The sequence below is a fragment of the Nannospalax galili genome, unplaced genomic scaffold (genome assembly GCF_000622305.1).
Source record: "Nannospalax galili isolate Female #2095 unplaced genomic scaffold, S.galili_v1.0 scaffold95, whole genome shotgun sequence".
Taxonomy (NCBI): domain Eukaryota; kingdom Metazoa; phylum Chordata; class Mammalia; order Rodentia; family Spalacidae; genus Nannospalax; species Nannospalax galili.
The window spans coordinates 3,468,463-3,581,709 of NW_008342393.1; the positions used below are offsets into that span (position 1 = coordinate 3,468,463).

The 113,247-nt window shown below is 45.8% G+C and overlaps 4 protein-coding genes and 1 pseudogene across 5 annotated transcripts in view; 3 read left to right on the forward strand and 2 right to left on the reverse strand.

The window, feature by feature from the left end:
- Ube2z (ubiquitin conjugating enzyme E2 Z) overlaps positions 1-4,078 on the forward strand; it is a 19,646-nt gene extending 15,568 nt beyond the window's left edge. The window contains exon 7 of the mRNA XM_008838296.3: positions 2,103-4,078. Within this exon, the coding sequence (XP_008836518.1) occupies positions 2,103-2,273 (171 nt within the window). The 3' untranslated portion in view covers positions 2,274-4,078. The remainder of the gene's footprint in view (positions 1-2,102) is intronic.
- A 1,164-nt stretch (positions 4,079-5,242) lies between these two features.
- Positions 5,243-20,650, reverse strand: Snf8 (SNF8 subunit of ESCRT-II). Its single transcript, XM_029566067.1, is given in 8 exon segments — positions 5,243-5,461; positions 6,387-6,461; positions 7,307-7,457; positions 7,459-7,492; positions 13,525-13,629; positions 16,280-16,418; positions 20,114-20,164; positions 20,490-20,650. Coding segments are annotated over 8 exon segments (747 nt in total). The 5' UTR covers positions 20,544-20,650; the 3' UTR covers positions 5,243-5,323.
- Positions 20,651-29,438: 8,788 nt separating this feature from the next.
- On the reverse strand, positions 29,439-36,200 carry Gip (gastric inhibitory polypeptide). The gene is made up of 5 exons (XM_029565977.1): positions 36,115-36,200; positions 33,620-33,766; positions 32,938-33,027; positions 32,097-32,225; positions 29,439-29,445 (listed from the first exon to the last, which is right to left on the reverse strand). The coding sequence occupies exons 1-5, from the start codon at positions 36,198-36,200 to the stop codon at positions 29,439-29,441; spliced, it is 459 nt and encodes a 152-aa protein (XP_029421837.1).
- A 7,340-nt stretch (positions 36,201-43,540) lies between these two features.
- Positions 43,541-57,406, forward strand: LOC115071281 (annotated as a pseudogene).
- On the forward strand, positions 57,191-103,594 carry Igf2bp1 (insulin like growth factor 2 mRNA binding protein 1). 2 transcript variants are annotated; one of them, XM_008838298.2, is made up of 15 exons: positions 57,191-57,649; positions 58,778-58,838; positions 82,920-82,968; positions 83,389-83,440; positions 89,130-89,193; positions 90,543-90,824; positions 91,621-91,755; positions 93,553-93,675; positions 94,382-94,517; positions 95,727-95,849; positions 96,150-96,266; positions 96,795-96,869; positions 98,327-98,458; positions 98,780-98,893; positions 101,572-103,594. In XM_008838298.2, exons 1-15 carry the CDS (start codon positions 57,475-57,477, stop codon positions 101,662-101,664), a joined length of 1,731 nt encoding a protein of 576 aa, XP_008836520.1. In that variant the 5' UTR covers positions 57,191-57,474; the 3' UTR covers positions 101,665-103,594. The 2 variants fall into 2 exon arrangements, with proteins under 2 accessions (XP_008836520.1, XP_008836519.1); XM_008838297.2 differs by having other exon boundaries at positions 96,147-96,266; positions 101,572-102,017.
- Positions 103,595-113,247: the final 9,653 nt, after the last annotated feature.

Genomic DNA, 113,247 nt, shown 5'->3' on the forward strand with positions numbered 1-113,247 from the left:
ACGATGGCTTGGGTAGTTGACAGACTTTGCTGCCAAAGCCCCTCTATAGTATTTTCAACTCTTTAAAGCTTTCTCCAATTCTTATACTCACCCTTAAGGTAGCTTCTCTATCCTGCTTTCAAGGACCTGCTACCTTCCTGCTTTGCCTCACTTAAGCACAAAGGACAAGGCAGTCTCACGGTGAACTTGTTTCCTGAACCCCTTTTTTAGGGTACATAGAGGAAGCCTCCCTGAGTTTGTTCCATATAGTATTTTCAACTCTTTAAAGCTTTCTCCAATTCTTATACTCACCCTTAAGGTAGCTTCTCTATCCTGCTTTCAAGGACCTGCTACCTTCCTGCTTTGCCTCACTTAAGCACAAAGGACAAGGCAGTCTCACGGTGAACTTGTTTCCTGAACCCCTTTTTTAGGGTACATAGAGGAAGCCTCCCTGAGTTTGTTCCATATCAGGCAATCTCATCACTGGTACCCAGTAGCAATTAACAACATTCAGTTAGTGAAGGAAAACAACATTCAGTTAGAGACAGGATGGGAGAAGCAGTATCTGGGGAAAAGGGAGTGGAGTGGACAAAATAGAGCCAACAATGACAGCACGGACATTTGGGAGAACAGACAGCCTGAATAAGGGGACTGTAACCCTCTGAATGAAAAGGATGAGCCATCTCTCAGTGACCATGACTGGCACCCACTGACACCTGCTCCTGAGAATAACATGTGGGTGGAGATGCAAGAAGTAGATTGAAAGTGTAGTTTATTGATAGAATGCTTGCCTAGAATATACAAGGCCCCACCCAGGCCCTATCCCTAAAACCACAAAAGAGAAAAGTGTGGACTGTGTTTTTGTGAGAGCACACAGCAGAGGTAATAGTGAAAGTTGTTTTTTGAGACTGCCATGCCAAGAAATCTCCCATTTGTTTGAACCCTGGCCACACTGATTGCTGCCAAAGTCCCTATATAGTATTTGTTTCTATTTTTTTATTTTTAAAAATACTTTATTCATTTTTATTTTATGTGGATGCATGTATTGCCTGCACGTAGGTAAGTGCACCCATGTTGAGCAATGCCTGCGGAGGACAGAAGAGGCTGTCAGATCCCTTGGAACTGGAGTTGTGGACAGTTGTTAGCTGCTATGTGTGTGCTGGGATTCAAACCCAGGTCTTCTGCAAGAACAGCCAGTGTTCTTAACCGCTGAGCCATCTCTCCAGCCTGTTTTTATTTTTTAATACCCTCCACTTCAGTTTTTTTTTTTTCTTTCAATTTTATTCTTTATGTATATGAGTGTTTTGCCTCCATGTAAGTGTACCACATGTATACAGTGCCTGAGGAGGCCAGAAGGTGGTGGTGGATCCCCTGGAACTGGAGTTGGTTGTGAGTTGCCTGGTGGTTTCTGGGAACCAAACCCATGGGGGTCTTCTACAAGAGCTGAAAGTGCTTTTAACTGCTAAGCCATCTGTCCAGCTTTCCAGTTAAGGTTATTTTTTATACTTTGAGAACAGTTAGATCATTCTCTGAAATGTTTAGTGATCTTTGATCTAGAATGACAAGGGCTGAGATCAAGGCTAGGCAGTCCTGGAGCAGTGCAGAGAAACCTGGACAGGAATGTCATAGGTCTCTTGAGGAAGAATACAGGGGCTTATTGGGAAGTCAGCACTGCTGAGTTCTTGACCTGCCTGTGCCCTTAGAAAAGCAGAGTGTCCTTTGTTAGGACAGAAGATGGAAGGGATTATTTCCTCCTTGAGTTTTCAGAAGTTAGTTGAAAACACAGGTGTGCCTAATGATTATAATCTCCATCTTGAATTTCCTTTCCCTCGATGTCTTAGAAATTCCAGAAGACCATGTAGAATTGTCCCCCATGTCCTCTTCTGCATATTTGCTTGCTTTGGAAGAATGCGAACATTTAACGTGAGCCCAAGCTAGAACTGTGTGGGGTAGTAGCATACTATTATTATATTTGGAACCCTTTGGATCGATCACCTATGCTGTACTGTGCCCTCTGTCCCTGTGGCCCAGAAGATGAGCATGCATTTCACATGGGTCCAAAACTGCTCTCTAGCCTGAGCCACAGACTTGAATCTTCCATCCCCGTCTCCTTTCCCCCACAGGACCCTTTTGGAGAGAAGCGAGGCCACTTTGACTACCAGTCCCTCTTGATGCGCCTGGGACTGATTCGGCAGAAAGTGCTGGAAAGGCTCCATAATGAGAACGCTGAAATGGACTCTGACAGCAGCTCATCTGGGACAGAGACAGACCTGCATGGGAGCCTGAGGGTCTAGACCCTGCTCCTCTGCTCCTTCCCCCATTCAAGATCCCAGCAGAGCCCCTTCCCCTCGCCCCAGGGATGGAGAGGCACTGTGCATCTCCCTCCAAACGTGATGGCATCTGGCAAGATGGCTCTTTCAAGAAGCAAGCCAGCTCGATTCCAGGGTGTGGGAGTCGGGGCTGCTCTCAATATGACCTCCTTGGTGCTGGAGCACCTGGGGCTATATTCAGTCCTGGATCAGAGCCAAGGTACTTGTGCTATAGTACCTGGAGCAATGGCCTCCTGGCAAAGCTAAACAACCAACACACCTCTCCACAGGGCCAGCTCCTTAGGGATAGGAGAAGACAGAAACTGCAATTCCAAGAGGGAGCATGTCCAAGTGGTTCATAGGGAATTTGGGGTGGGGGGCTGTCTGTGACACACAGTCTGGGTGGTTAACCGTTTTGTCTTCAGTCTTGAAGCAGGGCTTCCCAACGCCCTTTTCCTCCCTCCCCTCTCCCATTATTTCCCACGGGCCAGCATAACTTTGTTTTTCCTAATTTATAGTCACTGTTCTAGACAGACCAAAGAGAAGGAACAGTGGTGGAGTCTAGGCTGCTGATCAGTAAGCTTTACCTAGCACCTGAGCACCTTTCTCCCTTGCCCCCATTTCCTCAGCGTTTGGTAGACCAGACCGGGACAGCCCAGGTCTTGATGAAGCCGATGCAGGCACTAGAAGCTGTGTATTGTGTTCCCACAATCACTGATTTGAAAGGTTCCCAACACAGGCAGCTGCAGCGTGTATGGGATTCAAGCCACTACATAAAGTAGTCCCTTACAGATTTTCCTGAGCACTAGTCAATGAGGGTGTTTCTTAGGGTGGGCCCTGGGAGACTGATGCTAGTCCTTATTTTGTTTGGCTGTCCTTGTGTATTTTCATCCCAGCCCATATATCCCATCTTCCCTTCAGCCCCCAGGGATTTGTGTGGAACACAGGCAGCCAGTGGCAGAGGGGGATTAGGTCTCAGCTCTGAAGGCTTCTCCCCTCATTGCCTCCTCCTCCCAGATGCTCTTTGTCACTGGTTCTGAGGGTGTTCCTAGCTATGTTGCTTCTCTGTATTTAGCTACAGTGATCCTTTAGCTGGTTGAGTCAGAAAAATGATTTCAAATGCCTGAGGGAGTGGAGGTCAAAGGAAACCATCCTTTCCAGTTTGATGTGTTCTACTTTCCAGAGTTTGTTCTGGCTCCCAGTAGGTGGTTGGTGATCCATATGATGCAGGCCCTCCTCTATTCAGTGTCCACCTTGAGGAAGAGTGGATAACCTACCTGCTCTGCCCGCTGCTATAAACAAAGGTCTCTGCTTTGTGGATCATAGAACTCCCATGGAGAAATGGAGACGGCACAAACAGGGACCTTCTTGGGAGGGCAGGAAGCAGAGGAACTGGACAGGGAGCAGTTCACTTGGGGAACAGAAGTTTATCTTGGATACCTAAAGGCTGGGTCTCAACAGAGAGACTTGAAAAGGGACCCTGCTTCCAATTTCCCTCTTCCATTCCTAGAGCTAGTCCAGGGCAGAGAAAGCCTTTGGGCTATGGGTCCAGTGTTGTCTGTTATCCATTTGAGTGTTCCCATTTTCAAGTGACAATCTTCTCCTTGGCCCTGCCATGGGGCAGAGCATGTCTGGCATAGCAGCCTGACTTTTACTCCCTAATCTTAAATTGAGGAAATATATGCACAGGAGTCAAAGAGATGTCTTTATATCTGACTGTACATAAATGAAGTTTTGTTTTGTTTTTTTTTTCCTTTTTGGTGCAATAAAATTTGTTTTGGCAGAATGAGGAGGTGCCTGCGGCTATGGGAAGGTTTTTGTGAAGAAAACACGGAATTGGTAACTGCCACACCTCAGCTGGGTCTGGAAGCTGGAGTTTGGGGCGGGGGTTCTCCTGTGAAGGTGGGGGGACTATCAGTGGCTCACTTTGTACGGATTGGAAATGGAATGGCACTTTTTTGAGGCTGTAGTACTAATGAAAGAAACAGTCACTGGCTTCAAAAGAAAGCTCTTCTGCAACAGGAATGTGTGTCCCCTGCAAGTACAGATGAAGTCAGACGGCCCAGGCTGTGTGTCTGCTGAGGGAAGGGTGTCTAAATGCAGAAGCTGTTGGATTTCAGCGTCCTGGTACTAACCCAGCACTTGCTGGACTGTAAACTCCATCCTTTTCCCCATGACCACCTCACTGGGGGAGAATCTTTTTTTCTGAGGCAAGGCTTTTTCCTCTTGGCTGACCATATGTGTAGGAAATGTCTGTGCATACGTATGTTCTGCCAGCCTGTGCTGTACAAAGCATGATAGAGGAAGGTGGGCTCTGGGGTTAGTGGTATAAGGCTCTAACTTTGGCCCTGCTTAAGCTGACGGCCTCTAGCCATCAGCTTATTTTGACTCAGCTATGACATTGAGGATACCTGCTTAACAGAAAGTTACTGTAAGGACAAAATGTTAGTGTGTGTAGAAGCACAGGGTAGGCATTAAGAAGTCCCCTTGCTAGCCACTGAGCCTGCAGGACCTGGTCTAGGGGCAGGGGCTAGGAAGAAATTTGAGCAAAATGCAGTATTGACTGATTCCCCTCAAGTTCCAGTGCTTTCCTCCTCCTAACACCATACTTTGGTTTCCTTCACATAGTTCAGTCTGTCCTATCCTAGAACATCCATAGAAGACACTGGAAGAGACTGAAATACCATGAGAGTCTAGGTCTGTTTGAATGCAAAAGAATGTGGGACTTGAATCAGAAGTGCTCATGTGTCTCACAGCTGCTTCAAGGCTAGCCAGGAGACAGTGCATCTGGGCCCAGTTCCTCTGAATCTAGATGTTCTGGGCAAGTCATTTTATGTGCTTGCTTGTTATCCTTACTGGATAAATTGAGGCTTCCTCCAAAAAAGATGTGATGTGAAGGCACTTTTAAAAATAAAGTATTGGGGGAGGAAAGAAAGAAAAACTTGGAACTTAGCTCTTTTTATAAACAAAACTGTCCAGGTTTATTCAGACAGGTCTCCCCTCTGGCCTGCTGCTGTGTACCCCTCTGCACTCAGTCAAGGGAAGGCTTCTCTGGCCTCCTCAGCTGAGATCTCCTGGGAGTAGAGATCTGTGAAGAGAGCTGGCAGCCAGTAGTGGGCCTCCCCTGGAGCCTGCAGGTCCAGCCAGGCCAGCCCTTCCTTCAGCAGGTGTTCCTGGAGGGAAGAGTAGGACTAATTTGAGAAAGGAAAGGTTATAAGTACATCATGGGAGCAAAGCAGCCCTGAAACCTACTTTAGCTTTTGAGAAGCGTGCAGACAGCCTACATGTGCCTTCAATTACATACCTAAATGGGAGTGATCGGGTTTGGCTTTGGCCCAAGGTGAAAAACAATGCCAGGGGAGAAGAGGTAAAGCCAGGGCACAGTGGAAAGCAAGGCTACAGCAGTATTTGCCGTCTAGCCTTGGAATTGCCACCTCTATCTCCTCTCCCTGGAGCAAAGTGGGGGATGTTATTCTGGCTGAGAATGGGAAGGACCATATTTTTACTACAATGAACTTAGATGCCTAAGCTGCAAACACACTCAAGATGAGCTTTGTCCAATACGATCAGGCAGATACTTATGTCCTATTTTGCGGATGAAGTGCAAGGACAAGTGAACTGCTAAGAAGGAAAAAGATGCTGAAACCAGGGCTGCTCTATCCTGCTGTCTCTCAGCCTCAGTAGTGTTTCACTAGCACAAGTTTATATACAAAATTATACACACATAATATGCAATGCTTATAGTCTGTAATTACAGAGGTAATGATCTTTAGTAGCAAGTAGCCAATTCTCTATTGATAATTTCCATCATCAACGGTATTATGCCCCTGACTGACAGCTCCAGGTTCCATGTGTCTGGGAGAGCAAGTGGAATGGTTGGTCCCTCATAGCAGGCAGTTAGCATTCCATGCACTTGGGTCAGAGGCCAGCCTTAGTAAGTTCTGCCTTCTCAGTGCCATCCACAGACATGCTGGGCTTACTGCTAGTGCTATAGCAGCAGCCTTCCAGGCAAGAAGGAGCAGAGCAAGACAAGTGGCTGCCGCATGAAGCCCACCTCCTAACTGGGGCCCATCTCTTCTGGGTGACTGAATCACGTACCAGCACTTGCCGCGCTCGCTCTGTCTCCCATTTAAGACTGGCTTTGATTTCACTGACAGTCACGTACCCATTTTTCTGGAGGAAGGAGGAATAGGGACTTAAATCAGTTGACAGTGCCTGTTCCCTAGAGCCCAGCATCTGCCCAGAAACAGCCCATTTATCTGGCCAGGCTACCCTGGGTCAAGCCTGAGAGCACAGAGAATGTCTAAAGTCCCAGCAGATCAAAGTGACTTTCAGGGTAATAGAGGCAAGTTTGGGGAGTTCAGTCCTAAATAGCAGGGTGTGAGGCACTTTTAAGATACCAAATTAGACTTCCTCAACAAACTCTCGGGTATGCCAAGGGAAGATTCAGAATGAATTACCAAGAGGGAAGGAATGGGGGTAATTCTAAACTTCATCTAAATATTTAAATATACATCCACTCCCTGCCTCACCCTACCCATCCTCCATTAAAAGCCCCTTGCTCATCTACTTTTGTTTTATATTACAGAATTAAGGTTAATGCATGTTCTTTAAGTCGGGGATGGGATGGGGATCATGCTAAGGAATGACAAAGTCACAAAGTTTAAAATTTGTTGTAATAAAGTTTAAAACTTAAGAAGCTCCAAAATTAGTTTAAGCCATTGGGAGGGTTCATCTCCTCTATGAAATATAGTTAGGTCTCTGCATGTCTGTCTACTTGACTAGACTGTAAGCTCAAGGGCAGAGGCTGTGTGACCCCTGTCTATGCCCAATAAATGTCTATTAAATGTCTAGAAGACAGCCTCTGTAAATGCCCAATAAATGTCTATTGAATGAGCACAGGCCTGAGTAGTTCATCAAGAAGACAGCCTCTGTAACAGGCCTGTGTACCAGGCAGATAAGAACCACTCTGACTCCAGCCTAGGCTGCCACTCACACTCTCAAAGGCACCCCCCTACCTCTGCCAGCTGCAGCACCACGGTGTGATCCATATTGAGTTCAGCTGGAACAGACTGAATGAGGTAAGTGCCGCCCACAGGGATGATGCTGAAGCCAGTGCCCAGTGCTTTCAGTTTCTTGATGGCCCTGATCAGGTCGTCTCTGAGGTGAGGAAGAGCAGCTTAAAGACACCTGGCAGATCAGACCTGACAGTGATGCACACTCAGCTCTGAGTAAAACAACAGCCAAAGGCCGCAGTGTGAACTACAGCAAACCAGAGAACACTCACCCATTTTTAAAGATGGCAACAGCTGATTACTCCCCCTTGGAAATTCTATCCAGTCTTGCCACCCTTTCTGACTAGCTGACAGCTAACTCAGAGAAAAAGAAAACCCATTCAACAATGTGTGGATCACAAAGCACAAACACTTGAGATTAATGCCCACTGCCAGGGAGACAACTTCATGATTAGAATGCTCTTGTTATACACTAGAGGAGACAGAAATCTGTTTCTTATCACACCAGCTCATCCTCCTAAGAACCAGTGTACAATGGCATGGCTGGCAATCTTTTTGGGGGAGCTTTTTTTTTTCTTTTTGAGACAGATCTCCATGTAGCCCCAGCTGTCCTGGAACTCACTATGTAGACCAGGCTGGCCTTGAACTCACAAAGATCTGCCTGCCTCTGCCTCCCGAGTGCTAGGATTAAAGGCATGCGCCACCACACCTGGCATTGCAATCATTTACCGTTGCTTTTTTTTTTTTTTTTTTTTTTTAATATCCTAGGTCTTCATAATGTCACATTGGGCTGGAATCTTGGGAGCTACATCTAGAACGACCATTTATCTTTTCTCAACTTGGACTCACAGAAACTGGCCAACCAGATCAATCTACGCCCCATCACCTGATCCTCACCTCAGTCCCCAGCCTTTCTAGGTGCTTACTCTAGGCTCCTTCACAAATAATCTCAAGAGCATGTAGAGCCCCAAGCACATTAAAAATATGCATGAAAAATACATGTAGTAATTTTAATTGAGAAATGGATTTTTATTTTCATTAGTGCTAGAGATCAAACCCAAAACAACATACATACTAGTTCTGCCACTGAGCTACAACCTAGTCACCTTTTTTTTTTTTTTTCCCCCAGACAGGGTCTTACGTAGCCCAGGTTGACCTCAAACTTGCTATAGCTAACAATGACTTTGAGCTTCCTGCTTCCATCTCCGTGGTGCCAGAATCACAGATGTACATCACTAAGCTACTTTACGTGGTGCTGGGGACTATACCCAAGGTTTCATGCATAGTAGACAAGCTCCTACCAACTAAGCTACATTCCCAGCTTTTGAGTATGTGTGTTACGTAGCCCAGGTTGACCTCAAACTTGCTATAGCTAACAATGACTTTGAGCTTCCTGCTTCCATCTCCGTGGTGCCAGAATCACAGATGTACATCACTAAGCTACTTTACGTGGTGCTGGGGACTATACCCAAGGTTTCATGCATAGTAGACAAGCTCCTACCAACTAAGCTACATTCCCAGCTTTTGAGTATGTGTGGTATTTTGAAGCATGGCCTCATTTTACAGCCTTGAACTCAGCAATCCTGCCTCAGAGTCCCACGTGTTGGTATTATAGGCATGAGCCACCATGTCTGGCTTCCAACCCTTTGTTTTTTCGAGATAGGATCTCACTATGTAGTACTGGCTGGCCTGGAATGTGCTATGTGGACCAGGATAGCCCAAAGTCTTGGAGATCTACCTGCCTCTGCCTCCTCCCCAAGTGCTAGGATTTAAAGGCATGCACCACTGTGCTCAGCTAAAAAAAATTTTTTTTGCTGACCCTTTATTTTTATTAGTTTTGGGTTTTTGAGACAGCCTTACTGGCCTAAACTTACTATGTAGACCAGACTAGCCTCAAACTGTGGGCAATCCTGCCTCTGCCTCCCAAGGGCTAGGATCACAGGCTTGTCACATATCAGTTTCCTTTTTAAATTTTTATTTTGAAGGGGCTAGAGAGATAATTCAACAGTTAAGAGCACTGGTTGTTCTTGCAGAAGAGCTGGGTTTGAATCTCAGCACCCACATAGTGGCTAACAACTATCCATAATTCCAATTCCAGGGATCCAACACCCTTTATGTCCTTCATGGGTACTGCATGACACAGGTGCACTTACATACATGCAGGCAATACACTGATACACATAAAATAAAAATAAATTTTAAAAATGTTTTCATTTTAAGACAGGGTCTTGACAAGTTGCCCAGACTGGCCTCAAATTTGTGATCCTCCTGCCACAGCCGCTAAAGTAGCCAGGATAACAGACATGAGCCACTGCACCTGTTTTCTTTTTTTTTATGTGTATGTGTGGGATGAAGTTTTGGTTTTTAAGAAGATGGAGATAGGGATTGGAGAGATGGCTCAGCAGTTAAGAGCACTGACTGCTCTTGAAAAGAATTCAGGTTGGTTTCCCAGCATCCACATGGCAGGTAACAACTATCTAACTCCCAGTTCCAGGGGATCCAATGCTCTCTTCTGGCCTGTCTGGGCACTGCACAACATGGGTGCTCTTAAATACATGCAGGCAAAACATACACATAAAATAAAAATAAATAATAGTGATAAGAAAAGGTGGAGCCAGGTGTGGTGGCACACACCTTTAGTCCCAGCACTCGGGAGGCAGAGGCAGGCAGGTCTCTGGGAGATCGAGGCCAACCAGGTTTACATAGCGAGTTCCAGGTCAGCTGGAGCTAAAAGGAGACCCAGTTTCAAAATTACCAAAAACAGAAAAAGAAAAGATGGGGGAAAAAAGGCTCAGAAGTTCAAGGTAATCCTCTGCTGCAGTTTGAGGCCAGTGTGGGATACATGACTGTCTGTTTCAAACAAAAATTTTTAAAGGTCCAAGGGTGTTGTTCAGTCATAGAGTGCTTGCCTAGCATAAGCCCTTGGGTTCAATCCACAATACCATCAAAAAAAAGGAAAAAGGGAAAAAAAAGGAATGTTTTCTTATCACACAGAGGAATGAAAGTACTTCCAAAGCTAACATAGACATAGGAAGAATAGAGAATAAAAAGTTCTAGGGGGGCTGGAGAGATGGCTCAGTGATTAAGAACACTGGCTCTTCTTGCAGAAGACCTGGGTTCAAATCCCAGCACCCACTCACATGGCAGCTAACAACTGTCTGTAACTCCAGTTCCAGGGGATCCGACAGCCTCCTCTGTCCTCCGAGGGCATTGCACAAACACAGGTGCACTTACCTACATGCAGGTAATACATGCATTCACTTAAAAAAAATTTTTTTTTTTAATTAAAAGCTCTAAGGGGCTGAAGAAATGGCTCAGCAGTTAAGAACACTGACTGTTCTTGCAGAGGACCAGAGTTTGAATCCTAGCACCCACATGGCAGCTAACAGCCATCTGTAACTTCAGTTCCAGAAGATCCGAAGTCCTCTGTGGGCACTGCACGACACAGGTGCACTTTCCTACATGTAGGCATAACACTCATACACATAAAATAAAAAAAATAGTTCAAATGTAAAACATTTCCCCAGAGCTGGAGATGAAGTCAGGGGGGACTTGTGCATGCTGGACAAGCATTCCACCACTGAGCACACCCTTAGAACCCCACTTTTTAGACTGGAGAAATGGCTCAGCAGTAAGTGCACTGGCTATTCTTGCAGAAACCTGGGTTTACTTCCCAGCACCAACATGGCAGCTAACCACTGCCTGTAACTCCAGTAACGCCCCCATCTGACATCCGGGTATTGCATGGCATGGGAGCACTTACATTCATGCAAGCAATACATTAATGCATGCAAACTAAAATAATAAATAAAAGAATAGAGAAATAAAGGAGGAAGAAATAAAGAAAGAAAGAAAGAAAGAAAGAAAGAAAGAAAGAAAGAAAGAAAGAAAGAAAGAAAGAAAGAAAGAAAGAAAGAAAGAAAGAAAGAAAGAAAGAAAGAAAGAAAGAAAGAAAGAAAGAAAGAAAGAAAGAAAGAAAGAAAGAAAGAAAGAAAGAAAGAAAGAAAGAAAGAAAGAAAGAAAGAAAGAAAGAAAGAAAGAAAGAAAGAAAGAAAGAAAGAAAGAAAGAAAGAAAGGAAGAAATAAAGAAAGAAAGAAAGAAAGAAAGAAAGAAAGAAAGAAAGAAAGAAAGAAAGAAAGAAAAGAAAGGAGAAAGAAAAACATCAGAAGCAGACAACAAAACAAAACAAAACTGTTCTTGCAGGTTTGAATCCCAGCAACCACATCGCAGCTAAAAAATGTCTGCAACTCCAGTTCCAGGGGATCCGACAGCCTCTTCTATCCTCTGCTGGCACTGCATGACACGGGTGCACTTACTTACATGCAGGCAATACACTCATACACATAAAATAAATTTTAAAAAAAAAAGAATTTTTAGTAGGGGAGGCCCAGGAAAACCTCAAACAAAGGCAGCAGATAAGCATGGTGGCTTATGCCTACATTTCCTGCACTCAGGAGACTGAGGCAGACTATGAATTTCCAGGCCCGTCCGGGATCATAGTGAGACCTTGCCTGAAAAAACAATGAAGGGGCAGGGGAGATAGCTCAGCAAATGAGGGCACTTGCTGTTCTTCCAGAGGTCCTGACTTCTATTCCCATCACAAAAACCTGTAATTCCAGCTCCAAAGTATTTGATGCCTGTCTTCTAGCCTCCATAGACACTCACACATAGATGGCATATTCATATTCTCTCTCTCTCTCTCTCTCACACACACACACACACACACACACAGAACTTAAAAAAAAACAAAGAGCCAGGCGTGGTGGCGCACACCTTTAATCCCAGCACTCAGGAGGCAGAGGCAAGCGGATTTCTGTGAGTTCAAGGCCAGCCTGGTCTACACAGTGGATATGAGAGCTTTGCTTCCCTCCTTCTCTAGCCATGTTTGCTGCCATGCCTCTCTGCCATGATGGACTCAGCAGTTAAGAGCGCTGACTGCTCTTGCAAAGAACCTGGGTTTGATTCCAAACAGCAGTTAACAACTGTCTGAAACTCCAGTTCCAGAGGATCCAAAACCCTCTTCTGACCTCTGTGAGCATTGCATGACAGGGGTGCACTTACATGCATGCAGGCAATACACTCATACACATAAAATAAAATACAATAAAAAAGAAAAGAAAAAGAAGATGGAGGAGCTGGCAAGATGGTTCAGTGGGTAAAGGTGTCTCCCACAAGGACTGATGACCTGAATTCTAGTACCAGGATGGACATGGAAGGAGAAAATCAACTCCCAAAAGTTGTCCTCTCACCTCCACACATGTACTGTGGCATGTGTTCACGCATATACATATTTCTAATTAAACAAATAAAATGTGGAAAGAATACAAGATGATGATAGAGCCATGCATGGTGTCTCAATCCTGTAATTCTAGCACTCCAAGAGGCTAAGGAAGAAGAAATCACAAGTTTGCGACCAGCACAAGCAAAATACAAGTTCCAGGCTAACCTGGGATTTATAGTGAGATGTTATTTTAAAAAAGGGAAAGAAAAGATGGTGCTACCAAACGGCACCTTGTTTCGTTTCTTTGAGAGAAGGTCTTGCCCACCCTCCACTATGTATCTGAGGGTGACTTTGAACTCTTGATCCTCCTGCCTCTACCTCCCAAGTGCTAGGATTGTAAGTGTACTACATCACAGCTGGCTTTGTTTTGTGTTATTGAGATAGGGACTCATTGTATAACCCAGGTAGTTTATTAAATAAATAAACTATTTATTTAGTCCAGGCGGAACTCCAATTCATGATTTTGCCCCAGCCTTCTGTGTGATGGAATTATGGGTATGCCCCCAGCAGGCTCAGCCAGATGATCAATTTTCTTTTTATTTATTATTACTGTGCATTATATGTATTATGTGAATGGGTAGTTTGCATGTGCTACAACACATACAGAGGTCAGAGGACAACTCTGTGAACTCAATTCTCTCCTTCCACCTTTATGTGGGTTCCAGAGATCAAACTCAGCTGATCAGGCTTTAAGGTCAGATTCTAGGGAGCTCGGAGACTCTGCTGGCATCACCATATTTCAGAGACAGGGCAGGTCTATAGTCACAATAAGAACATAACCCAGACATATTGTATACCAGAGCATAAGGCCAACCTCCCACCTTCCTATTATTTAACCTTGGTTGTGGAGCTATGTTTCGAGACTTTGCAGGCATGCAGACTACAGGACAGAAATCAGAGAACTCTAAAGCCCAGTCCACAAGACCCAACTACCCTTACCTCCATTCCGATGTTTCAGGGCCAGGCACACTTCAATAATTTGGACACCCAGCTCATAATAGAAGTCTCCAACGCCTAGCATCTCAGACCAAAATCCTTTTCCAGCTAAAGACAGAAAAACAAAAGGTAGATTATTCATTCATTTTCATTCCTTCCATCTTTTCAACACTGGATTAAAATATCTATCCTGTGGGATATCCTAAGCCTAAGTCCTGCTCTACTTACAACTCAAGAGCCTCTGAGCCAGGCATATCAACACAGAGTGCACACCTGTATCCCAGCATTCTGAACGGAGAAGCAGGAGGGTCAGCAGCTCAAGACCATTCTCAGCTCCAGAGACATTTTGAGGCCAGCAAGGGATACATGAGATCCTGACTCAAGGGGGTAAAAAAGGGATGGACAGAGCATGGTGATGCACAACTTTAACCTCAGCATTCAGGAGGCAAAGGCAGGCAGAGCTCTGTGAGGCCTGGTCTACATAGTGAGTGAGGCCAGCCTGGTCTACATAGTGAGTTCCAGGTCAGCTGGGGTTACAGAGAAACACTGTCTCAAAAACAAACAAAAGCCAGGCACATGGAGTAGGTTTATAACTCCAGTGCTAAGGAGGCAGAGATAAACAGATCCTGAGACTCACTACATAGGCAGCCTAGCCTACTAGCTAAATTCTAAGCCAGAGACCCATCTCAAAAAGAAGGTGGAAAGCACCTAAGGAACAACACCCAAGGTTATTCTTTGACCTCCATGTGCACCTGAACATGTACGCACTCATTACATACACATAGACACAAACAAAAAGAAACTGGCTAGGGGCCAGAGGGTGGATTAGAGGTTAAGAGCACTTGCTGCTCTTGCAAAGGACCTAGATTCAGTTCCCAGCACACAACTGCCTGTAACTCCAGTTCCAGGGCATCCAACATCCTGTTATGGTTTCTGTGGGCACCTGCAGTCATGCGGTACATATAAACACACGTAGGCACACACACGTACACACAAATATAAATAAATAAAAAGAAGCTGCCGGGAGTGGTGGCACACACCTTTAATCCCAGCACTGGGGAGGCAGAGGCAGGTGGATCTCTGTGAGTTCAAGGCCAGCCTGGTCTACATAGTGAGTTCCAGGACAGCTGGGACTACAGGGAGACCCTGTCTCAAAAAGACCAAAAAAAGAAAAAAAAAAAAGAAGCTGTCTAGATATACAGAAGCTCCTCAACATACAATGGGATTATGTCCTAATAAACCCACCCACTCTAAACTGAAAATTCATTCTAAGGTGGGCATGGTAGCACACACCTGTACTTTAGCATTTGAGAAGTAGAGGTAGGAGAATTATGAGTTCAAGATCTTGGCAACACAGCTAGTTTGAGGCCATCTACAGAGTCTACATGAGACTCTGTCTCACAAAAAAAGAAAAAAGAAAATAATTTTGAAAAACTGGATATAGTAGTTCCTGCCTTTCATCTTACTACTCAAGAGGTTCAGCAAGAGGACTGCTACCTTGGCTACATGGTAAGTTACAGGCCAGCCAGGACTACATACCCAAACCCTATCTCAAAAAAACAACAGGAGCTGGAGCAATGGTCAGTGGTTAAGAGCACTTGCTGCTCTTGCAAAGGGCCAGGGATCAGCTCCCAGCACCCACATAGCAGCTCATAACCATCTGTATCTCCAGTTCCAAGGGATACAATGTCCTCTTCTGATCTCCAAGGGCACCAGGCATGCATGTAGTATACACATACATACATGCATATGAATATTCATATGCATATACTAAATAAATCAATTTTAACAGGAACTACAACACAGAAACACCTTAAATCAGGGACCAATTGTACCTTAAACTACCAATAGTACTTAACATCTATAATTATAGGACAGGATCGAGAAACATCTACTTTCTCCTCCATATAGCTCTTTGTTGTCCAACAGCATGATCCCATACTACTGTCCTAAAAAATTATTTTTGTGCCGGGCGTGATGGCACAAGCCTTTAATCTCAGCACTCTGGTGGCAGAGGCAGGTGGCTCTCTGAGAGTTCCAGGCCAGCCTAGTCTACATAGTGAGTTCCAGGCCACCTGGGGCTACAGGGAGACCCTGTCTGAAAAAGACCAGACTGGGCCCATTTTTCTTTGCTCAGGCCAAAGTGACACTAGAATCCAAACTCACTTCTGAACACAAATGGTAAGAAGATATGTAACCAGGCTAATAGGAGAGAGACAGCTTATAGATCCAGAGATGTTAAGGGAGGTGGGGGGAGAAGTGGCTAGGAAGATGGCTGTGACAGTAACGTGTTTGCCCTACAAGCATGAGGGCATGAAATGTGAGCCTCAGAACAGAATGTAGAAAACAGAGCTTGGTGGCAAGAGTCTGTAATCCCAGCACTGAGAAGAAAGAAACAGGTGGCCCCTGGGACTCCCCCCTGGACAGCCATTTGTCTGTTTGGTGAGAGCTAGGGCTACAGGAGACCCTGTCTCAAAACAAACAAACAAACAAACAAACAAACAAACAAACAGGCCACTACAAAAGACCATCCAAGGGAGGATGACACCCACAAACTACTCGGCCCACACTCCAGGCTTTCCAACTTCCCCATCAGACAGGACACACCACATCCTAGGTGCTCACTAAAGGCAACGTCCTCCATATTTCCTTGCAGGACCATCTAGAGGATGCCCCCCCAGCAGTGATGATAACAGGTGAGTGTCTGTCTCTCAAAGGCCTTACAAGGGCACAGGACCCTATACAAAAAAGTCCTTACAGGCTAGAGGATCCACCCCAATGGTAGCACACATGTCCTGGAACTGTACTCGGAACTCAGGATTCTTCCGGATCTCCTGCTTGTGCTTGCTGGCAAATTCCTCTAGGTTGGTCTTGAACATGTCCAACTGCTTTGACATCTGTTAAGATGGACAAGGGGGAGATGAAGGCAACCCAAATGATCATCAGAGACCAAAAATAGGTCCCTAGCCCAGAGGCAGAAGAAAGTCTAAAATAACCAGTCTCCGGCCAGTGTGATAGCTCATGAGTAAAGGTGTTTGCCACCAAGCCTAATGATCTATGTTCAATCCCTGGGTCCCATAGGATGGAAGACTCTCCATCCAACTGACTCCCACAAGCTATCCTCTGACTTCCACACTGTAGTAGGAGCTCACACAACAGTCATGCACACACACACAAATAAATGCAACAATAAAATTAAAATAACAACATTATATAGTTTACTGTGTCTTGTTTTTTGATTTTTGTTTGTTTGTTTGTTTTTTATTTTTCTGACAGGGTCTCCCTGCACTCCAACTGGCCTGGAACTATGTAGACCAGGCTGGCCTTGATCTCAGAGACCCACCTGCCTCTGCCTCCCAAATAAATGCTGGAATGAAAGGCATGTACCACCACACCCAGCACTAGTTTTTGTCCTTTTTGGAGACAGGGTCTCATGTAGCCTAGTTTGGCTAAAAGTCACTGATTAGCAGATGATGACCTTGAACACCTGATCCTTCTGCCACTTCTCAGGCACTGAATTTACAGGCATTTGCCAAGACACCTGTCTTTGTGCCCTCTTCCTATCCCTGCTTCTGCAGAGTTTTGTTTCCTCCATTCTGAAATCTGTGTCTTGTTTTTTGTTTCCTGTATCCCTGTCCTAACAATCAACATGTATAGCTTCTTTTCTTCTTCCCAGAAAAACTTATTAAACTGAAGGTACACTTGACAATCCATTAGTCTTAAAAATCAGAGAACAGGGCTGGGTCAGAGGCAGAAGCAGGCAGATCTCTGAGAGTTCAAGACAAGCCTGGTCTATATAGTAAGTTTTAAGAGAGGGAGAAGAGAGAGAATATAGTGTTCCCATAAGAAGAAATGTCATCTAGCCACTAAAAGGAAGAATGAAGGCTGAGATACATGGGGGTTGCAGTGGTTACTGAACCCGAGTCATGGACTTCTTTGGGAATCAACGCCAGAAAAAGAATTAGGTGTGGGGCCAAAGAGTTCTCTCAGTGGTTAAGAGAACCTAAATTTGGTTCCCAGCACCCACATGGCTGCTGACAACCGCTTACTGCTCCAGTTCCAGGGGAATCCAAAGCCCTCTGTGGGCATTGCATGCACATGGTGCACTTACATACACGCAGGCAAAACTCATACACATGAAAGTAAAAATAAATCTTTAAAAATAAAATAAAAATTTTAAAGACATTCTATCTTTCTATTTTTCCTCAGTTCAAGGGCCCATTTTCCAGCTGAACCACCACCTCCTCCTCTTTACCAATCACAATACTCAAGTACATTCAGAGTATGTACAGAAAAGGTAGGTGCTAGAGAAGAAAAATGTATCCCGTCTCTCATACACCCTCCTGTGTGCCTAGATGTTATGACACTGTAGATGCCACAGGTTAAGTAATTTTCATTATTGTGAGATATTTCAAATAAAAGCTGACAGCATGGGGCACAGCTCAGTCATGGATCACATGCTCAGCATGGGTCAGGCCCTGGCTTTAATAACAAGCACCACAAAAAAAAAACTAAAGTAAGAGCCTCAAAGATCTAAATCAAATAGCACTCCAAACTGATGTGGTGCTATAGGCCTGCATCCCAGCTATTCAGGGACTAACTGGGAGATCATCCAAGCCTGGGAGTTCCAGACTAGCCTGGGCAACATAGCAAGCCCCATCTCAGATAATTAAAATAAAATGATTAAAATAATTAAACAAATAGGGCTTTGGATGAAGCTCAGTGGTAGAGAGCTTGCCTAGCATGCATGAAGCCCCAGGTTAAAGTCCCAGCAGGACAAAAACAAATTAAATAATTAAGATAGCATTGTGAAATATGTCTGTAATTCCAGCAACTCAGGAAGTGAAGCAGGAAGATCAGAAGTTCAAAACCTGCCTGGACAACATGAGACCCTGTCTCAAAAAAAAAAAATTTCTGCCACTTACCATATAATCTTGAGTAAATTACTTAATGCCTCGGTGTCCTCAATTCCAAACTAGGAATAAGAGTTCCTTTTTTCTTGGTGTGAAAGAAATCTGAAAGTTCTTAAAATCAAAATGGAGTTTCTTGTGTCAACTCTACCAAAAAAAAAGCTTTAAAATAAAACCCCAGGATGAGGCAGAAGGATCATGATTTCATAGTGAGTTCCAAGCTGGCTCAAGCTACATAATTACATAATGGGTTCTATCAAAGGGAGGGAGGGAGGGAAGGAGAAGAAAGTAAATAACATCAGGAACTTATGAAAGAAGAGTTAACAGCTATGACTACCTGATAGTAACTATCACAAAAAGACTGTCAGGAGGCTAGAGAAATGGCTCAGTGATTAAGAACACTGGTTGTTCTTGCAGAGGACCCAGGTTCAGTTCCCAGCACCCATATGGCAGCTAAGAACAATTTAAAACTCCAGGTCCAAGGGATCCAATGCCCTCTTCTGATCTCTGCTGACACTGTGTGCACATGATACACTCATATATGTAGGAAAGCACTCATATACCTAAAAAATACAAATAAATAAAATAAACTTTAAAGGCCTTGTTAGGGAGGCTGGAGAGATGGCTCAGCAGTTAAGAGCACTGGCTGCTCTTGCAGAGGACCTAGGTTCAATTCCCAGCACCCACATGGCAGCTAATGACCATCTGTAACTTCAATTCCAGGGGATTCGATGCCCTCTTTTGGTCTCCGAGGGCACTGCACAGCACCAGTACACTTACATACATGCAGGCAATACAGTCATACACATAATAAAAAATAATTTTTTTTAAAAGACCCTGTTACGGACCAGGTGTGATGGTACATGCTTTTAATCCCAGCACTTGGGTGGCAGAGGCAGGTGGACCTCTGTGAGACTGAGGCCAGTCTGGTCTACATAGTGAGTTTCTGGCCAGCTGGGGCTACAGGGAGACCCTTTCTCGATATACCAAAATAAATAAATACCCTGTTAGAACCACAAATTTCTACAGAGGCCACTACAATCTTTTTTTAAAAAAATATTTTATTATTTTTATTTTATGTGTATCAGTGTATTGCCTGCTTGTAAGTGAGTGCACCCATGTCACAAAATGCCACAGAGGTCAGAAAAGGGCTTCAGATTCCCCTGGAACTGGAGTTAAGGATGGTTTGTAGCCGCCATGTGGGTGCTGGGAATCGAACCCAAGTCCTCTGCAAGAGCAGTCAGTGTTCTTAACCGCTGAGCCATCTCTCCAGCCCCATTAGCACTATGTTTTAACTTCAAGGAGGGGAAAGGAAGAGAGACCGTTTGCTACTCTAAACAGGAGCTATCTCTGATTTTTTTAAAAAGTTGTTTATATATTTGCTGTGCTGGGAATAGAACACAAGTACTTGAGAATATTAGGCAAACATTCTACCTCTGAGCTACATCCTAAACCCACTTTTTATTAAAGTAAAATAACAAAAAAGGAAAAGTAATAAAATATAGAGGAAGGAGAAAGGGGAAATGCACAAGTCTAATCATTCAAAGATGTTCACAGAAGCGCAGAAATCCAGATTTGCCAGACACCCATTATTAGTTCCCTCTTGACAATCTAGACACCGAAAGTGTGATGATCAGCCCTGTTCCACCTCCCTTCCTGCCTGGAGCCTTCCAATCACTCACCTGGGCCAGTTGGTCCTCAGCCAGTACAGTCCCTCGCTCCTTATACTTGGCCTGTCAGACAAAAAGACCAGTATGAGTTGAGCCTGGGGGGCGCTGGGCTCCCATTACTGTGCTGCCACAGCTGAAGTACGAAAAGGGAGGGTCTATCTTAAATGGCTTTTACGGGTAACACGGGTGGGAGCAGAATCGACGGCTTCCGTCGGTGGCCAAATCTTGGGAAGATGACAAGGCTGGGGGTCTGGGGATCCTGACACTCCGATATGCGCTCCTTCCCGGACGTCCGGGAAGTCTGTCTTCCATAGACTCTGCCACATACGATTTAAAGCAACTCTGCGCCGGGGGCCCGCAGGCCTCTGGGGGTGAGGCGCGGGCTCACCTCGGCGAGCTTCTTCTTGGCGATGGCGCCGGCTCCCACCCCGCGGCGGTGCATCACCACCCCTGGCCCGCAGGCCGCTCCACTACCCGGACCCCAGCTCTCGGCGTCCCGGGTTCCACCTCCAGCTCCCAATGCGGAAGCCCGGGCCGTGCGTCATCTGTGCGCGCCGGAAATCTCCACTCTCATTTCCTGCCGCCGGGGATGAAGAGCGTCCGGCCACGGTCCTCAGCCCCGCCTTTAGTTGGGGGCCGCGCTCTCCTTACCCCGGTGACCGCGGAGGCCCAGACCCTGCACGTCTACTGTTGTCCCGAGCATCCCATCAACGCCGGCGGCTGGGGTCCTGCTGCTTCCGCGGCTGCCGGGCAGCAGATGTTCCTGGTCATCTACCAGGCTCTGTGTTAGCCATGGAAGGTGCCTTTTTTTTTTTTCTTTTTTTCCCCCTTAGAAAGGGTCTCACCATGTTAGCCCTGGCTGGCCTGAAACTTGCTATTTAGAACAGGCTGGCCTTGAACTCGCAGGCCTCCTCCTGCCTCTGCCTCCCGAGTGCACCACCACTTCCGGCTGAATGTGTCGTATTGAGTAAAAGCCAGTAGGACAAATAAATCTTTTTTTAAAATATCACATAATTCAAAATTACCACCGTTTTGTGTTAAACACTCCACAACATGCTTTATTATTTTCTCACGATCCTCGAATTCAGAAGTTGGTATTATTGTATTCTTACAAGAGATCAGAGAATCTCTTAAATTACTGAACTGCATATAAGCCATATGGGTTTAAGTTTTTAACTGCAAGTCAGCTCTTGACACAAGTTAGAATCTCTGCAAGTGATTCCAAGCGATAAGCTCAGTTAAGGCAGAGTGGATTGTGTCCTTGTGGCCAGGAGGCTTAACTGCATGGACTTCTACCTCATGGTGGCAGTGTGGTGCATGGTTAATACCTATTACTATGTTTTCCTAAAAGGCTAAAATGAGGCTTTAGATGAGATTATAATTTTAAAAACATGTTTACAAAATGCCTTTTGTAATACCCGGCCCATAGAAAGAGCACTGTACAAATGAAGGGAAAAAACTTTTTGACTCTGACACTTCCCTCAGACATCCAAGACCAAAGAAATTTAGAACCAAACTTCTCTGCAAGACAATAAGTTCTTTTTATTTTTCTTTATTGCTTCTGTGTGTATGTGATGTGTGTGTGTACAGGAGTCCCACGGTGCCCATTCGAGGGTCAGAGAACAACTTCGTGGATTCTGTTCTTTCCATCTTTATGTGAATTCAGGCATAGAATTCAGCCCAAGACAGTAAGTTCTATCATGAAGAATCACTAAAATATATTTTCCAAAAAAAGTAATTATGGGGGCTTGCCGGGCGTAGTAGTGCACGCCTTTAATCCCAGCACTAGGGAGGCAGAGGCAGGCAGATCTTGTGAGTTCTAGGGCAGCCTAGTCTCCATTAGTGAATCCAGGCCAGCTGCAGCTACAGGGAGATCTTGTCTCAAAAAGACCAAAAAAAAGTAATTATGGGGGCTGGAGAGATAGCGCAGCCGTTAAGAACACTGTTTTTGCAGAAGACCGGGGTTCGAATCCCAGCACCCACATGGCAGCTAACAATTGTTCATAACTCCAGTTCCAGGGGATCCGATAGTCTCTTCTGTCATCTGCAGGCATTGCACGACAGGGGTGCACTTAACCTACATGCAGGCAATATACACATACACATAAAAAATATTTTTTAAAAAAGTAATTATGGCTGGGCACAGTGGTGCATGCCTCTAATCCCAGCACTCCAGAGACAGAGGCAGGTGGATGTCTGTGAGTTCGAGGCCAGCCTGGTCTACACAGTGAATTCTAGGCCATCCAGGGCTACATACATAGTAAGCTCCTGTCTCAAAAATAAATAAATAAATAAATAAATAAGGTAATTTCTAATGGATCATCGTGGTACACAACTCTAAGCATTTGAGAGACAGGAGGATCAGGAGTTCGAAGCCAGATCTGGCTACATAGTTAGAAGCCAGCCTGAGCTACTTGAAACCCAGTCTCAAAAAAAACAAGCAAATAAAAAACCCAAACAAAAACAAGAGAGCCAAGCCTGAAGACCTGAATTTAATACCTGGGATACACATAGTAGAAGGAGAGAACTGACTCTTGCAAATTGTCCTTTCATCTCTATACCCTTGAACTGTGGCATGCTTAAGGTGTGCTTAAATAAATAAATAAATAAATAAATAAATAAATAAATAAATAATGCCAAGATGGTGGGTCCTGAGGTTGTACCTCCATGTGTACAAGCACTTACACAAACAATAGACATACATACACACACACACACAAACACAAAATTCAAGAAATAAAACGTATTTTTAATAAAATCTGAGTGTGGGACTGAAGAGATGACTCAATTGTTAAGAGCGCTGGCTATTCTGTAAAGGACCTAAGTTCAGTTCCCAGCACCCACAGAGGGGCTAACAATCAGCTGTCACTCCAGTTTCAGGGGATCTGATGCCCTCTTCTAACCTCCTCAGGCATTGCATGACAGGTTACATTTACATATAGTGACAGACAATACACGCACACATAAAAATAAACAATAAAGTATTGAAAAATAAAATCTGAGTCCTTCACTATAGATAATAAGAGAGCTACTGAGCTGGCTTAGCAGAAAAAAGCACTTGCCTTGGCTGCCAAGCATGATGACCTAAGTTAGATTCCCAGAACCCACATAGTTGGAAGGAGAGAATCAACATCTGAAAGTTGTTCTCTGACTAAAACAAGAGCTCCATGGTACATGATGCCAAGAGATATACACATACAATAAATAAATGTAGGGAGTAGAGAGATGTTTCCCTGGTAGGTTAAGAGCACTTGCTGCTCTATCATGAAGATCAGGGTTTGGATCCCAGCCCCCACATTTGTTTCTCACAAATTCCTATAACTCTAGAACTCCAAGGGATCTGACACTCTCTTCTGACCTTGCATACACACATTCACATGCACATGTGTAAATAAAATTAAATCTGTAAAATAGGGCAGCTGGAGAGATGGCTCAGCCGTTAAGAACACTGGCTGCTCTTAAATACTAGCACTTGGGAGGCAGAGGCAGGCAGATCTCTGTGAGTTCCAGCCCAGTTTGGTCTACAAAGTGAGTTCCAGGCCAGCTGGGGCTACAGAGAGACAGTGTCTCAAAAAAAACAAACAAAAAAAGAAACTTTATAAAAATAAAATCATATCATTATGGCAGGTTGGTTTCTGCCATAATGATATGAAAAAATAAATGTTTAAAAATTAAAAACAGTAAGGATAGAGGTGTAGTTCAGTGTTAAAGTGCTGGGTTCTTATCCCTGTCATCACAAGAAAAGGGGGAATGGAGTGAGGGAGAGTAGATCTTCTTTAAGGGAGTAACTAGATATGCTGACTAGACTCCAATGGATGAACTTGCACTAAGGAACATCTGGGTACTTACATATATGACAGAATACCTGAAATCTGGTAGAGGAGTTTGGGTATCAAGGAGGGGTGAGGGGTCTAAATTTGATTAAGATCTGTTATATGAAATGCACAAAAATGTAATTTAAAAAGTGAAGAAAAAGCGGGGAAAGAGGAATGACTAAATTAAATAAATAAACAACAAAATTCTCTGAGCAAAGATGTCCCCTAAACTGCATGGTACAGACTTCAGATGCCTTCAGAAATTAGAAGAGAGCAAACAAAGGATATCAGAGCTGGATGAGAACATAGAATCAATTGTAGGGCTCACAAGATGCCTTTTCAGGTAAAGGCACTCTCTGTGTAAGCCTGATGGCCTGAGTTCTGACTCCCTAAAATGTCCTCAGACCACCACACGTATGTTAAGGCACAATCATGTCCCCCAACACACATCATACACACAATGATAATAAAACAAAAAATTTAGGGGGCTGGAGAGATGGAGTAGCAGTTAAGAATACTGGCTGCTCTTGCAGAAGACCCAGGTTCAAATCCCAGCACCCATATGTCAGCTAACAACCTTCCATAACTCCAGTTCCAGGGGATCCCACAGGCTCTTTTGCCCTCTTCAGGCATTGCACGACATGGGTGCACTTACCTAAATGCAGGCAATACACACATACATACAAAATAAAAATAATAAATAAAGTATTAAAAAATAATAATAGGGGGCTGGAGAGATGGCTCAGCGGTTAAGAACACTGGTTGTTCTTGCAGAAGACCCAGGTTCGAATCCCAGAAACCACATGGCAGCTAACAACTGTCTGTAACTCCAGTTCCAGGGGATCCAACAGCCTCTTCTGTCTTTCGCGGGCATTGCATGACACGGGTGCACTTACCTACACAGAGGCAATACATGCATACACATAAATAAAAAATTAATTAAAAAAAATAATAAAATAAAAATAAAAATTTAGAAGCCAGCTGGAGTCCAGAGTTTGAAAACTGGCAGCCCTCAGGCTAAATTCAATCTGAGAAGAGTTTGGAGGTAGAAATGTAGCTTAGAGTGTAGTGCTTGGCAAGCATGCTCAGAACTTGCCTAGCAAGCTTAAGGACTGGCTTCTATCCTCAACACTGCACATGAGTGCACACACACACACACACACACACACACACGCACGCACGCACGCACACCACCTTGGTGAGCCAAGTGCCTTCACACCATCATTTTCTTCCATCCCCACAGTTCCAGACCTCTGGTGGTTTTTCTCTGCTGGTTTAGGTTACTGCCCCAATCCTTCAAACAATCCTGTTGGCCACATCCTAATTGTAAACTAATGCCCTTGTTTTCTGGTTTTATTTTAAGATAAAGGTGTTTGTTTGTGGGATTTTGGTGTCGTTCTTGTCCTTGGTCTTCATTGTTGTTTGAAGACAAGATCTCACTCTATAGCCCTGACTTGGAACTTGCTATGTAGTCCAAGTTGGTCTCTGCCTCCATGTTTAGTTTGTATCTTTCTTAAAATTTTTATTTATTAGCCAGACATGGTGGAGCATGCCTTTAGTCCCAGCACTTGGGAGGCAGAGGCAGATGGATCTCTGTGAGTTTGAAGCCAGCCTGGTCTACATAGTGACTTCCTGGTCAGCTGGGGCTACAGGGAGATTCTGTCTCAAAGGAACAAAAAAAATTATTTATTTTTATTTTTCATATGTATGAGTGTTTTGCCTGCATATATGTAACTGCACCTGTATTGTGCAAAGCCTGAAGAGGCCAGAAGAGATTGTGAAATCCCCTGGAACTGGAATCTGGGATGAATATTAGCTACCATGCAGGTGCTAGGAATCAAACCCAGGTCCTCTGGAAGAGTAGCCAGTAATTCTAACTGCCTAGCCATCTTTCTAACCCCTTGTTTGTATCCTTTACTGGTTTTGTGACATTGTTTTGGCTGGGTTGGGCTGGGTTTTAAGTTTTGGTTTTTTTGGTCTTTTTGAGACAGGGTCTCCCTGTAGCCACAGCTGGCCTGGATTTGCAATGTAGAACAGTCTGGCCTTGAGCTCTCAGAGATCTACTTGCCTCTGCCTTCCAAGTACTAGGATTAAAGGTGTGCTCCACCATGCCTAGATGTCTTTTTTTTTTGACATGTATGAGTGTATTGCCTGCATGTATCTAAGTGCACCTGTGTTATGCAATGCCCTCAGAGGTCAGAAGAGGGCGTCAGAGCCCCTGGAATTGGAATTAGAATGGTTGTTAGCAAACCATGTGGGTACTAGGAATCGAACCCAGGTCCTCTGCAAGAGCAACCTGTACTCTTAAGTGCTGAGCCATCTCTCCAGTCTCTTTTAGTCTTTTTAAAAGGTTTTATTTTTTTTTAAGATTGTGTTTTGTTTTGTTTTGTTTTGTTTTGTAGACAGGGTCTCACTATGTAACTCTGCCTGTCCTGGAGCTTGCTATGTAGACTAGGCTGGCCTCAAACTCACAGAGATCCACCTGCCTCTGCCTCCTAATGTGGAAAAGAAGAGAGCCCTGCCCTTTATGAGCAGAAACCATCTGGAGAGGCAGCAGTTCGCAGCTTTGCAGGTTTTAACTAGAGGATGAAAGGACGCACTTTTGAAGGTTTATCTACTTCCTCCACCCCACTATCTCATCTAAACTGCATTATCCATCTCCTGGAGTCCTACAGGAGCCTGCAGCTAGTTTTCCTTTCCCACTTCATCTCACTGTAGCCCTCTGTCTTCAGAGCCAATGTCTGCAATGTTTGGAATGCAATTTGATCCCCTACATGCCCTGCTTTGAATCCTCCATGAACTTTAATGTTGTACTGAAGAGTCAATCTAAGCTCTTTAACATGGCAAGGTATGGCAGTATAGGACTGAAATCCCAGCACTCAGGAGGCTGAGACAGAAGAACTGTGGGCTCAAAGCCAGCTTGGGTTGAATTGAAAAACAGTTTCAAAGAACTAACAAACAGATGGCAGGTGTCATGTGCCTTTAATCCCAGGTCTCAGAAGGCATAGGCAGGCAGATTTCAGTGAGTTAGAGGCTAACCTGGTCTACAGTGCAAGCTCCAGGCCAACCAGGACTACACAGTCAGACCTTGTCTGGAAAAAAAAACCCAAAACATAACAACAACAAAACAATCAATCAAACAAACAAAAAACGAGCAAACAAAACAGGGCAAGTCTGACAACTAGAGACCAAAATAGAAAGAGAGCTGAATCCTGAAGGTTGTCCTCTGACTTCCCATGTGTGTTGTGGTACATAATGCACACATGGACACTAATAATAAAAAAATAATTTTTAAAGGATTTATTTGGGTTTTTTTTGTGTGTATATGAATGTTTTACCTGCATGTATGTAAGTGTACTACATGTATGCCTGGTCCCCTCAAAGGCTAGAAGAGGATGTTGAAGCTCCTGGAGCTGATTACAGATGGTTGAGAGCTACCATGTGGGTGCTGGGAACCAAATCCAGGTCCTCTGCAAGAGCATCCAGTGTTCTTAACCTTTGCACCAAGCCATTTCTCCAGCCTGATTTGTTGATTTTTTTCAAATTTATTATTTATTTTTATTTATGTGCATATGTGTGTGTGTGTGTGCGCATGCTTGTGCACAAGTGCAGGTGCCCTTGGAGGGCTAAAAGAGGACTATTGGATCCCCTGGAGCTGGAGTTACAGGTGGTTATGAATCACCTGATGAGGTGCTGAGAACAAAGCTCTGGTCCTCTGCAGCACAGTATGCATTCTTTTTATTGTTATTATTCTTATTGTTTGAGAGCTTCATGTAATGTATTTTGATCAGATCACCCCTCCCCCCAACTCCTCCCAGGTCCACCCCCACCTCCCTACCCTCCCACCTTCCTGTTCTTTTTTTCCTCCATCAAGTCCAATTTGTGTTGCCCAAATACTCTTGAATATGGAACCAGCCCTGGACCATGGTCAACATACCAGGGGTCACACCATTAAAGAAAACTGACTCTGCCAGGCATGGTGGCACATGCCTGTAGTCCCAACACTTGGGAGGCAGAAGCAGGCAGATCTCTGTGAGTTCAAGGCCAGCCTGGTCTACATAGTGAATTCCAGGCCAGTTGGGGTCTACAGGGAGACCCTGTTTCAAAAAGAGACCAGAAAACTGACTCTTCCTCTTCCAGCAGCAATCATATGCCAATAGCTCTTAAGCTAGAAATAGGACTTTATGTCCACTCCCCCACCCCCCACCACACACACACAGCCAGCTTGAGCTTGAGCAGGTCCTGTGCATGCTGTCAATATTGCTGTGAGTTCATATGTGCAACTGTTCTGCTGTCTGGAAAACACTTTTTCCTTGTAGTTACCTACCATCTCTGGCTCTTACAATCTTTCCACCCCCTCTACCTCAAAGACTCCTGAGCCTTGGGGGGAAAAGTGTGATATAGAGATCCCATTTAGAGCAGAACACTCTGCAGACTCTTGATGGTTTTTATGTGTGATTTTTTAAAAGAGTTTTTGTTGTTGTTGTTGTTGGTTGGTTGGTTTTTGATCAGAGTCTCACTTATGTAGGCCCAGCTGCCCTGCCACTTACCATATAGAGTAGGCTGGCCCCAGAGATCTGCCTGCCTCTGCCTCCTGAGTGCTGGGATTAAAGCATCAGCCACCATGTCTGATCCACTCTGTGTTGATCAATTATGGATCTCTGTGATAACTGCCTTTTACTACAAGAAGAAGCGTCTCTGATGAGGGCTGAATGATACACTAATCTATGGGTATAGCAATGTCATTAGGAGTCATTCTAACACTATATCCACTTATCAGATTATTAGTAGCAGGTCCTCCCCTAGAGCCCATGACCTATCTAGCCACATATTCTTGACCCTGATAACAGTGCCAGGTATGCATTCCAACTTGTGAAATGGGCCTTAAATTCAACTAGAGTGTTGTTTACTCCTATAACATTCATACCACTGTTGAACTAGTGGGCCTATCTTGCCTGGTCAGTTGTTTTTGTAGCTCACAGAGTTCACAGCTGGGTAAGACTCATGATCACTTTTCTCCTCTGGTAGTGTGCATGGCACCTTCCGGCACTATGAAAACTTAGCCAGTAGATATGAAGCTTCCAGGTCAGTTGATTTCTCCATGCTTTAGGACTCCAGTGTGTGTTGTCTTCAGCAATAGGGTCTTACAGTCAAGTTCTGAGTGGTAATTAAGAGCAATGGCAATAGCTTATAATGTTTGGGAACCAATGGGATCCCACTGGCCAAAAACTCAAAAGTGTTTTTTAGCACAGTCCCTGCTTATGTGAGTTTCCAGTGTTTGTAGAATGCAAAGATGATTAATTGGATGTGTCCCTTTCCTTGAGAGACAAGGACATACCCAGATACTAAGAACCTGTGAGCGCTCAGCTGACATTTGAATGAGGTTTCACAATGGACACCAGGATTTAGGTCAGCTTAAGACTTTATTGCTTTGACTCTCTTGGAGACTTTGGAGTGGGGCGGAAGCAGGAGCTGAATAAGTGAAGGGCAGAGTCCAGTCCTGTTCTGGGCTGGGGCAGTCACTAAGACCTGGATGAGGGGGACAAGAGAAGAGGGGGTAGAAGGGAGGGTCATTATCAACTTGGAGTCAGTGCATCGTTTATCCTGGCACCAGGCCATAGCTAAATTACTCCTACCTTCAAATGACCTCTTTAATGATAAATTTCCAAAACCATTCACAAAAGTACAAAGACTGTGACCCAACTTCCTACAGAGATTTTCTAACCTCCTCCACTGACTTGGTGGAGTGTGTGTGTGCACACATGATGATGTGTATATATGCCTATATGTTAGCATGTGTCTGTTCAGATGTATGTACATGCATGTGTGTGCAGGTCAGAGGTTGCTTTCTACCTTTTTTTTTTTAGATCAGGCTGGCCTCGAACTCACAGAGATCCACCTGACTCTGCCTCCCAAGTGCTGGGGTTAAAGGCATGCACCACCACGCCCGGCTTCTACCTTTCTTTTTAAAAAAATATTTTTATTTTCTGTGTATGAGTATTCTGCCTGCATATATGTGGATGCACCACATGCATTCAAAGCCTGAAGAGGCCAGAAGAGGACAACTGATCCCCTGGAACTGAAGTTTCTGATGGCTGTTAGCCACCATGTGGATGCTGGGAACTGAACCTGGATTCTCTGGAAGAGCAGTAAGTGCTTGTAACTGCTGAGCCATCTCTCTCTGTCTACCTTATTTTTTAAGACAGACTCTCACTGAACCTAGAGCTTGTTGATTCAGCTAGACCAGCTGTCTGACACCTTAACATTGGGATTATGGGTTTGCTCTGGTTCTGGCATTTACAGGGGTTCTAGAGACTGAACTCAGGTCCTCATGATGGTTCAGCAAGCACTTTACCCATTGAGCTATCTCTCCAGCCCCCTTCTTCCTTCCTACCATCTGGCAGATATCTCAGAGGTGTTTCATTCATCCCTCCCCAGTTCCTAGTATTAAAGTCTGGAAACGCTTTGGTTTCTGGGCCTCCATTTCTGATGTCTGTATCATGGATCAATGGGTATCTCCAGGGTATTTCGTCCCTTGCTCTGAAACAAAGTGCATAGATTGAAGAATTTCCTACCTGGTGACCACTGGCACCAGCAGTGGCTATACAGCAGGGTAATATGACTCCAACTAATATGGGTTCACATCCCTGGGAAGGTATCATGGCCCAAGGGTCAGGAGGAAAAACTGAGAACAGGGCAACTAAGCTCAGGCGAGAGGACACAGGACCCAGAGCAGCAGCTTACCTGGAGGAAGCTGAGAAGGAAATCCCAGAGATTCCAGTGGCACTGACAGCTGAGAACTGAACACTGCTAGGCTCTTACTATGCCTCTCATGTGGCCCTCAGCTCCTCATTGCTTTTTTAAAACAATTGTTGTATGTGTGTGTCTATCTGTCTGTGGTGTGGACATGCATGCCATAGAGGTCAGAGAACTTGAAGGAGCCAGTTCTCTTCCACCATGTGGGTCCCAGGGATCAAACTCAGGTCAGAAGCTTCAAGCACGCCATTATTTACTGGGCTATCTTTTTTTTTTTTTTTTTTTTTTTTTTTTTTTTTTTTGAGACAGGAGACTAGGTCTCAATGCGTAGCCATGGCTAGCTGGGAATTCCCTATCTAAACCAGGCTACCTTGAACTCACAGAGATCTGGCTGCCTTGAACTCACAGAGATCTGCCTGCCTCTGCCTGGCAAATTCAGGGATTGCAGACTCTTTATTTGTTTGTTTGCTTAAATCTTTTTTTATTACTATTTTTTTTTATTTTTTTTTATGTGTATGAGTGTATTTTCTGCATGTATGTGAGTTCACCTGTGTCGTGCAATGCCTCAGAGGTCAGAAGAGAGCTTCAGATTCCCCTGGAACTGGAGTTAAGGATGGTTCATAGCTGCCATGTGGGTGCTGGGAATCGAACTCGGGTCCTTTTCAAGAGCAGTCAGTGCTCTTAACTGCTAAACCATCTCTCCAGGCCCTATTTGTTTGTTTGTTTTTTTGTCTTTTTGAGACAGGGTCTCCTTGTAGCCCCAGCTGTCCTGGAATTCACTATGTAGACCAGGCAGGCTTCAAACCCACAAAGATCTGCCTGTCTCTGCCTCCCAAGTGCTGGGATTAAAGGCCTGTGCCACCACGTCTGGCTTGTTTGTTTTTTGATGCAGGCTATTACTATGTGCCCCTGGCTGTCTTAGAATTTCTGGGCACTCTTCCTGAGATCTTCCTGCCAAGTCCTAAGATTACAGGACTACATCCACACAATAGCTTTGATTTTAATGAAAACTCTGAGGTTCTGAAGAGTAATTCGCTATCATGTATTGGGACACAGATCTGAATAAGGACTGAGGATAATGAGAAATGGTGACTGTGGTGCCACACACCTACCTATAATCCTATGATTGAGACAGGAAAATGGCAAGTTTGAGGCCAGCCTAAGCTGCATAGGAGTTCCAGACCAGCCTGAGTTACCAACCAACCAATCAACCAACCGACAACCAACCAACCAACCAACAGGACTCGGGTGATATCTCAGTGGTAAAGCACTTGCTTAGCAATTGCAAAGCCCTAGATTCAGTTCCTAACAATACACACACAGGCAGGCACATACACACACACATACACACACACACACACACACACACACACACACAGCACACATCTGAATATGCACGTAATCTGGAAGCCCAAATTTCTAACCTCCTAGGCCTGATGTTTCTGCACCTTAGCCTGCAGAGATCTGTCTGATCCACCATACAAGCCAGCAGCTTTTGAATCAGCAAATCCTTCAGCAGATCTTCATCACTGGGGTTCTTCTTGAACTGGGAGCTGCAAAGAAGACAGACTGCAGGATCCTGCTTTACATCCTGGGCGTCACCCAGAGAGAACAAATACAAAGTCTGGGGTAGCAAGGGGCCAGCAGATGGGGAGAGGGAGCCAACCCTGCTAGCTGCTTCTGGGTTATCTCCACCCTCAGGTCCTGAGGCTCCTTTTTGCCAGGCCCCACCTAGCTCTGCCTAAGTGGGGAATGTAGGTTCTACAATCCAGGCAAAATCAAGCACAATTCTGCTGTGAGGCAGCTCACTCACCTCTAAAAGTATCTGAGAATGCATCCAAAAACCTCAGGGGGAACTTCTCTGAACCACAGGCTACCTCCCCACTTCCTCAAGGTGGATGGCTGATTTCAGGGAGCTGGCCTTAGGAGGATGCCCTAATTTCCAAATAGCCTTCCTAAGGTTTGGCAGGAAAAAGTGGGCCCTGGTCCAAGGTCTGTCCTTCCCTGCCCTCTTGGACTCAGTGAATTCATGTGTACACCAAGTCACAAATCTTAGAAAGCCCTCTGGGGACTCTCCCTTCAGCTTGGGCTGACCTCCAGGACTCTGCTCACTGGAGACCCGTCTCTGAGCTCTGAGCTCATGGGTTCCTGCCCTCAGGATCTAAAGGGAAGAGGAGTGCAGCAATCACTGCAGTCTGAGAGAGGGCACAGTGAGGTGGGTGGGTGGGAGGCTCTGCTTCTCCTCTTTCCCCATGGTAGACTCACCCCTGCTGCTCTTCTGTCTCTCCATTCCTTTGAGATTGCCCAGCCAGCTCCAAGGCCCTGGCCTCTCTCTGGGTGATGTTGTGCTTCCAGCTAGTAAGAGGACGATTTGGGAGTGAGTGGGCTGGGGAAGAAAATTGAAGTTCCTCAGCCCAGGGACCCCTGAATCTTTCAATACATCAACACCAGGAACAACAGTACCTCTTCCTCTTCCTAACACATCCGTGCCCCCACTCACTGTTCCCACTGCTTGTGTTCAGTTGGCTTCATCACTGATAGTTTTCTCAGAACCTACCAGGCTAACCAAACAGCAGGGAACAAGACTTGGCATAGGAAGGAAGAAGTACACTGATGGTCTGTTGGCAAATCTGAAATGACCACCTTCAGACAGCCACAGGAAGCAGCCCAGCTTCTCCTGCCTTCATCCCCAAACCTTTCTGGGCCTTCACACATTTCCTTAACTCCTTTCCTTAGATGTGAAGGATAGAACAGCCCTCATTCTGCCCCAGACTGAACTGTTGCCCAGTCAGAGTCTCAGGGTCCTGGCCATGGCAACTCCTCACCCTCACCTGGTGAAAGGTGTCTCTGGAGCTGTGCATCTTCACAGCCCATGTGGCCACTTAAGAGGCCTGGTCTGAACATAGAGGAGGTATGGGGGACAGGAGGGGTGTGCAAAATGACTCACTCATTCTTCTTCCCTTTCTGAGCCAGCAGCCAGTTCACAAAGTCTTGCTGGCGGATCTTATCCATGGCAATGCTGTAGTCACTGATGAAAGTCCCCTCTGCATACCTTGTGCCTCGAGGTCGGGGGCCACCAAACTTGGCATGGGATCTAAGGGGCAAGAGGGGGCCAGGAATCACAATGTTGGCTAAAATCACCGTCACCAACAGAAGGCAGACACCTGGAAACAAGGTGGTCTAGTTCTCAGGAGCCAATTTTTATGGAGACACCCTGTCGTCAATAGATCAACCCCCTGCTGTACCCCCCAACTCTGTCCTTGGCTCAATGATCCACTTACTGCATCCTCCAATAGTATGTGTGTGTGTCTGTGTGTGCTTGTGTGTGTGCTTGTGTGTGTGTGACTGGGTATGTCTGTATTCATGAATATGTGTGTATGTCTCTGTGGTTTGTGTCTCTGTGTGTCTGTGTGTGTCTGTGCCTGTGTGTGAGTGTGTGTGTCTCTGTGAACCCACAGTGCCTTGTGCATGCTAGGCAAGTACATGCACTTGAACTACATTTCCAGCCCGTGTAAGACTTTAGTACACAAAATTATTTCATCATATCCCTATGAGTTAAGTCTTATTTGTAAAACCCCTTCCCCTCCGCCTTTTTTGTGATCCTAGGACTCAAATCCAGGACCTTGCACATGCCAGGCAAGTGTTCTGCCACTGAGCTATAGTCCCCGTCCCTGTGTCTCCATTTTGTGAATGAGAAAACCAAGATGCACACAGTGTAGGTTACAAATCCAGGATTCTAGTCAGTCTTGGCCCAGGTCTCTTTTGCTGTTCTGGGAGACAAGGTCACATATATCCCAAGACAAGGTCGGATATATCCCAGGTTGCCCTCAAATTCACTATGTAGCTGAAGGTGACTTTGAACTCCTGATTTTCCTGCTTCAGTCTCCCTAGTGTTAGGATATAGGCATGTACTATCACACCCAACTTCCCAAGTCTCTGGGTTTTTTTGTTCTGGTTGTTTGTTTTGTTTTTGTTTGTTTGTGCCAGGGTCCTACTATGTAACCCCAGCTGGCCTGGAACGTACTATGTGGGCCAAACTGACTTCAAACTCACAAAGATCTGCCTGCCTCTGACACCTGACTCAAGGTGTGTGACACCAGCCCGGCTCTGAGTCTCTATTCTTAATGCCCCACCCATTTCTGTCTCTCATTATATTTTTCTTAATATTTTTAGTCTTTTTGAGACATGGTCCCCTGTAGCCCCAGTTGGATGGGCCCTCACTATACAGACCAGGCTGGCCTCGAACTCACAAAGATCTTCCTGCCTCTGCCTCCCAAGTGCTAGGATTAAAGGCATGTGTCACCAAGACTGGCTCAACTTTTTGTTTTGTTTTGTTTTGTTTTTTTGAGACAGGGTTTCCCTATAGCCTCACCTGACCTGGAAAACACTATATAGACCAGACTGGCTTTGAATTCACAGAGATCTGCCAGCCTCTGCCTCTGGAGTGCTATGATGAAAGACGTGCACCACCACACCCAGATTCTTTATTTATTTATTTTTTTAAAATGTTTTATTTACTTTTATTTTGTATATATGTTTGTCTGTATGTATGTCTGTGAATCACATGTGCCTGTGCCCACAGTGGTCAACAGATCCCTTGGAATTGCAGTTATAGATGGTTATGATCCACCATGTGGATGCTGGAAACCTAACCTAGGTCCTCTGCAAGAACAGCAAGTGCTCTAAACTGATGAGCCATCTCTCCAGCCCCAGCCCCCTTGTAAAATATTTATGACAGCCTAACCCTCACACTTACACTGTACATGCGCTAACTTTACACGGTACCTGGATTGTCCTTGCATCTGAGAAAGACCAGTTCCATCTCAGTCCCAATGACACCATCAGAGCCTAGCTATATTCACCTTCATATCTTTTTCCTTCCTTCCTTCGTTCCTTCCTCCGTTCCTTCCTTCCTTTCTTTTTCTTTTCTTTGATACAGAGCCAGGTCTTGTTATGTAGCCCAGGTTAGCCTCAAACTTTTGCTCCTCTGCTTCTGCCTGCCAAGTGCTAAGGTTGCAGGTATGAGCTGCTTCACTCAGTTTTATTCTGTCATGGTCTCTGTTTTTGTTCACAGTGCTTTGCAACATGTCTGTGTGAATTTTTTCTGTGTCCCCCTTGGTCCGTGATCACCCTGAAGGCAGGAGGCATCTGTGAACCTCCCTTCATGTATATTCTGACCTGTGTCTGGTAAACAGGAGGCTCCAGTAAGATCTGAGTGTTCATGATGGATACCCTACCATCTCAGAGACTCGGCCACTGAACAGTCTTTCTCAAAGCCACAGGCACTCTCAATAAATGTTCTGTCCTTGTCATGTGTTCAGGTTGCAGGCTGGCTTTTCTCCCCAACTTCTCTCCTCTCAGCCTAGGGTCCCTCCCTCTCTCACCACCCTGATCCCTCCCAAACTGCTTGTGTGCCAATCCTCTGCCTCCCACCACCCCTACCTGGACTGAGCATCTTCCTTTTCTCCGAGCCCAACTGTCAGGAACAGGAGCACAAGCAGCAGAGTGAAGGTCTTCATGGCCATCATCTTCCAGGGCTGTGTCCCTGAGCTGGGAGAGAAAAGAGTCCACACTGTGTTGAGGGACTCTGAAGAGTCACTGACACTGGGGCCTGGGTAGGTGCTGAGAGCTGGGGTGGAATGGGGGCAGCTGGGGTGCGGGCATTACGTGCAGTTGACTAGAAGGGACATGGAGCCTGGTCAATAGATGCCCTGATCGGTGCTTTATTGGACTCTTCAGGGGACAGGAAGGATGAGGGGTTTGGCTAGAACAAATCAACAAAGCCCTGGGTACTGGGAACCTTCTTCCCTGGCTATCACCAGATATCACAGGAATAGGATTTGGCAAAATTTTCCCCTTAAAGTCGCTCCAACATTAATAGCAGCCCACCTTCCCAACTAGCTGTCACCTCAGCCATCACAGCCCTCCTGCCCTAAATGCAAATCATACAGACCATCCTGTTCTCTTCTCGGGCTTAAGTATCTTAGGAAAGTTCTTCCTGAAGTCTGACCTGAACATTTCTTCTAGGGTCTAGACCCATTTTGGTCTTCAGTAGAGAAGAGCATTGAGAAAACTTCCTCCCAATCCCTGAAAGCCAGAGGTAGCCTGGGGTATTCCTATATGGCAAGACCTGGTCTTCCTAAGGAACCCTTTGAGCTGGCTTCCTGTTTCTCATAGAGGAGAGAGTGAGGTGGCTGGAGCCACAGCTCAGGCTTGGGGAGATCATATCTTCACAGACCAGCCCATCCCCATCACAGCCTCTTTCTTACCGCTCCGCCTTTCCAGCTCTTCGAGGACAGAATGGGGTCCCTTCCTTCTACCTGGTGGCCCTGGTAATCCTGCTTCAAGAACCTGCCTCAGCTCCTTTATATCCAGGCATCACAGACCCACTGATTAGCATAAAAGCCTCTTATCTCAAGAAATGAAGCCCACTGCTCCTGCCCATTGTACAGCTAATGAAGTCGCCCTTTCCGCCTGGGCTGTGCTAATTGGTGATTAACATTTGGATATCTCCAGTGCTATCTGGGGCCTGCCTGGTGGGGAGGGTAGCCTAATCACCCCTTTTTTCCTCCCCCTTTCTCTTCTGGGCACAAGACTGTTCTTCTCTCCCCTACTTCCTTCTGGATGCTGTGGATGGAAAGGGTTACCTTAGTGAGGGCCAACTGGGGTAGCACTCACTGATGGAGGGGCACCCTCACAAAGCCATAGGTAACTTCTGAGGGAACAGAAGGGACCATGGTGGTCTGAACCCTAGCTCTGGATCATAACTTATGGTGTTAGCACGGTGGTAACTTTACTCAGGGGTAAGTATCCTGAGACTTCCTGGTCATTCTGGGCAAACTGGGAGCTTGCAGTCATGTGTTTTCTGGTTAGGAGCAGTATGGCATGAGATAACAAGGCACATTTACATGTTGGGGACTCAAGAATGGTAGAGTAGATACAAATCCTGCAAAGATCTTTTCTCCTCTTTGAGACATGTGGTCCAGGCTAGTCTCAAATTTGATATATAGCTGAGGATGTCCTTGAATTTCTGACTTTCTTGCCTCCACCCCCTGAGTACTGAAATTACAGATGTGTACTACCTAAATAGTGCTGGGGTTTGAACCCAGATTTCATGCCCAATTTATACAGTGCTAGGGATTGAACCCCAGGCAAGCACTCTACCACCTGAGTTACATCTCCAGCCCTTTGTAAAGATTTATAAGGCAAGCACTCAGGAGGCTGTCAGGAGGATTGCTGAAAATTTGGGGGCAGCCTGAGGTACACAGTAAAACCCTGTTGCAAAAAAAACAAAAAAGGGTCTTGGGCATGGTGGCATTACAACTTTAATCCCAGAACTTGGAGGCAGAGACAGGTGGATCTCTAAGAAATCTAGGCCAGTGTGGTCTATATAGTGAGTTCTGGGCCAGTTGGGGCTAGAGGGAGACCCTGTCTCAAAAAGACCAATATATAATATATATTGCCATGGTTCCTCCCAGGGCTCTCTGGGTTAGGGTTAGATGGTGTACAGATGGTGTCAGTGGCAGATCCAGCATGGAGTTAAGTGACTGTGTGGGATGAGAGGTCGCTGGACTGGGAAGACTGCTCACCTCTGCCTCCTAGAAACCTACCCCACCTACTCAGCCATTGATCACCATCTAGACAACTTTCTTCCCTGGGACTGCACTTCACATTACATCTCCCAGCTACCAATGGGCTGAAATTAGACATCAGGGTAGACTTGATCTCCAGAAAGGAAGCAGGGGCTTCTTATAATCTTGCTTCCTGTTTAACAACATAGGTAATGGGCTCAGAAAGGCTGGTATCACAGCCTGGGCATATGAGCCTGAAACCAGTGGGTATTCAAGAAAATGGGCATCATTACCTGGATCCCAGAGTCTGGTGACAAACCAGAGTCAAGGAAGGTTCTATGGTAAGTTTCTGTGATGATGAGCCCCACTGGGTACTCTGTAGATGTGTTCTGAAGGCTGATGATATCGTAAATCTCCATCTTGGCTCCCTCTGCAACCACCTCCCAGTTGCCTCTTGATTTCTTTGTTTTTGTTGCTTGTTTACATATATTTCATTTTGTTTGTTTGTTTGTTTGTTTGTTTGAGACAGTCTTTGCTATATAGCCTTGGCTGGCCTGGAACTTACCATTGTAGAACAGATTGGCCTGAAACTTATGGCAATTCTCCTGCTTCAGCCTCTTGAGTGTTGGGTTATAGGGGTGTGCCACTATGTCCACCTTTTTTTATTTTATTTTATTTATTTTTTGAGTCAGGGTCTCGTGTAGCTCAGGGTCTCGTGTAGCTCAGCTCTGTAGCTGAAAATGACCTTGACTTCCTGAACCTCCTGCCTCCACTTCCCAAGTGCTGGGATTCCAGGTATATACTGCCTTACTTGGTGGTGTTTTTCTGTTGTTTTGTTTTGTGTGTTTTTCTTTCGCCTTTTTGAGATAGAATCTCACTCTGTAGCCCAGGCTGTCCTAGAATTTACTATATAACCCATGCTGACTGTCTCTAATCCATAGAGATCCTTGTAGCCTCAGCTTCCCGAGTCCTACAATTTTGGTAGTGAGCCACTACCCAGCTTGTTTGTGTTTTGGGACAGGGTCTTTCTTTGTAGCTCAGGCTGGCTTCAAATACTTGATCCTTGGCCTCAGTCTTCTGGGGACTGGGATTGCAAGCGTGTACCACCATCAGAAGTTTCTCTTTGGGGCTGGAGAGATGGCTCAGTAGTTAAGAACAGTTGTTGTTCTTCCAGAGGACCTGGGTTCGATTCCCAATACCCACATGGCAGCTAACAACTGTCCACAACTCCAGTTCTAGGGGATCCAACTCCCTTTTCTGGCCTCCACAGGCATTGCATGACATGGGTGCCCTCACATACGAGCAGGCAATACACTCATACACATAAAAAATAAAAATAGCTGGGTGTGGTGGCACAAGCCTTTAATCCCAGCACTCGGGAGGCAGAGGCAGGAGGATCTCTGTGAGTTTGAGGCCAGCCTGGTCTCCATAGGAAATCCAGGCCAGCTGCGGCTACAGGGAGACCCTGTCTCAAAAAGACCAAATAATACACTAATAAATTGAAAAAAATAATAAATAAAAATAAATAAAAATTTTTTGTGTGCTGGTATTAAAGGTGTGCACATCCACACCTAATAAAATATTTTTTTAAAGTTTCTTTTTGATCATGAAGTGATCTTGTGCTCTGAAATAAACAAACAAAAGTGTCCTGGACTTCAGGAGGAGCAGGCAGGAAAGGGAACATGCAGAGAGTCACAAGTCTCCAGGCTTCCTAGGAGCTACAACAGAGAGGGCTGGAGGAGATCAGGAGGAGATCTGAGAACAAGCCAGATTCCCCAGGGAGGCACACAGACCCCCTCAGGGCACATGAAAAAAAAAAAAAAAAAAAGGAAAAGCTGATCTTAGAATGGGGATTGGAAAGGCCTGCTGGACTTTTTTTTTTTTTTTTTTTTTTTTTTTTGTGGTGCTGAGGATCAAACCCAGGACTTTGCATGAACCCCACCATTGAACACCCTCCAGCACAGGCCTGCTGGACTTGATCAAAATAGTTCAATAAATCCAAATGGCAGTTCAGCATACCAGAGCATACCAAAAGGAGCAGTGCCCTTGTGTGCAGAGTCCTGTGTGGTTTGGGATGGGGGAGGGGCAAACTCAGGAGGGAGTAGAGGCCCCTTCTTTCTGTTTTATTCCAGAAAAGTTCAGGGTGTGAGGGGGTGGAGAACACAGCCAGGAGGATGCCCCAGCTGGTCCCAGACCCAGGCAGGTGGAGAGAACATGTAGCATTGGGGATGATGGTGAGTCCTGAAAACCGGAGGTTCAAGATGAAGTAGAGAGAAGCTGGTATGGTGGGTCATGCCTGTAATACCAGCACTTAGAGCCTGAGGCAGAAGGATTGCAAATTTGAAGCTATTAGGTTATATAGTGAGTTCCAGGCTAGCTTGGGCTACAGTATGCAACATTGTCTCCAAAAATACACACACACACACACACACACACACACACACACACACACTCACAAAGCTAGGTATAGTGGCCCATGCCTGTAATTTCAACATTCAGGAGACTGAGATGGGAAGATCACTATGAGTTCAAGGCCAGCCTGAGTTACCTATGAGTTCCAGAATAGTCTGGGCTATAGAGTGAGGCCATTTTTTAAAATATATTTTATTTATTATTTTTATTTTATGTGTATGAGTGTATTGCCTGCATATACGTGAGCGCACCTGTGTCCTGCAATGCCTTGGAGGTCAGAAGAGCGATTCAGATTCCCCTAGAACTCGAGTTAAGGAGGGTTCTTAGCCGCCATGTGAGTAAGACCGTTTTTAAAAAATAAAGTAAGGAAGAGAAGAGGTGATGGGCAATGCTGTGGCAGAGAACCGGGCTCCCACCTCCTGGTGTCTTCTGGATTCTGAGTTGGAGGAGCAGAAGAGCTCTCTCTCAAGGTTTACTCGTTCTTCCAGCCCCCCAACTAGTGACTCACCACCACCTCCCCCAACAACCGCTGCAGACATTCCAGGCCTAGCTTTCCTCAGTGGCAGGCTGACTCAGAGTTGGCCTCAGCCTCTGTGCCTTGGACTCTGCTTTTGAAGTTCCCTTGGTCTTTAAACTCCCTGGCTGACTCAGAAAGCTAACTTCCATCTCTGAGTCCTCTTACACCTCCTGCAGAGCAAGAAACAAGAGGTGATACCATGCCTGACAATGAGTTATCTGGTCACTCTGATTCCCAGAATGACCACCTCTCGCTTAACTCCCCAGTTTCTACAGCCACAGTCACCAACATGTTTGCCACCTCACTACCCAACACCACTTAGGTGAAGATAGATATAGATACCTGCCTCTGCCTCCCAAATCTCTGTGAATTCCAGGTCAGCCAGGTCTACATAGTGAGTTCCAGGCCAGCTGGGGCTACAGGGAGACTCTGTCTAAAAAAGGCCAAAAAAAAGAATATATTCCCTACAATCTTGCTTGGCCATGTGTTAGAGCTCAGATGTTCCCTCTCAGGACTGAGGATATGGGGATATAGCTCAGGTGATAGTGCTTGCCTAGGTAGCATGCATACAGCCCTGGGTTCAATCTCTAGCACTGTATAAACCAGGCATGCCTGCAATCCTACAACTTGGGAGGTGGAGGCAGGAGGATCAGAAGTTCAAGGTAATCCAGTTCAAGGTCAGCCTGGGCTACATGAAACCCTATTCTTTTTTCTTTTTTAGATAGGGTCTCACTGTCTAGTCCTGGCTGGCCTGGAACTTGCCATGTAGACCAGGCTGACCTCAAACTCAGAGATCTACTGGCCTCTGCCTCCCAAGTGCTATGATTAAAGGCTTGTGCTACCGTACCCAGCTGTGCATTTGTGTGTGTATGCACATACATGTGGAGGCCAGAGGTTGACATCAAGTGTCTTCCTCAACCACTGTCCATTTTATTTTTTTGAGACAAGGTCTCTCATGGAATCTGGATCTTGCCAAGTCAGCTAGACTGACTGGCCAGCAAGTCCCAGGGATCCTCCTGTCCCTACCACCCCAGTGCTGGGATTACAGGCCTGTTGACTCTTTTACTTGGGTTCTGGGAATTGGACTTGGGTTGCTTGCACAGCAAACACTACCAGCTGAGCCATGTCCCCAGCCCCCTTCTTGCTGTTTTCAAAGGCTTTTGTGTGAAAGGAAAAGAGCTCATACCCTTAATATTAGCAGTCTGATTCTTCTGGAAAAGATAGCAGTGAAGAGCTAGAACAGGGACAGGGTAAAGGCTGGGATGTGGCTCAGTAGGTGGTGTTTTACCTAGCATGCACAAAACCCTGGGTTCAATCCCCAGCACTGCAAAGACAAAACACAGATGTTAACTGGATGTGGTAGAATATTCCTATAATTCTAGCACTCAGGAGGCAGAGGCAGGACGATTCCTACAAATTGGAGGTGAACTTGGTCTATATATTGCATTTCGGGAAACTCAGGGCTACATGAGACCCTGGGGGCGGGGGGAATGATGTATGGTAGTGACAAAGGCCAAAAATGAAGTGACCGTGCAGCCAGGCAAGGGAGCACGTCCCAGCACGCTCACAGCTCCACACTCGGGAACTTGGAGGCATCTTTGGCGTCTACACAACTTAAAGTTGTTTGGTTTTTCCATTATATGTGACTCCGGAAAGGTTTAAATTCAGTCATTCCAGACGGGCCTGGAGCTGGTGACCCATGTGGAGAACGAGTTTGTAGCCATGCACTGCATGTGTTTGTTATATGTATGTGGTTTTTATGAATTGTGTGTGGAGTTTGTGTGGGTGCCAGAAGACGGCATCATAACCTGGAGCTAGAGTTACCGGCGATCGTGAGCCACTCAACATGGGTGCTGGGATCTGAATCTAATCCTCTTCGAGAACAATGCTAGCTCTTCACAGCTGGGCCAACTCAAGCTGCCTTGCAGTGGGTTTTTTGTTTTGTTTTGTTTTGTTTTTGTCTTTTTGAAACAGGGTCTCCCTGTAGCCCCAGCTGTCCTGGAACTCACTATGTAGACCAGGCTGGACTTGAACTCACAGAGATCCGCCTGCCTCTGCCTCCCAAGTGCTGGGACTACAGGCGTGTGCCACCACGCCCAGCTCATATGAAAGTATTTTTATGCATTCCTTTATACAGTCACTTATTGTTACTGAACATTGTTTCTAGTTTTCAACTATTGTATATAAAACTGCTAGGAACAAGTCTTTGTATTGGCATATCTGACCTGGAACTCAACAGAGATCTGCCTCTCTCTGCCTCCTGGATGCTGGAATTTAACTACTTTGCTTGACTCCCCATTGTGTGTGTGTGTGTGTGTGTGTGTGTGTGTGTGTGTGTGTGTGTATGTGTGTATGTGCGTGTGCCACCATGCCTGGCTTAAAAATATTTTTGTTCATTACTTTTATTTTATGTGTATTCATTTATTGCCTGCATGTAGGTAAGTGCACCCGTCATGTAATATCTAAGGTCAGAAGAGGACATTGGATCTCCTGGAACTGGAGCTACAGATGGTTGCTAGCTGCCATGTGGGTGCTGGGAATCAAACTTAGGGCCTCTGCAAGAGCAGCCAGTGCTCTTAACTGCTGAGCCATCTCTCCAGCCTCACCCAGGCTGGTCTTGAATCTGCAATGTAGAGGAGGCTAGCCTGATTCTCCTGGTTTCCCCTCTCAAATACTGGGATTACAGATGTGTGCAGCATACCAATCTTGCATTGGGATTTTACAACACTTCAAAGGTTCCAAAGCACTGGTGTAAAGGCAACAGCAAGGGCTTGAGCTATAGTCATAGGTTAGAATCCTGATCTGACATCTACCCAAGGCATAGGTGACTTTTAAAAGTGAAATAGAAACTGACCTGGAAGCTACCTCCCCAGAAGGCTAGCTCTCACAGCTTTGGAGAGCACTATGCAAGCAGGTAAGGGAGAACATCAATTGAACCCTAGCTTCAAGGCCTAAAAACCACACCAAGACCAGCACAGCAAATGACATTAGTGCAGTAGTGCACTTTTATCTTGGGGGTAATCAACAGCTAACTAATTGGACTTAAAGCCCACTCAGTGGGAGGAAACTCATGTCTGGTACTGTAAACCTAGCCAAATACACATAACTGGAGAGGTCATAGATCTTAGAGAAAACTCAAGGCTCTCATATCTCTAGACAAGTGTCATTTCTCACTATGTGCAAAATATGGATCCTTAAATTTACAAACAAGTATCCCAGTCACCACCCATCAAAGTAGCTTCTTTTTCAACAGACAGAAATTATTACATAGTTACACCACTGGTCATACACAGAGATTCTCTGTGACTTGCCCGAGCCTAAGTGGAACATCTAGGATGCAACCTCTACACCTAAGACTCAACGGAACGTAACAAGGAATGAAGAGAACACTAATGCATCTTTCAGTTCTCATCAATGAAGCGCCCTCATGCAACAGAGGCCAGGAACACAAAAGGCCACAAATGGTCAAAACACAGAGAATGAGAGTTGGCAGAGTGTGGGTCCTTGGACAGGTCTCCTATATTGAAGTCCACCCACCCAGGGCTCAGGGACCATTGTGGAAGAGGAGGCAGAAAGATTGTAAGAGCCAGGGAGGAGGTGTGTGACCGTATGGAAATAGTCCTACAGGCTCCTGGGACCCTTCTCATACAAACCTACAGCAATGGTGTCAGCATGCACAAGACACATGCAAATTTAGGCAGACAAAACCCAGCACAGAACTGTGGAAATGAACAGCAAGCCCCAATCTTAGTTGAAGAATTATTGGCAGTTGATTACTGCTGGGTGAGGAAGAGCTAATCTTGAAGGGAGAGACTCTAGATAGGCTGACTAAACCCCAGTGGATGAACTTGCACTGAGAGACATCTTGGGACACTAACTTTACGTAATAGGCCTTAACACAAATGACAGAATGTATGAACTCCAGTGAGTGTGTGTGTGTATGTGCATGTGCGTGAGCGCGTGCGCAGGTGTGTGTGTGGGGCCTATGAGAGGGTGCCAAAGGGGAAGGGGAAAAGGGGTATAAAGATGATTTTATGTATGAAATACACAAAAATTCAATAAAAAGATTTTTAAAAAGTGAAACAGAAAGGCTGGGTGTGGTGGTCCATACCTTTAATCCCAGCACTTGGGAGGCAGAGGCAGGAGGATCTCTGTGAGATCGAGGCCAGCCTGGTCTACAAGGTGAGTTCCAGGCCCACTGGGGCTACAGGGAGACCCTGTAAATACAAAAAAAAATCTTCAAGGTAAAGCTTCTCTTTGCTGGGTCCACCTGGTAACAACCCATGCCTTTAATCCCAACACTTGGGAGGCAGAGGCAGGAGGATCTCTGTGAGGCCAGCCTGGTCTACAAGGTGAGTTTCAGGCCGCTGGGGCTACAGGGAGACCCTGTAAATACCAAATAGAATAAAATAAAATATAAAATAAAAAGTTACCAAAAATTTTTACTTAAAAAGAGGGGCTGGGCTGGTTGTGGTGGTGCACACCTTTAATCCCAGCACTTCAGAGGCAGAGGCTGGTGGATCTCTATGAGTTCAAGGCTAGCTTGGTTTACATAGCAAGTTCCAGGCCAGCTGGGACTATAGGGAGATCCTGCCTCAAAAACACCAAAAAAAAAAAAAAAAAAAGAGGGGCTGGGCCGGGCCTGGTGGTGAACTCTGCCTTTAATCTCAGCACTTGGGAGGCAGAGCCAGGCAGATCCCTGTGAGTTCAAGGCCAGCCTGGTCTACTAGTGAGTTCCAGGCCAGCTGAGGCTACAGGGAGACCTTGTCGCAAAAAGACCAAAAAAAAAAAAGTGGAACAGAAAACCTTCAGTGGCAGCTCCCACCAGGATTTATCCCAGAAATTGCTGACCGCCTGGGCCCAAGCTAGGTAAGGTGGTGACTAAGAGATTCAGTAACCAGGAAACCTGACTTTTTCTGCTTTAGTGTGGAAATTGGTGAACGTGTAGGTGGAGAAGATGTCTACTGTTCAAAGTGGTTGTGGTGAAATAAATGACAATCTGATGGAGCAAGATTGCCTCAGCCAACCTGGTGACTGCAGTCATCTTGTGCTTCATGTATGCCCAGCAGGATAAGAAGGATAAGAGCGAGCTCCCATCTCCGCCAAGCTTGTTGCAAATATGTTATCTGTAGCAGGTGCAGATCATATTATTACCATGGATCTACATGCGTCTCAAATTCAGGGCTTGTTTGACATTCCAGTGGACAATTTATATGCAGAGCCAGCTGTCCTAAAGTGGGTTAGGGGGAATATCTCTGAGGGGAGGAACTGTGCTGTTGTCTCACCTGATGCTGGTGGAGCCGAGAGAGTAACTGCCATTGCAGACAGATTGAATGTGGATTTTTGCCTTGATTCACAAGGAGCAGAAGAAGGCCAATGAAATGGATCACACAGTGCTTAGGAGATGTGAAGGAGATGTGGCGATACTTGTGGATGACAGGGCTGACACATGTGGTACAATCTGTCATGCTGCTGACAAACTTCTCTCAGCTGGAGCTACCCAGGTTTATGCTATCTTGACTCTTTTCCGGCTCAGCCATTTCTTACATCAACAATACATGCTTTGAAGCAGTAGTGGTCACCAATGCCATACCTCAGGAGGACAAGATGAAGTACTGCTCCAAAATACAGATGATTGACATCTCCGTGATCCTTGCAGAAGCCATCAGGAGAACTCACAATGGAGAGTTGGTTTCCTACCTGTTCAGCCATGTTCCTTTTTTTTTTTGTCTTTTTGAGACAGAGTCTCCCCATAGCCCCAGCTATCCTGGCACTCACTATGTAGACCAGGCTGGCCTTAACCTCACAGAGATCTGCTTGCCTCTGTCTCCGGAGTGCTGGGATTAAAGGCATGCGCCACCACGCCCGGCTTGCCATGTTCCTTTATAATAGAATTAACTTCTGAAGGTTTTTTTTTTAAAATAAAATCAACTCCACCCCTTGTTTTTCCTTGTTTTTTTAATGACAAGTTCAGCAGAAGACCTGGCTTGCTCCAGTGTAGTTTTTTACATCCTGCATTAGGCACATTAGAATTTCTCATAAATTGGAAAAAGACAGTTTGATATTAGCTGTTAGGATGTCCTACTCAAATTTTTTCTTTTTCTTTTTTTTTTTCTACTCACATTCTTTCATCCTGGCTTTTGTGGCTATTTTGTGATCCTTACAGCTTTATCTAGAGCTTGGATGCTAGATAAACCCATCCTCTCCCCCCATTTTTTTTAAACCATCGTATAATCCACCTCAGGGTCATTTGCTTTGTTTGGGAAAGTTCTCTCCTCTCTCCTCCTGGCAAAGTGCTATACGGCAGAGCTGGTCCTGAGTTAGGTGTTTTTTTTTTTTTTTGGTCTTTTTGAAGTAGGGTCTTCCTGTAGCCCCAGCTGTCCTGGAACTCACTATGTAGACCAGGCTGGCCTTGAACTCACAGAGATCTGCTTGCCTCTGCCTCCCAAGTGCTGGGATTAAAGTTAAGTTTTTTTAAATCCTGCTCCTGAACGATCAGATCAGATTCTTGGAAGAAAGGAAGGTGTGCTGGAGGTGGGAGTATTCCTAGAATATTCACAGGATGCGCACCTGCTCCATCAAGGCCATATGGGAAAAATCAATGACTTCCCTTTTGGTGGAATTAGATTAACCTCTTATAATAGGTACAGAGAAGTTCTGTGTGGCCACAGAATACTTTATTACTTTATGGATAGAATTTTTAGATAGAAAACATTTTTCTTTTTGGTCTTTTTTGAGACAGGGTCTCCCTAGTCCCTCCCAGCTGACCCGGAACTTGCTATGTAGATAAGGCTGGCCTTGAACTCACAGATATTCCCCCCCTGCCTCTGCCTCTCTGAGTGCTGGGATTAAAGGTATGTGTCACTATGCCCGGCTGATAGAGAACATTTTTCAAAACATTGGGCTTAGGGAGAAATAACAGGAGACTGAGTGGTAAAAATAATGGAAGTCATTCACTTAGGGAGAGGAAACAGCATGAATCCTGCCCTGTGGTTTTTAGTGTGTTGTATATGACATGATCCCATCTATAGAAAGAAACTCCCAGAGAGATGAAGGATAAATAGGCTAGAGGATGCCACTGTATGTAGATGATCCAGGACAGAGGAGCCAGGTGTGATTCTGAGTGCCTGTTCCCTGTTGTTCATGGTGCTGGCCCTAAGTTTCAGCATATACCATCTCACTTTACTATGAATACATGTATAATTAATCAGACTGTTAGCTAAAGTCAAGCCACATCCGTGATTGATCAGGGGGAGTGGCAGTTAACCCTCAACCCTGGTTGCTAATGGAAGAATTTCTGGTGACATCAAAGCTTGGGGCAGAAAATAATCCTAAAACTATTCTTTATTTTGTTTATAAGGGTATTCTGGGATGATTCATCTGACATTTTAAGAGTTTGTTATAAAAAGATAATGGATTCTGTCTGGAAATTTTGAAAAATATGAGGAGGGAAGGAGAGAGGGAGAGAGAAGATGACAGAGAGAAAGAGAGAAAATTAATGAATAATATTTTCAAAGCCAAAGAGAATCACTGTTAATAGTTTCTTTTATTATTATTATTTTTTTATTTTATGTGTATGCATGTATTGCCCACATGTAGGTAAGTGCACCCGTGTCATGCAATGCCTGCGGAGGACAGAAGAGGCTGTTGGATCTCCTCGAACTGGAGTTACGGACAGTTGTTAGATACCATGTGGGTGCTGGGATTCGAACCCAGGTCTTCTGCAAGAACAACCAGGTGTTCTTAACTGCTGAGCCATCTCTCCAGCCCAATAGTTTCTTATCAGACTTTTTATTTCGGCTTTTCTTATGAATTATCTCCCTCCTTCCTCCCTCCCTTTTTCCCTCTTCTTCCTCCTCCTTCTTCTCCCCCTCCTCTCTCTCCAGGGTCTTATGTTGTACAGGCTGGCTTCAAACTTGCCATTCCTGTCTCCATCTCCTAAGTACTGGGATTATAGGCATGCACCACCACAGTTGGCTCTATTATGGAACATGTATAATTAACAAAGATAATATAATGCTTACCCAGTTTCCTGAACAATAATAAAAACATGCATGTGACTGCCTCTCAATTTCGGGGCTAGAACAACCCCAGTATCTGTGAAATGCCCTGTTTTTCCTTCTGTGATCCATCCTGGGCTACTTTCTAAGAATTCAGCACATTTCTTCAATTTTGTGTCTAGCCTTCTCTTTCTTTTCTTTACTTCTGGATGTATCTTTAAACAGTATACTGCTTAGTTTTATGCATCTTGAACTTAGAGAATTAGAGCCATAATGTGTAGAATTCTTGACTTTCTGAGCTTTCAGATCATTGCAAGATTCATTCACACTGTTCTTGTCCCTTCATCCTGTCTCCTCATCTGCCACTGCTCATTGCACAGCATCGCATGGTGACACCAGGCTTTAGGCATTTCTAGTTTTGTTATGACAAATGTCTTTACATTTATTTATTTATTATGTGTGTAGGTGGGTGTGTGGGTGTATGGGCGTGTGGATGTTGGTTATCTCCTTCCATCTTGGAGTTCCCAGAAGTTGAACTCAGGTCTTCCGGCATGGCAGTATCTTTTTCCTCGCACCATCACACCAGCAGGACTATGTTATACAGGTCTCCAGGGACCAATGTGCACAGCATGTCTGGCTTTTAAAGGGTCTTTCTTATTGTCTTAAAACTTCTCCTCTTCAGTAATTTGACAGGTTAAAAAAAAATCTTTCATGCAGCCACATGCAACACTTTATTTTACTATACTCTTGCTAGTAATGAATTTTAGAATTATTTTAAAAATCCAATTCTGTTTTCATGACCTGTTTCATTTGAGTTTTAATTTAGATCACTATAAAAATTGTTTTGCCTTCTCTTTTGGTATGGCAGTACTGCTAACTAGGACATTCAGTGACTAACCATATAACACGAGCAAGAGACTACCCCAGAGGGTCCCGGGGATCACCAAAAAGAAAGGCAGTTTGGAAGTGACATTTTTGAGTGACATAATGAAATAAGTCATCTTTACATGGTTAATGGGCTATAAGCTACACTCCCAGAAGGAAGCTGCTAAGATAGCTCTCAGCAGAAAACTAAGTCCCTCTTGAGACTGTTACCCTGGCTGTTTGGCCTCAGGGGAAACCAGCAGGGCAGGTAGCTAATGTGGTTGTCAGTCTACTTGGAACCCATGGTTGAGGAGGATTCTGAGGCTGTTTGATGAGATACAAGGGAAACAGGGGTTCAGCAGTTGAGAGTGGGCACTGGACTGTCATGAACACATAGCTAGGACACGACAAACCCAGACATGCCCCTTGGTTGTCATTCTTCATGGAGACTACTTAGCCTTTTCAGTGACTGCCTCTATGGTATTTTTATCTGGTGATTGAGCTGTATTATTATTTACTTAAAAAAAAAAGAAAGTGGCACCAATAGGCTCAAAGCAACATTTTATCTGTCAGACCGGTGTTAAACTCCCTGGGAGATACAGTCTTTGTTTTTTAATATTTGACACATAACTAATAGGAAAATTAATTTTAAGGAACAGAAGACACGGAAAAATCATACAGTGTCTGGTGAGTGTTCTTCAATAGATGCTCAGAATACAGGAGTGGAGGAGCTCTGATCTGTCACTCTGGGGTTCCAAAAACTGCACCAAGTTTCCCGTTTGGGAGTGTAAAATAATTCAAGTACCACTGCATCCTTCCTGGTACCAGGAATGCTAACAAGTGAGAGAGGAAAGCAAAGGGGCGAAGAAAAAGAAATATGGGTTAGCATATTGATTACAAAGAGGGAGACCAGGGCAGAGGGGCAGAAGCACAATAAAGGGGGAAAGAGAAACAACAAAGAAAAAAAGAAACTTTGAAAAGAGGGTAAAGGTAAAGGGGGAGGGGGAGAGGAACTGACAGTGTCGGGAGCAGGAAGAAAAATGGAGGAACAAAAGGACAAGGGGAGGATAAGAAAGGGGAGGGGCAAGGGGAGGGGCAGGGAGGAAGAGGAAGGGAAAGGGATGGGATCAGGAGCCTCATCTGAAAGCAATTTAGAAATAACTCTAATATTTGTTTTCTACACACATTCTAAACACATTGCAGAAATGAAGATAAAAAATTAAAAAGCTGGGGCTGGAGACATGGCTCAGTGGTTAAGAGCACTGACCACTCTTGCAGAGGACCCAGGCTTGATTCCCAGCACCCACATGGCAGCTAACTCCAGTTCCAGGGGAATCCGAAGCCCTCTTCTGACCTCTGCGGCATTGCAGGACACCGACTCCGGTGCGCTCACCTACATGCAGGCAATATACTCAAACACATAAAATAAAAAAATAATAAAATAAAAAAGCTATTCAATAACATCACATAACTATTGAACAAATATTTTCAGGTTTAAGAGTGTAAATTCTAGTTGTCATAATAAAAAGTTCTTAAAAATTTGGAGTGTTTATGGGAGAGGATCAAAATTCTTTCTAAATAAACTCATGAAAATCAAGAATCACTTTAAGAATTGTATCTCAGTTTAGTCAAACAACCAGCTCTTAAAAAACCACACATCTCTTAGGCTGGGTCCCTCTAGTATGTAAAACTGATTTGTATATAAAAACAGATTGCAGTGTTTTTAATTTTTTGGGGGGGGTGGTGGTAAAATACTAATGAAATGATCCACGTACCAATTTTTGAAGTTAAAAATAAAAACCTAACAGCAACATTTTTCCTTAAAAACTCTGAAATAGTTGAAATAGCCCTTGGGGTGGGGGCCACCCTCACAAGAAACAGTAGTAAAATCAATTAATCTTAATAGGAATGAAACTTGTAAAAAGCAAACAAAAATAATTTGCTTTTCAACTAGAAAAATAATTAGTTTTAAAATGCAGAAATGTATAGCTAAACTTCAGTTAACTTCAACTAGTTTGGCATTGTAAAGCGTTCATTTGAATTAAAATATTTTAAATTCTTAGAAGATATGCTGATTTCAAGCACAAAATTACCCCATTAGTACTTCTATGTTAAACAGTATTTGAGTATGAATTTTGTGGTTGCTTTCCATAACTTATTTTGAAAAACAGCATTTCTTTATCTTTTCTTCAACTGTACTGTTTTCCTCCAAATGAAACCAGGGCTCTATTTTGCATTTTGTGCTACAGGAGACAAAGTTACTCATTATCTTTTAACCAAATGACTTTGAAGTAAAACAAAAAATGCAGAGCTGTAAGAATGTAGTGTGTTCTTGACAGTTTCTTGTATTTTGTCAACAGGGACGAGTGGAATAGTTTTATTAGCAAAATGAGTTTGGAAACATCCATTTTTAAAAAGTTGCCAGAATAAATGATTCACTTCTCTGCTTTAGTTTTTACCTTGTGAGAGGTTTTCTCACCCACAGTGTGATCAGTAAAACAAAGAGCTGTTCTTAAAACTTCTTTTCCCCTTGAGTCCTAGCTTTACAATAAAAAAACATCTTTTTGAGGTTTGAAACACTTTTGAGTGAATGGTTATTTGAAGGAGGAAAATTTCCTTTTCTAGTTCAGTTCTATCACATTTCATGAGATAGCCTAAACACATAATTATCTTTATTTATTTGACAGGAGAAAATGCCGCCTGTCCTTTTAAACTGGAACTAATTTACACTTTCTCAGAGTTTATAGGCATTTAAAAAGAACCACACCTCAAATTGCAGGAAGAAACAAAACATCCCAAGGCAGGAACAATGATAAAACAAGCAAACAATAACAAAAATAAACAAAATAAAATCCAAACCAACACAAAAGTGAAACTCCTCCAGAAACTTTGGAGGCAAAGCTGCAATATTTTGTTTTTCTGTATTTTGGGGCAACCATAATTATTTAAAAATTAACTACGACTCATTAGCAAACACAAAATAAAAAATTTCTATTTTAATATATTTTCCTAAGTACCTTGAATTATTTCTTTTTTTTAAATGTGTGTGTCCTTCCCTCTAAAAACATGTTAAACTTTTAAGATAGAAAAGTCACTGATAAATGTTAGATTTAAATTGCTACATATATTCTGGGGATTTATCCAAAGGAATGGATACAACAGAGGAAAAAAAATGTATGTGCAAAAATATCTCTTCTGCATTATTTTTTTCTCCTGTACTAGTTGTCAAAAGTTAAAAAAAAGGTACAACCTATTAATCTAACAATAATGATTAATGATTTGTGTCTAATGTCCAAATAAAACTGACAGTTACAAAAACTTTGAGGCAGTACAGCAAAAGTGTTAGGCTACAAGCCAGTGCAAAATGAAGACATAAAAATAGAAAACTATTACAAATTGACCAGTGTTGGCAAGAAACATTTAAAAAGAAACTGAATTTTGTATAACCATTATTCTTTTTTTTTGGAATTGATTTCCATTTTCTATTTCTAACTTTAGTTAAAAAGTGGCTTTACTCTTTTATATTTTTCCCTCTCTGCATGTATTTGTATGCCCACTTTGAAGGAAACTGGTCAGAATCCTATCTTTAAAATGGAGTCGAGTTTCAGTGTGCTTGCATTCCAAAACTCAGCCCAACACTTTTCTTGGAAAAAAATGAACAGAAAGAGCGAGAAGTCTAAGAATAATAGTAGTGAATATTACATAGTAAATGAAATTATGGAAGAAGTTTCTCCTGTACATGTATTTTAAACTCATACACAAACTAAATTTTACCATAAAGATACATTTTCCCCCCAAAAGCAACACGTTTTTTAGTTGTCTTTAATACTAAAAATAAAGAAAAACACTAAAAAGGAAGATGAAGATATCACTCCAACCCCTAACCTAGGAATGGGTTCTGACAAGAAAGAACTCAGAATTCTTTTAGGTTAATTTTAGTGCTGGGCACATTCAGAGCAGAGGGATAAAGCATCAGTCACCAGCACTTAGTTCCCCCAACCCCAACCTAAAAGAGCCAAGTCACTGAGGCAAAATTGATGTGGGGGCTAAAAACTGCATCTCAGCCCAGTTGCCTCCTCTCTTGCATTTTTACAGCTCTTGCAGGCTCAGAGTATAAACACAGAAGCCCCTTTTTGTGTGTGTTGTGGGTAGGGTGGGGGTGGAAAGAGGATTAGAATTTAGTGAAACAGCTGGTTTAAAAAAATCTGTTTGAATTGAGCAATTAACTGGTACTTTGTTAATGAAATAATTTAAAAGGATTTTAAAAGACTGGAAGTAGTCTTTGAAATTTCCATTTTTCCTCTACTGTTATTTCAAATATCTTTAAAAGGCTGATTAGTTTCAGCTAACATTTAGACTATTTTTAAATGGAAATCAGCCTAAAAGTGAATTGAATTCATGTATTTTTTAAAAATTTTGTTTCTCTTCGACTCCGTGACAGTAAAAGACGGGGGGCTGCAGTTTGTAGGAACTTGGAAGTCTGGACAATTTTTTTCTGAGGGTTGTTGATTTGTTTCAGAAGAGCAGTAGATAGGTTCCCCAGGGAGATAAGCTGGGAGGTGCTTTTATCAATACCTAAAGATTTAAACTAAAAGAGTAACAGTACCTAGGTTTTGGAACAAGGCTGTCCTGGCTGGCTATCCTCTTATTCCCCAACAGAAGTAACAAAAGATTGGGAGAAAGGGCTACAATTTTAGAAGCCAAGGTCGACCAACAGCTTTTGAGACCTTCTTTCAGCCCTTTCAAAAATCCACACCCGTTCACAACCCAAGTCCCCAGGCAACTGACCCACACATTCTAGCCAAGAGAAAAATCCCCCCCCCGCCCCCGACTTAATTTTCTTGAATTCTCTTTACTCTTCAGTTTGCTTTTCATTCAAAAATGTTTACTGAATGCCTACTATGTGGCAGGCACTGTTTTCCAGCTCATTGGCTTGGTTTATTTAAAAATCATGCTGCGAGCAAGAGATGACAAATACGAAGTCAAATGGGGTGGGGGGATGTCGAAGAGTACGTGGAGGGGCAAAAATGCAGCTCTCTCCCACCTTCCTGAGCAGAAAACATTTTTTTTTCCTACTATGCAACTAATAGCTTATTATTTTAATTCCCGCTGCTTCATGAGGTTAAAAAAAGTCACAAAAACAAAAATCCGACCAACACGTGGCTAGCTAGAACAAAACTGATTTGGGAGAGTGGGTTTTGAAGGTGGAGGAGACACGGCGAGTTGGAAACCCTCCCCGCCCCCACGTCTCAGTCCCGTTGCTACCCAGCGCGCCGGGAAATCGGGGAAGGGCGGGGGGGACACAAAGGTGCTGGGTGTAGTCTTTTAACTCCCGACTTTTTGAACGGTGTGAAATCATCTGGCAGCAGCGTGGTGAGCCGAAGTTGGCTTATGGACTCTGTAAACGAATAATAATAATAATAATAATAATAAAAGCCATTCCCATCGGTGCAGTCAACACGTGTTACAGAGCCGGCCCCGGCCGCGGGCGGCTGAGACAATGGGGTCGAACAGGGGGAAGGGGAGAATGACCCCCTTCCTCACCTGCCCTCGCCGCACGCGTGTCCCGGACAATCACCCACCCCGCGCGAAACACCCAGCACCCGCCCGGTTCAGGGGAGACTGCTGCTTTCTTAGGGGGCAGGCGCTCTCTTCTCCCGGATGCTTCTCTCGGATGGTTGGGGCAGGGGGCTCCGGGATTCTTCGGCCCCGTTCACCGCCTCCCCCTGGCGCCATCCCAGCCCCGCGCTGGCAACTCGGTATCGCGGTCCGCTGGGCTGGGTATCCCGGGCTTGCGCGTGTACCGCGCGTCCCGCGCTCGGTGCGTAACCGGGACTCCGCGCGCGGCCCCCTCCCCCACCGCCCAGACGGGGTGGGACCGCCCACGTGTCGCCCCTAGCCCAGTCGTGTTTCCCCCTCACCTCCCCCGCCCCCCGTCCCCAGTCTCCCGGGCTCCGGGAGCAGCCACGAGAAGGTCTGAGCGAGAGAAGGGACCTGGGCGGATCCGCTTCCCCCTCCCCAGGCGCGGCCCGCAGAGCCGCCCCCTCCCCTGTGCTCCCGCCCCTCGCTTCCTTGAGCGCCGAGCGGAAATTACCCCCTCCCCCCGCGGGGCTGACCTGGGGACGTGGGCGGGGCTTCGCGCTTGGCCCCCGCCCTCCGCTGCCTTTCAGACCCGCACCCCAAACAAAGTTGTGAGACCCCACGTCTGCGTCCCGGGTGGAGTGGGCGCGGGGCTCCACGTGTCCGCCCCTCGCGTCGGGGAGGGACAGGGACCCTCCGGGTGTCCACCCGCAAACCTCCCCCCTCGCGACCACCCCTCTCCGTTCTCTCCCACCCGGATGGTGTTTTGGGGTTCTTTCGGGCCGAGGTCGCGGATTCTCCCCCCCAGAGCCCCGGACTTCTGTCACTCAGCCGCCGGACTGGGTGCGAGCCACCCTTTCTTCCCTGTGTGTGTGCGTGTGTGTCCCTCGTTCCCTGTCGCGGTCCCCCGTGTTCTCAACTCCCCGGTCCCGCGCCCGCCAGGTCCGGGGGTTCTGGACCTGGAGGCCCGGGAGGCGCGTGGGGGTGTGGCGGGGAAGCGGAGACCCGGGACTTGGAAATATTGGGAGAAAGCGTCTTCACTTTCAAATAACCGTGCGACCCCCTCTTGAAGACCCCGAGTCCTCGGCTTCTCTTTGTCTCAGTCGTCCCCCGCCTGTCAGTCGCTAGCAGTTTCAGTGGGGTGGGGTGGGCAACCCAATTCCCACAAAAAACGAATAAAAAATGATCGCACGTTTTACTCCCGAGACTGGGGAGACTTGGGGCGCCACCGCCCTACCCCAGTTCAGGCTAGGGTGGGAAGCTGAGTGGGGGTGGGGCGCTCCCTTAGGGCCAGGTTCTTGCAAAGGGGGAGGGGGAGAGGAGCGCTTCGGGGACACTGCTGCCACCGTTCTAGTTTAGACTTGGGGTGCGCTGAATGACCCCCCCCATGAGACATTGTTGGGTACGTCCAGGTTGGAGAGCCCAGGGGCCCAGTGGCGTCGGGGGTCTTCCCCTGCAGGGTGGGTGGGGGCTGTCACCACGTGGCTTCGCCTTTTTTTTATTTTCTGCTCCATTTTTTTTTTTTTTTCAAGTCGATTTTATTTAGAGGCGGCGCCAGGGCGGCCGCGGAGAAACGTGACACACCAGCGGGCTCGCAGGGGTTTCGGACCGGAGGAAGGAGCCGCGCCGCGTCGTCCGGCCTCCCACCGCGCGCCGCGGACTCTTCTCCCCGGCTCTCCGCGAACTCCCCCGCGCCCTTTGCGCGCCCCCGGCCGCCCTCCGCTCTGCGAGCTGCGGACAACTTAACGGGTTGGGCGCGCAGAAAGTTTGCGGCTGCCCTCTCGGCCTAGGAGGCTCGCCGCCCGCGCCCTACCGTTCGGCCTCGCCCGGGACCGGGTCCTGTGCGCACACCGCCACGATGAACAAGCTTTACATCGGCAACCTTAACGAGAGCGTGACCCCCGCTGACTTGGAGAAAGTATTCGCGGAGCACAAGATCTCCTACAGCGGCCAGTTCTTGGTCAAGTCTGGCTACGCCTTCGTGGACTGCCCCGACGAGCACTGGGCGATGAAGGCCATCGAAACTTTCTCGGGTAAGAGCACGGCCACCTCCCCGGAAAAAGCACCGGGAAATCCCGGAACAACGGAGACCCGAACCTCCTCTTCCCTTGCCCGCCAACTCTTCCCTGGGGCCCGCGGTACTTGGCCTCGGTACTCAGCCCGGATTGACCTCCCTCGACGCCCCCTGCCCGGGGAAGACCTTTTTGGGGTTTCCGCCTTCTCCAGCCCCAGCAGTTCGAGGCTTCCCACCCCACGGACGAGGCGGGAGCCCCTCGAGGGCACTGGTGGGGGTCTGAAGGACACGCAGGCCGCCGTCCAGGCGTGCTCGCCGCGGCGGCCCCTCCCTCCCCGGGACTGGACGGCCCCCCCAGTCTGATCACCCCCACTTCCCGGTCCTCAGCCCTAGGCCTCTGTAGACGTGGTGGGGGTCCTCGCCCCGCCCGCGATCGGCCGGCTCTTTTCGGACAGGACGTGGAAGGAAGGGGCTCCCGCCCAGGGCCGAGGGCTTGAGCCATTTTGATTTGAAAGTGGGGCGTGAGCGGGTGGCGCGGCGGCGGCCGCGCCGAGTCGCCATGCTGCTTCCCGAGACGCCTAGGCTGGGCCGAGAGGTGCGCGCCGGCCGCGGGGGACCCTCCCCACCCGGCCGCGCGTGCCCCCCCACCCCGCTGCCCCGCCGACCCCGACAGGTGACCGCCCCGCCGCCTGAAGCCCTTCTCCGTGGCTCAGCCGAAAAATAAAGTTTAGTAACCAACTCTCCACCCCACTTTTCGGGGATCGGGGTGCCTTTTTTTTCCTGGCTCCTTCCCCCTACTTCTGGGAGAAGTAGAAGCGGCGCGTATACACAAATGGCCTCACACCTTTTCTCAGCCTGGCTTCCTAGAGCAAACCATTCATCTAGCAACGTGATTAATCAAAATAAAAGAGAAATTCAGAAAAGAACGAAATTCTGGGTTCTACCATTCTTAGAGTACGGTCGGCCCCCCTCCCCCAAACCCCTCAGGCTTCTAGTTCTTGGATTCCTTGGAAGGGCTCGAATCCCAGGAACTCTTGAATTTTTGCTAATGAATTTTCGCTAATATCCCTTCCCCTTCCCCTTCCCCATTCCCCCACCCTTGTACAGCTCATTCATACTTTTTTTTTTTTTTTTTCCCAATCTTCAGGGAAAGTAGAACTGCAAGGAAAACGCCTAGAGATTGAACATTCGGTCCCCAAAAAACAAAGGTAGGAAGAGGGCTCTTCTTGGGGGGCTGAGAAGAGCGTTCGGGGGTCCGTAGCGTCTCTGGTAGAAGAAACCCATTACCGGCCTTCCCAACCCCAACTCCGGATGTTGGGGGCTGGGAGGGAAGATTGGCCAAGATCTTGCAATGGATGGTTTACAACTTGTTAAAAAAAAAGTTGCGTCTGGGGTGACCTAAAAGATGTTACTTGCAGAAATTAAAGGGGAAAAAAATGAATAAGGCCTAGTGGAGTTGATTCAAAGTGTGGAGCCATTTTTGTAGGAAAACTTCAAATCTATGAAGCGTTCAAACGATTTCTGCAACTTCCTACCAGCCCTCCTTTTTTCTGTTTTTTTCAACCTTTTCCACCTCATAATTTGTAAGTGGATTTAGGAGAGTCCCTTTTTACATCTTCTGGGATGAATAATAAGCTTCCTGCCCCCCACAAGAATTTCCTTATACTAGTGCTTTATTTATCTTTTTGTAACCGTCATAGATTCGCCCCCCCCCCCCCCCCCCCTTCCAGCCCCTCACATCTTATGCTGCCCCCATCCCCAACTGGAGTTTCCAAAGAATATGCTTTGGCTGTACTATCCCTTTCCACCCCCAACCCCCACTCCTTCAGCCCATTGTTAGAAGGGACCATCTGGGGTGAGAGCTTTGTGCTCAGGCTGTGAGCTGGGGCTCTTTGGAGGGTCTAGAACTCCGTGGATGAATATGTGTGTGTGTGTGTGTGTGTGCGCGTGTGTGCGTGTGTGTGCCTACGCACTGTGTTGTGTTCCATTACCCTCTCGTGTCTCTTAAGGCAAGATGGGATGTCTCCATCATGGTGGATTTCAGGTCTTCCTTGAATTCTGAAATCTTTGGTTGAACTTGGCTGTGAAATGTAAGGGCAGTGTTTCTCACATCAGACTTTTAAACATGTTGACAGTGCAGTTTTCTGTCCTTAGTTGGAAGCAGACTTAAGTACATCTTTGATCCCCCTCAACTCCCTTTTCAACTGGAAACTCCTTTCTGGCCTTTTCTAGGTGGGAATGTGTGTGTGTGCTGTACTCTTGGGGGGTTGGGGTGGGGGAGGAAGCTTTTTAAAACTAGAAAGTTAAACTAACCATCACTGATGTAACTTGGAATTATTATATCTATAGATGATCAATAGGGCTTGTTGTTCATGCTTATAGAGCCTGTGATTTAACTCCAAATGCTTGAAAAATGCTGTCTTATTGGAAAGGCAATTAGAATTAAGAGCGAAGAAGTGATAAAATTGGAAGGAGAGAAATCTTATTATTTTGATAACAGGTTTCTTGAAGATTATGGATATTTGAATTTAAAGCTGTGTTGATGGAATTCTGAAATATATGAACATTTTTTTCCTTTACTTGAGAATGGTTTAAGATTAAATAAAAAAACTGAAAAGCTAGAGAAATGGCAAAATGTGGTTGGATGGAATGCAAAACATTTATATTTTAATTTTCATGGTGCCCTGTATTTATGGATATTTTTCTTCAAGCCATCTGCTTGCTTTTAAGCCATTTCTAGGCTCCTTGTTCCCTCCAAAATGCACTACTGAGGGCTCTTTTGAGTTGGAATGGAAAAGAGGTTTGTGAGGAAACTAAGTTTTTTTTTTTTTTTTTTTTTTTTAAATCCCCTTTTCACACCCATATTAAATTAGATCTTTCGTGTGTGGCCCCCTTTTCTGAAAATTTTCTGAATCTAAGCATTGAGTCAATTGTCTTTTTGCTTTCTGGGTAATGATGATGAGAAGGGGCTTTATTTTTCTCTCACGAATCAATTTTTGAAATTCAGCATTTTAAAAAATAGAAGGTTTGTTTTCATTACTTTGTGTTCTTTGAGGAAGCATGTTGTGTCTTCTCTGTGTCTGAAAGTTCCTTCAGTTGAGTTTGTTGCTGACTTTTTCAATCTCTTGGATGTACAGAAGAGAAATTTGGTAATAACTAACATATTCCAGGCAAAATGAACCACTACAGAGATGTATTTCATGTATATGTATTGTTTTTTCATCATTTAAAATAGAATTCTTGGTATAGCCAGTTGGAAATGAATTATGATTTACATTTCAAAGAGGCTCAAAAACTTTATTACCTGAACATTCTTGTTTTTTTCCTCCTTAAGAGGGGAGAACTAAACAAAAGGTATATTACAGAAGGTGCTCTGTGCAGACTTGATTTAAAAGTATAAACTGTATTTTGTTTCCCCTTTGAGGTCATTTAATAAATGTAATTTATAGCTTTTAAAAACTCCAATAGATTAAAGACTAACTGAAAAGCAGCAAATATTTTGAATTTTTAAAATGGGAGATTGTAAATTTCACGGTTACTTTCTCCAACAACTTTTAGCCAGTGTTGGAATTTGGTTAACAATTTTGGCTTTTGTATACATTCACTGTCAAACGTTGATAGAAGAGAGAGAAACCAAAAGCCATCTTTAAGACAGCTGTGGAGTGTGTGTATAGATGTGCTTTCTTCCAAGGGACTTGAGAATAGTTGAGATAAGGCGGTGCCATCTTAGTGAGACCTGTTTAGGGAGAGAAACGATTTACTTTTCTAAGAGATTTAACTTTTGTTACACCTGCCACTGAGGTTTGCTTTTTTCTAGAGGAATGTGTTCTAAACCTTGCATCATTTATTGTCAGCTAGTGCCACCAAAAACATATGAAAGCTGTCCTGCATGTTTCTGTGTGGCTCCACGTTTGATGATTTCTTTAGGTAGTTAATGGTCCCTCTTTAATTTAAAATGAGGTAAGCTAATGATTAAAATGAAAATTAGTATCTTTTCCATTTATATAAGAGTGAAAATTCTAAAAAGTATATTCTAACATGGTTCCTATTTTATAGTTTAATTTTTTGATGTTAACAACTTAAAAAAAACCTGTGAAGGCTGTTTTTGTAAAGGACAGGATTTTTTTTTTAAAGTGAACTGTAGAAACTTTGAAGAAATAATTGGCTCACTAAATCTTTTCAAAACAAGCTAAAACTTTACCTTCAGAAATAGGTTTGCATTTAATCAAAGAGGAAACAAGCAAAGAGCTTACAGTTAGTGGCTGAAATGAAAGGAGGAAGGTTGAAAGATAGATACCACAGTGGGCTTTTTCAGGCTCTTCTACTTCAGTGATTATAATTATGGATTGATACCTAAATCCAAAAGAAAGTTATCTCACATAAAGGTGAAACATAATTCGGCCTGTATTCACTGAGTAAGTTTAAAATAGAAACTATTTATAGCTCCCTTTTAGTAAAAAGAATTTCTAGTTAGGTTAGTTTTTTTTTTTTTTTTTGGTTTTTTTGAGACAGGGTCTCCTTGTAGCCCCAGCTGTCCTGGAGCTCACTATGTAGACCAGGCTGGCCTTGAACTCACAGAGATCCTCCTTCCTCTGCCTCCCCAGTGCTGGGATTAAAGGTATGCTCCACCACGCCTGGCTAGTTTTTTTTTTTTTTAAGTGAAAAAATGGTGGTCTCAAAATTTTCTTTAGTTTTTGGAGGAAAGGCAGATACTGAGATTCTGTCCCTCCATTGTAATTTCCACTTAGAAATTAATTTTACAAATTCATGAACCGAATTTGCTTTATTGCTGGAAAGCCCTTAGGTTCTTAACCTAATGGTTATTATTTGAAGATGATACTTTCATGAGTGTTTTAAACTGTTCTTTGACAGCATCGTTAAGTTTCTGTAACCCCTGGTTTTCTGACCTAACTTAGAAAGATAAAATTTTACTCTGGTTTCTCAGTTGGAGAACTTTTAAGGGAGGGAGGGAAGAATTGCAGTTTCTATCACTAACTCATTCAAAGTGTTGATGCCATGGCTTTTGGTGGTCTTAGTATTATCATGTTTTGGGGTTGAAATACATCACATTAGCAATTGGGAGAATCTTGATTCAAATGTTCTGAGTTTCTAATCTTTTAAAGTTACCTTCATAGATATTTGAGTATTTCATGTGTGAGAGTAGTTTTCAGTTTTTTAAGCAATTTGTTTATTCTGCCTTTCAATGTGTAACAGCCAGTTGACAAAGACAGCATGGGACAGACTAGTCAATACACTTTTTAAAACCATTAAAAAATTTTCACATTTGGTGTGGCTAAGTGGAAAGGAGACCAGCAAGTGGTATCTGTGTTGAGACAAGGAAGGGTCTGACTGTGTAGCCCTTGCTGATCTGGAGCTCACTATGTTGCCCAAGGCAATCCTCCTGCCTCGGTCTCCCTGGTTTGACAGGCTTCAGCCACCACTCCTAGCTAGCTGTTTGTTGATTTGTAATTTCCAGTGAGTGGAAGAAGTATCTTTTGGTTCATGCCTTAGTTGGTTTTTGTGTGGAAGGTGGCGGGGATGGTGTCATAGAAAAAAAATGAATGAACCTAAGGCGTTTGAGGAACTGACATTTTATTCCAGCTGTTAGAACTGTGTTCTTTGGTCCACATTCTCTTAAAAACGTGGCTAAAGTCTTGTAGAAAGCGAAGCTTAGCTTTTGGGGTGGGGAGTGTTAAGGAGAGAAAAGAGAGAGCTCATGAAAGGCTGAAAGGGCAGAAGGATTGGAGATGGGGCGGATTTCCCGCCCGCCCGCGTTTAAAGAGAGCTGGGCTCGCAGCCACCCAAGTCACCAGGTTTAGCGGGCGAAGGTGCTGCTCCAGGCAAGGCTGTGTTTGCTTTCGAAGTTGCTGGACCTCCCCTTTCCTTTGAAAAAAAAAAAGATGGTGGGATAGGGGAGGGTGGCCTTCACGCTCTAGGCTCTTTTTGGATAGCTGGCCGCCTGACCTTCCCTTGCACCCAGTCCCCAAAGCCCTGGTAGAGGACATCCGCTCACGGACTGTGATTCGGACTTTCTTTCCCAGGGTCCCCAAGACCCCAGTCCTGCAAAGGACTTCACCCTGGGACCCCATCCCAACCTCACAAGCCTCTTTCCTAAGGTGGAAAGGTCCAGGTATGGGGCTCAGATCCCCTCCAGGACCTTCCTGTTCTAAGGCAAGAAAGTCCAGAGGTCAGTGAATGAAAAGAGGAAGAGAGAGAATAGGGAAATTGAGAGAAAGGAGCTAGCAATTGGGGGCGGCACTCAACCGGTTATCCCTACCCGGATACTGGTGGCCACTTGGCCTGGGAATAGAACCCGGAGCTGTCAACAGTGTCAACTTTTGTAATCCATCATCTTTGCATGTTGGGAAGGCTGAAACAGAAACAGAGTAATAATAATGAGAGGTTCTGTGGGCAGAATTTTTTTTGATGGACAACAGATAGTTAGTGTCTTCCAACTGGACACTGGGTCTGCTTTGAGGAACTTTCTAGTGAGTCCATGTTAGTAGGAAACTTGGTCCCCCCCATTCCCACAGTTTCCTTTCCTCCCTTATACCTTTTAAAACATCTCTTGAAGACAGAAGCAAAAGTCTCTGGAAAAAAAGAAAAATAACCCATGCACTTAAAGAGTACACACTCATTTGGTTGTTGATAAAATTTGATTTGGCCAGAAATGATCCTATAAAACACACGTGGTTATAAGAATGGATTGCCAGCAGGAAGATGTCATTTCCTAGTCTGTGTTCTAGCCTAAAAAAACTTGGATGGTTACTAGTTTTGAACCGGTTCTTTTAGTATTGAAGTTTATTGCTCAGCTACCTTTGCAAGACCTTTGCTGTGTAGTAGGTTTGTCCTAAATACAACAGACTGGAACAAGCTTTCTCCCTAAACACAGATTGCTGAAATCAGATGTATGCCGATTATGCATAAATCATAAGGTTTTCAAAGTAGGTCTGGACCTTATTATTTTAATATAGCTAAGAGAAAAAAATCTGATTTTAATACACTGAGGTGTAGTTGCATGGGGACATCCGAGATGCAGTCCTGTTGCAGAAGTTGAACCCTAGGAGCATGGCTGGCCATTGGTCAGCTGTTTTGGAATGAAATACAGAGTAAACAGCTGGTTGGTTAAAACTCATCTTTTTTTGTTTTTGAGAAAGGATTTCACTGTGTAGGTTTGACTGATCCGGAACTCTCTACGTAGTCAAGGCTGGCCTCTGGCCTCGAATTTAAAAGGTGTTCCCTACCACGCCTGGCTTGTTAAAAAGATTTTTTTTGCCTGGATTATCCAGCTAGTTTCACTGGGACATAATTATTAAGCACATGACATTTTGGAGGCCCGAAGGTACTTAAGGAACTGTGACAAGGGCTGACTGGGAATTTTTGCTCAGTTTGGGGAAGGTTGTGGGGAATAACAGGCATGTGGCAAATAACAGGCACGTGGTTTCCCCGTTTTCCTTACTATGTGTTGTCTGTTCTTGGGATTCTAGGCTTCTGCACTTCTTTAGGAAAGAGGAAATTTTTGAATATTATCATTTTGAGTTAATCCAGATTAAAAATTGTGAAATGAAAAATGTTGGGGGCTGGTGAGATGGCTCAAGAACACTGGTTGTTCTTGCAGAAGACTTAGGTTGGAATCCCAGCACCCACATGGCAGCTAACAACTGTCCATAACTCCATTTACAGGGGATCCTACAGCCTCTTCTGTCCTCCTTACCTACATGCAGGCAATACATTCATATAATAAATAAAATAAAAAAAAATACTTTTTGAAAAGTTCAGTTGGAGTAAAATTTGAATGGATAGCTTGGTTTAGATGATTGGATAGAGTTTGAATCATTAAGAGGAGAAATCAGGGAATTCAGAATTATTTATTTAGAGACAAGGTCTTGCCATGTAGCCTAGGCTGACCTGGATCTCACTAGGTAACCTAGGCTGTCTTCAAACTTGCAATCCTCTTGCCTCTGCCTCAGAAGTGTTGGGATTACAAGCAGTTGGCTACTACCCTGGCAGATTTTTTTTTCCTTCTTTTTTTTCTGCTGAGGTGGCGGTATAGAACCTAAGAATTCGGAAAAACTTTTCACTAAGTTGTTCTTGGACTGGAGGCATGACTCAGTGGTTAAGGGTGCTTGCTGTCCTTCTAGAGGCCAAGAGTTGGGTTTGCAGCACCCATGTCTGGAAGCTTATAAGTGCCAGTATCTCTAGTTCCAGGGGATCTGACCAACCCCCTCTCAGGCCTCATGCTTATGGACTCATGCTTATACACACAGACACAGACACACAGACACACACAGTTTCTCCTCTTAAAGGTTGTTTGTAGGGGTTAGATAGATGGCTCAACACCAGAAGGTACCTATACACACACATACACATAATTACCAAGTTATCAAGTGTATATACACACACATATACATAATTAAAAAAAAATCTTAAGCCGGGTGTGGTGGCGCACACCTTTAATCCCAGCACTCGAGGCAGAGGCAGGTGGATCTCTGTGAGTTCAAGGCCAGCCTGGTCCACATAGTGAGTTCCAGGACAGCTGGGGCTACAGGGAGACCCTGTCTCAAAAAGACCAAAAAAAAAAAAAAAAATCTTTAAAGGTTATTTGTAGGAACTTTCATTGGTGGTGAGGAGGACAGGAATCATTCACGACTCTTAAGGATCAAGGAATGAGTAAGCTTTTTAAGACCAGAGTCTTAAGCCTTAGCCTGGGTCCGTTCTCTCTGTAAGGGCCTTGTGGAGAGGTCTTCACAGGAGATCCATCCAGTGTTTAAAGCAGAAATCCAAGTCAGGTGTGGTGGTACACATCCTCAATCCCAGTCCTGAATCCCAGCATTCAGAGGTAGAGGCAGCAGGATCGCTTGAGTTCCAGGCCAGTCAGGGCTACATAGTCAAACCTTGTCTTACAAAAAAGTGCCTTGTATGATGATATTTGTCTTTAATCCCAGCACTTGGGAGACAGAAGTAGGCGGATCTCTCTGAGTTGAAGGGGCCTTCATAGTGAGTCCAGGGCAGCCAAGGCTACATAGTCAGACCCTGTCTCAAAATAAAAATCAGAAGCTCAAGTTCTTTAACTATAAAGGGTGCTGAGTAGTCATTAGTAGCTATTACTCTTACAGTACTGCTGCTTTGCTTTAGACATGGACTTCCCACCTCCTGACCTGACTGGTCTTTGTTCTCTCTTCTTTTTTTTTTTTTGGTAAGTGTCTCTACTCCCTAGAGGTGTGGTTAGTTAGCTCCAAGAGAAATGGACCAAGTATATTCCTGTTTGAAAATGTATCCATGAGAGGTTTGTTCTTGTACTGTGTGTGGCACCTTGGGGTGCTTATCTGAGGCATTAGATTAGGGTATTTAAATGTACTTAGGCGTAGTTAGTAAATTTGGAATGTGCTTAATTTTTCAGTATCTTTTGTTGCTATTGTTGAAACATGGTCTTACTGTGTTGTGTAGCCCAGGCTGGCCTAGAATTCATTTTGCTAGGCATGCATTTTATTGTGGGTAAGCATGTTGAAAGGGATTGTGTAGGGTGCCTTGATAACTTGGTAACCTGTGGGCTGAAAGGGAGAGGGAGAGGAAGCACACCAGGCAGCTCTCCAGACCCCCCTCCCCCCATCATGAACTCCAGTCTAACTTTGGTATGTTCTTTCCTACAGAAGACTTGGAGACTGGTGTACTTGGGCAAGCATGGTAAAGAATGCCAGATTGTTCATTGGGAGAAATTGATCATGTATGTTCCTTGATGCCCTGAAGCTGGTCCGGGTACCTAGCTGAAATTTTACTGTTAAAGGTGTGAGTAGGAAAGAAAGCCATTGCATCTGCTGATCACTGTGTGAAGAATCCAGGTGGAACGGGGCATGGTGGCATGTACCTTTAATCCCAGCACCTTGGAGGCAGAGGCAGGCAGAGCTCTTGAGTTCAAGGTCAGCCTGGTCTACATATTGAGGTTCACGTAGGGCAATATAGTGAGACCCCCCCCCCCCCAAAAAAAAAAACACAACGCACAGGCTGGGCGCTGGGAAGGTAGAGGCAGGTAGATCTTTGTGAGTTTGAGGCCAGCCTAGTCCACATAGCGAGTTCCAGGCTAGCTGCAGACCCTGTCCCCAAAAGACCAAAAAACCAAAATCACAGGAAACACACACACACACACACACACACACACACACACACAACAAGGGGAAGGAGGAGACTGAGTGGGGAGGAAGAACGAAACAAGCAGCTTAGCTTCTTTTACCCTGGTGGGAGATAGAGATGCTCATCTTAATGTTTTGCTTTTAATAGTCAGTTAGATATTGGGGATCCCTGGAATGCTCAGGAGGTGACAGAATATATATTGTGCCTCTTTCCTTTGCCTTTGTAGTGGCCTTCAAAGGTCCACAAAGAACTCATTTTCATGCCTACTTCCTTTCAGTTGTTGGTCAAAGTGTACATATACCATGGGCACACATGTGGGTCCACATGCCCACAGCCCCAGCCAGAGTATGAACTTTCCCTTACTAGGGGAAGGCCTTCCCTTTTGATCCTGATGTTGTTTCTGACCCTTTAATAGGACTTTAATCAGTTACTATAAAGAGTTTTTACAATTAGTTAATACAGAGTGATGTGTGTCACAGTTGGGCTTGGAGCTCATCAACTTGCTCTTAGCTTCTCAGAGGAGGAGGAGGAAAGGAGGGGAGATAGGAACTGAGATGGGCTGGCAGGTAAAGGAATATTGTTGTCAGTTCAGAGAAGCATTTATTCTTCCTCAAGCTCTCCAGTCACTTGGGTGGAGAAGCCCAACTTGAATAGAGACTGGCTGATCTTGCAGGATTTGGACATGGAGCCCTAAATCAAAGGGCAAAGATGACTGTTCATAGAGAGCCAGGCTATTGGTTTCTGTAGCCAGTGTATTCTGAGCGAGCACTGAGCACTGGCTCAGTAGGTTGACTAGGGTGAAGGCAGGAACAGGGGTTTTTCTTCCTCTTTTTCTTATTTTTGGCCAGGTTTCTTATTTATTGTCTTTGTTTTTTTTCTGTCCTAGGAAGTGGAACTCAGGGCCTTGCTTGCATACTAACTAGGCAAGCATTCTAGGAGGACTATCTCTACCTGGGGTACTTTTGAGTGTTGCCCACTTGAGCAACTTTTTAATCTGATGTAAAAAAAGGCCAAATGTGATGGTGCACACCTCTGATCCCAACACTGGGGAGGCAGAGGCAAGGGGATTACTGTAAATTCAATCCTGGTCTACGTGATTCCAGCCCAGCCAGGACTGCACCTCGAGACTATGTCTCAAAAAAAAAAAAAAAAAAAAAACTGTGGACTTTCAGGGAGGAGGGGGAGAGAAATTCTCATACAAAATGAGCTCTGTGGAGAGGCAGAGTGGTCTTCATAAACTCCTGATGTTGGCCATCTGAATAGTTTCCTTTCCACCTTAACCAAGAGAGGAATGTTACCTATCTAGTTCCAGAGCTCCTTCGCTTTCCTTTCTAAGGAGAAAAAAAAAAATTCCATGGTCAGCAGTTTTTGCCTGGGGGTATGAGACTTGTCAATCAGCCATTGGCTATTAAAAATTAAAATACAACCAAAATCCACGTGAGAAAATGGTACTGACTTTGTGATACTGTGTATATTGCTGCAGTAATTGGTACCTCTAGCCGTTACTTACATTCATCCATTTTTATCTGTAGAATCTACTGTTCCTTCTTGAGAACTAGGAAGAAAATAAGGAACACGGGAAGGACATTTTTGGTCTTAAGGGCTTTTCTTTGAGATGAAGTGGTCTTGCAATGTTACTGAGGCTGGTCTTGAATTCTTGGGCGTAAGTGATCCTGGTCCTCCAGCCTAGGCTCTTAAGTAGCTGGGGCTACACAGGTGCATTGAATGCCAGTTTTACCATTTCCAACATACTCACCACCTCTCAGTCTTAAACAGTGGGAACCTTTGCCTGTCCTCTTTTCTTCAGAAAATATTTTTATTTATTAGTTTTATTTAGCAGCATTGGGTCTCCTTTTCAGTCAGGGTGGGAAAGGGAGGCAAAGGGGAAGAGGGAGGGATACAGGGCAAAGTTCTTTCCACTTTCAACTTAAAAGAATGCCACCTAGCTGCCCTTCAGATCTGGGAAAGCTATGGGAGTGTATGACGGCCCAGGGACTGTGCACCCAAATGGGGAGGCATGTTAACTCAGGACTAGAACAGAGAGAGGTGGCAGCTCAACTGGGTTTTGGACTATAGACAGAAAAAAATACAGAAGTGGATTAAGAAAAGCTGGTGGGTTGGCAAGGTGCTTGTGAGAAGAGAACTTATCTCTTAAGAATGGCGTTGGCATTTGATGGGGAGCGTCACAGGTAGGTAGGGCAGATGCTCTTGTCTCTTGCCCTCATTGAGCCTCCTGTTTGAGTATTATGTGGGAGGTGAGGGAGGACCAAGGATCAGATTTTTGTCCTACAATTGTATAGGGGGCTTATGTTGAGTATCCAGTCCTCTAAGAACTACAAAGGAACGCCTGGTGATGGTTCACACCTGTAATCCTACCAACCTGGGAAGTTGAGGCAGGAAGATTGCCCTGAGTTCAGGGTCAGATTGTCTCAACAAACAAAAGAACAACAAAGGTGTTTTTGTCTTCATCCCATCATATTCAGCTTAAGAAAGTGAAGCTCTGAGTGTAAGGCTGCCAAGGGCCTGCCTTCAGTAAGTAGGAGTGCTTGTTTTTAAAGCCCGCCATTTTATCTCCAAGGCTAAGCCATCTTAGAGGTGGGGCTACTGGTCCCTAGCCCTCAGGTGAGCCCTTCCTTGAGCTTTGTTGGAGTATGGAAAGCTTTGCAAATGAAAACGCCCCACATGTGTCTGTCCTTGCTTTGAGCCTCCTTGCTTCCTAGGCCGAAGGGGAGACTAAGATGGTGGATCCCAATCCTCTTCCCTTGTGTGGGCAGCAAAGTTAGGGAAAGGGTTTCTGCTGTTGGACTACAGTAACCTACAGAGAAGGATCAGGAGCCGAGTAGGATGAGAATGCAGATGTCTGCCCTTTCTCCAGCTGTGTGAGCTCTGGGATCCAGGGTCTCCTGGGCTTCTGTTTGCTCACCTGGATTCTCTCCACTTCCAGAAACCTCATGAAATAATCTGGGTATTTTCAGTTCTTACAACCTCCACCCTCTGATAAGGTGGGAGCTGTTGGTTGACGCCCCCCCCCCTTTATGTTCTAAAAGCATTGAGATGCCTGCCTTCTGCTGCACCGTCCCTGTAGCTAGGGATGAAGTGTCCCCTGCTAATGCCTACGAATCATAATTCATAGCTCATACATTTCCAGGGAGCAAGAACCCCATCATTATTCTTCTGAAAGACAGGAACAAGTCTTAGGTTGTCACTGGCCAGTGTCACTTGGGCTAGTCTTTTGACCATCTGCAAAAGCAAAGAACAGTGTTCTCAGCCTCCCATGGTGGTTGAGAAGCTCAGACCAGCCAGGCTCATAGGAGATTTTGTGTGCAAAGTGCTTCATAAGTCGGAAGTACCATGCAAAACTGTATTATTAGTGAGATAATGACACCCCAAAGAGATTGACCAGTAAGGCCAGCCTCACTCCCAGCACCCTACAGTGCTTGGGAATAAGGATGACTTCAGTGATGCCTCTGCTGTAGAGCCCGCGGGAAGGTCCAGGGGACCTGCTCAGGCCCCCTGCCCCAGCCTTCTCCGTGGGAGGCCCCTCCAGCCGGGTCCTGCCTCCTCGCGGGGTCCGGGAGGGCGACATCTCCGAGGACTGCAGTCTCCCTGGCCATTTTCTCCCCTCCAGCCTCCGCGGCCCCACTCCCAGGCTCCCACCCCCACTCGGTTCCCACTTAAATGTTAGCAGGCCTGTGCGCAGGCGGGAAGCCCCTCCCCCCAGGACCACCTCAGTCACGGCCCTGACCGCGGGGAGGTCGGTGCTGGATTTACGAAAGGACCCGGGAGGGGGAGCCTGCCCTGCGCCGGCGGTCCGGCTCGCCGATGGGGTCGGGTTTCGGCCGGTGGCTCTGCAGAAGGAGGGAGAAACAAAGGGCAAAGTCCCGGTCCCCACCCCCACCCCCAGCCCCCGGCGCCGCCGGGCTGCGGAGGCAGCTTGGGCCCCTCTGGACCGGCTGGGCGGCCTCGGGGACCCGGGGCGCCTTGCTGCAGCCGAGCACTGGCCGCGGGAGTCGGGGGCATCCTTGTCCACCTCCGGGCTCTCTGCAGGGTGGGGTGGGGAGCGTGTTCCACTTCTCCGGGGAGGTGTGGGGCTGGGGGAAGGGGCGCCCCAGGGCGCCTCAGCTGCTCTGGCCTTCTCGGTTGCGGTCTGCAAGGCTCCCCTCCCCCAGCTGCTCCCCTCCCCCACCTCAGCTGCTGCCGCCCTTCCCGGCGTTGCCTCCTAGCTGCCCTGACTGCTCAGCTTTCCCACCCTCCCTGGCGAAGGGCTGCGTCCAGGGCCCAGTCCTCTGCGCCGTCCGAGAACCGCTGTTCCTCCCGGGCAGGGTGGATGAAAGCCATCTTGGAAAGCGCTGACTGCCCTGCCGCCCAGAGTCTCCGAACCTGGGAACAAGGCCCCCGGACAGGACATCTTTTGCCCCCCAATCCCCCACCCCAAGCCAACTCAGGATGGACAGCTCTGCTGGAGGAGAGTAGTTGTAAGAACTTTCCCACCAGCACCAAACACACATTGTTAATGAACTCGCCCACCACCAACAGGTCTTTGTTGGCAACTGGAGAGGAGACAGCCAGAGCCTTTTTCTAGCGATGAGATAAATGGTTTTTTAACGTGTATAAGGACACAGTCGCATCTTTACCCATGCACAGTAAAGGGTCTCAGTATTACACACATCGTTTTTCATAGGGGAGGGCTGTGAACTACTTTCTTTAGACGCTGACTCCCTTTCCTTTCCTTCTGAGAGCTTCACCCTCAAACCTCATCTTGTGCCAGGCTCTCCACACTTGCCTTTCAACCCTGGAGAGACTCATCTCTATTTCGGCTTCCAGAACATTGCCTTCTACTGATCAGCCACTCCCGGCTCAGACTGGCCTCTTGGGTTCCCCAGTGCCAGACCATTTGGCTCTTAGGCTTCCTGGAGAGATGCTACATCTGTGCTGGGTGGTGTGAGCTAAGACATTTCCATTGAGGTGTTTGTAGGGGGTGGTGTTCTGTCAGAGCCTATCGAGTTTCCCCATCCTCCTGGGACAAGCCCAGGAACTTGCCATTACCAGCCAGGGAGAAGGGGAGGGGGGCAATGTCATGTAAGCTACCTCCTTTCAATATGTCTTTCCTACTTTAGGCTTTAGTAAAGGTTTCACCTGCACACCTTCCCCCCACCCCCTGTTCTCTTTCTTGGCTCCTTCCCTCTGTTAGCGCCTCTTGGCCAGCTCCCTGCAGGAACCACTCAGGTTAAAGAGTAAGATTCTACACCCAGCCCTGGGTGGGAGGAGGAGACACCAACTGGCTCAGGCGGACCTGGAATTTGCCTGTAAAGAGATCAGCTGCCCCAGAGCTTCTGTTTTGGCTTCCTCCTGTGCTGCCCAGATTGGGGGGGGGGGGGGGGGACCCCCACCTGGCCCAGGCGGCCCGGGAATTGCCCTTAAAAAGAACCACCTGCCCCAAGGCTTTTTTTTTGGTTCCCCCCGTGGTGGCCCGATTTGGGGGGGGGGGGTGGTAAGAAATTAAAATTGCCACAAAAAAACTGATATATATTTGGTCAACCCATTTATTCCTGAGTGAGTTTAAGCTAAGTATTTAGTGGCGGAGGCTTGCTCTCTTCCACTGGCCAACCACCTTCCCTCAGCTTATACCTTTACTGCCTTCCCTACTGTAGATCTAGCTGGTATTTTGCAAGAGAAGAACCTTCTGTGATTATCTTTCCTCTTCTTTAACAGACCTCTGACAGCCATCCAGCCGTATTATAGGGTAGTTAGCTGTTCTGCAAATTAAATCTTGTGCCCAAATTAGAGCCGCATGCAGTAAAAAGCCAGTTGGCAAGCATTTAACCATACAGAATATGGGCATTTTTCCTGATCCTGACGTCGGACTCTAATGGCTTCTGCTATGCTAACGCTTCTCTTTAAGAAGGCAGCATAGTGTTAGTTAAATGAGCACAGACAGGCTAGGAGAGCTGAGTTCTAGTCCTACCCCAAGGTTGGCTAGTCTTTTTCCTTTTCTGGGCCATTTCTCTATGAAATGAGAGTGACAGCTTAGAATCCTTTTAGGCTTGAGGGACTTTCTCTTCTGCTTCAAAATTTCCTTTAGGACTTCTTGCTGGTAAGTTAAAAGATGTGAATGTGGCATGCCTACGGTCCTCTGAGAAGCCTGTGGTTCCCAACCCCCAATTTGGCATTAAACACAGGTAGAAGCACCCTCCAGATGAGAGGGAATTAAGGTTAATCCAGAGGAGCTCTTGCAGATAGCTCTTCTTCTCACTTGTCTCCAGCATTAGCTTAGGAACTGTGTGTATGCTCTGCTTAGCCGCCAAGCTCTACAACCTCAGTTTGATCCCCGGAACCCACATGGTAGAAGGAAAGAACCGACCTCCACACATGTGCTGTGGCACATGCGGTCCCCCCACCATACACTTAAACTCAATAAAAACATTTAACAGATCGTGCGCACAGAGCTGCATTCCAAGTGGTGTCTGTGCCTTCTGGGCCGGCACACATTCCTTGTTGGTAGCATCCGCCTTGCCTGGTTCCACACCTCTCACTAGGTCACTTTTTTGTCCTGAGTCCTAGCCTGACCACCTCCAGTCTTGTCTGACTGCCCTGCCTCTGGATCATCCTGGCTCGAAGCCCTGGGCATGGAGCCAGCTCCTCCTCCCTTCCCGGCACCACCCCCTTTCTCAGCTACTGCCCTGCCTGGAGTGTGCCAGGCCAGCCCCCTTCAGAAGTTTTCCGTGACTGACTTTCTTTTTTTTAATTACCTCTCAGTCTTGTACATGGTAAAGAAGGGTGGGAAGGAAAGATTGAGCCCACCGTGAACTGGTAGAATAAGACCATCTTGGAAGAGGCAGAGGTGAGCACTCTCTCAGATGGAAAGGGTCCAGCTTTGGGAGGGCACGTCTGCTCCTGGGTCAGTCACATGGAGTCCTTTGGCGGAAAAGTCAGCAGAATTACCTGGGGGCCCAGTAGACAGCCTTATCTATCTGCCCCTCTCTCAAGGCAACTAGTGGACTGGAAACTCCATGAGAACTGGGCTATGAGTAAGGCTAATTCTGGTCACAGCCTGCTCAGCATAGTAGGAAAATGTCCAGCACCTTGGAGTAGCAGTGAAGTCCAAACCACACATGGAAATAAAACAAGCTATTACTATGTATTCACACATGCAAGTTTCAAATTAAAACCACCACACTAAGGTTAGGTGGGTGTGGTGGCACATGCCTATAATTCTGTAATCCCAGCTGAGATGAGACGATTTGGGGGCCAGGCCAGCCTAGGCTACATTATGAGATCCTGTCTCCAAAAAAAAGTGCTGTTAATACTAAAGATTAGATATGTATTCATATTATTTTATTTCTGGGTTTTCTTTTTTGAAAGGGGGTCAGATTACCATTCCAAAAAGCAATCAATGTAATGATTATAGAATTTTTTTCTCCCTGTTTTTCGGGGCTATAACTAAATTCCTAGTAATCTAGGATATTTTATATTGCAAAAAACATGCTGGGGGCTGGTGAGATGACTCAGTTGGTAAGGGCATGTGCCTCACGGCCTGACAATCTGAATTCCACCCCCAGAACCCAGGTGGTAGAAGGAGAGAACCAACTCCTGAAGATTGTCCTCTGATCTCCACACATGAGCCTGTGGGTACAGGCACATACACTCTATAAAATCTACAGGTGAGCCATCTAAGCATGGTATGTGCTTGAGATTTGGAGCATCTTTGTGACTTGCTCTTCTTAGCATCCTGGTTAGAACAGCAAATTCATGTAGGCTAGACAAGTGCCCTGTCACTAAATTATACCTGCATCTCCCTGGCCTAATTCTGTGTTTTTTTTGTTTTTTTTTTTCCGGTCTTTTTGACATAGGGTCTCCTGAAGCCCCAGCTGACCTGGAACCCACAGAGATCCTCCTGTTTCTGTATCCCAAGTACTGGCATGGTGTGTCACCATGCCCAGGAAATTCTAATTTCTTTCTCTTTTTTTTTTCCTTTTTCTTTTTTGAGACAGAGTCTTCTTGTCTTCTTATAGTCTCAGCTGGCCTGGAACTCCTACGTAGAACAGGCTTGCCTAACTCATACTTACAGGGAACGGTGTGCCCCTGTCTCCGGAGTGCTGGGATTAAAGGCGTTCATGCCCCGCAAATTCTATTTTCTTATTTCGTGGGGCAACTTCCTCTCACTTTCAGGCCTAAAAGGCCTGACTGAAAACTTGGACTTCTTTTAAATGAAGTTCAGTGTGTAGATGTATATGGGGTCTTAGCTTTGGGGTTATGGTTGGGATTCAGTTTTCATTAATGTTGAAGTCTTGAAATTCTGTGCAGATTGTTTGCATTTTTCTGGTGGAGAGTGTTCTTACCTTTCATCACATTCCTAAAAAAAGAGAAAAGCTAATAGCCAGTTACTCAGACCATTAAGGTACAGAAAATCCCTCTAATTAAGAAAGCTCACTATAGGTAGACAGGTTGATCCCAGTCTGGGGACAGGAGACAAGATGAGATGAACTAATCCTACTTACTGCTTGTTTCCCAGATGTGAGAAAAGGAGGTCCTGAGAGTTGAAGTCTTGACTTGAGACCCCAGGTGGAGACAGAGCTTGGCCTTGGGGTGGGGTGGAGGTGAAGATCTGAGTTTAATCTTGTTGCAGGAGATGAAAAGCTTAGGCTTGATTTAAGAGAGGGGCCTCTGTGGATTGGGGCCCCAATTGTGATGGGATTCCAAAAAATGCTGCTACCACCCTCCCTACCTTTCCCTGCCCTGGTTTAAGGGAACTCCTCAGTCGAGGGAGGGGAAGTCATTAACACGATCACAGGTGGCACCTTCCCCTCTGGGTATGAGGATAGAAAGCAGGGGAGCAGGTTTGCAGAGGATAGGTACTTCACAGTTCATATACCCTTAAAAGAATAGCAAGTCAGCTGGGGTGCCCCTACCTTTAATCCCAACACTTGGGGAGGCAGAGGAAGAGGTGGTGGATCTCTGTGAATTCCAGGCCAATCAGGACTGCATAGTGAGATCCTGTCTTTTTTTTGTAGCTTATTGCTCTGTTGGTTGTATTTGTGGGTGTGTTATGTGCGTATGTGGAGGTCAGAACAACCTGTGGGGGTCCTGTGATTGAACTCAGGTCACTAGACTTGGTGGCAAGCACCTTTTCCCACTGAGCTATCTTATCTCTGTAGCCCTAGCTGGCCTGGAATTCTATGTAGACCAGGCTGGCCTCCGTTTTACAGAGAGCCACCTGCCCCAGCCTCCCAAGTGCTGGGATTAACAGCATGTGCCACCATGTCCAGCTGTAAGACCTGCCTTAAAATATTAAAACAAAACAAAACAAAAGCAGGGAACAGAGTGTGGGGGCTCAGTACTGTAATCCCAGCAAGTGAGGCTGGGGCAGGAGGATTGCTGTGAGTTAAATTCAAGGTCAGCTTGGGCTACAGAGCAAAACCTTGTCTCACATGGAAAAAAAAAATGGGGCAGGGGTCTGGGGATATAGTTCAGTGGCAGGATGCTAGCCTAGCATCCATGAAGCCATGAGTTCCATCCTGAGCATCGAGGCATTGTAACAACACACTTGCCTGTAATTCCGGGAGGAAGCAAGTGATCAGAAGTTCACCCCATCCTCCAGACAAACAGCAAAAAGTGTCATCTAACTTGTTAGTGTTTTGGGTATTCCATCAAATCACTTTTCAACAGTCTAAAATATGTCTAAAATTATGCAGCTGGAGAAAGACACTACTAGTTTCAAGAATTAAGGAGCAGTGCTTTGGTTTATGGGACAGCAGTACCCAAGTGGCAGGCCCACTTCTTTGACTGTCATGATGATCTGTCTCTCTTTTTTTGTCTTGTAGTAGCTCAGCTCAGCCTGGAACTCTCTATGTAGTCCAGGAGGACCTTAAAGTCCTTTACTGTTTTAACCTCCACCTCCCAAGTGTTGGGATTACCAGTGTGAACCACCAGTCCTGACTGAACTCTGCATTTTGTTGGGCCCTCAAGCCTAAATGTACCGTAGCCAAAGGCTTATTAAAAGCACAGCAGTCATGAAAAGAACCAGGAAAGCAGACATTTGGGGTTCAAGTTCTGGCTCTGGCTCTTAGTAGTAGTTATGAGACTTGGACAAGATACTTGAACCTGACTGGGCATGATGTACACACCTTTACTCTCAGCACTTTCAGGCAGAGCTCTATGAGTTCCAGCCCAACCTGGTCTATGTAGTGATTTCTAGGCCAGCCAGGGATAAAGTGAGATCGTAGCCGACGAGATGTGCATGCCTTTAATCTCAGCGCTTGGGAGACAGGCAGGCGGATCTCTGTGAGTTGAAGGCCAACCTGGTTTACATAATGAGTTCCAGGCCAGCTGGGGCTACAGGGAGACCCTGTCTCAAATAACTAAAATAAACAAAAACCAAAGTGAGATCCTATCTCAAAACATCAATATATTGAGTCTTTTTTTTTTTTTTTTGTCTTTTTGAAGCAGGGTCTCCCTTGAGCTCCAGCTGTCCTGGAACTCACTATGTAGACCAGGCTTTCCTTGAACTCACAGAGATCCGCCTGCCTCTGCCTCCCAAGTGCTGGGACTACAGGTGTGCGCCACCATGCCCAGCTTATATTGAGTCTTTTAATGTTTTATATGTTACAAGGCTTTTGTCTGCCTGTATGTATATGTACCATGGCCTTGTGCCCAAGGAGGCCTGAAGAGGACTCAGACTCCCTGGAACTAGAGTTACAGATGTTTATGAGCTGCCATATGGGTGCTGGGAAGCGACCCCTGCAAGGGCAGCAAGTTCGCTTAATAGCTGAGCCATTGCTCCAGCCCCAAGATACCAAGTCTCTGGTCTGTCAAACAGAGCCACTGACACAATCTCCATGGGCAGCGGGAGGGTTATACAGGATGATGTGGATATTGGAGTCTAGTGGGCACTCCTGAATCTCAGCTTCCCTACCTCCTTGTGTGTGTATGTACATTTTCACACATATGCTGATATGTGTGTACATATGTGGAAGCCAGAGGTTGATGGTGTCATCCTTAATTGCTTTCCACCTTAGCTTGAGACCTCTGAACTGAACCTGAGGCTGTCCAATTAGGCTAGATTGGCAGGCCAGCAAGCCCTGGGGTTCTTCCTGCCTCCTTGGTGCTGGGATTACAGGTGCTGCACCTACCTCTTTCACCTGGGAGCATGAGTTTCAGCTCTAGGGAGAATCTCACCTTCGTACCATTCCTGGGTGGGCCGAGCCTCCTGAGGTTTTGCTCTCCTAAGTAGCTCCTTATGATCAATGATGTTCTTTCGTCTTTTGCTTCTCCAAATCTTCCCTGGCCAGTTCCCCTGGCCCTCACATCACCAGGTTGGCCTGGCAGCATTCCAGAGGTGAGTTCTTCCTAATTACCAAGTGTTTGTTGAGGGGCCCTCCAGGTCCTGATCCATGCCTGATGGACCAGGGCAGGCAGAGGACATGACATGAGAAAGCCACAGACTTGGCACTCATGAAAATCATTTTGTCTGGTGTAGCCTTTGCCCTTAATGACCATTGTTGGCAGTTCATTCTTGCAATAAACAGCCTTACCTACTGGTGGATTAGGGTAGTTAAAGAACCTCTGCAGGTTCTCTCTCATTTGCTAAACAATGGGTACCGGGGTTTGGTCTCTCCAGGCAGAGCTAGAACGACTCAGGTGTGCCTTTTTACTTATAGAGCATAAACACTGTTCTTCTTGGCCTGGTGGAAAGACCTGGCCTACTGGAGCAGGGTTGTTGACCAAGAAAGTAGAGTAGGTAGAGGACTTGAAGTAGGGCTCAAAGACAGTGATCATTTCTACGATTTTCTCATCACTGTGAAAGACCTTAAATGTTGTAATGACTTACCGTCCTTCTCACCAAGTGGCACATGGTAACATTATTTCTACGATTTTCTCATCACTGTGAAAGACCCTAAATGTTGTAATGACTTATCGTCCTTCTCACCAAGTGGCACATGGTAACAGCTACCTGCTGGCTCTTTTCATGCTGATTCAGCACCTGCAGTTTCTCAGGCACTGGAGCATGGGATGGAGTGCTACATGGCAGTGCTACATGGCAGGCAGCCTGGTTCACAAACCTTTTAAGTACAAATACTTTACTGGAATTGGTTTCTGCCAGAAGAAACCACCGTGGAGAGAAATAAAAGTTTCTGAGCCTCCAGGAGCCTCTAAGCCCTCAGCACACCTTCTTAATCCACACTCCCCTGTATGTAGCATGAATGAGTTATTCAAGGATCGAAATTCTGGTTACAGGTCTCAGCATTGCCCCATGTAGTTTGGACCCAAAAGGAATTGGGTAGTGCCATACTCAGTGGAAAACCAGGCTAAGGGCTTAGAGAGACAAAGGTTCTTGGAGGCCTCAGCTCCTCTGTGCCCTCTTCCCTCTGCTTTAATATGGCTGGGGGCTTTGCTGAAAGGAGGCCTGGAAGGGGCCTGGAGTGGGTTCCCAGGGTGGGGTGTGTGCCCTAGAGGGCTGAGGGAATGCTGCCGGCCTTTCTTTCATTGGTTGGGTGGCCCAGCCCTCCTCCCCCTCCCTCTCCTGGAACATTCCAGACATTCCATCCTATCTGCCTGCCATTTCTTTCAGGATATGGATTAACATCCCAGCAGAAAATTGAATTCATTGTTACCACCTTTCTGTTCCCTGAGTAGAACCTCCCTCCCTTCCTCCAGCTGAGTTTGAAGAGGGAAGTTTTGACCTTTGATCTTAGGTTTACTAATAAACCACTAGGGTTGCTTTATAGGTAGGCAGCCCTCTCCTGCCCTCTGTCTAAAAGGATTCATTGGAGGGGGAGGGATCTTGGTCTGGTACACCCCTACCATTAAACAAGAGCAAATGTTCATTTCTTCGAGGTGATCATTTCTTTCCCCCTGTTCTTCACCAATTTGAAAATAGTCTGTTTGAAGCCGGGTGTGGTGACACACACCTTTAGTCACAGCACTCGGGAAGGCAGAGGCAAGCAAATCTCTGTGAGTTCAAGGCCAGATTGGTCTACATAGGGAATTCTAGGCCAGGGTCTCCCTGTAGCCCCAGCTGGCCTGGAACTCACTGTGTAGACCAGGCTGGGCTTGAACGCACAGAGATCCACCTACTCCACAGAGATTCAGGATTAAAGGCATGTGCCACTACGCCTGGCTTGGGTTTATTATTATTACTAGTTCTTCCTCTTTTCTTTATAAAGCTTTCTGTAGCCAAATTTGACCTTGAACTCGATTTGTAGCCAAGGTAGGATGGCCTTGAACTCCTGATCCTCCTGCCTTTACCTTGGGTACTGGGATTACAAGCATTGGATACCATGCCTGGCGTTCTATATGAACTCGGGGGGGGGGGCAAGTACTGCACCAACTGGGCTATACTTCCAACCTCGTTTCTTTTTCTCTATAGTTCCCACTCTCTCTCATTTTCACTTTAAGGCTACTTTTCAGGCTGATCTGGAACTCACTTTGTAAAACAGACTAGATTTCCACATGTGGTAATCCTCCTCCCGAGTGCTGGGATCAGATCACTGAGTGTGTCTTCGGGCCTGGATGGATTTATTTCTGATCCTCACTGTATCTTGTAATCCAGCTTTGTTTGGCTAAGTTCATGAACCAACCGAAGTAGAGTGCCACAAAGATTCTCTTTCCCATACATCCACCTTTCCCGAAGCTATTTTCAGCCCACATTTTCATGGATAAAGACTTTAAATGCTCAGAATTGCAGACTAGAAGGGATATCAGAGACTGCCCCATTTCTGTTTTGTGCCTGGAGACACTAGACCCTGCAGTGGTAGAGGGAGGAAATCCGGCCCAGGACAGCCCAGGACAGCCCAGGCCAACACATTTAAGTTTGGATGCAGCACGCTTCTAGCCCCCAGCTGGAAACCAGCTTTATTTGTAGGCCGCTGAGGATACAAGTGGCTTAAGCAAGCCTTTAAGAACCTGAAGTAGACTGTCTCTATTTCTTTCCCTTTCTCTTTCCTTTTGGTTTCTTTTACTGTTCCTTTTCTTTCTTTCAATAGGGTCTCACAGCCCAGGTTGACTTCAAACTCTGTATAACCAGGGATGACCTTGAACTTCTGATTCCCTAGTCCTTTCTTGTATTCTAGCCCAGCTTTCCTTTAAGCCACTAGGATTTTGTTAGACCTTGTCTTTGAACTAAGAGTTTGTGATCAAAGATATAGGCCTAAATGATGATTGACTAATGCATCAAGTCAATTTAAGTGTCTTAAACTCAGGGATTAGGGTATTGATTTGGGTGGTGAGCAGTTTCCTGGGAGTTAGCCCTGAATCCGAAAGCCTTCCTCAAGGAAGTCGTATTTTTTCAGAGGCATTTTAAATCTAGGAAAGAATAAGTCTAGTCAACTGGGAGGGAGGTGGTCCTGATGCTGGGCTGTGTGTGTTAATCACTCCCAGAGCACCTTAGCATTCAACTGATGCATCTATTGTTACACTTTTAAGTACTTAGTCCAAGTCTTTACTAAGCTCTTTACAAATATTATCTAATGCCACCTACCACCTGTGAATAGGTATTATCCCTGTTGTACAAAGAAGAAAACTGGGCCTCAGAGAAGCTAAATAATCTTTTAAAGATCAGTGCTAATAGTGGTTTAGATCCCTAGCTGTGCCAAGGGCTTAACCACTGTACTGTTATCCTACTGTAGTTTGTTTGCATATATTGTTTCGCCTAATACAATGTGAACACCTGGGCCAGGCATTCCGTCTGTTTTGTTTATTGCTGCGCCTCAGTCTCTGGAGCAAAGTAGAACACGAAGTAGGTACCAATTAAATAACTTTTGGGTTAATTAATAGTCACTGTCTCATTTGACGATGTTGTAGTGCTAAACACAGATGCTGAAGGAAGGAGTAGATGAGGAACTAAGTTGCGGTAAACAAAATATTTGTGATCCTTTTGCTACCCTCCTGCTCAGAACATCTGGTTCTGAATTCCCCTCTGGTTGTGTTGGTAGTTTGGTGTCCAAGGTGAGGCTCCCCAATTCGAAGTTTGCATTCCTAATGGATTGCTATTCTAAGAGCTGATGGGGTGGAGGTGGGGAGACCTACCATTCTAAGATTTTTGGTTGGTGAGCAGGATCATCAGGAGGATAAGAGACTGGGACAGAAATTAGTAACTCCCAAGTTGCAGGGGCCTAAAAGCCTCTAGAGCTTTCTTTAACCCTTTGTGCTTTCTTTCATTTCAGGAGTCGGAAAATTCAGATCCGAAACATCCCACCTCAGCTCCGATGGGAAGTAAGTGTTTGGGAGGGATTTGCTCTGTGGCTTGGAGAGCAGAGACTGGACAGTAAGTCTGAGTCTGCCTGAGTTGGAAGAAATGACTAGAGAGGTCCCCTTGGGTCTAGGGTTGGTAAGGTCTCTTTCCTCACTCATGCCCTGTAGTAGAGCCATTAAGGAAGTTTTTCCTGAACTCTGAATTTTACTGATGGCAAAAGCACAGGTCTGCTTAAAAAAATGCCCTTTTCCTGGAGGTCAGGAACCTTCCTACAGATACTGAAGCTGCCATCAGCAGTAGGTCTCTGGCCAGATGGAACTGAAAGCTGGTCAGAATGCCCAATTCCTACTGATGGCCCTGCTGTGCCCCAGACCTTGTGGGGAAAGGGGTGTCCAGGTCCAGGATGCTCAGAGGCGTTTTCCTGCTTTCTCTACACTCAGGTACTAGACAGCTTGCTGGCTCAATATGGTACAGTAGAGAACTGTGAACAAGGTAAGACTGGGTGAGGGATGAATGAATGGGTGTGCAAGGAGTCATTCTGTGATCAGATCTGCTAGGAAGAAGAGTGGCAGACAGTCAGGCATAGCAGATCTTCTGGCCTGGCATCTAGACAGCTGGCCCATGGAACTGGGCTTCGGTCTAGTGGGGCTTGAAATTCACCCCTCCCCGTTATGGAGTCCCTGGGCTTGCAGGAATCACAAGATTTCAGTAGCAGTTTATAAGAATAGAAATTGTGCTGGGCATGTTGGCCCACACCTGTGGTCCTAGCACTTGGGAGGCAGAGACAGGTGGATATCTGTGAGTTTGAGGCCAGCCTGGTCTACATAGGAAGTTCTTGGGCCAACTGGGGCTACAAGGAGACCTCATTTCAAAAAGACAAAAAAAAAAAAAAAGGAATTTTTGTAAATTGTTAATTAAGTGAATGAAATAGTAGCTGATTGTGGTCCAAGCACATAGGAGGTAGAGGCAGGAGGATCAGGCACCCAGTTGTCATCCTTGGCTTTGTAGTGGTTTGGAGGCCAGCCTGGGCTTCAGGAGACCTTGTCTTGAATAAACAAAAGAATAGAAATTGTGTATTCAAATCTGAGCAAGTCTCCAACCCTTTATATAATTATTATTTAATTGTATATATAATTATATATATTTATTTTGAGACAGGGTCTCCCTGTAGCCCCAGCTAGCCTGGAATTTGCTATGTAGACTAGACTGGCCTCTATCTCACAGAGATCTGCCTGTGCCTGGGATTAAAGGGTTGGAAATGCTTACCTGCCCTTTTGCTTTAAAAGCCTCATTTTCTTGGTTTTGACTTGAATAGCCCACTGGTTATCTCTGATTGGGGTTCAGAGAGATGGCTCAGTGATTAAGAGCACTGGCTGCTCTTGCAGAGGACCAGGTTCAGTTCCCAGCACCCACATGGCAGCTAACAGCTGTCCTTAACTCCAGTTCCAGGAGATCTCACGCCCCCACCTTCTGGTCTCTGTAGGCATTGCACGCACAGGTGCACTTACATAGCATACAGACAAAACACTCATGAAAATAAATAGATGATCTGATTGGTAACTACATGTCTTTGGTCAATTAAACGCCCAGGATTTAATTATAAACAGTTCGATGGGCAGGAAAAATCCTTTGACAAGCAGGCCTACCAAGAGAAAAATAATAGAAAATTCTAGGTCATAAAAAATTTGCTGTGAATTTTGTGGTTTCTCTATTACTGTGATTGTAAATTCTTTGCAGAGAAAATTAGCTTAAATATGGAGCGTTTTGATTGGGTATAAAGCTGGTTTTAGATTTTTCTTAAAGCAATATATAAAAAATGTTACATGTTTATGGGTATGTGTGATGGTTTGATGCATATGTGCATTGTGTCATGGTTAAATTAGGTTAAGCATATTTGTCGCATCAGTTTATTTCTTTTTGGTGAAAACATTCCAAGTCCTTTCTTTTTGCTTTTTGAAATGCATAATGTCATCTGTAGCTGTCCTACTGTGCAGCAACACACTGGAAACCTTCCTCCTGAGCTGTGATTTAGTAGAGTATCCATTGCTCAGCCTCTCCATGTCCTTCCTTCCCCAGGCCTTTAGTAACCATCCTTCTACTGTTCAATGAGATCTCCTTCTTGTCCTCTCAATCCTGTCCTTCTCTTCCCTTTTCCTTACCCTTCTACCCTTTCCCCTTCCTTCCCCTTTCCTCTCCACTCCCTTTACATTCAGGAAAGATCACCTACTTTCTGAACCTGGCTTGCTTGCTCTATTTATTTCTTTTGAGACAAGGTTTCATTATGTACCCCTGGCTGGCCTGGGACTTGGTATGTAGACCTGGCTGGCCATACCTGCCTAAACCTGGCTTTATTTAGTTTAACATAATAACCTCTGGTTCCTTCCATCCACATTTTTTCTACATGATAGGATTTCAATTTTTATGACTAAATAGTATTTGTGTGTGTGTGTGTGTGTGTGTGTGTGAGAGAGAGAGTACGAGAGAGAGAGATTGAGACAGATTTTTGTTTTTCTTTTTGTGGTTAGCCATTTAGATTGGTTCTCTCTTTCTCTCTGGTCTTTTTGAGACAGGGTCTCCCTGTAGCCCCAGCTGGCCTGAAACTTACTATGTAGACCAGGTTGGCCTTAAATGCACAGAGATCCACCTGCCTCTGCCTCCCTAGTGCTGGGATTAAAGGTGTGAGCCATCAGGCTTGGCAGAAGCCCAGTTCTTGACTATTGTGAATAGTGTAGCAATAGTCTTTATACTTCGGAGAGACTTTAAGTTTTTGAAATCTTCAAGAAATAGCAGTTGCTTTGTCTGAGGTTTAAATATTAATTTCCAAATTCCTTGTGTGCTCTCTACTCTACTCTAATCCTATAACTTGCCTTTTATCTCACATGCCAGGACACAACTGAACTCACTGATAACTATTACTCAGTCCTGCTTTCAGCTTAGACTAACGAGTAAGTTAGGCTAGAGAGGCACAGTGAGCAGTGGTTTGGCGTTGAGTACAGGCTCAGCTGCCCTGGTTGCTGCAGCAGGTGTCTTCACTGCCTTGCCTCTGCCAGCTAGGACTTAGCTGTCTCTCACCTGATGAACAGTATGGGCTGTGTTTTATTTTACTGAGTAGAAAAAGCCCTGAAGGGCCAGTGAGCTAGCTTAGTACTACCAGCAAGCCTGAAGAGCCAAGTTAAGTCCCTGGAACCTACATGGTGGAAGGAGAAAACCAATTTCTGAAAACTCTGACCTCCACATGCATGACCACCCATGCAGATGTGCGAGTACACACACATACACATACAATAAGAAATTTTAAATGAAGTTTTTTTTAAAAAAAAAAGAAATGGCCGGGCGTGGTGGTGCATGCCTTTAATCCCAGCATGGGTGAGGCATAGTAGAAAGATCTTTGTGAGTTCCAGGCCAGCGGGAAGATCATGTCTCAAAAAGACCAAAAAACCAAAAACGATAAATACCTCTAATTGGCTTGAGAGGGGTCTTGCTATGTTGCTGAGGCTGGCCTCAAGCACACAGTCCTGTTCTAACTCCTCAATGCTGGAATTACCTTCACATCTAGCTCAAACGTCACTTTGTTTTTCTTTTTATTTAGGCAGAGTCTTCTGTATATCTCTGGCTGTCCTAGTAGACACTGAACCCAGACTGTTCATGAATCTCAGATCCTTTTGCCTCAGTCTGGCAAGTGCTGGGATTACAGTGCAGGTGTGTTCTGCCACACTCAGCTTTAAAAGTCACTTTCTTTTTGTTTTGGCTTTTTGAGACAGCCTTGACAGCCTTGTAGCCCAGGCTGGCTTGGAGCTTACTATGTAGCTGTTTTTAAAGTAACTCATGGCAGTCCTCCTGCCTCAGCCTCAAGAGTGCTGGGATTGCAGGTGTGCACCACTATGCCAGTCTTTAAATGTCACTTCTTTTTTGGTCTTTTTGAGACAGGGTCTCCCTGTAGCCTCGTCCTAGAACTCACTATGTAGATCAGGCTGGTCTTGAACTCACAGAGATCCATCTGCCTCTGCCTCCCCAGTGCTGGGATTAAAGGCGTGTGCCACCTCGTCCTGCTTAAATGCCAGTTTTTAAGCATGGTCCAGTCTGTCTACCTATCCCTTACCTTGTCTTCTTTACCCTGATGATTCTCCATAGCACTCATTCATGATTGATAACATTTACAGGCTCTCACTGTGTAACCCTGGCTGGCCTGGAATTCACAGTGTAGATCAAGGTTGTCTCTGCCTACCTCTGCCTCCTGAGTACTGGCACTAAAGGCATGTACCAACAAGGCCTATTTTGCTTATTTTTGCTCTCCTCTACTGGAATGTAAGTTTTGGATTGTTTGGTCACTCCTTTTATTTCCAGTTATTTAATGAGTTATTTTTTAATTTTTTAATTTATTATTTTTATGTGCATGCATGTACTGTCTGCATGTATGTAAGTGCACCCATGTTGTACAATGCCTGGGGAAGGCAGAAGAAGCCATTGGATACCCTGGAACTGGAGTTACAGACAGTTGTTTGCTGCCGTGTGGGTGCTGGGATTTGAATCTGGGTCTTTTGCAAGAACAGTCAGTGTTCTTAACCACTGAGCCATCTCTCCAGACCTGAATGAGTTATTTTTTATTGACTTTTAAAGATTTATTATTTTTACTTATATGTATGTGAGTGTACGCTACATGCGAGCAGGTGGAAGAGGTCATTGGATCCGCTGGAGCTGGTATGAACAGTCCAACATGGGTTCTGGGAACCAAACTGGTCATGAGACCAAGTGCTCTTAATCTCTAAGCCATCTCTCTAACCCCCTACTTAAATTTTTTTTTTACATTTATTTGCATATGTCTGCTTGTACCATGCTGTGTGTGTGCATGCGCATGCATGCGTGTGTGTAGGTCAGAGGATACCTTGGAGGAATTGGTTTTCATGTGAGTCTCAGCATCAAACTTGGGGTCATCAGGCCTGGCACCAAGTACTTTTACCTGCTAAACCATCTCACTAGCCCCCTATTGTTTCTTTTCTTTTTTTTTTTTTTTGAGACAAGGTCTCCTGTAGCCCAGAATGGCCTTGATCTTTTTGTTTGTTTCTTGTCCTCAAGTGCTGCGATACAGACGCATCATGTGCAGCCTGAAGTTATTCTTGCTGACCCTTCTCATCACTGAGGTAGGACAGTCTTGCTGATGAGGCTCAAAGGTTGAGGATGTGGCTCAGTGGTAGAATGGCTGAGTGCCACCTGTGAGGACCTAGGTTCAATCCTTGGTGCTGCAAAATAATAAGTACAATGTAAATTGGTAAATAAAATCCAAGCGCTTTGGTGGGATTCATGCCAGTGACTCATAGCTATGATGACCCAACATGCCTATGTCCACTGCCAAGAACACTCAAGTCTGAAAGTCTTCCTCTGAGAAAGGTGCAAGCATATTTTTGTTTTTTTCATGTAGATTCCAAAACCAAGGGCTTCTTTGCTTTGGCTTGAAGATAGCTTCTAGAATGGATTTGGGTGGTCTCAGGTCTCTAGCCATTTAAGAAAGGGATGCTTCGTGCAGTGGCACACACCTTTAATCCCAGCACTCAGAAAGCAGAAGCAGGCAGATCTCTGTGAGTTCAATGCCAGCCTGGTCTACATAGGGAGGTCCAGGCCAGTTGTGCCTACAGGGAGACCCTGTCTCAAAAAAAAGACCAAAAAAAAAAAAGACAAAATAAAATAAAGAAAGGGTACCCAAGACCATTTTTTCTTGGAACATTTACCTCTGTAAATTGCTAATCTCACCCAATGGGTGTTAATTTGTTTTGAGACTGGGTCTCAACTGTAGCTATGGCTGACCTGGAACTCAGGTTGGCCTCATCTCTGAGATCTGCCTCCCTCTGTGGGATTAAAGGTGTGCCCACCACACCCTACTGGGTGTTGATTTTTAGCTAGTTTAACTTTGCTGGGGTAAGTTTGCCTCTGGAGTGGGAGTGTGTATATGGGAGGGGGATGTTTGCCTTGCTGCCCAGTTGCCACACCTTTGTGTACTGGCTTTTTGGTGGGGAAAGCAGGAAAGGCTGGATTTTCCAGTGTCAGCAGTAAAGGAGGTCTCTTGCAAATTCCTGTGTTTCATTAGGTCAGGATAGTAAGCTGTGTGCCTTTCTGGCCTTCAGACACAGGAAACTGAGGTTGGGTTGGTTGGCAGAGCTCTAACTTTGGTGGCCTGTTGTCTCTGCAGTGAACACCGAGAGTGAGACAGCAGTGGTCAATGTCACCTACTCCAACCGGGAGCAGACCAGGCAGTGAGTACCTTGGAAATGTGGCTGGGAGTGTTTCTGTGTGAGTGGTAAGAGCTGGATTCTTCCATTTGAACTGGATAATGCATCAGATGAGGAACATGAGGAAGGCAGGCTGGAATCCCCAACTGGGTGGTTCTGCTATTGGTCCAGCCAACCCTTGAATCCCATAAAAGGTCTTTTCCAGGGACATGATTCCTTCATGTTCAAAGTTACTTTAGGAAAAACGCACTGAAGGGAGGGGTCGGGGAAGGTGAGACTTCTTGGCTTTGGTTTGTTCAGGAACTGCAGGGTCCTTTGCTGTGTGGATGGTGCCATCTTTTGGTTATGAGGGGAAACTGCCTGCTTTGAAAGGAGTTGGGGTGTGTGTGCGTGTGTCTGTCTGTCTGTCTGTCTGTCTTTTGAAACCATGTGTCGCCTCCAACTCACTGGCCCTGAACTGATTATTCTGCCTCCATTTCCTGAATGTTGGGATTATAGATGCGGGTTACCACGCCTTGCTCAAGAGCTTTAAATACAGAGTGTTAGGAGTCTACCTGATACTTTTCTAGGGCTCTCACTGGTATAGGCAGACCACACATTTATACATTACATATTGGCCATTTATAGTTGATCTGACATAGGATTTGCTGTATTTTGCTTTTGATGTTTTTTTTATTTAAAATAAAAAAAATTGTTTTGGTGGTTTTCTTGCTTCAACATTTTTCAATGGCCTAAGTGAAAGGTTCTTTTTATAATTAAAAAAAAATTATTTTAATGCTGGGTGTGGTGGTGCATGCCTTTGATCCCAGCACTTGGGAGGCAGAGGCAGGCTGATCTTTGTGAGTTCAAGGCCAGCCTGGTCTACATAGTGAGTTCCAGGACACCTGGGGCTACAAGGAGACCCTGTCTCAAAAAGACAAAAAAAAATTTATTTTTATGTGTATAAGTGTATTGCCTGTGGGTGTAAGTGCATCTTTATCTCACAATGCTCTTGGAGGTCAGACGAAAGCAACAGATCCTCTGGAACTGAGTTATGGATGGTTGTTAGCTGCATGTGGGTCCTGGGAATTGAACCCAGGTCCTGCAAGAGCAACCAATGCTCTTAACTGCCGAGCCCTCTCTCTAGCCCCTAAGTTAGAAAGTTCTTGTCAACGATAAATCCAAACTAAACGTGAAGCATCGCTGCATTTCTTTTCCCTTAGTGTTTTCTGTCTTAGGGACTGGAAGTTTCCTTAGGTGATGGTGGGTGGGGTGGCAGATATCTGATTGCCAGTGTGTCCCAGCTATAGCTCAGTGGGCCCTTTGCATAGGGAAAGTACTTGATGTGATTGGCATGGGTTTGAGTGACCAGTGGACTTTCTGTCTGTTCCCAGAGCCATTATGAAGCTGAATGGCCACCAGTTGGAGAACCATGCCCTGAAGGTCTCATACATACCCGACGAGCAGATAGCACAGGGCCCTGAGAATGGGCGCCGGGGTGGCTTTGGCTCTCGGGGTCAGCCTCGGCAGGGTTCACCGGTGGCAGCAGGGGCTCCGGCCAAGCAGCAGCAAGTGGACATCCCCCTCCGACTCCTGGTGCCCACACAGTATGTGGGTGCTATCATTGGCAAGGAGGGTGCTACCATTCGTAACATCACAAAACAGACCCAGTCCAAGTGAGTACTGGAGAAGGGAAGCTGAGTCTGAGTGTTGGTGCCTGGGGAGGCTCCTAGAAGCACCCTGTGGCGTATCAGCACTGTTCTTCTGGGAAATGTTGCTTGGGTGGTGACTGTTTCCAGTCTTCCCTCTGTGGGAGGGGTGGACAAGTGAGGAGGGAGAGTGAGTCTAGGCCATGGACTGTCATTGGCAGGAAGAGCTCTACCCATCAAGTTGTTGCCATCAAGTTGTTCCAGAAAACCTGGTCCTTATGAGTTCAGAGGCAGCAACCCCTTGGGTGTTCAGTGATAAGTGATCATTTAATGTTGGCCATGGGGCTGATCAGCTATGCCCAAGTCATAATTATGTCTCAACTCACATTTTAGCACAACCACCTCCTTCCCTTATCTTTATAGCAGATCAATGTGTATGGTGAAGATCAGGTCCCACTGTGTCCCAATCCTTAGTAAATCGCTTTATTAATTTACTTGTAGTTGGGACAGTGTGTTTGCTTGGTGTGTTGCTTGATATAGGACATGTAGAATCCAAGGGAAGGTTAACTTCACAGCCGAACAGCCTGGGAGTCCCTACCCAAGAGCTGTGTGGTGGTCTATGTTCTCTTCCCCAGCCACCTTCTGGAGGGGATAGAGACAGAGGCAGAGTAACAGGCTGGCCACAGTTCCCTGGCCCTTTCTTTGACCTTCCAGTTCTGTGCTTGACAGGCCTTGTTCCACTTTGATTGACAAGAGTGGGGAGAAGCCTAAAGACCAATGTTACTGTGGATGACTAACTAGACTTTGTCTTTGTGGTCCTCAGGATAGATGTGCATAGAAAGGAGAATGCAGGAGCTGCAGAAAAGGCCATCAGTGTGCATTCAACCCCAGAGGGCTGCTCCTCAGCCTGTAAGATGATCTTGGAGATTATGCATAAGGAGGCAAAGGACACCAAAACGTAAGCTCCAGTTGGACCTACTTGGACTGCCACTTCCCCCCACCCCCACTCCCACCGCAGTACTAGGAATCAAACCCAGGGCTTCACACATGTCAGGCAAGTAAGTGCTCTACCATTGAGCCACACCCTTAGCCTATACTTACACTGCAGTCAGTAATGCAGAAATTGAATGTTTCTAGATGTATAGTCTAGCATTTTTATGTGCCATTGAGCCACACCCTTAGCCTATACTTACACTGCAGTAATGCAGAAATTGAATGTTTCTAGATGTATAGTCTAGCATTTTTATGGACTCATACATAGCATTTATATTTGTGTTCATATGTGTGGATGCCTGTGCATGTGAGTAGTCACAGATGGAGTGTGAACAAATGAGTGTGCATGTGTGTTAGAACAGAGGACCATACTGAAATACTGTTCTATACATACACCTTTTTTGTTTGTTTGTTTTTTGAGACAGGGTCTCCCTGTAGCCCCTGCTAGCTTGGAATTCTCTCTGTAGACACAGAGATCCACATGCTTCTGCCTTCTGAGTTTTGGGATTAAGAGTATATGCGCCACCATGCTGGGCCTTTTAAAAAAAAATATTTTATTTACTATTTTTATTTTATGTGTATGTGTGTATTGCCTGCATGTAGGTAAGTGCGCCCGTGTTGTGCAATGCCCATTGAGGACAGAAGAGGCTGTTGGATCCCCTGGGACTGGAGTTATGGACAGTTGTTAGCTTCCATGTGGGTGGTGGGATTTGAACCCGGGTCTTTTGCAAGAACAACCAGTGTTCATAACCGCTGAGCCATCTCTCCAGCCTGGCCTTTTTTTTTTTTTTTTTTAAGGCAAGATCTCACTGTGTCCCTGGCTGGCATGGAACTTGTAAATGGAGCTCAGAGATCTGCTTGATTCTGCATCCCGAGTACTAGGATTAAAGGCTTGCACCATCATATCTGTTGTTTTAAGCCTTTTTGAGATTTTTTTCTTGTGCCAACATATGTAATAGAAAATACAAATTCACTGAGAGAGAGGGAGATCACCAACACAAGACATGGGATGAAGTGCATGCACCATGTGTGTGCATTGCCTGTGGAAGTCAAATGAGGGCGTTGGATCCTCTGTAATGGGAGTTAGAGGTGGTTGTGAGCCACCATGCTGGGAGCATAACCGCAGTCCTCCTTAAGAGCAAGTACTTTTAACCGCTGAGCCATCTCTCTAGCTCCAGTTGAGTGGTTTTTGATACAGCTTTATTGAGGTTTAATTAGTATAAGTAATCTTTAGTTTTTGTTTTATTTTTTTGCGGTGGGGGGGGCGGTAGGTTCTTTCCATGTTGCCTAAGCTGGCCTCCTGGGATCAATTGATTCTCCAGCCTCGGTCTCCTGACACATGCTTCTGTACCTGGCTCAATCACATAACTGTCTCTTTTCCCTTTCTCACTTTCTTTCCCCTGGGGATCTTGGCCTGGTCCTTAAGCATGCTGGACCATCATCACCACCACTGAGCTGAACACCCAAATCCAATTACACATACTTTTCAAGTATACAGTTTGATGAGTTTAGATGTATTTGTTTGTATACTACCTGTTAAAACCAGGATCACAGCTGAAGTAAAGCCATAGCCCTGAAGTTCCCTCGTGTCCTCTACAATCCATCCTTACCCTCAGTCCTGTTTATAAAAACCACTGATCTACTGGTTTTTTCATAATCTTACACTTTTGACCTGAGGTTTTCTACTGGGTTTGTCATGGATGACCCCGATGGCCAAGTCTGCTGCCACCCTTGAACGAGCTGTCCCTCACTTCCTCCCCAGGGCTGACGAGGTTCCCCTGAAGATCCTGGCCCATAATAACTTTGTGGGACGACTCATTGGCAAAGAAGGGCGGAACCTGAAGAAGGTGGAGCAGGACACAGAGACAAAAATCACCATCTCCTCGTAAGGATCTCAGTGTTTCTTGTTCTTTATGGGAGTGGTGAGCTTGGGCCAGGGATGCGTGGGATTTCATTATTGAGCCTGACATCTGCCCCATACATTAGATACTACATCTGCCTGCATAAAGCATATTAAGCAGTGAGAAACATTTTCCTTAGATATGGTCTGGAGCACCCTATTGCTTCTACACTCTTCCACAACATTCTAGCTCTTTCCCTCTGCATCTCCAGGATAGCCTGCAGCAAGGGGCTTTAGGTCTGTCTGCCACTTCGAGAAGTGGACAAACCTCTTTTTCTGCCTGCCTCTCTGGAAGAACCAGTTAAGGGCATGGATTAGTTGGTTTTACAAGCATTGTGCCCCTGTCCATTTTCTTAGAGACTAACCTGTCTTCAGGGTAACTGCTCTTTTGCAAAATAGTACAAGAAAAAGGCTACCTCCATCCATCCTGCATGACTGCTGATCACAGCCTTATGTGGTTGGCTGTCTTCCAACAGGGGATTTGCTTGGATATTCTTACTTTCTCCTCGCTCTAGTTACTGGGTGGGGCGGGGGGTGGGGGGTGGGAAAGGGGGCACTAAGGCTAGAAGAGTTTCTTGCTGGCAGAAATGTTGAACCTATGACTGAGCTGTCTTTGGACCTTGTGCCTGACTGGGACCTGGTCCTGGTCCTGCACTGCCCATTGCTTGACCGTGCCCTGCTCTCTTGTTAGGCTGCAGGATCTCACTCTCTACAACCCTGAGAGGACTATCACTGTGAAGGGGGCTATTGAGAACTGTTGCAGGGCTGAGCAGGAGATCATGAAGAAGGTTCGAGAGGCCTACGAGAATGACGTGGCTGCCATGAGCGTGAGTGAGAACTGGCGCGCATCTCTGCCTCCCCCATCTTTTCGTCTTTTGATGGTATTAGGAATGAATCCAGGGCCTGGAGCTGAGCAGACAGTGTACCTTGGAGACACATCCTTAGCTCTTTAACTCTTTGGAAATATTTGTTTGTTTTGGTTGTAGTGGAGGTGATGGGGAATCAAGCCTAGGGTCTCATACATTTTAGGCAAGCACTCTGCTTCTGAGTTACACCCCCAGTCCCAGAATGGGGTTTTCAGTTGTACTTGCTCAGCAGGGCTCTTTATCTGGTTTCTGGGTGGGGAGTGAGGACCCTATCTTGGGTTTCATAGATTCCCGTACTTGAGAGCCAATCTATGATCTAGAGGATATGGTCCTCTTATACAGTGATTGTTTTCCACACAGGTGATCATCCTGTAAAAATTGTGTGCTTTAGTAGTAGAAGGAAGGTTCACAGTTTCAGCTAATGTTTTGGTGGGGTTTTTTTTCCTGTTGGTTTTTGTTTTTGTTGTTTTGGTCTCTCTGTAGCCCCAGCTGACCTAGACTTGCTACGTAGACCAGGCTGACCTCCATCTTTTTTCTTTTTTGTAATTGTGTCTGGGAATAGTTGGGTATATGTGTGCAGAGGCCATCACTCTCTGCCTTATTCCTTCATATGTGATCTCACTGAACCTGGAACAAGACTAGCAAGCCCCCAAGATCTTCTCATCTCTGTTCTCTACAGTACTGGGGTTAGGGTCATGTGACCATACCTCATACTTAAACATCAAACACTCTTACCCACTAAGCAAGCTCCCTTACATCTGAGTTTTTTGTTTGTTTGTTTGTTTGTTTAAAGAAGAGGGCTACATACAGGAAGGTTCAGACAACTTGGGCCCCAGGAATCAAGGAGAGTTGTCTCCCCAAGGTTCTTAAAAGGAGGGGCATCACCTTTTCTGGATTTTGAATCTGGTTTGCCTCCATCAGAGTGGCAGGAACAACCAGGAAGGCCCACTCCTATTGAAGATGTCGGTTAGTTAGTCCAATGAAGACAATTCCATACCCCATGGAAAATCATAATGCCAGGCTGGTTTTTTTATACAAAAGCAAATAATTCTTGTGTTTTTAGCTGACTTCCTCTGGGAGGAGCTGGCTTGTTTAGGTCATCCTGAGCCACACACCAGGGACTGCCAGTCCCTGCCAGTCCCTGACTGGCCTTTCACATTTCTCCCTCAGTTGCAGTCTCACCTCATCCCAGGCCTCAACCTGGCTGCCGTAGGTCTCTTCCCAGCCTCGTCCAGTGCTGTTCCGCCACCTCCCAGCAGCGTCACTGGTGCTGCTCCCTACAGCTCCTTTATGGTAGGTGGAAGGTCTTATCACTGGGGACCTAAGGAACTGTGGGACTTGGGACATTAGCACAGGGAGGGGAGCCTCCCTTGGCTCTCTAGAGCCAGTATGCCTGCTATACCTCATGTACGATACTGGCAGTGTTTCCCTCAACTGGCCTCTTCCCTGTTAGCTGGCAGGGAGCTTAAGAGTTTGCAGTGTCTTTCCACAGCCCTGGGTACTTTCTCCTGGAGACTGTAAGGCAGCTGGGTGGAAGGGCTCCTGGGTCCTGCTCCCAGGCCTTTAGTAAGGAGGCCTCTGTTCCGGCAGCAGGCTCCAGAGCAGGAGATGGTGCAGGTGTTCATCCCCGCCCAGGCTGTGGGTGCCATCATCGGCAAGAAGGGCCAACATATCAAGCAGCTCTCACGGTTCGCCAGTGCCTCCATCAAGGTGATTTGCTCTGGGGTCTTCTTGGTCCTGGGGCATGAGCTCCAGTTCACTTCATACTTTGGAAGAGTTCTACAGTTAGGGAACCTTCCCTCATGGGTGCAAATCCTTTTTGCTTTGGATTTCCTTAGTCCTCTGTGGGTGTCTTCTTGGATCCCAGTCACAGCCCCATCCTGCTCCATCCTGATCCCCCATGCCAGCAAGCTGAGGGACCTGAGCCTCACTTACCTCATGTACGATACTGGGAAACCGTCCTGCTACTGTTGGGCCCAGGCAATACTTCATTTGGTGGAAGGGAGGTTCAGCTACTCTCTGCCCCACCCGGTCATCTCACTCTAAACCCGCTGAGGGAGGGGCAGAGAGATTCTCCCAAGAAAGGGCCACTCAAGCTGATTCTTCTAAGGCTGAGTGCCCATGCTTTCATCAGAATCCTCAGCCCTCCGAATAGGCAGTGGGAAGGACCTGGAGGGAATGAAGATGTCCAGGTCTTCTCCTAGAGGGCCCCTCTTTGATCAGCTATTTGATTTGTAGATTGCTCCACCCGAAACACCTGACTCCAAAGTTCGAATGGTTATCATCACAGGACCCCCGGAGGCTCAATTCAAGGTTTGATCTATTTTTTTTTTCCAAGCTGGATGCAGGGGAACTGAGGTTGGGAAGGGTTTAACACAGAGAAAAGCTAGGGCAACTGCTGTTAGCTGTTAAATTCTTGTCGCATCCTTCAGCCTTTTATACAAGATACATAACTGCAAAACTGTTTTCTAAGTGTCATCAAGCCTGATTTCTGTTCATTTTCACTTCCCTCTTCACTTGCTCATGCTCCTCCACACAGCATATGGGAAGGAAGGAAATCTAAGGTCTTTGCATTTGATGCCAACTCCCCCTCCCTCCTTTGTGTCTGTACCATAGTCTTAGATTCCTGCACTTTCAGTCAGACAGCCAGAGCTAACAGTCAGTTTAACCTGATCTGTGTGAAGTGGCTCCCTAGGCACCCGGTACTGTCTGCGTAATGTTACCAGCTGTTGCTATCCATGGTCTTGACATATTAATCATTCCACATCCAAATAAGTCATCCCAGGATGGAAGGAAGGAAATCTATAGTAGGTATGGTGCATAGCTTATGAATCATAATCCTCTGATGTTTATTCAGTTGCTCTTTTTAAGCAGGAAGGTGGGGGAGATTAAGGCAGAGTCTCACTATGTTAACACTGGCTGGCCTGGAACTAGCTTTGTAAATTAGGCTGGTCTTGAACTTGTGGCAGTCCTTGCCTCTGCCTCTCTAGTGCCGGGATAGTCAGTTACTCAGAAATCATACTACTTGGGGCTAGAGAGATGACTCAGTGGTTACGGACACTGGCTGCTCTTGCAGAAGACCTAAGTTCGAATTCCAGCACCCACATGGCAGCTAACAACTGTCCATAACTTGAGTATCTGATTCCCTCTTCTGACCTCCACAGGCATTGTATGACACATGCGCACTTGCAAATATGCAGGCAGTACACTCATACAGATAAAATAAAAATAATAAACGTATTTTTAAAAATCATAATCTGGGGACTGGAGAGATGGCTCAATGGTTAAGAGCACTGGCTGTTCTTGCAGAAGACATAGGTTCAACTCCCAGCACCTACATAGTGGCTAACAACTGCCTGAAACTCCAGTTCTCGGGGATCTGACACCCTCTTCTGTTCTCCTCAGGCACTGCATGACACGGGTGCACTTACATGCTTGCAGGCCTAATACTTGTATATATAAAATAAAAATAAGCCCAAAAAAAGGTTTTTTTGTTGTTGTTGTTGTTTTGTTTTTTTTCTTTTTGAAGCAGGGTCTCCCTGTAGCCCCAGCTGTCCTGGAACTCCCTATGTAGACCAGCCTGGCCTTGAATGCGCAGAGATCCGCCTGCCTCTGCCTCCCAAGTGCTGGGACTACAGGCTTGCGCCACCACGCCCGGCTCAAAAAAATGTTTTTAATGGACCTGGAACATGAGGCAGTACTTCCTGCTTAAGTTCTTCCCCTCCACCAAAGATATGTGGCTACTTTTAACCTTGACCTCCCCTCCCCAGGCTCAGGGAAGAATCTATGGCAAACTCAAAGAAGAGAACTTCTTTGGTCCCAAGGAGGAAGTAAAGCTGGAGACCCACATACGGGTGCCGGCTTCGGCAGCTGGCCGGGTTATTGGCAAAGGTGGCAAAACGGTGAGTGCTGAGGGTTGGAAGCAACAGGCTGTCATCTCCAGATTCTGCATCTCTGGCTTCTGTTCCTCTGCCCTGGGAGACCCCTTTGTTCACTGACTTGGTCTACTCCCTAGTCTCCGTGCCTGAGTCCTACTGGTCACCTACTTCACCCACCCTCCAGTCCCAGCCATCTTCCCTTCCCCACTTTTCTGTGATTTTTAGGGCTTGAACCCAGGTCTTCATATATGTTAGGCAAAGCATTCTACCACTGAGTCACCCCCTCCCTCCCACTCCCTCCCTCCTTCTTGCTGGTATTTTGAACTCCTTTCTGGCCGCCCCCAGGTGAATGAGTTGCAGAATTTGACCGCAGCTGAAGTGGTAGTGCCAAGAGACCAGACCCCAGATGAGAACGACCAAGTCATTGTTAAGATCATTGGGCATTTCTATGCCAGCCAGGTACGTACCATGCTCCAGAGGGTTTCGGGAGCCAGGAACAGAAGTGAATGCTCCCAAGGTTGTTGTATGTGACTTGTGCAGGTCCTGTGACCTTCCTATATCTGCCTATATCTTCCTATATCTGCGGGCTCTGGGTTGGCTTAGACTTGTTCCAGTTGCAAGAGTGCGATGTGTGGATGTTGCTCGTTTTCCTTTCCTTTATTTTCCTTTCCTTTCTTTTCTTTGAGGTAGGGTCTCCCTGTAGCCCCAGCTGGCCTGGAACTCACAGAGGTCTGCCTGCTCTGCCTCCTAAGTGAGTGCTGGGATTAAAGGTGCTTGCCACCAAGCCTAATGACTCCAAAGCCTATGTTACAGGAGAGAACCAGCTCCCTTCAAGTTGTCTAATGACCTCAGCGTGTACAAACACACACACACACACACACACACAAATAAATGTAAAAAAATTTTTTTTGAGGACTAGAGAGGTGACTCAGCAGTTGAGAGTACAGACATACTTCCCCTGAAGGGGACCTGGGTTCAGTTTCCAGCGCCTACCTCAGATGGCTCAAAACCACCTGTAACTCCAGCTCCAGGGACTCGGTGCTGTCCTCTGGGTTACACTGACACCACACTCATGTGCATAAACACACACATAAGACATACACATAATTCAAAATATTACATTTTAAAAAATTTTGAGGTTACTTAACAGTTTCCATGTATATTATGTATGATATGTAATGGCTGTATCTATTGTGTTTTACATTGTTTATTTATAATCTTGGTTATCTAAGCTTAGTCTCTCCCTAACCCCTTTTGTGCTAGGTATGTAAGGAAGTTAGTATTCAGCCTTGTTTATAGAATAATAATATGAACTGTAGTGAGTTGCTAGAGTGCATTTTCAAAGGAGTCCCTTTGTCTTTGCCAGAGTGACTGCTCCCTCCCTGGATCTTCTTTTTGTCTGCCCCCCCACCCCTCAACTCGCCATCAGGCTGGGATTACAGGTGTGTGGCACCATACCTGGCTTTGTGTCCCTTCTTGGAACTCTTTATCTCCTTTCTTACTTGTCACTGGGGTGACTCTGGAGCCTGGAAAGAATGTAATCTTAGGTTCAGATTTTAAGGAAAGGGTATTTATCACGGGACTCTCCCAAACTCTGAAACATCGCCCCAGTGTTCACATTGAAAGCCAGGACTATGAGGTATGAACACCCTTCTTAGGGTTCACCAGTGGTCTGTGGCCCCTGAAACTGCTGGAGCAGTTAGGGCCAGAACTCAGGCTTGGAACTCCCTCTGCTTTGTTACCTGGTATTTACAATTTTCTCTCTTTGGGAATTGTCAGTGAGAGCCATGAGAATAATAGCCAAGGTTTATGATTAAACCCAGCACTGCCTCACATGCTTTCTACCTATTATTAACTCAGTTAAGCGCCACAATATTCCCATTATTCTCACGAGAATGAGGCTTGTAAGGATGACTGGCATGCCTAGGGATGCACAGTGCCAGGTGCCTTGCCCATGGAAACTTACCAGAACAAGGATTCAATGAAAAGCTCTGTAAAAACTCGTGGCTGATGAATTTTGAAACACTCCCTACCCCCCTGTCAGGGTTTCACTATGTAGCCCAGGCTAGCCTCAAATTCACAGGCAATCTTGCCTTGATCTTCCATGTGCTTAGATTAAGGGCGTGAATCACCATATTTGTTCTGAACTCATAAATAGTAGACCAAGTCTGTTTAACCAGACACTCAATTTATGGGAAGGAGATATTTGGGTGAAATCTTAACATGTGGATCCCATTTTGTGGTTGATTCCCTTTATAAAAAAAAAAAAAAAATCGTGGTGGCGCACACCTGTAATCCCAGCACTCGGGAGGCAGAGGCAGGCAGATTTCTGAGAGTTCGAGGCCACCCTGGTCTACAAAGTGAGTTCCAGGCCAGCTGGGGCTACAGGGAGACCCTGCCTCAAAAAAAAGACCAAAACCAAAAAAATCTTAGGAAAGAAACTTGTAAAAAAAAAATTTGGAGGGGCTAGAGAAATGGCTCAGCAGTTAAAAGCACTGGCTGTTCTTCCAGAGGACCCAGGCTCGATTCCCAGCATTTATGTCATGGCTAACAACTGTCCTTAACTCCAGTTCTAGGGGATCTGACACCCTCTTCTGACCTCTGCAGGCATTGCACCACACAGGTGCACTTAACGCATATGCAGATAATACACTCATGCACATAAAAATAATAAAATAAAAATTTTTTGAGACAGTTTCACTATAAAGACCAGGCAGAGGTCTGCCCCCTGAGTGCTGGCTTTAAAGGTGCGTACCACCATGTATGGCAGGAAGAACCTTTTAAGAAGGAAGGTATAAGCTGCTCTTGGGTGTCTGATCTTCTTACATCAGTGTTTTGTTATGTTGTATCTGGCATCTTACTCCTGTGCTTCCTAATTTATGGCTAGAACAGCATGAAATATACTTCTCCTTAGGAGTTGTTCATCCAGTTCAGCCTCACCATATGGATGGGTCTAGGTTTAAATCCTGATGAATGAGTTTATACTGTTTCCCTCTTGCTCCATCACATACACACCTTACTTGGTGAATGCTCGGGGCTTCCTCTTTATTGAGTTCCAGGTGCCAGTTTTGTTACCTATGTGCAAAGCCTCTCTCTTCGGGGGCCCCCACCTTCATCCTGCTTTCCTGTTCTTGCAGATGGCTCAGAGGAAGATCCGAGACATCCTGGCTCAGGTTAAACAGCAGCACCAGAAGGGGCAGAGCAACCAGGCCCAGGCTCGGAGGAAGTGACCAGTCCCTTCCCATCCCATTGGCTCCAGAACAGCAGGCGGAAACTAGAACTGGAGGGCGCGTGTGCTCTTCCCGGCAGGCCTGAGAATGAGTGGGAATCAGGGGTCTCTAGGCCTGGCTAGAGATCAGGTTTGCCCACTGTCTTGAGAAAGATGTTCAGTGAGGAATCCTGATCTCTCACCCCCAACTCAACTAGTTGACCACCATGGCCCACCTCTTGGAATGCCACCATTGCAATTGTAGCTCAGGCTGCTTTTAAACGTGGATTGTTTTAAGGAAGTTTTCCAGCCTTCACCAAAAGGGTGGGTCAGACCCCCAGTGGGGAAGAGAAATAAAATTTGCTTCAGGTTTTTAAAAACCTCAAAAGGATGGTTTGTTTCTTGACCCTAAAATCTATCCAACCTTCTCCCTTCTTGCTTAATTGATGAAAATTCCTCCATTTTCATTGCCTTGACTGACACACCAGCTCTTCTTTTATCCATTTACATTGTTTTATCCTTGTTGCTACAGGGGGATACAGGACTGGTACATAGTTTCTATGACTATGGAGAAGACCTACCATTTGTCATTTAATTCTGATCCTTCCTTAAGCAATCAGTGGGAATCACAAAATATAAAGAAGGATAAAGATATTGATTATATACGCTAATCCACGTTTAAAAGGAGTACCCGTGGGCTGAGGATAGAGCTCAGTGGTTAGAGTGCTTGCCTAGCATGTGCAAGGTCCTGGGTTCCATCCTTAGCACCCTACCCCAAAAAAATCAGTATGCCCTGTGTGTGATCTATTCCAGATCACCATATTGAAAAATTGGTACAATGGAAATTTCTCCCGGTTGACTTGGGGTTTCCCCATTGCATCCCTCTCATCCTATGGGCCCCATATCACATCTTGGTGCATATGAGTTGGCACCACATGCTCATCAGGGTAGGGGCTGACCACTGTCCCTGATTCCCATCATTCTCAGGCGGATTTTATATTTTTTAAAAGTCTATTTTAATGATCGGATATGAGCACTGGGAAGGGGATGTGAACTCCCCTTGATAAAGCCTCAGTTCCATGGAGGATTTGAGTGGCCCAAAGGTGCCCTCACCCCAGCCCATGTGCTCCAAATAGGGCTGGTTCCTAGAGGCAAGGGTTGTGGTGTACTCCCCACCACGGGCACTGTTTTCTTGGTGGAGGTGGGACTTGGAACCCAACCCTGAGCGCCTGATAAAGCTAAAGTCCATCATCTGGCAAACAGTCAATTGGAGCTTATTTGCTTCTGTTTTTATTCTAGAGGAGTATTTAACTGCTTCTGCCTCCATGAATTCCTGTCACAATGCAAAAGCCTGCCTAAAAACACCAGAATAAACAAACCAGCATCATTATGCACAAAGGGGTGAGCACACTTAATTTATTAACTTACCAGGCTCAGTAAGATCCTGTTAGAAGGTTAGCCCCTTGTGGAGGACAGCAGCTAGCAGTTAATTGAGGGGAGGCCTCCCCTCGTAATGCTGTACTGATTGTAATGCATATCAGCCAGGTGATGCACTTTAGCTACCCTGGACAATACTATCATGTGTTCTGGGAAGGAAGGAAGGCCCATGCATGTGGAGCTCCCCTCCTCCCAACATTACAAGGACAACAGTGACAAAAACCATGACGTATGGGCGGAGTCAGGCAGTGCTGTGTGTGGAGTAAACTACCTCAAGGTATGAAGTTACCTCAGCAATTTTCCTTTTTGTTCCCCTAAACCCCAGTGTTTTTTGTTTCTTTAAAAAAATTTTTTAATCTTTTTTTTTCTTTGCGGCTTGCTGATATTTTATATGAAAAAGAGAAGCAAAGCAGAAGAGATGCTGATAGTCTTGAATATTTTATTTTTTTAATGAAAAGAAAAAAATGAGAAAGTTATGTTTCATAATTTCTTACAATATGAGCCAGTAACCCTTTAGGAACTCTCTATGGAGAACAGGCCCTATGGGGAAGGGTGGGGGCTAGAGGGCTGGATCCTGGGGAGGAGGCTGGGGTGGAGAGGAAGACCCAGGCTTGAATACCCCAGGGTGCACAGCCCAGGACCTTGCTGGGCTCTCATCTCTGACCTTGCAGCTCCTCTGGAACATCCTGCCTAGTAGGATTGAAAGACCTGGCAGAGCCTGGACCCCTGGGGGCAAAACAGCAGTGTCCGCTAATCAAATGGCCTGTGGATACCCCTCTCCCCTCTTTGGTTAAACAGCATCTTGGCTGGTTTTTTTCCCACCAGTGGTGCTGTTACTATATTTTAAAATATTGCCTCCGTTTTATCGAGGAGAGAAATAATAACTAAAAAATATACCCTTTTAAGAAGACCTGTATTTCTTTAAAAATATAGGAGCCAAAATTCTGTTCATGGGAGAACGACAAGGCCGCCCTCTCCCCGAGAGGCCCACCTGGTTGGTCACTGCAGTGCTTTCGTGTTTATTTTTTGGTTATTGTTTCACTTCCATCCCATCTTGCTATTCTTCTTAGTCTATATCATTCGTAGACCACAAGGCAAGCAGATCCTCAGATAACTGCCCACCCCCATCTCCCTACCTTCTTTAGGTTGATCAGGTTGATTCTAGAAGTGGACCCATTGTTAGGGAATTCTTGATTTAGGGTGGTGGGTGGCCAGGAGGGACAGGGAATTGGGGACAGGTTCTTTCTTCGTATGATCTTACCACTTGGTCCCCATGACACCCCTTTGTAGCCCTCAGACTTAGGGATGGTGTCAGGTCAGTAGGATTAAATCTCCCACCCGTCCCAGACACATAAAGAAAGGGTCTCCCAACTTCCCATCTCTGGCTCTATATGCTTTGTCCCCCGATGAAGCAGACAATGTTCAGACTTCGGCCATTTAATGATTTTAAAGTGGATTTCTACCAGCAAGCATGCTTTGATATCTGGTTCAAGTGATCATCAGGAGAAAAAAAAAATCCCACAGTACCTGAAATGAGATTGTTGGAGGGTTCCGTTCCTTGGGGGCCTGCTCCCTTCACACCTTAAGCCCAAGTCCTTTTTTCTTTGGCTGACTCAGCTCCCAGAAGAAATCAGGAAGTGTGGCAAGGGACTGGAAAACTTTCTTGGATTGGGCAAGGCTCCATTTGTCGCCAATACTTGTCCAGCAGGAAGATTGTGAAAGTTAGCCTATCAGAAAGCAGAAGAGTATGGATTAGTGGCTAGAAGTTAGCAGGAGGGAAGGACCTGTTCTGAGTCCTCCTGTGACCTAAAGGCCAGGTCTTAGGCAGCTCCTTGCCCTGCTCATCACCTCTCTTTCCCCATCCTTGGTGAGATAACAGACTGTTATGAAAAGCACTTGGGAGATTTGGATGGTTTTGAGAAAAGCAACTTTAAAGAAAATGCTTCCATACTCTAAGGTATATAGATAGATAGATAGATATGTGTGTGTGTGGTACACATATATTTTTATGAAAGGACCATCTCTTTAGGATCTATTTTTAAATTCTTTGAAACACATAAAAAGCCAAAATGGTTTGATTCACTGACTGACTTTGAGGCTGCATCTGCCAGTTACACCCCAATGGCTTTAATTCCTTCTGGGGTCCAGTTGCCTTTTGCAGTTTGGGTTGTGGACTCAGTTTCTGGGAGGGGTCTGGGCAGGAGAGAGTGTTCAGAACAGGGAAGCTGTATATCACCCTCTACTCTTTCCTCCCCTCCTTCCGGTCCTTATCCATCTGTTTTTCCTTTCCTGAACTCTCCACTTCTGTGGAAGTTGGGAGCTGGTCTTACATGCCTCACTGTTGGCCAAAAAGACCCCATGTACATCCCAGAGGACACTGGAGTGGGTTGCTCCAGTTGGTCTGTCCGTTTTCTTCTGTGCCAAAGACAGACAGACAGACAGGCTGAGAGGCTGTTTCTGAGACAAAGCAGTGCAGTGGCCAGTCATCTTTCCACATCTAGGGCTGTCTGCAAGGGGGAGGGGCTTGGAGACAGTGTGAGCTAAAGAAAAGTCCTCTCTCCTGAAGCCCCTCGGGGACTTGGGAGTGGTGCTTGCCAAGGGCTAGGGAGCAGGGGAAAAAAAAAGGGGTCCTTTGGCTCCCGGTTGCACTTTGGGGAAGGAGAAGAAATTTAGGGCCTCTCTTTGTGGGACTGTTGTAGTCCCCTGTCCCCACTGCAGAGATGCACAGTGCAGTTCCCTTCAGGCCTGGCAGACTGGCAGTGAGGAGGGGCCTCAGTTAGCTCTCAAGGGTGCCTTCCCCTCCTCCCTCCCCAGACACCCTCTGCCAACTGGGAACCAGCAGTGCTGCTAACTACCTCAGCCCCAGGGGCACCAAGCCTTCCTGAGCCCCAAGAGGAGCTGGTGCCTTTAGGCAACTCTTCCTCCGCCCCTCTTGGGGTGGGGTCTCCTTTTTTCCCCTGAGTGTTTATAGGGGAGATCCTAGTGGCTTTGCCATTCAAACCACACAACTGTTTTGCCTGTTTGTTGAAAACAGCATAGCCTGAGAGTCATTGCAGGATGAGTGAAGAGAAATCCTCATCAATGCCAGGGGACATAAAAGCCATTTTCCTTCCAGATACTCTATGGTTTAGGTACAGAATGTTCCTCTTGTATTCAGATGTAGAGTGACACCAGCTGAAACTTCGTTTCTCTTCTTTTAATACATCTGGTGAGGGTGCAGGACAGGGGAGAAGGCCCAGTGACCAGGGGGATCTAGTGGATGGGCAAGAGCCCCAGCCTGAGCCTCAGCCCTGCCTACCGTCTCAGGGCACAGTCTGGCACCGTTACTGATCCTCTGGAATGGTTGAATCCAGACTGGCAAGACAAAAGAAGAGAATTTTTGTTTTTCTTAAATGAAAGAGCAGGAAGCTTCCTGGAGCATGTGTTTTGTGTAACCGCAGATGATGAATGCTACGAGTATAAATGGATTAACTACCTCAATCCTTACAATAAGATTGGAACTGAGGGCGGGACTCGTGCATGAGGTATGAATCCCAGCCAGAAGAGAGTTGAGGCTTGTGCCACAAAAGGTTTGTCTTGGGGATTGGGCAGGCCTGCCTAGATCCCCCACTCATTGGTCGGGTTGGCAGGGTTTGTCATCTCGTCCCGCTTTCTGCCTTCCTCACCCATGCTTCACCCCATTCCCTCCAGCTTGTCCCTCTCACCTGCTTTAGCTTGGATGGACCAGATGGTGAGGAAAAGAATGGGTTCCTCCCTTAGAGAACTGGCTGGAGGTGAGTTCTGGGGCTTTGCCTTAGAATCTCCCATTCAGCTGCCAAGTCCTGGGAAGCCAGAACCAGGGCCCCTTCAACAGGGTTTCTTAAAGATCCTCTACCTCCACTGAACCCCTTTCTCCACAAGGAGGGGGAGGACAGCTGGCTCTGGGAGAAGAGACAGAGCAGGATCCTTTGTCCTGGGAGAGTCCACTGGGCTGGCTCAGGCCATCTTTGTAGTTGGGGAGCTTCACTGGGTGACCAGCCCCTCTCTGCCCACTAAAGGACCTCCTCATAGAAACCCCATTTCACTTTTATTTTAATCTACCTCTTAGCAGAACAATAGAGATAAATTAGGTAGTGGCAGTTCCACTTGATTAGGTTAGGGGGGGAAAAAGATTTCTTTTTCCAAAGGAAAAGAAAATATTACTTTAAAAATACTTTCCAAAAAATAATAAAAAATTAAAAAGCCAAAAAAATTTTTTCTTCTTTTAAAGGAGGGAGATAACTTTCCAGTGACTACTGGATTGTTTTAATTCCTAAACTCTTCTCTTTTTTCCCCCATAAATAAGTTTCACTCTTTGGTGCTCTTCACTTACTGCGCTAGCTATCAACAGGTACAGCTTGCCCAGTATGCATGCGCCTGGGCTTGCTGCATTCCCACCCCGGCTGCCAGTGCATCTCTACTCACCCAGCCAGGCGACTTCAGGACCCTCAGCAGGAATGCTGTGTGTGTTGAGGGTACTTAAGTCCCCACTTGGCGTTTCCCCTTTGGGAGGGTGGTTGGGTGGCCACTTGGGACATTTCAATGCACGCTTTCTGTGAACCAGTGCTAGTAAAGGCATCAAAATTGAAGAAAACTAATACTGAAGAAAAAAATACTCTTCCGTCAAAGGAAACTATCCAGCAGGAGAGTGTATTCAAACATCATAAAATGAAGATCTCCCAAGAGCAAACTTCAGCGTTGCCTAAGAGTCTTGGGTTTTTGGCTTGTTATTGTAAAACCTGTGTGTTTGTAGAGATTTTAGGACTCTTCTCACCTATACTGTCTGGCAGAGGTCAACAGTTGCCAATGTTCATTAAATTTGTTTCTAAGCTTCTCAAAAAAAAATAATTTAAGCAGATTACAAACTAGCATCATGAATATCCTCTACCACCATTTGAAGTCTCCCTTTGCTTCAGAGTTGTGATCTTGGTCTCCAAAAGAGAGTATGTCAAAAGAGCCCACTCCCCAGGGGTAGAGTGAATGAATTGATATGCAGTCCTGAGACATCACTTCCAGTGAGGAATTGATTTTTCTGGATGAGAATCCCAGAGGGGCTGGAGGGCTTGTGACTATTTTGTTGTTGTTGTTGTTTATGAGTGCTACCTTATTCTGTAATCATGGCAACTTTGAAAATTGTACTTTACCAGAACTCTGCCAGCTGTCATCACCCTGAATTTGATTGTGCCCTCCCTCCCAACCTTTCATCTGTTCTTTGTGTTGGGGGAGGTGGGCGGCAGGCTCAGACTTTGAGAGATTGTTCTTTTGATGGATAAGCACTCCAGGTTTCTTCCCCATGAAGGTTGTTTCAGCCATGAACCAATTTCACTGTTTCAAAATAAAAGGAAACTTATATTGAAAGCTGGAGCGTGTCTTGTTTCTAGGGAGAGTTTTTTGGGGTCTGGAAGGTTAGATGTTCCAATCTTTAGGAGTTGACTTCCAAAAGAGAGTGCAGGTTCCCAGGGACTTGAGTTGGCTAAATGCAAAGTATGTGTTTTATTTATGTTTACAGAACTGAAAGGGGTGGGTGAAGGACTCTCATCCTTTTACCCAGCTGCCAGTAAGGGAAAGAGGGGAGGTTGAGAGAATGGGAGAGCCCAGTGGAAGAAAGCCTGGAGCACAGGTGTTGGCTCTGCTTCCTCAGTGTCATGAGGTAAGCTGCTCTGCCATGCCCTTCTTGCTGGGATGGACTAGAACAGTGAGCCAGAATTAATTCTCGAGTTGTTTTAGTATATATTTGTCGCAGAAAACAAGGAAAGTACCTACTGCAGGACTCACAGTGAGGGTAATTTTCTTCAGGCCCAGCTTTTGTTTTGTTTTGCTTTGTTTTTTGAGCTAATGTCTTTGTTTTGTTCTGTTTTGTCTTATTGAGACAGGGTCTCCCTGTAGCCCCAGCTGGCCTGGCGCTTGCTATGTAGACCAGGCTGGCCTCGAACTCAAAGAGATCAGCCTGCCTCTGCCTCCCAAGTGCTGGGATTAAAGGCTTGCACCACCATGCTCGGTTTGAGGCAATGTCTTTTAACCACAATTATTTATTGATGAATTGAGGAATACAATTTTAATGGGACAGTAAAGCACAACTGTGGATTAAAACAGTTTGCTATCCAGCCAAAGGGAGGCATCATCTTAAGAACTTTATGTAAATCAAGAAGCTTCTGAAGTTCTAAACAAATCAGTATCAGACAAGTCTTCCCTTTATACAATTCCTATCATTTGATCACAAAGTCAGACTGATAGTCTATTAAGAATTCCCCATTCCTGCAGACCAAGTCATCCACCCTAGCCACTCCCCTACGCCTCACTTTTACCCATTCTTTTTGCAGTGTTTTTGCTTATTTTTCTAATAGCGGTTTCTTTCCTAAAGAATTTACACATCTTGGTAGCTTTCCAAGGCAAGGAAATAAGCAATGAGTCAGGGCATGCCAGTCAAGAGCAAATATACAAATAGATTCACACACAGTGTTGTACCTCATCCACTGGACCCCAAAAAGACCACTGAGGACCCAACACACCAAAATGCAAAAGCAAAGGTTTATGGTTTATTCGGGCTTAAGCTCGGGCTCTCAGACCTCACCAACTCAACAGATCCGTGCTGAGAGCTCAGAGTAAGGGAGAGTGGAGCCTTTTATAGGTTTTAGACAAAGGGGGGAAGGGAGATACCGAAGATACATTTTGTTTGGTTCAAGGAGCCCACGCACACCAACATAAATTAAACCAATTGGATGTATAAGATGCAGCCCTGGAAGTTTCTTATTGGTAGGTGCTATTCTCAGGGCTGTGGAATGTGCTGACTTATCTCTGGGGCCAGGAGTCTCCGTTTTTGCCTTGTAGGGCAGTTTTTATGCTCGGGCTTGCTTAATCTATAGTTTCCTGGAAGAGGGGTGGGGAATAGCAGGCGGGGGTCAGGGTATGTCTAGGCATGTCTGAAGCAGCAGCCAAGCATTTTACAGAAGCTAAAAGAGCAATTAGTGGGGGTCTGGAGGGATTGGGGGGTAGCGGGTGAATGAAGAGGGTCTCAGGGTTCTACATTTCCCCCTTGTAACAGGGGAACCCAATCATGGGTTGTGGTTGGCCAGCTCACAGGTATCTGGGAGGATCGTGCTAAGGGGCATATAGACTTGTTGCCTCTGAACCATAAGTTGGATGGTGCCTATCCTGTCCTTCATGAACTGTACTAATCTATTGAGGATGCATGGCCCAAAGGTGAGTATTAAAAATAAAACGATAAGGAGACCTAAGAGGGTAGAGATGAGGGTTGTCAACCAGGGGGATTGGTTGAACCAGGACTCAAACCATCCCTCTCTGGCCTCTTGTTCTAGTCTCCTCTGTTCCAACCCTTCTCTTATTTTGACCATGTTATCCTTTATTAATCCTGAGTGGTCCCTATAAAAACAGCATTCTTCTAGTCTTGTAGATGAGTAATTGACTCCTCGACTCATCGGAGATCTGAATCTAAGCTGGCTCTGAGCTGGGAATAATGCTGATCTTGTCTTGCCAAGGCTGTGGCTCCTGTCCCTATCCCAGCAGTAATCCCTGTCCCAGTGAGGAGACTTAAAGTTACTGCAGTTATTGGCTCCCTTCTAAGTCTAGTGAGGCTGGTAGTTCTTGGGCCCTTTAGACTAGTATAGAGGGTTAAGAAATCTTCATGAGTGTGGTAGGTGATTCTAGGCAGGAGTCTGATAATAACACAGAAACCAGATGTTCTCTGCAGGACTTCCCAATTTACACAGGCTGTTAGTCCCGTGATGCAGGCCCACCAGGTGTCATTGTGAGGAAGGAGGAACTGCCCCCTCCCTGTGACATTAAGGGGGAGGATGGTGTTGCAGAGGCTAGTACAGGTCAGTGGGACCTGGCCAACACAGGTCCCAATGCCAGTTACCTGAGATAGGGTAAGAGAAACATTTGACAGCCATCTGCATTCTGTGTAATCCAAGAGGGAGAACATTCCTTGTACAGCAACTTCCTCATAATATGGGGGGGGCAACACCATAGCAGAGCCAGCAAGAATGGGTATCGTTTGGGTTGGTTGCATTGAGGAAGTAATAAGATGAATTTAGCATCTGCAAAAGAATTTCCCGGGTTGGGGTAGTGGCAGGAGGGGGGGGGGTAGTAATAAGATGAATTTAGCATCTGCAAAAGAATTTCCCGGGTTGGGGTAGTGGCAGGAGGGGGAGGAATAGGATCTGCCATTGAGGACTCAAGAGCCTGAGTTTTTGGCTCAGGAGTATAGGTTTGGGCAGTGGGAGGTCCGGGAGGGCGTTTAGCTGGAGAAGATTTATGAGAATCATCTGGGGGCGGGATTTAGGACTCAGTTGGGTCCCAGTGCATGGACGACCGGTTGGAGGAGGAGTTGAACGGTAAAGAGGGCTCCAGGGTCTCTCCCCTGCAGTGTATAGCCGTAGGCCCCATGTGTGTCCTACATCCCACCCCATAGACTGTTTTCCTTTCTCAGTGAACCGAATTATGAGGGGGTTGCACCGTGGTTGTGTGCAGGGCCCCCCACACCTCCTCCAGTGGTCCCTCCCCATCCCAGGGTAGTAGATCCGGGGGCCCGTTGTAGGGTTATTAGATCCCCGGTTGATGACCCTTTCCACCAGTATGTGCCGGTGGTCTCACAGCCCCAGTCGGCGCAATAATAATCCCCAGGTCCCCCACATTTGTTCTTAACTTGTCTGCTGCGTCCGTGGCCTGGACAAACATAGATGGCGAGGCTTTGTGTGTGTGATCTGGGGCCGGGGTCTCAGTAGCCGAAGGGAGGAAAGGGGGTCTGGTCGTGAGGTTCCCATTCTCCTTCAAAGATGTCACAGAGGTCAACCCAAAGGTCAGGGTACCAAGTGTTGGGAGAGGCTGTCTTGGAGGTAGAGTTGATGACCGTCCCCATGGCGGGGTTGGTGATTACCCAAGTTAAGTTGCTAAGGGGCATATGGGGATTTATGTTACTTGCAGGAAAGGTGCCATCAGCCGATAAGCAGTTCAATGTCAACAATAGACAGGTTAGCAGGAAGGGTCTTGTCGGATGCGGAGCTTGAATGGATTCGAAGGGTGTGGGGATGCCTTCCAGGTGTCTCCCTTGTAATCCTCTGGGACTGCAAATGGGTCGGCAGGTTTTGCGTGGGAGTAGTGCACCCAAGCCCGACGCCGTCCACTTTGAGTGCAGTGGGAGTCGTCAAGAGGATCATGAAGGAACCCTTTCATCTTGGCTCGAGATTTTTCCGTTGGTGTCTATGGATGAAGACCCAGTCGCCCGGTTTAAACCTGTGAGGTTGCGGGGGGACAGCAGCTTCATATATGGCTCTGAGTTGCGGCCAGACCCGTTGGTGGGTTAGCTGCAACCGCTGGAGTGAGTCCAGTAGGTCCTGGTCTCCCAAGGTCGATACTAGGTCAGCTTGGAGGCTACGTATCATAGGAGGGGGGATTCCATACATGATTTCAAAGGGGGTCAAACCCATCTGGTACGGAGTCTTTCTTACTCTAAAAAGGGCAAAGGGGAGGAGAGCCACCCACTCTGCGCCAGTCTCTAAAGCTAATTTGGTTAAGGTCTCTTTTAGAGTTCTATTCACTCTTTCTACATGTCCTGAACTCTGGGCTCTATATCTATAAGCACAATGTAGTTTCCAATTGGCCCCCAGTGCAGTGGCTATTCCCTGGCTTACCTGAGAGACAAAGGCTGGCCCATTATCTGATCTGATTGTAGTTGGGAAACCATACCTGGGCAGGATCTCTTCAATTAGCTTCTTGGCTACCACATGAGCAGTCTCATGCTTGGTTGGGTAGGCCTCAGTCCATCCAGAGAAGGTGTCTATGAATACTAGTAAATATTTATATCCAAATTTTCCCTGTTTGATCTCAGTGAAATCAGTCCCCCAATACGTACCTGGTTGTGTCCCTCTGCTTTGGGATCCTGGGTTAACATAGGACGGAGCTGAGTTGGTTAATTGGCAGGCATGACAATGCTTAACAGTTTTTTCAATGGCTTGATTTCCTTCCTGAATTTTAACTTTGGCCCTTCTTAGTAAGTCTTGCATCCTTCGGGTGCCCATGTGTGATGCTTGATGTATTTTCTTGAACAATCTTACGCCTAAATTCTGAGGTAGGATAACTTTCCCATCCATTGTCCTCCACCAGCCCTCTAGGCATTGAGTCATAGGGAGAG

Coding starts and splice junctions, on each gene's coding strand:
- Igf2bp1 (XM_008838297.2), top strand. CDS start 57,475: ATGAACAAGCTTTACATCGGCAACCTTAACGAGAGCGTGACCCCCGCT. Junction 96,267..96,794: donor TCGCCAGTGCCTCCATCAAG/GTGATTTGCTCT, acceptor TTTGATTTGTAG/ATTGCTCCACCCGAAACACC. Junction 98,459..98,779: donor TTGGCAAAGGTGGCAAAACG/GTGAGTGCTGAG, acceptor GGCCGCCCCCAG/GTGAATGAGTTGCAGAATTT.
- Gip (XM_029565977.1), bottom strand. CDS start 36,200: ATGATGGCCATGAAGACCTTCACTCTGCTGCTTGTGCTCCTGTTCCTG. Junction 33,767..36,114: donor AAGGAAGATGCTCAGTCCAG/GTAGGGGTGGTG, acceptor CTTGCCCCTTAG/ATCCCATGCCAAGTTTGGTG. Junction 33,028..33,619: donor CAGAAAGGGAAGAAGAATGA/GTGAGTCATTTT, acceptor TCCTCTTACTAG/CTGGAAGCACAACATCACCC.